This window comes from Corvus hawaiiensis, chromosome 5 (assembly GCF_020740725.1).
Source record: "Corvus hawaiiensis isolate bCorHaw1 chromosome 5, bCorHaw1.pri.cur, whole genome shotgun sequence".
NCBI lineage: Eukaryota > Metazoa > Chordata > Aves > Passeriformes > Corvidae > Corvus > Corvus hawaiiensis.
In genome coordinates, this window is record NC_063217.1 from 75,198,582 (window position 1) to 75,339,150 (window position 140,569).

The 140,569-nt window shown below is 45.6% G+C and overlaps 7 protein-coding genes across 13 annotated transcripts; all 7 read right to left on the bottom strand.

Moving 5' to 3' along the window:
• Positions 1-25,027: 25,027 nt before the first annotated feature.
• On the bottom strand, positions 25,028-32,887 carry AREG (amphiregulin). Its single transcript, XM_048305153.1, has 6 exons — positions 32,750-32,887; positions 32,194-32,370; positions 29,432-29,615; positions 28,823-28,981; positions 27,201-27,303; positions 25,028-26,279 (listed from the first exon to the last, which is right to left on the bottom strand). Exons 1-5 carry the CDS (start codon positions 32,790-32,792, stop codon positions 27,216-27,218), a joined length of 651 nt encoding a protein of 216 aa, XP_048161110.1. The 5' UTR covers positions 32,793-32,887; the 3' UTR covers positions 25,028-26,279; positions 27,201-27,215.
• A 14,129-nt stretch (positions 32,888-47,016) lies between these two features.
• On the bottom strand, positions 47,017-74,404 carry EREG (epiregulin). Of its 2 annotated transcripts, none has more exons than XM_048302785.1 (5): positions 74,327-74,404; positions 49,273-49,356; positions 49,003-49,126; positions 48,290-48,436; positions 47,017-47,428 (listed from the first exon to the last, which is right to left on the bottom strand). In XM_048302785.1, the coding sequence occupies exons 1-5, from the start codon at positions 74,361-74,363 to the stop codon at positions 47,368-47,370; spliced, it is 453 nt and encodes a 150-aa protein (XP_048158742.1). In that variant the 5' UTR covers positions 74,364-74,404; the 3' UTR covers positions 47,017-47,367. The 2 variants fall into 2 exon arrangements, with proteins under 2 accessions (XP_048158742.1, XP_048158741.1); XM_048302784.1 differs by lacking the exon at positions 74,327-74,404 and adding an exon at positions 54,745-54,873.
• EPGN (epithelial mitogen) lies at positions 57,351-83,035 on the bottom strand. 2 transcript variants are annotated; one of them, XM_048302782.1, is made up of 5 exons: positions 81,439-83,035; positions 80,836-80,949; positions 75,620-75,740; positions 74,757-74,909; positions 57,351-74,463 (listed from the first exon to the last, which is right to left on the bottom strand). In XM_048302782.1, exons 1-5 carry the CDS (start codon positions 81,473-81,475, stop codon positions 74,409-74,411), a joined length of 480 nt encoding a protein of 159 aa, XP_048158739.1. In that variant the 5' UTR covers positions 81,476-83,035; the 3' UTR covers positions 57,351-74,408. The 2 variants fall into 2 exon arrangements, with proteins under 2 accessions (XP_048158739.1, XP_048158740.1); XM_048302783.1 differs by having other exon boundaries at positions 66,065-74,463; positions 80,836-80,925.
• Positions 83,036-83,127: 92 nt separating this feature from the next.
• On the bottom strand, positions 83,128-108,959 carry MTHFD2L (methylenetetrahydrofolate dehydrogenase (NADP+ dependent) 2 like). 5 transcript variants are annotated; one of them, XR_007203446.1, is made up of 9 exons: positions 108,760-108,957; positions 106,610-106,794; positions 106,151-106,273; positions 101,366-101,518; positions 100,546-100,653; positions 96,710-96,802; positions 92,597-92,722; positions 84,978-85,308; positions 83,128-83,437 (listed from the first exon to the last, which is right to left on the bottom strand). XR_007203446.1 is itself a non-coding variant. In XM_048302781.1 (8 exons), the coding sequence occupies exons 1-8, from the start codon at positions 108,894-108,896 to the stop codon at positions 85,196-85,198; spliced, it is 1,038 nt and encodes a 345-aa protein (XP_048158738.1). In that variant the 5' UTR covers positions 108,897-108,958; the 3' UTR covers positions 83,626-85,195. The 5 variants fall into 5 exon arrangements, 4 of the variants coding, with proteins under 4 accessions (XP_048158738.1, XP_048158736.1, XP_048158735.1 ...); XM_048302781.1 differs by lacking the exon at positions 83,128-83,437 and having other exon boundaries at positions 83,626-85,308; positions 108,760-108,958; XM_048302778.1 differs by lacking the exons at positions 83,128-83,437; positions 84,978-85,308 and adding an exon at positions 91,558-92,006 and having other exon boundaries at positions 108,760-108,958.
• A 5,633-nt stretch (positions 108,960-114,592) lies between these two features.
• Positions 114,593-116,620, bottom strand: LOC125326377 (growth-regulated alpha protein-like). Its single transcript, XM_048304562.1, has 4 exons — positions 116,395-116,620; positions 116,128-116,254; positions 115,967-116,050; positions 114,593-115,606 (listed from the first exon to the last, which is right to left on the bottom strand). The coding sequence occupies exons 1-4, from the start codon at positions 116,447-116,449 to the stop codon at positions 115,588-115,590; spliced, it is 285 nt and encodes a 94-aa protein (XP_048160519.1). The 5' UTR covers positions 116,450-116,620; the 3' UTR covers positions 114,593-115,587.
• Positions 116,621-126,796: 10,176 nt separating this feature from the next.
• LOC125326830 (interleukin-8) lies at positions 126,797-130,148 on the bottom strand. The gene is made up of 4 exons (XM_048305362.1): positions 129,955-130,148; positions 129,033-129,168; positions 128,190-128,273; positions 126,797-127,627 (listed from the first exon to the last, which is right to left on the bottom strand). Exons 1-4 carry the CDS (start codon positions 130,013-130,015, stop codon positions 127,597-127,599), a joined length of 312 nt encoding a protein of 103 aa, XP_048161319.1. The 5' UTR covers positions 130,016-130,148; the 3' UTR covers positions 126,797-127,596.
• A 5,725-nt stretch (positions 130,149-135,873) lies between these two features.
• Positions 135,874-138,751, bottom strand: LOC125326798 (interleukin-8-like). The gene is made up of 4 exons (XM_048305265.1): positions 138,600-138,751; positions 137,814-137,952; positions 136,777-136,860; positions 135,874-136,175 (listed from the first exon to the last, which is right to left on the bottom strand). The coding sequence occupies exons 1-4, from the start codon at positions 138,661-138,663 to the stop codon at positions 136,100-136,102; spliced, it is 363 nt and encodes a 120-aa protein (XP_048161222.1). The 5' UTR covers positions 138,664-138,751; the 3' UTR covers positions 135,874-136,099.
• Between the last annotated feature and the right edge of the window lie 1,818 nt (positions 138,752-140,569).

The window sequence follows — 140,569 nt, forward strand, 5'->3', positions numbered from 1 at the left end:
GCACAGCTTGTTCTTACAAGCTACCCTGGGGAGTGACACCGACCCTCTCTCAAACCTCACAAAGCTGATGCCACCAAAGCGGAAGCACTTCAACAGGAGAGAAAGAGATGTGAAGTGGTTCCCTCTGGCTTAACAGCCTGCAGATAAACATGTTCTCAGCAGGAACAAGAGTAAGTTTAAGCCTCAGTCCGCACCTCACTAAGGACCTTTTCTTGAGGGCTGACTGGCAATCCTTGCAGCCACCACCTGTTCCCTAGAACACGTTGGCTGTACCAGCACACTTGGTAGTGCAGTGGAGACCAGTTACAACAGTATGAAAAAATGGTATTAAATGAGATTAACCCAGAGGAAGATCTGCTACAGCTGCTATGATCCAGGCACACAGACTAGATTTAAGAACCAGTGGTTTGGAAGAAGCCGGTTCTAGGACTGACCAAGTTGATCCTGACAGATCCTTTGACTAGTGTCCAGGCCTTTTCAGTTCTGTCCCCTCGGGACAATTCACAGCACTGCTATACAAAGGTGTGACTACTTGAGGAATGGCTCAGCGGTCTGACACAAGCACCCTCACGCACAGTGCTCACTCCCAAGCTGCACAGACTGCCAAGCATACCCTAGATTCACCCCAGAGCTGGCTGGGTCACAAATCTGTCCAAATAGGGTCCTTAAAAACCAAGAAGGAAGTTTCATTTATTTGGGTACCCTTCGGAAATAGCATGTCTGTACAGCCTTCATTTGGCTGCCTTGTGTGAATGTATTATGAAACAGACTCCTTACACACACAGGTAATACTGTATTTTTCCTCCTTTCCTACACAGGACAGGGCCTGCTCCAAGGATGAATCAGAGGAGAACACTATTGTCTGTAGCATCCTAGCTTCAACATCTGTTGAAATTGGACAATAGTGTGTAAGTGAAGCAGGAAACTGTAGGAAGAGGAAGGATTAGGACAGCCATTTGCTGCCCTGAGGATCTGGCTGCTCTCCTGCCCTGCTGTGCAAAGGAACAAACCAGAATTGTTCAGGGTTCCTCACAAAGAATGCGTGCACACGCCCCTTTTCTGAAAGCTCATCTGCACAGCCTTGCACTGGTCCTGTAGAAACACAGGAAACTCAGACACCAAAAGGAAGGAATGGGTTTGTTTTTAAGCTTAGTGTTACCAGCCTCAGTTTAGTCTGCACTATGTGGACCACCATCTCTGAGTTTTTCAACAAGACTTGCAAAATACACAGGTATCACAGGGGGGTGGAGGGCACAGAAAAGCTCAAGGACCGTCTCATTGGTTTAGTCTGCAAGGCACCATTTGAAGAGTGGATTGCAGCAAGGCCTCAAGATACACTCACACAGAAAATGAGAGAACTTACACCAAACGCTGGCTCAGAGCAGCCTTCTTCCAGTACAGCTGTGTGTTTCTCACTAGTGTATGAGAAGGAGAGTCACTGGAGCATCGCAGGCCTACAGGACAGCCAGATCCACCTGCAATTCAGGTTGCTACAACAGCTGAGGAAGGGAGTGTTTTGTTTAACTGTAGCCAGGGCTACAGTCACCCATAACTGCGCGCGTTTCCGTTTTGGAGCACTGGTGGGGTAATAGAAGTTTTCTCGATGCCACGGGCCTGTTAAGATGCAATACAGTTATTTAGTGCATTGGTGACATAGTGCTCTCTGGCATGGCAGGGCCTATGTGGGCCAGTGTGCGAAGTGAAGTCACCAGAGGTTTATGGGAGGCAGGACTCCTGCTGTGCTCGCCTACTTAGGAAGGGCATCAAGTAAGAGATGCTTGGCTGTCCAGTTGCCTAAGCACGAGGAGACCTACATTCCCCACACGTGGAAACAGCCAGCCCCAACAGCAGCTGTGTAAAAGCCCTGCAGAGCTGAGGGCAAACCACCCAGTGCCTACAGCACTAAGCTGAGTTCCTGTTTTAAATGGGAAGTTGAATTTATTTTAGTTTGGGATCTTCAGCTGGAATTACCTGAAGCCTCAAAAAACACAAAAAGATGACCAGCCTGGTTTGTGGCTTCTCCCTTGACTGCGTCCATGTTGAGGCTTGCTGTGGAGTTATGGTGAGGTGAACTGCCAAAGCAGAGGGGTGAAGGATACAGTGAGTAGCATATAACGACTTTATTACAGCAATGATCCATGCAGGCAATGAAATTACTGCAAGTGGTTCGTTCTTTTCAGTATCTTTAAAGGGTAACTCCTTGAGCAGGTGCAAGAGTGGGCGTAGGTTTTGCCCCACTGATGTCAGTGGGAACACCCAGTTCCTTTTGAAGCAGCTCCTGTGTGGAAATGCTCCTCTGCTCCCCTCCTGGGAGCGTGTGAATTCTCAACAATTTGAGCTGCTGTTCAGCTGCAGAGGTGACTGATTTACACAAAACCGGATAGCAAGAACTTCCTGAGATGACCCTGTTTCGTGAGGAGATTCTAATCTCATGACAAGTTTGTCTAGCCAGATAATGACAGTAATTAGCCAGGAGGCAAGAAGGTGGATCTAGGTATTCTGCTTCATGAGTAAGAAGGATGTTTTATGGCAGTGGAATTAGGAGGAGGATGGAAACTGCTAATACGCTCCAAAATGGAGTTGAAACAACCAGCATAGTGCAGAGGACTGCACTTGGGACTCCCCAGCCTGCTCTCCTCCAACAACAGAGAGACTCAGCAAGGGAGAGGTCCCTTTCCAGAATAAGACAGTGCTGAGCCCATGCTGGCATTTGACATCAGCAGCATCACCTTTATCATTCCTCCTGCACAGCCCATGTTGTCTGAAACATGGAATTTGGGACAAAGAAGACTAGTGCAATAAACAAATGCCAGCATTTCAGATATTCGAATACAGTTTGTAGTGGATAAATGAGCAAATAGAAGAGGCGGTCTCTCAGTAAACACCATACTCATTCTAGGATACGATAAGCTGAAAATATATCCCTGCAGTTCCTATGCTGCTTAGTAGGGGCTTGCCTGCTGCAGCAAGGGCACACCTGTCTTATCTCTTGTAATTTCCAGTCAAATATTTGCAAATTGCTTACATATGGGGTAGATAAAAACCCACAGGAATGGAGAGAATAGACTACTTAATTCGCAAGTGCACACAATTTTTTTCCTGGAAGAAAAGGTCTTTATAAATCAAAGGTGAGATGTTCCTTGCAAACGGGTAGCTCTGGTGGTATCAAGTGATGCACTTTTGTCTTTCTGGGGTGCTGCCAGACACCCTGAAATGATAGTGGAGAGGAATGTGAGATTTCCCCCTTTCATCATAATGGTTACTTTGAAGCCTAATTACGGCCGTTTAAGCAGCAGCCTATCAGCCATGCTACTGCTGATGGCTGCACTGAAATGCACAACCTGACAGGGAGCTGGCTGGCAGCTCAGACATCCCACTGGAGTTTGGGAAGGGCACGGAGCAGCAGCAGGCATACCGGGCCTGGCAGCCTCTGGCATGCCTGCTCCAGGGCTCTGTGGAGGACAGGAGCACTGTGGGACACACTGCATGCAGTGGGACCCGCTGCCAGGTGACACCTGACATGCCACAAAGGCCAGTGCCAGGCAGGGACCCCAGAGGGGTTGGTCACATTGCCTCAGGAACTCTGCAGTTCAGGATTGTTTCAGAGGATGGCTACAACAGAAGATAAAACTGAGAGGCAGCACATCAGTTGCGCTTCCTCTTGAAAGCCTCCTGAATGCACCAAGAGCCCCTGCTGATCCCCAGCTGCTGCAGGACACTCTCTGTAGACAGATCCCCACCACTTCTGTGGCTGTGAGAATCACAAGGTCTCGTCACATTTGGTGCCGCTTTTCTCTTGCAAGACTTGTCCCCTCCATTATGTTCCATGTTTCCGTCGCTGTGCACTCCAAAAACAAGGCAGCTTGGCTTAGACCTTGAGTGTCCAAGCACTTTGCCCTTACCCAGGAGAACTACAACTGGTAATCCAACTCTAAAATAAAGGCCTAGCACAATGGTGTCCCTTCAACAGTGGAGAAGAAGCAGAGAGCTGAGAACACTGACTCTCTTACAATCTCATCTTCCATTATGGGTTACACCAACTAATTTCTGCATAGTTCCTCATGCTGCTTCTCACATGTGGGCCACCCAGCACCAGATATTCACCTGGTATAACTGGAATAGCTGTGTCTACTGGAAGTCTGAGGGGGATATTCATAAGCTGCAGATCTGACACTAACCAAGTTCCTGTGCATCTGGTCACATCATAAGGTCGGTGAAACCAGCAGGGTGCTACTTTAACTTGCTTGGTTATAAAATGTGGTAGTTCAGCTGCTCCTGACCGACCGAGACACCCCTGCAGCAGAGGCGGGATCCTCTGAGAGCTGGAGCTGGGAGCTCGGGCAGGAATAACAATAACTGTCCCAATACACAGTGTTCCCACTTGTGAATCAAAGCCCTCACTAAGATCCTGTCATGTCCAGACATGTTTAATTCTTATTCTTGCAGACATAATATGAAGGCAAGGATCCATCCTTTTTCAAGCCCATCTTTTTTTTTTTTTCCCTTTTTGCAATGGGAGAGGAAGACAAACTGAAACATGCACTTGCTGGAAGATTGGAAACAGGAAGTTCTGTTTGATTTGCACATTCCCTGTTCCTAATGAAAAGGAGGAAATATAAATCCCAGCCTTTTATTTCAAATTTGGCATAAAAATTTGCCTTCAAGGCAATGTCAAATAACAGACTTCACACTCCTTGGAATTAGGCTGATGAGAAGTACAAGGCAAAGGCTCAGTTCTGGGAGCATTTCATTTAGTTACAGTTCCCCATTCAAATCTCATCTTTGAGAAGCCCACAAAAATAGTAGCAGCAAGATAATAAATAATACCTATTTTACATAATTTCTACTTTAAAAATATTTAACATTATTTTTACCTATAAAATGCTTCTTCCCTCCTTCTGCCTCACATCATGGGGAACACAGTGTTGGGGAAAAGCACTTCATTGAAATATTTTCATGGAAAGAAAATAAACTTCTTTTTTTTTTAATTATTGTTTTCCCCTATTTTGCTTACCTCTCCTTATGTAATTTGGCCTCATTTTTAATCTTTTCTGGTCTTCTGCTATTTCCATCTAGGAACACTTCTGGTTATACTGGAAATTGAGATAAAGACACTCAGCAATAAAGAAAACATGTGAAGTGAGTTTATGTTTTGAATTTGAAAGAACAAAATCAACTTGAACTATTCAGTGGAACTATCATGAGTCTTCTAACGAACCAATTTGGCCCTATGTCAGGTGTGTGCACAAAAGTTTTCTTGAAAAAAGTGTTTTGTTAGAGGTGTTACCTTTTCACTACAGTTATTCCAGTCAAAACCATCTTATTTATCTGACACATCTACAGACACAGAGAGAAAGGATTCTACAGAAGAATTACAGTTTCCACATCTAGGGGGAGGAAAAGAGGCTACACGGACTTGACTGAGAAATGACAGGCTAACAAGCTTGCAAGCAGTGACCATATAGATCCCTCCTCATCTGCAGTGGGATCATAAGAAAAGTTTTATTTCATTCTTGCCTTGAGAGCAGCTGTGCACAAGCAGCATCTGAGCATAACCGACTGTGCTGCTCCCACAGGAGGATGTGGTGACGTTCTGTCGCTTTGAGAGAACTGCTCTCTCTAGAGTGGACTGCTCCTGCCACGTGAAGTTAAATCCCTGCCTTATCCACTGCAGATACGCACCTGAAATCTGTGCAGTGACAAACACTAACTGGACTTCACATAAAAACTTCGGGAGATTACTCCAAATGTGTGATGCTAGCATTCAAAAGCAAGTACTGCACATTACTTCTGTTCAGTTTCCACTTCATGACTGTCGCAGCGTTGGCATATTTATTTGGGAATTTATAGTGCTACAGAAAGGGAAGGGATCTAGAGACCTGATTGCCTGCTGTCATGGTAATGGTCATGGACAACTGCATGGCCCCGAGACGAAAAACTGCCCTGCAATGTGATCTGAACCTCCTCCTTGGAGCTGCAGACTATTGGAAGCCTTGCTCCATAGAAACAAGTCTTTTATTGTACATGAAGTGCTGTATTTGGCTACTCTACTCACATTCAAAGGCATCTCACTTCAGCTGGCCTGTTCATGCCGAGGTCACAGCCTTGGGAAGGGCTGGTTACATACAGTCTGCTTGCCTGGGAAGGCAGGGCATGGATGGCACCATCCCACAGCTCAGCCAGCCACTCGGGCCCCTCGGCCTTAAACATGACAGCCACTTCAGGGAGCAGCTCTGCAGCACAGCTCTGTGAATATCTGCTCCTTCCAAACTGAAAAAGAGGAATATTGGATTTAATCTGGAGGGATGGCGACTGTCCAAGTTCTGTCTAACTACTAACAGCACTCAGGACCAGCAGTTTCTAAAGACAAAATTGAGTTTGTGCGGCTGCACTATCCTAAAGACCAGACTAGAAGTCCTTCCCGATCTTCCTCCTCTAATACCTTGGAGCACAACTCTCGTAACAAAGTGCCTCCTCTCTGAAGCAGCTCAGCAATTTTGATCTGATTTGGCTTCTCAAACACTCTTTGGAAGGTAAACACAAACATCCCTGTCCAGCAAGCTGAAACAGAATGATTCCCAGGATTTCAGTAAAACATTGTAATAATCACCATATAATTGCAGGAAGATTTAGGCCCAGTGAAAGAGCATTTCCTGAGGTTAATTCCAAACAAGCTGTCATTTAAGCAGTGGAATTAATGAGTTCTAGTTCACCAAGTACCTCTGTCCTTTGTCCCTTAATCTCCCCACCACAAAAACCTCTGCCCCTGTGTCAAATGTAGATGAAATTAGTCAATGCCTTCAAAAGTTATTAAGAGGAGACTGATAAATGATGAGACAGATAATACACTCATGTAGGCTCACCTCCTCCAGAATCCCAGCTCAGAATGACCCACACAGCTTCAGCCCAGCCCAGCAATTACCCTGCTCACAGTAAATAGCAACACAATATAAACAACATAAATTCATTTGTATGTAAATACGACACTGGTGTTCCATGCACAAGTATAATTCACGTTGTTGAGGCCAATAACTCAGTGACTGATTTTAGTAACTATTCCTCTTAGTGATACGGGATTTAAGTCTGCAGGGAGACCTTCCAGCATCTTCCAGCTCCTAAAAGAGCTCCAAGAGAGGAGAAAATGGACTTTGGATATGAGTGTGGAGCAACAGGGCAAGATGGATTGTCCCTTAGACAGCAGGGAGTTGGAACTGGATGGTCTTCAAGGTCCCTACCAACCCAAACCATTCTGTGATTTTATGATGAATGCTAAGACTAGTAAAGACTACAGACAAAGAGGAAGCAGTGACCCAACGTTTAGAATTAAACAACAGAAGAGTTCCTGTGCCTGGCCATCTGTAAATAACACAATGAAACTCTCCTCACAAGCAGCACGTGAGTCTTTCCCCTTGTCTTGCACCTGGGCATTGCATGATGAGTTAAGTGAGATGGAGTCATCCATAAATTGTTCCCTCAATGAAATTTCAACTAAAAGAAACCCACCCAAAATGAGATCTTTTTCTGAACAACTCCTGTGCCTGAAACACCTAGATCATCAGCACTAAGATAAGACTATGTGGTTAGAGAGTAACTTTAATGATCTGGCTTGGCAGACCCACAAAAGCCTCAATATATCTGAAAATATATCTCAATATATCAGAATTTATCTGCTCCTAAGCTACGATTCCAACTCCTGAATGGGAAACCACCCTTCTGCGTGGCTGCTTTACCAGTGGTTGCTCAGAGGACTCTTTTTACAGGATTTGTTGTAAAAAGCCTGTGTGTTCATACTCTTCCCTTTTAACTCGAATCTATGAACTCTCATTTATGCAGTGCTATGGAAATGGTTGTCATGACAGGAGAATTGTGACTTCCAGAAGGGAATACATAGGAGCAGATGTCCATCAGTCTGGCCACTCCTGTAATCATTACACAAGCAAATTTCTAAGATTTATGCCACGGTTTCAGAGTTCTCGACCAAGTTTTATAGCCGAAGTTGCTGAATTGTCCCTATATTGAGTGGGTGATTTAAAAGCACACTCCTAGCTCCAAATTCCTGAGCTAAGGAAAATATCCCTGTTTGCATATATTCCATATGAAGACCCTGGGGTTTTGTTCTACTTGACTCTAGCCAAAGGCTGGTATCACTAATCACCTCCCTGCCGCTCACGTTAGCAGAAACTTCTGCCCAGGTACAAGTACAGGCAAATCTTGGGGCTGTGCACAGCGCAGCTGGCCTTGGCCTTTCCTGCTCAAAGTCCCTGTCACATGCTGCAGTCAGGCCTGAGCCAAAGCCCTTCGATTAAAACAGGGTTTCCTGAGGCTTCCCAAGGCTTGCCTTTGGTGTGTGAGTGCTCCACTTGCCAAGGAGAAAGCAAACAAAATTTGATTCCCAGTACCAGGTAATGCTGCCCTAACACAGACCAGTCTGTGTGCATTCAGAATTACACCAAGTGGGGCTGTTTGTCCTCCTCCAAGCCTCTTTGCTGGCTTGGGTATTGTATTTCCCTTCTCCTGTCACCCATGCAAGTGTTCCATCTGGCGGCTTAAGTAAAGACATGCCAGAATAAAGGGCATGAACACTTTTGCATGAACAGCTCACAGTGCCCAGGTGGGAAGAGCCCTGAGAGCTCAAGAAGAGGAAGGTAAATAAATACTAAGGCCTATCAAAAGAAAGATCACATAGTGAGAAATGCTGATGTGGACCACTCTCCCCCGTGCAAGCACTTAGGTGAGGGGGAGAGAGTCTTCCTAGGGCAAGAGAGCAAGAAGGGCAGTTCTAAGGATATGGATATGACACCAGCACCTGCCAGCACAGGGAATCTACTCCTGTTTCTCAGTACAGCCTCTGTGAGTAACTGCATCCTTGCTGCACACCAGGTGTGTTACTCCAGCACCAATGCAGGACAAAGACGATTAATCTCATTTTGCAGGCACAGAAATGGAGGCAACAAGGAAGCTGAAAGGAGTAATAAAACCCATGCCAGCCAGAGGGCCTGGAAGTTGTGTTTCCCCTCCTCCAGAAGGTTTTTGTGCATGGAAAATCACAAACATGAACAAGAAGCACTCCTCCCAAGTCCCAGGAGAGATGATGCTTGGATTTCTCACTCCCAGACGGTGGTGCAGCCCAAAAACACACAGCCACAGAGACCCAGCAGTCTTTAGAGGAAGCCTAAGGAAGTTAATGGAGCCAGCTATATCTGTGATCTTTATCTGAGTCGCTCTGATCTCCCCACACAGCCCTGTCTGCGGGGATGCCATGTGCCTCCGCAATGTCCTCTGGGAATGAGCCCCCAGCCATCAGACAGCGGAGTGCAGGCAGCAGGAAAGGGGGCAGGTGTGTCTCTGGCACAGCTGGCCTCGCTCCCTGGCCCAAATCAAACACCAAAACCACGCTGGAGTTGCAGTCATTATGAAAGGAAACATCAGAGTCACCAGGTCAGTGTGCAAAAGCAAGAGGGCTGTAACATTCGACTTCTCTCTGTTTCCCTTATTCTCCTGTGTTCAAAAATTCTTAGTGGTCATAAATGTAAAATCCTTAAGATTTTGCAGCTGTCATTGCAAATGCAGTTTCTGCAGACTCACAAGGTTCCATTCTTCCAAGAAAATCACAAACTGATGAGCTTGGGAAAAGAAAAGAGTTTTTTTCCCTTTATGAACTTTTACCCAACAGAGCAAACTGAGCCACTGGATTTCCCTGCTGGACTTTGCTTTAATTGAATAACATAGCAAGTCCTCGTTCCCCTCTTTGAACTCCATCATCACTAATACACCTCGAAGGGCAACGTTTCCAACTGTGCTCTGCCAATCCGTCTGCAAGGTACCGCATGAGAACACGTGGTTTTGGGGACCTTACGACTGCTGTGGTCAGGTGCCTTGGGTCAGAGAGGATAACAAGGAAGCAAGCAATCCTCATAAAGCAATGCACTGCTGTGGGAAAACCTGGCTTAATACTGACTTGACTTGCACTCAAGTGTGTCAGGTTGGGGTAAGTGAGACGCAGCAGTCTGAGCCTAGAGAGGCAGTGCAGCTCAGAGAACAATTTGCCTCCAAAAGCTGCGTCTGAAGGAGACAAGTGGGTCTGTATAAATGGGCCTTCAAGAGATGATCATAGTAAAAATATGAGATAGCACCTAACAGCTAGAAATACAAACACGCAGGCAAGCACTTTCATAGTGATGCAAGTGCTGATGGAAAAAATCAAAATGGAAAAATGCAGTTTCTTCAGGCTGAAGTGAGAGAGGAGCAGCTCTTGTCTTTCCTGTGCTAACAGTGCTGAGCTGTGCTTTACGGCATGTCCCAGCCGAGGATCCACGGAGCAGCTCAGCCAGCATGCTTAACCAGATTTTCCACCACACCTTTGGGCTGCAGCACACTGTTATTATATCATGCATGCCTGAAATATCTCTGTAAAGACAGGATAAAGGAACCAAGAGATCTGTTCCTGACTTTGTTCACTGGAGCTAGCAACAGCTCTGCATGGCTCCTGGGTGCTGTTCTGAAGAGGTGAGGCCAGCCAGTCCCCATGCACCTCCCTACTCTCTCTCTGTGAGCAAGGCCCAGCATCTCGGCAGGAGAGCAGAACCACGACAGGGCAGTAAAGTGTCCATGCTGTTAAGGGGCCCACAGGGCCTGTCCATCCCCAGGTTCAGCCTGTGACACAGACAAGTCATGTCTGCAGACACGTGTGGGAAAGGGCACGTAAGCATCCTGAGATACAGAGGTGCTACTGCATGCAATTCCCTTACAGACAGATTTCAGATTCACAGAGAGAAAATAATCCAAAACCTGGACAACTGCAGAGTCCTTGGCCAATGCAGAATCTACTGGGCTTGAGGAAGTAAAACAGCAACAAAAACCGCACGTTACTTGTCTGTAACTTCAGCGATGTGTACCTGTACAGCTCAGGTAGGTCCCAGGGAGGCCAAATTCCTGTACACAGACCTGCATTAAAACAGGATTCCACGGCCTGCCTGCTCCATCACCCTCATTCTGAATGGCCTCTCACTTAACAACACTTTTCAACAACTTAGGGAAAGTTTTGGGTTCTTCCCGTTCACGTGGAAAGGGGCTGGGGGTTTCACAGCTCATTCTTTGCCTAGCCCAGCCACAATTATTAACTCATCTTATTCTTCCAAGACCCACACAACCTCCCAGATGGAAAAGCATCAGTCTTTCTATAGGATGGGCCCTGTCATTTATATCAGGAGATCATGTCTTGCACTTTCCTCATTCCTTTCTTCTGAGTAAGACCTTCTTTTGCAAACAGACAAGGGAGGGAGAGAAGAAAGGAAGTCAAACAACTCCTTCACTGCCTCACAATATGCTAATGTTCTCAGAATATTGTTTGAGCCCAACCAAATGGTTTTGCTTGACCAGGACCGAGGCCTTATTTCAACCTATAGCTGGGCTGACACACAGCCTTTGATCTCCTTCTTGCAGGACATTCAGACCACTCAGAGCTGTCTGGCTGCAGCACTGTAAAACACAGCCTGGCTGCATAGCTCAGCCCTTAGAGCAGAGGAAGGTCAGGCAGCACCTCAGCAACACTGACACATTCAGGTTAGTTCAGCATAAACTGAACGCTTTGGCATGTACAGGTGGAGCTTGCTTGCACACAAAACACCTTCTCCTTCCATTTCCCAAGTTTAAGCTAGCACAAAAGCCCAATTTCTGGGCGGCACAAGAGCAGCCTTGCACTGGCAGGCAGAGGCATCATTCCTAACTCTGCCCATCTCTGCAGTTTCCACCTCTCCACTACCTTACTCCTTTTCTGTGGGCTGGCCTTACACTGCTTGTTACTGCTCCACCTCAGATGTACTTGTTAGGTGGCTTCACCAAGACCGTACCAACTCTACTTCTGCTTTCCCTGCTTTTCAGTGGCACCCAGCCCTGGCTCAGAATCTTGACATATTTCCTCCACACCCAGACTCATGGCAGTTCTTCACTGTCTCCTGCTGAAACCAAGAACCCATTACAAACTTCTTCTGTCCTCCCAGCTAGGCTTGCTCCTCTCACTCACCACATTCCTGGAGTACATCTTAAAAACCCCAGGGATTTGCACACAGACACAGTCACAGGGGAAACAAAGAACAAACAAACATCAGGACTCAGCAGGCTGCAAAGTGCCCAGGTAAACCCAAATGTGAGTGCAGCTATCTACATGTACTTTCCTGCCTCCCCAACAGAGAACAAGAACTTCATGAAATGTTGACAGAATTTGTTAGTAAGAACACTGGCCTCTTCAGCAGTTATGCTGTACACGTAGTTCCCAAGGGGTATCTGTTAAGCACTTACACTGGAGGTGAGCAGAGCAGCCAGATCGTGCTATCTCTTAGAGTGGTGAGACATCAGTGAGTTCACAGGAGGTGACAGGACCAGATCCACAACTGCAGACCAGCATTTTCAGAAGTCCTCAGCATGGGTCCAGCTCTGCCCTGTGGAGACCAATGGGGAAACACCACAGTTAGTGACTTCAGGGTGTGCTCCTGGCTTTGGAAAACCAACCAGAGATTTCAGCAGGACTTCTGCTGTCATCCGTGAAACTTGGACCAAACAATGTGGTTGTGCTGCACCTGTATTTTGCCTTAAAGGATCCCAAACTATTTATAGTCACTTGCGTTGTACTTTGAGGTGTGTTTGGGTGGGTAAGCAGCAAGGACAAAGCCACGCACCTCAGTCACCTTACTGTAAACAAAGATATCTTCAATAATGTGCAGAGCAGAGAGAATGAGCAGGCAGGTACCTGCACACGCATACTTGGTGCCCTGTCCCCACCCGGCAGCCTGGAGAACTCTCACCTCACAGTGGATATTCTCTTGTCACCTTAGTCAAGTGAAAACACTCCCAAACACAAAACTCCAGGTCAAACAAAATGTCGTCTTTTATTCAGAACAAGTAACTGTCTTTCTGTGAGTGATTTTTTTTTTCATTTTACAAGAAATGAAAAATAAGAAAATTTTAAAGCTGAATGACCATTTTAAAAACAAATACAAGATTTTTGCATTGAAAAGACTGAAATTAGACCTTACTGCAACATTCATTTTTTCTGGACTAACTTCACAGATGTGCTAGACAGCCACTGCGATCAGATGAAAGAAAAGCAGTATGCTCCTCAAAAATCCTCTCACCTGTAATCACGGTCAGACCAGCAGCCAGGTACTTTACCAATAACCCTCACTGCTGATCCTAGGGCAGAATTTCCCCTGCAGTCTCTCCATGTGAGATTCAAAGAAAAACAACCCAAGTATTAAACTGTTTTTCTTTCCCTCTAAAACAAACACAAAAGCCTTCTGATCACACCCTTTGTTTCACATTCCTGAACCTTCTCACGTGAACTTCGCTGTCTCCTGCAGCTGCGTGTGCTGACAGCAGGAAGGTCACTTGGGGTCCTTGCTGCTAACCCTGAGCGGCACAGCACACCGGCTGTGCTCCTACAGGGCTTGTGGCTGCCACATCAGACTAAACTTCCTAATTTTGTGCCATGTCCCGAAATTAGAAAAGGAGAGAAAACCCAAATGGTACCGCTAATATTGTACAGCAAAGGAAAAACCAAACAAGAAGACCCCAAGCCCTTCCCTCTCCACCACAGACTTTGGAGAGCGGTACTCAACCTCCTCCGAGATCCCTCTACCTTCGACATCCAAACAGCTGCTCTTGCAGCAAAGGCCATTCTGAAAGGTGCCCTGGATTTCAGACATGCTCCAATACGACAATGGAGAGATTTTTTTTTTTTTTTTTTTTTTTGTTATTTACACTAAAGGACTATGAAAAACTAGAAGAGGAAAAGTCACCTCTAGGTTAACTGAAGCAAAGTGACAGTCAGAGTGGCTAGTGCAGGATACAGTAGGTCCCACTGATTCCCAGGGTTTCCACAGTTTGTTCCTCCTCTTCTGTTGGAAAATGGTGTCCACACAGAATTTGAGGCCTCTGGATATTTGCCCAGGATTTCTAGAGGTCCTACAGGTGAGTCAGGGCATTAGGTCTTCAGAAATCACAGCCATGTCTGCAACACATATACAAACCATCAGCCAAACTATCCATTTCTGAGTCACTGTGAGACACTGTTTTAGTTACATGGCTTCCATTTGAGTGCTGGAGCCCCTTGGAAGCAGAGTGCAGGGTCCAAAAGAAAAGCCCAGGATCCTGCCTCTAATGGTGCCTGAAAGGAAGTGGAATGGGACAGCACCAGTACAGAGCACTGGACCAAAGGGCCTACACTACTCAGTGTCTGCCATCGTGTGTCTCAGGGTCATCTTCAGAAGGAAGCTGTACTTTGATCTTTGCAGTCAGCGCCTTTACTGGAGTTCTCCTTTCACTGGTTCTTTGATTTTAAAGCCACTTATATTCCAAGCCAATTCGTACTAAAAATAGGATTCCTTACTAAGAATGGCACCGGCATTACTCACTTTGTGCTCCGTTCTCATCTCATGCTATGTTGCCACGCCTCCGGCTGGAGGAGTGTGCTGCAGTAATCATCCACAACTATGTGCTTCTGTGAGCAAGTTTTGAACCCTTGCCATCCTTTGGAAGCTCCCACCGTTTTTTCTTTCATGTGCTAATACAGTTCAGTGGCTTATCTCCTTTTGCATCCTTGGGGCACACCTCTTTCAGACTGTACACTAACAACCCAAGCAAGTGGGAAAAACACAAAGGAGATGGAGCTGTCCCCTTCCTCCCCCTTGCAGCTCAAGCCAAAATGCAGCTCTCAGTTGAACAGGATGCTGTTCTTACTTGCATCCAGGAGGAAACAATTTGCTCTACTGGGAAGCTACTGCATCCTTTACCTTGGACCGTCAGCTACTCCCCTCCAAGCACTCATCAGTTACTAGCAAGGAGGCTTTCAGGCTTTCCTAGTGAGAGGGACACTTTTCCAGCTCAGTCTCACCAGACGCCAAGCATTTCTGCAGAGTATCACTCCTCCTCAACGTGTCTGGAAAGGGTGTAGGAGGTGGGACATACCTCTGGCCAGGTGTAGCTTCGTACTTAACCCCCCTACATGCGGGTTTGGGGGTTTTTTTCAGCTTTCTTTTGAGTTTTGCCCATCACTTGCAAGTGCAAGAATGTGTTTCCTCCTGCCATCCATGTCAGAGGTGCAGCCAGTGCCAGAGCTGACTGTCACTTACTGGCTCTGATAAGGGGTTAAATACGTACAGGTAAACCTGGGCGTATGTTCATAATGCAGGTGGCAGTGATACTTTAAAGGAGGCACCTTTCTTTGTTCCCTTAATGATTCATTCATTGGGAGTGTGGGAATTAACCTATATAAATTTTTGCTACTAAGTAGATACACCTAGATCCTGAAATAGTGGATGGGTGAGAACCAGTTGCAGAGCCTCTACACATTGTCCTGGTAGCACAGAAAGCAGCAAACCCACAGTGGTAGGCTAGGAATAGATGACTGCACGGCATTTCTCAGAGCAAATTCTCTTTACCTCCCGTTTTACGGTGACTCACCAAAAATCCTACAGGGCTGCAGGAGACACCTCTGAGAAAGGCCAGACTTGACTGAGACCTTCACCTGGGCTCTCTCTTCTGGGGGCTAAACTCTGACAGCTGGGCTTTTCTAAGTAATACGGCTCAGACTCAGCAGTGAGCGCAGGCAGCCACACTTTGGTTGCAGCAGCACTGGGAGGCAGGTGTGGGATTGTGTCAGGAAGACAATATGAACAGGGAGGTCAGCTTTCCAAGCCTGGCTCAGTGCCTCCTTTGTACACTGCAGCTCACACCTCATCAGCTGGGAGGCGGAGAAGAAACACTTCTGTATCGAAGGCATGTCACTAATGGAGAATTTGGTTCCTGCCTGGCCAAAGGAGGATAGAAACCTTTCTGGGAGGCTGTGAAGAGTGGGATGAAATCTCCAGACTAACTCCTGTACTCCTAGTATTTTCTGATTCTGTTGGAAAAACCTTTAAGGCTCAATAGTCGATCAGCCTAATATTGCTTAGAGAGGAGTGCTGGTTTATCCACTGGAAGTTGTAAATTCCATGAGCACCAGAGGAGCCGTGAGGGCTGAAAGAAGCATGAGGCAATGGTCATTGCCCTGCTGCTGGTTTCCTACAGCTTTGAAAGGAGGTCACATAGCGCTCCTGTTGCAGTGTGGTGAGGTCTTGGTTGCTCAACCTCTTCGAGGGAGGCTCCACAGGGAGAAGTAACACCTCAGACACTGCAAGACCTGCCTGCACCTTGCTGGAACCTCCAGCCAAGCTTCCCCTCACCACAACAGCCAAGAGCACACTGTGTTGGATAAAAAGCCAGGAACAGCTTAGAGAGTGCCATCCTGAAGGAGACTGTAAAGAGGTCCTGGAGACGCATCATCATCCCACTGCAGTTGGGCCAGGACATCAGAGCAGTGCTGTTACACTAACAGGACTCTCAATGGCCACAAATGAATCACAGCAGTTTGAAATGTGCAAACCTGAGGCTCATGGGATATCCTGCAATTGCCAGGTCTTTGTCTGTGCCAGGGATGAATTCCCCACTTACCTGTGCTGATTCTCTGAGAAGGCACAGTATGTTTCATAGATCTGACTGGGGTGCTGAGAAAAGGATGATTAATGGTGTGAACTATCACCAATCTCAGCTTCCTAGGGAAGGGAAAGCAGAAGGTTGGGGTTCCTGAGGAAACACAGCTTAGAAGGGCACGTGTTTTGGGGGGAACAGCTATTCACACACACAGTTCCCACAGAGAGACACAACAAGAAAGAACAAGAGGTACCGGGAGGCTACACTCCAAGCAGGATGAAACCCTCCCGGCAGAGCAGCGCAGAAAAAAACACCTCCAGTGGCTCTTTCGTGCCCAGTAGCCCAGTGCTCGGTAGCCCCAATCACACCAGCCAGGCCTCTATGCTGCAGTGAGCCACGTGAGCACAGCACTGTGTCTGTGGGCTGCAAGTGAGTGCACTCTGGGAGGCCAGGCAGGCATGCCACGCCAGGTCATGCAGAAGGTGTGTGGGCACAGCAACCCGATGCAAAGTACTCTCTTGTGTGGCATATCCTGTTTCTCCCCAAGACATGTACAAGCCGCGCTCAGCCACGCTCGTGGGTGATACCATCTGTTTAATCGCTGTTCTCTGTGCTACAAAGTCATCCCAGATGCTTTGCATTGGAGAAAGCTATTCCAGCAGTCATTAGCAAGGTAGGGGGGTGAAGAAGGAATTGTCAAGCTTCTTTTTGCATAGGTCGTGGCTGTAGTTAACAGCCTCCCCCCAAGCCCTGCTTCCTGCTCCCCTCTCGCCTGGTAACTGTGAGTCTCCCTGCGCTTCACTTTGGGAGTTACTGTACAGGAATATTTCACAAACAGGCCTGAGGGTTTGTCTGCTGCCTGTCCTACTTCCTTCAGAGCACACGAGATCAGCTGGGCTGGAATGTCAGACCATATCCTGCTCCCGTGCTGCCCGGATGAGAGATGGAAACTTTGCTGCTGCTGCTGCTGGCTTCTCACTCATGGTCTCTGGCTCCCAGCTTAAGCCATGCTCTAGCTGGCAGACAGACCTCCCAAATCATGATGGTAACTCAAAAGTAGGAGAGGAAATAAAGTTAAGTCTTGCTCTTTTCTGAAGTCTTTATAGTAACATTTAGGTCATACACTGAACTCCATCCCTCCATCCCTACAGGTCCTAGGGGCCATAAATGTCCTTGCTCCAAAGAAGCACGTGAAACTTTAGGTTCTGCCTCCATGCCAGAAGCCAGTCCTTTGTGTAATTAAGCATGTCCAGGGACTGGGCCCTGAAGGGAGTGCCTCACAGTACCAGGCAACTGTAGATACTCAGATCTGATGTGCACGTGTACAAGTGAAAAACCCAAAACTTTAGGCTCCCACGGGGCTTCACGCCTAAACACTGTTCATATAAAAGACCAAAAGCTACAACTGTTTCCTCCCTGAAGCACCATGGCTGACAGAAAGGTTCACAGCAAAGTCACGAGCACTGATAACCCTGCACAAAGCAGTTGGTCCGAGACAGCCCTTCTGAAAAGCTGGAGTGCTTTCCATAAAATTATCTGCAGCAATCAGCTGTTAATCAGCACAGACCAACTGATTTCATCTTCCACTGAACAAGGGCCTGGCTCATCGTTGTTTTGATAGATGTTGGTCTGTGATAGTACTACAGTTAAGATAGTGCGGCTTGATAGCACTTTCATGCTGTTTCACTTCTCACTTTACTCTGTCCCCAACTTTGGAGCCCAGAGAAGGGTTAATCCCTTCTCTGCTTTTGCCAGGTAACAGCTGCTCCACTTTCAGGATCGTTGGATCACCCAGGTTTTGGTGAGGTAAGTGGATGTCCTTGCAGGAGCTCTTGTGGGAGGAGCTTTGGAAAACCAGTTAGGACAGGTCCCGCCAGCCCTGGGAGCATTCCTGCTCCCATGCTGATGCAACTGGATCCAATCTCCTGGCAGACCAGCTGGCTGCTTTCCAAAGAGCTCCCTCCAGACTGGCTTGCACACTGAGCCCAGGGGATGGTGGTGATGAAATTTGAGCAAGGGGACAAAAGGCTTTAGGCCTTCATTAAAGGTGGGAACACTTGATGAAGATAATGTTGTTATTAATTGGCTCCTCCCAAGAAAACACAAGCTGCTTTGTTTTGCTGTGAGTTTACCATTCTGTGGAGCATCTCCCCAGCACCAGCAAGGCCATGGATGTTGAATCACAGTGTTGAAGTGTAGTGCAATCACTTGGGATGTCTGAGTGGGATTCATTTAGAGACTCTTGTGCAACATTGGTGTGAGACGGAAAAGCACAGAGTTATTTCAGTGGCAACACTCACCCTACTCCCACTCAGGATTCAGTGTGTAACAGCGTTACGTGACGTGCTCTGCACCAGAGCAGGGACTGAAACACATCATGAAGATCAAATAGCGTGACAGTGAACATTGCTTAAGTACGCTCAGAACCAGGTAAAACCAGAAACAGGGCTTTAGCAGAGAGAAAGATGTGAATTCAAGCCACGTGTTCGAACTATATTCCCGATGCACTGGCAAGGCCTCCATAACCTATGGATGTCTTCTCAATAAAAGGTCCTTTTAGCCCAAGCCAAGATTATCTCAACAAAAAGAATTATGAAATGCTTTAATCGTGTCTTAAAACAGAACTTTCAGACCCCAGCAAAAAGATGGAATCTTCTGAACATGGTGTTTTCCTTGAGCTCCCACTAAATCCATGACAAAACTCAAGGTGATGTTCCTAGGACCCAGGTGAAACAGGGCTGATGATGACCAAGCATCCCACCATCACTGTCAAAACCCTGTACCAACTTTTCCTGTGATAGTTTTGCTAACAGACACACATTGTTGAGTCTTGCACTGCTTGCTCATTAGCATTGCAGTAAGTGATTCCTTATGTAAATCATGTCAGCCCACAGAAAAACCAGTTCAATTCCAGTCTGCATTGCTGGGATGGACATAGAACAGAGGAGAAGTGCTAATGTTCTTTTTTCCCTTTTTTTTTTTTTTAATAGAAAGCCAAGGACCAAACATTGTCATTGCATATCTTCCACTATAAGCAGAAATCCCCTCACATCTGCAGAAAGACCTCCCCAAACACAAAATTCCAGTGGCTATCTTTTTGCAGGTACTGTCACCAAGCTTGCACCTGCAACAGCAGTTTCTGTGCACCTAATTAGAGGTTTGAAAAACTGATGAGCATTTTTTGTCTGTGGACCTCATGTCTTCTTTCAAATCTTAATTTATCTTTTAAAGGCATGGCTACATAGCTAATGGCACCATATCTTTTCTATGTGATGTCTCATAACCTTATAAGACTGTAAACGTGACCAAGAAAAATAAGTGCGCAGCCATGCTAAGGGTATCCTTTTCTTCTTACTGCTGCTAATGCAAGCTTCCCAAAGGTCTGTGAATGGTTTCTGGTTTTATCCCCATCCCAGCATGCATCACTGCATCAGTTTTCCCTCAAGTCTCTCCCCCCAAGCAGAAAGGGAAGAGGTGCTTCCTGCTGAGCCTATGAAAGGCCCTGGAACTGGTATGCACTGACACTATGATGTGCACTTAGACAGCACAGGGGTCATTATTTAATACACCTCAGTATGCCTTAGTGTTCCTTGCTGTGCCCATGGAATGAGAGAAGTGGTTCAAATCCTGTCCTTATTCTGGTCCATTTGCTCGACCCTGCTACTCTATCCTTCCACCTCACTCCTCCTTCCAGCTGAAATCCCAACTGCTGCTGTCTTTTTCAGGCAACATGCTACAGTGCTTGCCTAGAACATCTCACAGGATTAACACACATCACCACTGTGCATGTATTTGAAAAGCTTTCATCATAAATGAGGGGGACCGAGACCTGACAGAACGTTTGTTTCCCTAAGCCCTGGTTTGGTTTTGCTCCGCTCTGCTCCACCCAGGAGGTGTCTGCCTTTCATCCCCAACAGTAATCATCCCCAGGCATAAGGCAGGGAAGGGCCTTTTAACTGCAAGGAGCCAGATACGGTCTGAAAGCAATGCAGACAGGTATCAATGGGAGCCACACTAACTCTGTACCTACCCAAATTACACTTGGAAATTTCATTTGAAACTCTTTACCTGCATTTGCTGTGTGCACCTTTAACAATTTCTGAACATAAATCACACTACTTAGAAACGTGAGGGCAAACAATGCAAGAGAAGGGCAGTGGTGCGGGTAAAACCTGGGACAGCTACCAGGCTCAGCCCTTGTTCAGTCACCAACAATGCAAGGAGAAGAAGGGAGACCTGACAAGACATCGGCCGGTCTGAGATTTTGCTGAGGTGCTATGACCCTGCACTGTCAGGAGCTGTGGGCGCTCTCGTAGAGACATTTTAAAATATGTTTCTCACTTTAAACTTCTAAACTTTAAACATTTCTGCTTCCACTTTTTTTAAAACTGGTTACCTGCAGTGCTGAAAATATCTCCTTTCCTAAGCAAAAAGAATGTAACTAATGCTACAACATTAAAAGCAGCACTTTTTTGTCCTCTGGAAGAGTAGCAGGTTTCCAGCACCACCCATGAACCAATCCAGCCTCTGACTGCCGTCTGATGCCCAAATACAAAAGCATTGCAGCAGTGTAAGGAAAATCACACCCAAAGAAGGACATGAATTTCCAAGGTCCGGAAGAAAGCATCAAAAGGCAGGAACCCAAAGGCAGTTAGAAGCAATGACAGTGTCACCTGACTTAGGGTGCATGGTGTGGGAACGAGGGTATGACATCTAGGTTAAGACATATTGGAAATGATGGATTAGATCAGACTCCCAGACAATTTAGCTTTGCTTTTTGTCCCAAGATGCAAAGAGAACAGACTGCATTACTTCAGCGAAAAAATGCTGAGCTGAGAATTGGCTATTTTTCTGAACCATATGCAAAAAGATGTATCTTTATGACACAAAAAAGCCTATAAATGAAAACTTGTTCTTTCTCGAAAAACCCCACTACTGTCCTTACTAGGAAAATGTGTTTTGAAAGCATTTCTCTGCTTTGGACTTGGAATGTGCTACCTCACAGGTCTTCTTTGGTTGAAGAATGCACAAATCCTGCTTCCTTGGCTGTGGGCCTGCAGAAAGCAAACAACAGCTGTTTCCCTCTGACACTCACAGGCATAGCTGTCTCAGCCGAGCGACTCCCGAGCAATAGACAAAGCCAGAGCTGCAGCAAACAAGGGTTACTGGCTCATGAAAGGTGTAACCAGCAGAGGAATGATAGGTACGCACATCTTTATTCACAAAATGAAAAGGAGGCTAGGTTTGCTTATTAAGGACTGTCTGACCTTTCTGTTCACTGATCTATCTCATGTGAACAGAGTCCAACAGTGACAACAAAGAGCAGCCCTTGCTCCTTGCACATGCTCACTCACTGCATTCAGCAGTCACCAAGGACACGAAGCCATGGCTTCCTATCCAAGAGAATGCCTCAAGAGCCAGGTGAGCGTAGGTTTGTTCTCTGAAGTGGGACACAGTGTTAGCGCATCAAGAAACCCTCTCCAAAGACAGGCAAGCATCTGTCCCAGTTCACAGCCTTGCTTTCAGACATGCTTGCTCAGGGAGTTTACTGAAGAATCAGTAGCTCTTAGAGGCTAGCTAAGTATATTGCTGTAAAAAACACCCAAAGTCTTTTAAGGACTCAAACCTTTATACCAGTTACTGGAAACGGCATCAAACAACTCAAATGCGGGTGAAACAAACTGCTGCATAGCTATCTGGGGTTACTGACAGTACAAACACCTTTACAGATGTCCATGGACATCAGGACTTACCAAGGAAAACTTCTTAAACTCAGAATAACATCTGCTACTGCTCTGAGGGAAAAGGGGCATACTAGGAGGTGGGCAGGAGGAGGGAAGCCAAGCCCAGAAGCAGATGGGAAGCTCCCCATCACAGACAGTGTAAAACACTCCAAAGCTCCATAAGTGCACAATAGATAACACCACAATAAGCTATCGTTCTTTCTACAATAGTCACAGAGAACAAAACGTTCAGGAACGAGGAAGGAATTGTGCAAGAAGGCATGACCATCACATTATCCCTGGATACTGATCGGGATATCAAAAATACCTTGCCAAATCAGCCCTGTGTGCAGAAAATTGTGCAAGAACATGAGGCTCCTCCCTCAAGTCTTAGCTGAAGCAGCTACAGGTGACAAGGACACAGATGGACTCCTCTCAAAGTAACATTGTCAATGGAAGGTCAAGAAAAATCTGGAGGCATAACTTATTAATAAAACGTGGGACCAGAAATCCAGGCATGCTCAGTGAAACCAAGGTAACTCCATGGCGAGGGCATTAGGTCAAAAGCCAAATGATGAACATCCTGAAGAGCAGACGTGGCTGTGCAGGATCAACAATAAAAATTATCTTTGCCCTTGCCCTGCAGCAAATCAGATTTTCTTGTCACACAAGCACAGCATCCTTGGACAGCAAGAGACTTCCAGACACTCAGTTCCACCCATCTGTTGTGGGTTCTTTTAAGCAAACAACTCACTGGACACTGTAGGTCTGTATGGTAGCTCTTGACTCAAGTGCAAAGGGCTACACATTTCCTCAAACCTCAGTTTGAAGTTTCGCTTCCAAAGAGATGGCTGACTTCGCCTCTCCCTAATTCAGTAACTAGAAGATCCCTTGTAGCTGAATGAAATGGATCACACTTCTGTTCAGAAGCTGGGAGCAGGCTGTTATTAGCCAGGGCCATAACTCAAGTAGGAAAAACACATTACTGCTTGCTAGAACTTATAATTGATGAAAGCATAATGAAGGGAATTTTTACTTTCTTACGTACATCAGTTCTGGATTTATAATTACCTATGCCCTTCATGGACAGGGAAATTTGCCCTCAATTCCCTGCACTAAATTTCTCAAACACAGAAAACAGTTCCAAGTGCTCAACAAGCCACCACAGGGAACACGGGCAGTTCCCTGCCCTGCATGAGACAGCATCATCTCTTAGGCACAGCAAAGCTCTGCTAGCAAAAGCTACAGCAGTGCTGGATGTGACTGACCAAGAGCAAAGCACAAAGAAGAGCTCTGCAGTAGAGTTGCTGGCCCGACAACCTCTCCGAAAACTTTGCTGTAACCTAAATCCTTAGAGAGGAACAAGTCTTCTATGAAGTCTGTCCTCCACTGTTGCCTCTCCAGTTCCTAACTGATTATTTTTGGAAAATACATTCCAGTCCACTCAGTAATCAGAGTATCAAAAATACACAACAGATGGAAACTACAGCTTACACTGGTAGCTTCACTCCTGTCAGGCTTAGAGGCTGGGAAGAGGGAGAACAGCTCTCTTTCCTCCGCCACTGCTGGTTTAGCCTAATAACTAAAAAACTTGGTACTTCCCCCAAAATGCAGACTAGAGAGAAAAAAGTTTCTGGAAAAGAGTCTAATGGCTTTTAAAAGGGACTTACAATCCATCCCCAGTCTCACTAGGCCATGGCTTGGTTACCACTGAAATCAAGCTTGTTTACTCCAAAGCAAAAAAATCTTGGCAGCACTGACAGAAACAGCTTTTCTTGCCAGAGCTCTAATAGCAAATGTCTGTGGAAAAGCCACTTGGAGAAGTGCTGTTTACTTTGGTAATGAAGCAAGTTCCCTGGAATGAAGTATTGCAATCTTCCCAAGAGATGTTGCAATACTTTACCTGTACCTCAGCTACATACCATACAGGCTGCTCTCAGAGCCTGGGAACTCCTCGGCCAACTCAGGAGGCCAAGGCATCTCAGCAACTCCAAGCAGAACTAAGCTCTAGTCCTACACTGGATACACAACCTGGATCCCAATTGAAACCAATTGCTGGGGGGTTTTTTCAGCTCTGCTTCAAGCTAAGCCCCAGCCATCAGCACCTCTTGAAGATGCTTATGAGAAAAGGGCCTGAAAACAATGCTCTCCATCCCCTTCCTTTTAACCATATAAAGCCAAACTCACCTCCTTGAAACTCTTTTTTTTTTTTTTTTTTAGGCAACTCTGAACTTAGACCCCAGCTCACTGCTAGAAGCGCTTAGAGGGGATATTAGCGCATAGCTGGACTAATAAATACCATGGAAGAAAAGAAATTCCAAGCAGACAGTGGAGGCCAAGGCTCCCTCCCTGCTTAGGGAGTAACTGGCCTGAGGCTATGCTGCTTGTCCTCATTTATTTAAGACCAGGTTTCAAACTGCTGTCCAAATTCTCTCCGACTGCACAGAGATGAAAGGCTCTTGCCATTCAATATTCCAGCTCTTGACTCAAGTGCAAAGGGCTACACATTTCCTCAAACCTCAGTTTGAAGTTTCGCTTCCAAAGAGATGGCTGGCTTCGCCTCTCCCTAATTCAGTAACTAGAAGATCCCTTGTAGCTGAATGAAATGGATTTCCTACCCAAACAGGTACTTGCATTTGTACATTTTGTTTACAAACAGCTTGCAGTCTTGTAAGAGCACCAAGCCCATGCTTGACACATGGCTGCAGTTCTTCACAGCAGTACTTTGTGCTCCCAAGTGCTCAAATTCCTGCTTTGAGGAGAAACCAAGCTCTAATTTCAAGTGTTTACATGTACTCCTGAGAGCAAGAAAAAAAATCTTACCATGATTAGGTTATGTAAAAAGTTTAATTATAAAATAAATAAGTTTGTTATGGAAACATTAAATATTAAATACAGTAATAAATATTTACACATTTACAGGTACAACTTGACAATTACTGGTGTTTCTCTGCTACCAGAAGAACTCTGCTCTGTTTATACAGAACACAATCACTCTTCCAAGAAGAAACTGAACTCAAATAATACTCCGTGCTCAAGACTGCATGGACAGTTAAGAAACCAAGGACACTTGGGTCAGCAAAGACTGAGGTAAGATGAGTTCTTCACACCTGAAGGTAGAGCACAAGAGACCACTGCTTGCAAAGCATCAGTGCCTGAATTTAATTCTTCAAAGGAACAAGTTCTTAGTCAAGTTCAACTGATGGGATCAGATGTGAAGTGTTTTATATTTAAGCACTGCTTAAAGCAGCAACAAGTATCTGTTTAACAGAAGTAGCTTTGTGTTTAGAACAAATGGGTCCAGGCTTATCAGTCAGTTGGAGCATGGATCTTTTCCTTCAGATACAAAGCTTCAGGTCTTGCACCTACTGTCTCAGCATCCTGAGGAGACTAATTTTAACTTGGGCTAGCACACACGCAAATGGATAGCTCCACTCACACCACAAGTCCTACAAAACTCGGAGAGATTACTTCCACACACACAGTAACAGAACCCAGGTGTGGCTGACAAAGATCTGTCATCAACACCCTCAAAGTCACAACTAGAGATGAAGCTCTTGGAAGCCAATATGGACAGGGAGCATAGTGACAACAGAACTAGGTTTTTCATCCACTGAGGTCTAGGGAGAGAAGCCATCCCAACCTCTTCCCTTTTTCACTTTGGTAGAGGGAAGGAAGGGAATTTCATCCCCTCCATCCATTCCTGAAAGCGGCAACAGGTTCTCCCCTTTAGAGTTAGAGCTGCCAAAGGAGACTTGCTAAGAGAACAAAGCCCATCCACACAACAGCAGAGACTGGAGCTCCAGCACAGACAGAGAAGGCTCAGTAGCAGTAGTCTCTAGCAGGTCTTGACAGCAGGTCCTGTCCCCCACAGAGCCAGCTCCTTCCACATTGTTGTGCCAAGATGCAGTGATAACTGGTCTCCCCAGCAAGTGATTCAGCAGCAAGTGGCCTGTTGACATCTCCTTGCAGCAGCCTCTGTCTTGACGAATCAGGGCTTAGTGGCAACAGCTCCAGCCCACAGTGTCCAGGTGGATGTGTCAGGAAGCCAGAGGTACCCTGCAGCTTGGCAATGGCCACTTCAGAATTGTTCTGTAACAGGCAGATCAGGCACATTAATCACGATCCAAGACACAAGCACCCTGTGCTAGCACCATGGCAAACCTACATGCAAGGCAGGTAGGTTAAGGATGTGCACACACCTGAGGACACTCTGCCAGATACTCTTCAGCTTCAAGTAAGCTTTGAGCAAAACCCTCTAATTGTCACTGGACAAAGCTGGAAAATGTCTATAGCTGACATGTGGCAAAGCAAAACTTCACAGTTCTGCCAGAACTTTTCAGGACTATCTTTTATGGCTTCCTCCTCAGCTTGTAGTCAGTAATGGTCCTTGAGTCTGCTGTTAGGTACACTTGGCCTCAGAAGAGACCAACTTGCCTGCTCACTAAAATCCACTAGATCACTCCCATAAGCAATCCACATAGGCCAAGGAGCTTTGGGCCTCAGTTGCTACGACGGTATCAAACTTGACTGAGCGGCTACCTGTGGTGCTCACAGAATTCGCAGCTTTCTTTTGGTCTACAGCTTCTGAGCACCAGAAACTTCCTGAAACTCTCCTTGCAGGAAAGATAGGAAAATGCTCAGTACTGTTCTTCTAAGAGGTGATGATGCTGTGGCACCCTCTTCCATGATTGATGTCTACCACTGTTTCCTGCACTACATCTGCTTCTGCTCAGATATTCAGGACTTTTTCTTCTTATCTCCACTTATCTCAGTAGAGCTGCCCACCTTCACTTGGTCTTTAATACAGCCAGAAATTTAACAGAGCTGTTGAATAACTTGTACAACTCAGGTGATTTTGAGAAACCAGAAAACCAAGCCAGCTGCTCACATGCAACCTATGTGTTTCAAGACACTTGGAGCGTTAAAAGCAAGCACCAGCTTCGCAAAACAAGCATGCAATTCCCATACAGCCTGGATGGACGGAAAGGTGTTTGAAGTCAGCATTCATACCTGCTTTCTCCCCATTTACACACCAACATGGCCATTTCTGTTTTCTTGTCGGAGTTTTTTCCTTTCTTCTTTCTCTTCATACTGAGGACACTTTTTCCTGACCCTGTGGAATTACTGCATGTTAGAGATAGTTTTGAACCCTGATGTACATCCTGTTGTCACCAGCCTCCACATCCTCTGCAGCATTTAGACTGGTGTTCTTTGAATCCTCAAGCAACTCCTTGGCACCAGGGAATATCAAGCAAGACAGTTTTTAAGCATTCAGCATCAAGCAGTTATCTGCTGATAAAATCAAGGAACCCCTGAACTAGATGTCAACACTTGTGCCTCACAGGGATAAGGCTTCTTGACTTAAGATGGATTAGGGAGCAAGATGAAGAGAGGTTACTGCTGGGACTGAGCAAAGCACCAGGAGATTTTCTGGGTGACAGATTTCCTACTGGCTTTAGCTTATAGCTGCAGAAACTACACTGTCTTTCTCCTCTCCACAGCAGAGCCCTGCAGGCTTCAAGTCTAGTCCCTGTCCCTTGAATACATAATAAGGAAGCCCCTTACTGATTTTCGCCCCAATTTCTCCAGTGTTTTCTAGTGACTATTCCAAGCAGCTTCTCTGGATGAGGGTACATCATGCTCCCAGCATGCTCCCAGCTTGTGAGGGTTCAGAACATGAAGCAAATGCAATTCAGAAACCACCAATAATCATTTGGTCTTAGAGCACTACAGACTCCTGACAGCAAGGAATGAGGCAGTGTTCAGACAACAAGTGCTCATCCCTGCATTCTTCAAGTCCACAGTTAAATATGAAGTAACAGTGAAATGACAAACATGCACCTTGTTTCCTGAATTGCAGGAAAGGGTACAGCACGTACCCAATTCAGATGATGTGCTTCATCAAGATCTAAAATTAGACCAAACCTTAGAGTTTCTACAAGATCCCAAGCCCTACAGTGCTGGAGCTGCAGTGGCAGAACTGGAGGACTGTTCCAATACTCAGCTTGTTATATGGTTTGAAACACACACCCAGAAAAGCTCTTTGAATTTATTCACAACAGAACTCCAGATTCTGATGACCCACCACACTGAACTGCACCAGCTGGTACAGCTGAAATAGTGCTCCCTCCACATTAACAGCAAGCAGAATTTGGGACCACTAGCATTTGTCTCCCCATTTGCTTTCCCTCCAAGTGTAAGTATTTAAGCCCAGCAACATCCATTAATAAATGGACTCTCAGAACACCATTTCCTACCCTCCACCTGTGTAGGCAGCTGTTGGATAATAGCCATGCATGAGGCTGTCACATTGCTGCTTGCAGGTTTCTCCACAAGGATTAGGGAAGGCACTGCTGTGTCAGCATTAATGCTCCGCCTGGGCTTCCTGCGGATGTTCTGCAGCACTCTAACTATCCTGGTTGTAGCAAGAGCAGAAATGTTCTCGGTTTATAGTATAAGGGCCACAGACCTTGCTTCTACCCTCCAGACATATCCAAGCTAGGATAAGAGCTCATCCTTTCTGGATGCTTTTCACAAAGGTAATTCAGATGAGCCATACACATTCCGGGATTAGCGGGCACAAGCCCCACTCACACTTAAGGAAGACAGACACCAAAGAGGACAATACTTACTGCACTATCACAATGATAAGTACAGTAATGAAGCTGATGCTTGAGAGCAGGACAGCTACCACTACCAACACAGTCTTTGAGTAGTCTGCCACATCATTCTTCCTTTGAGTCTTCATGAACTGTTCACCACAGCGCTCACCAAAAAAATCCTGATGACACCTGCAAGTAAATATTAACACAAGTTCTTATCAGCTCTTGTGCTGTCTGGAGCCAAGGACACCCACACATATTCAGACCTGACTTAGACATCTTCCGAGTTTCCCATGAATCTCGAGATGCTCACTTCAGAGCGTGTTCATGAAATGCAGTCACTGCTCTAGCACAAGGCTGGTCAGCATTTCAACAAGTCGAGATTAGTTTGGGTGTGATGTTCCAGAAAGACACGCCTTTTCATTCTTTTGGTTTGAGTTTATGACCAACTGATGAGTTCAGTGGCTTGTTATGCATCTCAGATTCCATCATCACTTAATTTACATGGCAGAAAGATTCTCAGTCAAAATACGGCAGGAGATGGATCTATGCCACGTTGACACTGATTTTTCCTCTGAGCCCTCATATGCCACTGGCTCATGGCAATCACACCTAGCTCACAAGGTATAAGTAACTTACTTGCAGGTCACCATCTGGAGATGTTCTAGGTATATGCATTCTCCATGGATGCAAAAGTTTTTGTATTCCATTTCACAGGGAGTCCCTTTCTTCTTGTTTTTCCCTTTGTTTTTCTTCCTTCTTGATTTGCCAGCATTCTTCTCTCCCCCCCTTTTTGCTGGCTTGGGTTTAACCACAGGTTCCACTGAAAAAAGGACACGATGACTCGGTATAAAAGTGCTAGAAAGCACGATTCTGAGAAAATGGAATTAAAGAATTTGGTGACAGCAAGGAGGACCAACGCTGCAGGAGAATCTGTGACCAGGAAGCACAGGATGCAAGTGAGAATGCTGCTGGGCATCTCACACCCAGCACAAAGGCAGCAAGCTCAGCAGCTCATTAAAGCACAACCCTGCTATCCTTACGCCCTGTGCTATGCAGACCAGAGGCAGTAGGAGCAGATGAGCCAAGAGCCACCCAAGATGAAGAGCAGCAGAGATGAAGGACTGCAGCATTTCACAGCATAAGATGCTTGAGTGCAACAGCACAGCTTCAAGCAAGGGCCTGTAAAGAGCAGGGAGTTCATGCTGAGCCAAGCCATCCTCTAGTTTTACATGGACTCAGATACAAGGCTAATAGCTCCGCGGCTCTAAACTCTCCATTTGCATCAGTGATGAAAGGCGCTGTAACTCGCTAGATAGTCCTGGGCACTTGCCGAGGCAAAGCAGCTTGCTATCCCGGTTGGCATACCTGTTTCTCCTAAACAACCTGCAGTGCTGTCTTCGGCAGGAGAGAGTTCCTTTCCAGTTCCCCTACTTCATGAGAGATGCTGAGCGCAGGGAAGGAGCAAAGGGAAGAACCTGCGAGTGTCAGGCTATTTATTCTGCCGCTTACTGCTGCCCCTCATTATCTCAATTAAGACAAACCTCTAGAAGAATGTGGTTTAAAATCCTGGTGACTTAGTAGCACTCGGATTTAAGCAAGGCCAATCACGCTCCTTTCGCTGAGGTGAACAAACCAGCCACTGACTAAGGGTCAGAAGCTCCAGAGCTGTCTCACGCAGCAATCAAAGCTCAACAGCGCTAGTTTGGACCAACCTGGCAAAGAAAGCTTTTTGGAAGAACCCACCCCCTGCACTGCTAGCAGTAACACCAGCCCTCGCAGTGCAACACCGCTGCTCAGGAGTAACAGCTACCCAGGGGGATTTAAACAGGCTCTGAGAAACAGCACAGCTATTTACAACAAGCTTCAATTTCGCTCTTGTGCTCTGAAGAGCTAATGAAAATCATTTTTGGATGATTAATATTTTACCCAGAGCTCTATGCATGCAGGCAATCACAACAATAGGGCACAACTGGATCTAACTACTTCCTAACCCTGTATTTCTGGTGCTGAGAGCCCATACAAAGAAACAAGGTGTAGTTCACTGTTGTCTAGACAGATGATCATTTTAACTTCTAGAGCAACAAGCCTGGCTTGAAGTTACTTAAAAGCAAAAATGCCTTCAGCAACCAGAAGTCTGATTAAAATGGTATGAGCTATATTAATATGTAAACGAGGTGCACAGTTCCTGCAGCAAGGTTTCCTGTGCCTGGAAGTGTGAGCTCACTCCTGACAGTCAAAGGCCCCCGTTCCGTCCCGTCTGACTTGATCTCTAGGTTCGCGCTTTCATAATTGAGGCTGCTTCCCTTCCTCCCTCTCCCAGGCTCAGCTTGTCAGCTTGATCTCTGTGTCCCTGTCTGCAGGCTGCATGGCCAGGAAAGCCATCCGCAGCTGAATCATAACAGCTTCAAGGTTTATCCACAGATAAACCTTATGCCAAGCAGAAGAGCTGGTCTACAAACCAACCACCTTAGGTAACAAGTCTGGTTTCTGTGCAGTTAAGACAACACTTAAGTCACCAAGCCAGTAGTTTTACAGGCTGAACTGCTCGGTAACACCGACAGGCGCGCTTCCCCTGGAGATCTTAATGGAGAACTTAAGCAAAACTCCACAAATTCCCTCAAGTGACCACACAGAACGTTCATTTAAGAGGTCCTTTAGTCACATTCAAGTCTCAGGGTGTTTCTGCAGGAAAAATCAATAGTCAGATCTGGAGGCAACAGAAGCAGCCTACTCACACCTACTGGGCTTCAAATCACTTGTAGATACCTGGCTTGTACTGCAACTGCACTTAGCCCCAAACCAACAAAATACTCCCGTTCCCACAGTCAGGCGGACTGCTCAGATCTCCTCACAGCTCAGCAAGTGGGCAAATTACAATAAATACACACAACAGCTATTGACAGTGAAGCATTGCCCTAACGATGCTTAACAAACTTTCCTGCGGCCACTTAAGGGATTTAAGTGTCTGCTTTCCCAGGGAATTTCAGTGGACTCCAACCCAAATAAGCCACCATCGGAAAATACCCAGAAAATTCTTGGAGCAAGACAAACAACGTGATGTAAAACAAACCTTTAGGGCCAAACAGCACCTATAAACTCCACTGATGCTTCTACACTAAGCAGGTGGTCGCTACCTGACCACAGCCCTCCTGTCAGGTTTATCAGGAGATAAAGCCACACACAGCAAGCTACCAGCTAACCTGCAGCCTCCACACGCCCTGGGCACATTCACGCTAGGTTTCCACCCCTGACAGCTATTTCTAAAGCTGCAGCTTCAAGCACAAGCATGTTTTCGCTCCGTACTCCACCAGCTAAGCATAGCAGCGATTACGAGAGAGAAAAGGCGTAAGTTGGGGCTCGCAAGTTGCGAGATCCCAGCCCCAGCGCCGCCGACTCACCTCGGATCAAGTCGTCCACGATGTACTGGTGGACGGGCGGCGCCTCCTCGTACTCCTCCTCATCCTCCTCGTAGTCAGGACCCGGCACGGGCTCTCCCTCGCGGCTCCCGGGCTCCCGCTCCCCGTGCCGCTGCGGCTCCGTCGCGTTGGGCGAGGACCCGGCGGCCGCACAGTTGGCTGTGAGGGGGCGAAAGGGCGCCGTGAGCAGGGGGCAGAGGTGCCGCCACCGAGCGCGGCGCCGCGGGGTCCCTCACTCGCCTCAGCGCTTTCCCGCCAACGGCCGTCGCCGCGCGCGGGCTGCCCTCAGGCGCGCGCCCCCCGAGGGGCGAGCCGCGAGCTCCCCTCCGGCGCGAGCGCGGGCTCCCCCGAGTCCCGATCTCCCCCGAGTCCCGATCTCCCCCGAGTCCCGATCTCCCCCGAGTCCCGATCTCCCCCGAGTCCCGGGCTCCCCCGAGTCCCGATCTCCCCCGAGTCCCGGGCTCCCCCGAGTCCCGATCTCCCCCGAGTCCCGGGCTCCCCCGAGTCCCGGGCTCCCCCGCCCCGTTCCCGCACGCACCTGCCAGCACGGCCAGCGCGGCCATCAGCACCGCGGCCCGCATCGTCCGTCCTGGGGCGGGGGGCGACAGAGACACTGAGGGAACGGGGTAAGGAGTCGCCGTATCACAACAGGTGCCGGCGGCGCGCAGCGCTCCATGAGGAACCGCCTGCCGCCGCCGCCCACTTTATGGGCGGCTGGAGCTGGGGGCGCGGACGTGGAGCGGCGTCAGCGGGATGGGGCGGAGCGGGGCGGAATCGTAGAATCCTGGAATCATAGAATGACAGAGACCCAGACTCACAGAATCACGGAATCTCACAACGTTTTTTGCTGGAAGGGACTTTGAATACCACCTCATTACAGCCCGTGCCGTGGGCAAGGACACCTTCTACTAGACCGGGTTGCTCCAAGCCCCGTCCATCCTGGCTTTGAACGCCTCCAGGGATCGGGCACCCACGGCTTCCCTGGGCAGCCTGGATGCCGCGCGGGTCACGGCGTCGGGGACGCGCCGGGTTATTGCAGGCACACCTGTCTGTCGGCTGGCTTCTTGCTCCTTGCTCTCCATGCGTCTCCCCGAGGAATGTTTTCCAGCGATAAACCCGGCCGTCAGCACACTCCCCCCTCCCCCCCCTCGCCTCGGTGGTTGCGTCTCTCTGAGCGGCGCATGAGTAAGGGCTGAGTAAGCCGTGGCACCCACCGAGCAGGGACAAATGTGCTCCTCGGGGGCACTGCGACTCTCAGCTGCCCCGGCAGAGCTCCCCGGAGGGCACCTCCCGAAGGCCACCTCTCCGGGCTGTTGTGTGAAGAAGCAGGAAGCAGACCTGCTGTAGCATCACAGAATCACCAAGGGTGGAAGAGACCTGTAAGATCACCAAGTCCAACCATCAACCCCAACTGTAACCCCTAAACCACTAAACCCCATCACCCAGCGCCAGATCCAGATGCTTCTTGAACACCTCCAGGGATGCCGAGTCCACCACCTCTCTGGGCAACCTATTCCAGTGCCTGAGCACCCAAACAGTGAAAACATTTTTCTAATATCTAATCTGAATCTCCCTTGTCTGATCTTAAGGCCATTTCCTCTAGTACTCTCACTGCACGCAGAAGCGACCGGGTGCTCCACATCACTACAACCTCCTTTCAGGTAGTTGTAGAGGAAACTGTTGTTTTGAGGGAAGAAAAGCTGGGACAGCAGGTTGTAATGTGCTGGTCTAGCATGGGAACCCAGAGAAGCCCAGGGGGTCGAGGATGAAGGGACTGGTACCCCCTTGCTCCAGTCCCATGGTACAGCAGGGTAGGAGGGTAGTGGGTGGCAATGCTGCGTTGTGAAAGGTGGATCTGGACCTTCTAACTGAGAGAGGACAGAATGTTACTCACAGCTCAGGAAGCTGACTGAGCCTTTGCTCGATGTGGCAGGGATCCAACTCATTCAGTCACTGAACCTTCTCCCTTCTTCCACAGGCACACACGGTATGTGGCTCCCGGTGTGTCCTTGCCAGGTCATGCCAATCCCAAGAGGCAATGCCCAAGAAGTCTGGAAAAGAAGATGCTGAATCACTCAGATGTTAACCTGACACAGACAGCTCCAGCAAACCTTTGAGAGGCCTTTTGTGCATGGTGCAATTGAAAGTGTCTGGCATGAGCTGATAGCTTTACTGCTGGGGTTTATGTTGTGTTTCCCCTTTGTTGCCTGTCCTCAGAGGTACAGCAGAGAAAAGGCAAATCCTGCTCATCACTGCAACCCCCAGTCAGAGAGCTCCGCAGGCAGTCAACAAGCAGCTCCTGGGCTGTTTGGGGGACAGCCAGAGGCTTCACAGGGCTCCTCCTTTCCCCCTCAGACTGGGACTTACCCTTCCCGCAAGACCTCCGTCAGTCTCAGGGCCTGCAGTTCACAGAGATATTTGCATGTGAGGGGAATTTTTCCAAAGGCAGAGGCTTTGGGGCTTGGGGTCTCTTCTGCTGAAACATGGGGTTGGTGGTTTGAGAATGGCCAAAGTGAGGTTTGTCAGCCAGGAATCCTCCCTCTGTCCCTCTCTTCCTCCCTTCTGCTGTGCTCAAGGCTGGCTTGCTCAGGCAGGCACCACAGCTTCCCTCATGAATTTTCTATTTTTCAGCTGTTAAAATGAAATATTTCTCTTTTTTTTTTTTTTTTTAATCAGAGATTAACTGGAAACATTTTAATTTTTTTAAGTCCAGTTTGAGGAATATACTGAGCACTGAACATTCCAGCACCATTTGCTGTGCTTGGCAAACTGCTGAGCAACTGGAAGAGGCTCAGCGGGGGAAAGGTTGAATGCCCCAAGTGCAATTGCCCGTGTTACCTGCACTGTTTAGAGACCAAACACGGCATATCCAGTGGCTGACTCACCGTGTTCCCTCTCTTCTCCAGTCTCCAGCTGATAGCTCCATCTCCCTGACTGCCAGCAGCGAGGATTTTGGCTTGGCATGCTTTGAATTTGTCACTTCATCAACTTCCTCCTGCTACTCCTGTGACCTTGAAGAAGAAGGGGCAGCTTGGCATCGACCAGCACAACTCCTCCGAGTCCAGAATGTGCAGCAAGATGGTGATGGGTACCCAGTTATGCACAGAGAGGTTCTGGTGGGACATCAGGGGAATTCTTCCCAAATGGCAGCATCCTGGCCAAGCCCTGCTTGGCTGTTTCTTGGAGAGAACACTCCCCAGAGGCCACATGTTTCAGGACATTCTAGGTGGGATTTCCCACAAACCCCAGCTCTTCTTTGTGCTGTGAAGGAAAAGGCATTAAACCCGGCCATTGCCCTCCTCCAGGGCTGGAAGGACATTTGGACTCTGTCTCCAGGATGATGTTCCAGAGGATGTCCCCAGGTGTGGTGCAAGGAGGAGAAGCCTTGAGGGGGGCTGCAAGGCTCACCCCCCTGGGCTGCCCCACTGCAGCGAGGCCTGCGGGCAGGTTGCTGGGGCTTCAAGGGCAGGGCTCACTTTTGGGAAGGTGCTGGTTCCTTGTGGATGCAGAGTGCCACCTACTGAGCCACCGCTCGCTCCCGGCAGCACCTGGGGTTTTCTGGCAGGACACCCCGGCTGGAGCTGCTACTCGGCGAGCCCTTGCTCTGGCTGTTCCATGAAGCTGGTCCCAGGGAACAGGGAGGTGCCCCAAAGGCTGGCGAGCCCAAATGGGTGCAGCTTAGAGATGAGCAGGGAACCTGTGCAGGGGGCTGCATGCTTGGGCACAGCCAGAGCCTTCTCTTGGCACCTGCCCTGAGCCAAACCTGGTTTTTCATAGGCTGGCAGTGAAATGAGACAAGATGGGTTTGTTCAGGAGCCTGGCTAGTCCTCCCTGGGCCTCAACCATCATTTTGAAAACCTTCAGCACAACCTGTGCTCAGACAGCACGTGGCAGCACCCAGCGCAGGTGACACTGGTGACATCTCTTTGCCCCTCTGATGGCTGTCCTTTGTGGAATAGGGGGTGGCCAGCACGCATTCATCTCTTCCCAGCCATGCCATGATGATCTGGAGCATAGGCATGGACTTGTGGAGGAGAAGTGCCACTCATGCTGACAGCTGCCGGGCCTTGGCGGAGCACACTTGGACATTGTTTCTTCCAGGAGAGTCTGAGTGCCTACTGAGATCTTATTATTCACTCTCTTTACTTTTGATAAACCCCCCGAGAAATGCGTGAAGGGAAAGGAAGTATCAGAAATACCATCCCATTAATTTTCTTCACTGACATCAAATGTTTATTTTGCAAGGGCGGGCACAGCTGACCTGGTGTTTGAACATGAGTTATCCTTTCTCATCCATCCAGCTGAGAACAGGTGGAAAAGAGTAATGACTCAAACCGGAGTGGTGTCTGTCTGGGCAGCTCACCAGACTTTCACTTCACTTGTGAGCTGCAGACACCACTATCTGCTGCTATCAGCAGCTCACTCACAGGCAGGGAGGGAGCTTTGAAGTGAGGCATGTGTGACTCTGGTTCCTGCTGATGTAAATCAAGACTGCTGCGAGTGTGTAGCCAGGGTGTTGGGGAGGAAGGAAGGAAAAGACCTGGATATTGCCTTTCTTGATATTGGTAGGGTTTGTTGGCCTCTGAGACATGCAGGCGTTGAGGCGGCTGTGCCTCCCTGCCGAGAAAGCCCTCAGCAAAGAACCCTTTTCCTAAGATGGTGATATTCTCCCTGTGTTCCAGTCCTATCCTGGAGACTTAACTGAAGCAGGGATCACATGACCAAAACTTGTCCAGAAAGGGAATAATTAATGTTCTGTTCCTCCGGGAAAGTCTGCCCAGTGCTCTGTGTTTTCTGTCACTCCGCTATTGAGCATGTCTTTTGGAGCATGTCTAAGGAGGCAAACCAAAAAGAACACAATCTGCTGGCCCTGTGATGACAAGATTTTGTGGAATTTTCTCTCACTTATACCAATACAAATGAAAAGACAGTCCCTCTTGAAAATCTAAGGGGTATTTTCTCAGACAACATCAACTCCAGGGATGCCGAGCATCCCTGCTCAATATGATGAAACATGCAGCAGTGCTAAGGAGTGTGATGCTACCAAATCCCAGCAGTGGGGTTTTCCACTTGCTTTCCACAGGCTTTCCTGAATGGCGGGCAATGGGGAACGCAGCCTGATCATTTGCAAAATACCCTGTGCCATGTCGTGGCTCCAGTCACTGCCTCTCATTGGCACTAGGCAGAGTTCAGCAGGACATGCCAGGGCTTGGTTTTGCTTCAGGGATGGGTAACGTCCTGCAAGCCTGCCCAGGACAGCCATCCTGCCACCTGTTAGGAAGATTTTTGGGAAGTTGCCTGCTGTTAGCACACTGTCCTGGGCTCCAACTGCTCTGTTTTACACAGCATGCACTGAACATCTCTCCTTTGACCAAGCACATACTCCAGCACTCAGCCGCTCATTTTTGTGCAATGGCTCGATCTGCAAATGCTCAGGGGCACATTCTGACCCCAGCAATAATTTTAAGGGCCTGAAGCCAGGACCTGGGTGAAGCAATACTGGATTTACACTAGAATGGGGAACTGTCCCTCAGCCAACAACCTTCTCTAAAATACCGCATCCTGCCGTGCTGCAGAGCACTGAAAATTGCTGCCCTTTCTTCCATTTTCCTGGGGCAATTTGCAGGAACTTCTCCCAGGACTCTCTGAAGAGGGCAGGCTCGTGGCTCTCCCCACGTGCACCCCAAGCCAGGCTCCTCAATGGTTCCCCAGTGCAAACCCACCCTGCTGACCCCACTGGACGGAAAGGGGAAGGTGCTTTAGACGGGAATCTCTAAGGACACAAAGGCTCAGCTGTTGTAGCCAAAGCCTGACTGACACTCATTTATCTGGCAACATTACTGTAGCCCTTTACCTTCAGAATGATAATGCTTTACCTGCAGTGCACATTATTTTACATATTCAGCTTACCATACCACTGTTACATGAGCAAAATCATCAGATCATCTCTCTAATGTCTCCAGTATCGCAGCTCAGAGCAGTGCCTGGCAGAGGAGAGCACTCAGCTCATCACCTCCCAAAGGTGTATGGAGCTACTGGATCATTCTGCAAGTGCTCAAAAAGTCCTCATTCTAAAGAGAAGAGAAAAAAAAATGTTAGAATGTGAAGCGTGCTCAAGGTAGCAGAAGCTGTGGGAGTACTGCTGATTGAGTTTGGAGACCACCCAGCTCAATCCCAGGATGCACTGATTTGGAGACCAGGTACAGTTATGTGGGCAGGATGGCTGGTGGAAAAATGATGTCTATACTTGGGAAAATAGAGGAGTTTTTGCTCTAGTGTCTTAGAGACTGAGCTGAAGAAGCCAGAGCAGAAATCTTCAAATTAATAAAAGCCTCCCCAAAACAAAATGCTACTATATGGTGGCATAGATGGAGTGGCAACAATCGGGGGTTACTTTTAAGGGTCTTGGCCATGGAAATCTGGCTGTCCTAAAGCATGGTGGTGGTGATGGAAGCTGCAATAGGGATTCTGACTTAGTTTGTTATATCCCTTTCCTCACCTTGGGGGCTGGGGTGTGATGTCACCTGGGAGATGTCTATTACAGCTCATTTGACAGCAGAGACCCTGTGAGCAAATTGTACAGCACTGCCCGGCTTGGGGGAATGCAGCCTCACATGAGGACTGGGAGCATGTGACAGAGACTGTGATATTTCCCCCCTACCTTGCACATTATTTCCAGTTGTGTCCCGAGTAGCAGAGAAATAAAGGACATGTGAGGATTGTTGGGGAATTGTCAATTGTCCCCTGGAAGTGCAGCTTAAGTCTTAGCTTTTTTGCTTTGAGATCTTCCTAGTGCCTTCACATTGGTGCATCAGGTGGTGAATTTTCTTTACTTATTCGAAGTCATTTGGTATGTGAAGAAAAAATGAATCACAGGAGAAGCCTACAGCAATTAGCAACTCCTTTTCTCTCACCTTTACCATTGTTAGGTTTTTTCCCTAGAACAAAGCCCAGGCAAAGCTTCCTACGCACAACAGTGATTACGTACATCACTCTGGATTTTGATTTTTTTCACAGGCCATGAGCAAGCAAAGAAGCTCAGGAGAACACTCCATTTCACAGGCATGTTTGTTATGCTCCCTTGGAAATCCCATTGTTTGCTGGTGCTGCCTGCTTTTGGCTACCGGCGCTGTGCCCTCGTGACGCTGGCTGCCTTGAACTGCACCGGGGTGCCAGCAAAGGGGCATGAAATTTGGCAAATTAGAAAGGTGCCGCTGGAATCAGTCAGTCCTGGTAGCTGGAGCATTCATGGCAGCGTGCTGAAGCCAGGGTCAGTGAAAGCTTTGTGAGCTGCTTCCATCTGTCAGCGGAGCCTGGGCAGGTAGAACACCTGGTGTCAGCTTCCCCTCGTGTCAGCTGGTGCCCTCCCTTCCCCATGTTTCACCTGGTGCCCCCCTTGCCTGTGTGTCAGGTGTGTCCCGGCAGCGTGGGGCCAGCAGGTTCCCAGGACAGGGCTGCTGAGACACCGCATGAGTAAGGGCTCATTTGCATAAAGACTGCACGCTCATGCTTCGAAGGAGGTTCCCCAGGCACAGGCTCATTTCCTCCTGTAGGTAGGTTTGCCTTCATGTAGGAAAAACCCTATTCCTGAAGGCCTTGGACAGGACCCAGTGTACACTGGCACGCCACGATGTCATCCTGGCATGTTTGGGTCTGCCCAAGCCCAACTGCAGGGAGGCACATGCCGCCCCTCTGGAGCAAAGCCCAGTCTCTGCTTTGAGGTGCACTCAGATATTACACTCCCAAAGCTGTGCTTTGCTGACAAGAGGTCCCAGCACACCTAAAATGTCTCTCAACATCCCCAGTGCACCAGTGTCTGCACGGTTCCTCTCCTTGTAGGCTTCACCCAGGACGTTTCAGCAGGAGCAGAGGTCTGCTTCAACAGGGCGGGAGAAACCTGGAGGTGGCAAGTGCAGGGCTGAGAGCTCAAGTTGCCTGGGACTAACATGTTTCTGTGTAAAAAGAGGGAGAAAATTCAATGGTATTTGACTACAGTTAAATTATTTTAGGATTTAAAGACATTTTATCTTAACACACGCGAAATAGGCCACTAAGCATTGCAGCCATCTTTCACTCCCATTAGTAGAGTGGTGGCAAATAAAATAAAAAAACACTTAAAAGGAACTGAGCTGAAAAAAATGCGTAAGACTGTATGAAAATTCTGAACTGGCCATACAGTGAAAATTCAAGAATCACATTTCAAGTATCCTGACCCCTGTGAATGCCAAATTCTTCATTTTGCAGGTGTTAGGCGCTACACATAAAGCCACAGAGGAAGTAGCTTCCAAAACACTTTGTTTTGGAAGAAGCTGAGAGGAGGAGAGCTGAGGTTGCTCGGTGCCCTCTTGGCCTGCAACAAGTGGCCTTGTGCTCAAACTTAAAATGCCTCCACAAAAGGGATTTTCACCTGGCTCTGTCCCAGCCCCACTGCTGAACACAGGGTCCGTATCCCCCCAGTGTGTGCCCTCAGGGACCGAGCCACCATGCCTGTGCCCGTAGCCCTGGGGGTGGTTGCTCTCGTCCCTGCGGCCCTTCCCCCGAACGCAGTCCCTGACTCTCTGAGGTTTTTCAGCCCGACTGGACTGTGCCTGTCAGCTGTGGCTGCCGGATGCCGCGTACCCACCTCGCCGGTGCTGTGCTCCGTGGCACTGCCGGACCGGCCGGCCCTCGCCCAGCCATCCCAGACCTTTGGTGCAGCAAGTGGGGCGCAAAGGCAGCCTCTCCCCAGCCCCTGAATGCTGCTGCTGGAAACGGGGGCTCCATGCTGTACCACGGGCAGAAACCTGCAAGGGAGACAGACAGGTAAAGCGTAACTTCAGCAGCAGAGAGGGGAGGCCATGGGACAGCCTTCTCTGACACGGGTCTGCATCCCATGCCAGGAGAGACACAGGCTGCATTTCCTTGCCACCCACGACTGCCAGATCACCGCCGCGGCAGTCAGAGATCCCGGGTGGGCTCAGTGGGCTCAGTGCGTCAGGGCCGAGGTCATTGCCAAAACCCTGGGAGGGCACGGTGACTCTTGCATTTGCAGGAAGGGCGGCTGTGAGGTGCACAAAATCTGTCACAGAGCCTGGCATGGCTTCCAGCCTCCGCCAAAGGCAGGCTGAGCTCAGGGTACCTGCAGAGGTGAGGGATGATGCTGACAAAATACTCTCGGTGGCTGCACAGCTCTGACAGCTGATGTTCACTTTGGTTTGCAAAGAAAGGAAAACTTTGCTGTAAATATCAGGGAACTAAGTCTTGCATTTGTGATTAATCGCTCCGAGGACAGGTGAGAACCTTCCAGAGAAGCTCTGCATTTCAGATGAGGACTGACTAAGGCCATGCTTCTGCCCCTTTGGGAAGTCTGGCTTTCCAGCTTCCATTTCTAATCCAAAACGGGGCATTATGCCAAAAATATGATTATTTTATCCATGTTGGGGGTGGCAGTGCTCCAAATTTTGCATTAAGAAAATGCTGAGAGCCATAATTTCCACTTCTTTTTGGATGCACACAAAAGTATCAGTATTCCTAAGCTCAGAATGTTCTGTCTTTTTTAGGATGAGCATAAAAGGCTGCTTTTCCACAGCAAATCTCCCAGCTAATTCCCCATGCCCTGCCGTAAACAAGGCAGGGAGGCTGTGCTCCCACTTTCCTCCGTCCCGATGCCCGAGCCGCACGCCTGCTAGCGTGGGATGACACTCCCGCCAGGACCTGGGGATCTGGGAGTGTAATCTTCCAGGTGGCCACTAGATGGGAACGAAAGCGGCGCTAGGAATGTCAAGGGACGCCGAACCTGCCAGGAATACCAGCTGATGGGCAGACTTTTTCTCCTCTGCTTGATACGAATTAATTGGAACAAAACAACCTGGGTGAGTTGGAAAAAAACCAGCAAGCTTTGACCAGTGATGAAGCAGCTGAAATGAAATACCCCAGCTCAGTTATCACAGCAGAAAGGAAAGCTAAAGAAATAGGTGAATATGCTGGGAGAAGAAACAATCCTGCGTCCGATTACCAGTCTGATTTCTGGTATTTGCCCTTCCCCCTTTAAATGCTCCTCTCCTCCTGGTGAGCTTTCACCTGGGCTGGGTGAGCTGACCCCGAGTGAGCTCCACATGTTTGGGAGGTTGCAGGTGCCCTGATTTTGTGAGGTACTGAGTCCTGTTTCCTCTAGACTTCACTTTGGTATACTTTTTGCAGTCAAACCCCTCACTATCCTTTCTTGCCTTCATTGAAACTCTATTCTCTGATTTTCTGTCCCCTTATTACAACTCCTCAGTCAAGTTTCCATCATCCCCCTCTCAGCAGTGACCTGAAGGCTTATCCCCCTGTTGCTGTGTGTATCCAGATGGATATCCACTCCCATCAGCCAGTTTTCTCTCCTGAAACTAACCTCCATTTCCCTGCCTGTACCGCACAAATGACAGCAGCTCTGGGAGAGGCAGCAGAACTGGCTTCTCTTCCTCTTTGTGTGGCTTTTCCAACTTCCTCAGCTTCCCGTTACAATGAAGAGCATCCACAACCCGCGCAACAAACTGGACCAGAAAGAGCCACTGTCACAGGACCACTGGGAACAAATGTCCACGGACAAACGGTGATTCCAAATTGTGGCTGGTGCCTGTTCACTGCTGTATCTCATCTCCTAAATTCCAACTGGATTTTCCTATCAAGAGGCTGATGCTCTCTGGTGACTGGGTCAAAAGGATCAGATTGGCATCCATCAGGGTAGGGCACAGACATTTCTCAGTATTTTTTGATCAGTTGTCTTAGTCTCCAAGTTTTCTGGGAAATCTTTTAATCATATAGGATGGAATTATATCATGGGAGTGTTGGGGTAATTTAGGTTTGGCACCAGCTTTATTAAAATAATGATGTCTATTTGTGCAAGACTAAACTCCCACATTTACTGATGAAACACCTTCCATCCATCCTTCCTTACGTTCACCCTTTCTTCCCTCCTTCCATCTGTTCATTGGTCCACCCATCCATCCTTTCTTCAGCATAGACACAAAGGATGACTGCTACTGACCCAGGTCAGATATGTGATGAGTACATGACCTATGAGTCTTTCCAGCCCACTTAAGCTCCTCTCTCTCCTCCCTGAGCTCTATCCCTGCCCTTCTCATGAGCAGCCCTGGGATGAGGTGCCAGATACACTGTGCAATCCCAGGCTTGCCTCAGCAGGGACAAGGACCAGTTGTCCAAATGTCCTCCGCCTCTGTGATGTAAGCAGGGCAGTCACCGAGGTTTCCTGAGCTCAGTGGCTGACGCACTCTGAGGAAACCCGCTGAGGGGGACACGCGGCTCCCAAAATTGCCCAAGACAAGGAGGCACGCGAAGGCAGCAGGCCTGTGGAGACAGGAAGGTCAGCTCTGGAGATGACTGCACTGCCATGGCAGCTGTCCTGTGGGCTGCAGCTGCAGAGTGCACTAAAGGGGGTTTGCTTTGAACCCTGCGGCAGCCACAGACACTGTGCAAGTGGCAGTTCCAGCTTTGGTACCTGGGCATGCCACAGACACTGAAAATGTTTGTCCCTCAAGAAGTGTTGAGGTGATGGATGGCTTAAGTTGCTGTGAGAGGTTTTTCTTCTAATGCCGTCTTAAAACAAGTCAGCCATATAGTGACCAGGGGAAACATTAACAGCAGTGATGTCTGCACAAAGCCAGAGCATTTTGGAGAGTTTACAGTGAGCCTTCACATGAGCACCATCCTTCCACAAGACACCAGAAAGGAGTTGTTGCTGTTGCTTTCTAGGCTAGACAGCCTCAGGCCTGAAAACAAGCATCTGCTGGCCTTTGCCTGAATCCCAAGAGGCTGCAATGGGTTTTGGATAAAATATAAAGACTTGTGGGCAAGAACCCCAGGGCAGAGTTACCAAGAGGGCAGATCTGGGATGGGATAGGTTTGAAAAGGATAGGGAGATGTCAAACGGAGCACCCCTGCAGCTATGGGAGCTGTGGCTGCTCAGTCCTCCAGAGAGCTGCCAGCACAGTGTCCCAGGCAGAAACCCTGCACAGTGACATGCCAGTGGCCCTGAGGACAGGTTGATGGCCACCTGTCACCTACTTGTATGATGACCAGGTCATCAGGTGGGTTTCTCCAGCACCAGCCTCTAGTCCCTGCCCCCCACCCCCCCAACCCGCCCTCTGCTGTGAAGCAGTTTGTCATGGGCAGGGAAGAACTGCCCTGGCAGGAGCCTGTAACATTCATGCAGGAGGCAAAGCCATTGTGTCAGGAAGGCTTTGGCAGGGCCACCTGGGACACACACCACGGCTGCTCTCACCGCAGCCAAAGGTGACTCTGACAGTGGGTGGTGCAGGTGAGGAAGAACTGCACCAGAGGGACAGAGGTGGTGCCAGCAGAAACCATGGAAGGAATGAGGGAGGTTCGCTCTCAGAGACAAATTATTTGGGGTGTGTCCCCAGGACCTGGCTGTGTGGTTGCTAGACTGGCAATCTACGTCCAGCCGGCACAAGCTGTTGAGGTGGCAGGCTGGTATGTGGCCCTAAGCTCTGCAGTTTCTCAATCATGTGCAGGAGTGAGAAAAACACAGGTGCTGGAAGGGCTGCTGTGGGCTGGGAGTCAGATGAGGAACAGGATAGGTGGAGAAAGCCCAAGCCAGATCAAGAGAGTCAGCTAAAAGTGGAGACACATAAAAAACTCCGAACAAATCCTGCACAGGCCCGGAAGTGGAACATTCCTGATGGATGTTTCTGACCCAAAGTGTAAGGCACGATAAGCCCCAGGCTGCTGCTGTTACTGCAGTTGTAACCTTCTGCAAGAGCAGCAAGGGGCATGCGGACCTGAGTGCTGCACCAGAAAGATGCATCCGCAGCTCCAGGGGCTGCTCAGGTCCCCTTTTGGGATTCTTCTGCCAAGTGGAGCAGAGGAGCAAAAAGGTCAGTGTGTGGGGGCCAGGCCTCTGGGCTCAGTCTCTCTGTGAGTCCAGGAAAAGCTTCTGGAGGATAAACAGGGACGGGCCAGAGTAGTTCACAGACAGGCAGGGAAGCCTGAGGGGAAAAAAGATGTGTCACCACATATCCTAACTGTGTCACAGCAAGAATGGAAGGAGGCTTCAAGAATCGATTTTTGCTGGATCTTCCCACTGGGAAAGGCTGTGTAACAACGAGGCTGTGGCTGGGGTTGCCATTAACTGTCACCACTTACTCAGCAGAACAGGTTCCTGTGTCACAACTGGATTACAGGAGAAGAAGAGAGGAAGTGAAAAGCTGAAGAGCAGCTGATAAGGGCCCTGTGACACAGAGTTAACCCAGTTAACTGGGAATGACCAACAATCCCCTTCTGATTCAATGCTGAAGGGAGACCCGAGGGTCCAGGCAGAGCAGGAAAAACTTTGCACCAACCAAACTCACCTTAACCACTGACTGACCTGCACTGAGGGCTGGGTGAAGACAGACCTGTAGCACTGCCAATGATGAGCACTTAGGTTACCTCAGAAGGTGGCAGAAGGTAGCCACAGGCTACCTGCATAGACCCGGCACGAAGAGCATAATCCCTACAGGTAACCCACTGTTGCACAAGCCAAGGGATCACTGGTCTCACACCCATGAACACCCAACAGGGCAGCCCAACGCAGCCCACCGGGATGTCTGGCAATGACCAGGAACGACATACAGGTTGGGCTTTTTCTCACATCGTCTGAAAGTGTGAGAAGGGATGGGATTAGCAGGGATGATTCAGATGCTGCAAGAATCCTTCCTGCTCACAGGGAGCCAATGCTTGGGGTGCAGCTAAACTCAGCAGGCTATTTTATCATTATTTTAGGCCAACAAAATATCTACTTTATGCCCAAACTCAAAAACTTTCCTTGCCCTGCTCCAAGCTGTGCAATGGATATTGTGGCAGAAACTCTATGAGGAGGACTCGTGCTGGTTCCGAAGCAGCTGTCCTGCTGTAGCTACACTCACACCCCAAGCTGCCACGTGTTAGTGTGTTCAGCTGCAGAGACCCATCGACTTGTGCTTCTGCCTCCCTGCTGAAATCCAAAACATAACCAGCACAACCTTCCTGAGGGTATGAATGAGCCAAGATCCATGCTGCTGTCATGCAGTACATGTGGGATACGCTGCACTAGGAGCTGTGCTCTAGGACTTCCTCCAGTTGTGCCAGTTAAAATTATGCATTGGAACTCAGGTGCATTGATACACTTTATTAATGATACTGTGGTTTCTCTCTCCAAAAATAACTGCTGAGGCTTCAAAGACACTGCTCAGTCAAGCCACACTGGGTTTCACTCTAAGATCATAGAGTCCAAGCATTAATCCAGCACAGCCGAGCCCATCAATAAGCCATCTCCCCAAGTGCCACATCTACACGTCTGTTAAACCTCTCCAGGCATGAGGCCTCCACCACTGTCCTGGACAGCCTGTGCCAGGGCTGGACAGCTCTTAGAGTGAAGAAATTTTCCCCAGTATCCCATCTAAACCTCCCCGGCAGAGCTTGAGGCCATTTTCTTTAGTCCCTGTTCCCTGTGAGCAGATCCCCCAACTCCCCCTGCCTCTGCTGCCCCCTCCTGTCAGGGAGTTGTGCAGAGCCAGAAGGTTCCCTCCGGATCCTTCTTTTCTCCACACTGAGACCCCCAGCTCGCTCAGCTGCTCTTCATCAGACTTGTGCTCCAGACCCTGCCCCACCTCCCTTCTCTGGATATGCCCCAGGCTCCCAACGTCTTTCCTTTTGTGAGGATTTGTCAACAAAGATATGAAACAGGACTGGTCCCAGTACTGAGTCCTGAGTAACATCCCCTAGGCACAGGCTGCCAGCTGGAGGTAACTCCATTCACCACCACTCTCTTAAATCAGCAGACAGTTTGACTTTGTCTAGAACTTTTATTTCAAGGAGTACAATTGCTTTGAGTATATTCACAAGAATAAATATAAAATTCTTCTCTTCAGAGCAAGAAGACGAGTTTTTATAAAAATATATCTCTATCCCAGCGAACCACTTAGGTAGGGTTCCCTTTAGGAAATATTATTTAATAAAAAAATAAAACACTGAAAATAAAATGCTTGACCTATGCTTACTGAATCACCTAACAATTGAAATTTTTAAAAGGTTATAAATATTGTAAATATTATTAATAAAAATAACATTTAAATAGGTGGGAAGCCACTGAGTCCATCCAGATGAACAGAACACTGCAGGAAGCCACTGTTTCTCCTATAGGGCACCAACTTCCTTGTATTCACTGGCATTTGTTTGTCTCCTCTTGTTTCGGTACCTGGAGTAGAAGAGAGAAATGTGAGTTCTGGAAAGCCACTTGCTTTTGGGGAGTGATGGGGAGTGGGGAAGGAAGGAAGGAAAAAAGGCTGTATTAGCTCCTCACATCTGTTTTAAATCTCTAGCAGCTGGGCTCTGTCTGTGCTCATTTTCAGGTCTGACATCACTTGAATGCAGTCTCCTTTCTCAACTCTTCACTGAAAATTCCACATCTGCATTGAAGTCTTCCTGCCGGTACTAGGTTTGTCTTTGAGAAATCCTGCCGGTTACCATCTGGCTACCTACCAGATCTGGGAAGCTGAGCTCTCCCTCTGGAGTTATTCCACCTCCTCAGCTCTCTGACAGATGCTTACCATTAGATTTTAGGCTGGAGAATGATTCTTGCTGCTTTGGGTCTGTTCATGGAGAAGAGTACTGTCCCCCATGGTAAAGTTGATAAGGCAATGCTCATGATATCACACTTACCGCAATAACATACCAGATCAACAAATCAGCTAGTAGTAATCCAGCTGCTCTCCAGTCCCTGGTGCCCGGGGCGATGGCATTACCAATTAAAGGACTAGAATTTTCCTATTCCTTGTCTGCTCTCTTAACACACCCTCTAAGCCAGACATGAACCAACCTATAGAGCCCCTGTATCAGGGTGAATAGGCACCTGGGAGTGCTGCTGCCTGCCCTGCAGCCTGGGCCATGCCACGCTGTCAGCTCACTGCCTGTCCTGAACCCTTCAAGCACAGGTGAGCAGATCTGTGTATCGAACTGTCTGGTGAGTGGGTGTTCCACGCTACCTGGGGATGCTCAGAGGATGCCTGACACCTCCAGCTGGCTCGGCCTCCCGAGCCACCAGGAACACGAGTCTCACCTTCTGCAGATGTAGTAGCTGGCGAGAGAGATGGCGGCAAGGAAGAGCAGGACCACAATGACGGTCAGTGCCACGTACTCCTTGCTGAGGGGCTGCCGGACGAGCTCTGAGTGCACACACCGCACTCCAGAGAAGCCCACGTCACACCTGAGGGTGAGGGAGGCACAATCAGAGACAGGGCAGCGGGGTTACACCTCAGCAGCCCAAGAGCATGCTATGCTAGTGGCCTGCTGTTTCCTCAGGGACAAGACACTTAACCTGATGTAACTAAAGCCCACGCGGTCCTAAAGATGGTTGCAAATTGTTCAGGTGAACAAACAATACCCTTAAAAATGACTAGAGGGTCTTTATTTGGTAGGTTGGATCAAAGGAGAGACCTTGGTGCTGTGCCTGAGTTCTGGATCTCATACTAACTATAAATACAGATGGACAGGGAAGCACATCAGAATGAATGTCCCAAGTCTAAGTTGGCTTGGTCACTAATTTCAGGTGTCTGAGACTCTCACAGAGATCACTGGAGGCAGCACACGTGCTTAACACTTCCTTAAATGCAGCTGAACATTATAAGATGCAGTGCTCCTCTTCAAGTTCTTGTGAGTATTTAATACTTGGCTGGAATGGTGTTTCAGCTAAGTGTCAATGGCAGCCAGATCAAAGTTCACCTCAAAGCCCACCCCAGGGAGATCTGCAGGATGAGTGGGGCCCATCCATACCTGCAATAGTGCTCATCCAAGTCCACGATGTACACACACTGCCCATGGAAGCAGTAGTCCTTCATCTCAGGCTTGCATCTCGTTATCCCGACTTGGGCCACACGTGGGCTGTTCTCTGTCTGGACTGCAAGGATATTTCATTAGCACCTCAGGATGTGGGCAATGTTGCTCAGAGAAAAATGATTCCCCAGGGCACCTCAGTGAGGCTGCCAGCCCAAGGAAGATGGGAACCAAAGGTCTGTTATTTACAATGAGCTGTGCAGTACTTACTGAGCGCCGTTGTGCAGTTCTCCATTTCACCAGGCCCACATAATGGGATCACTGTTGTGCCCAGGACTGCTTGCAATAAGTAACCTGTAAGAGAATAAAAACAATAGTCAAAACTAGATGCATTTTGAGTTAAGTATTTAAGCTGCTATACTCATTAATACAAGAACAGAAGCTTCTCATCATGGTAGGAAAGGCCCAAAGTTGAAAGCTGAAAAAATATAGGTCTGAGTGACGTGCTGCCTACATTATATACAGCAGCCCAAAGAAACATCTCTGAAATACAAATTTACAATGCAGAACAGAGATTCAACAGAAACCTGCTGTCTGTGACCACCTCTTGCCCATACTCTGAGTGAAACTGGGCAGGAACAGGCTTGGAGAGATTACGGGGGAGAGGCAGGAATTAGGCCATTTGATGATTATGTTAAGTTTCTGACTGGTCTGGCATGGCACCTGTGCAAGGAAAATAGCTAGGCTCCCACAATTAGGCATGACAATCCAGCATTCATCACAGGAGGAGTCCTTTTGCTGATCAAAATCAAGATATCCTTGACTCACGACAGCCCCACAGGAAGAGAATTTCCTAGGAATCTGCAAGTCAGTGCAGCTGGTGACTCAGCACACCAGGTCAGTGCTGAGCCAGGCTCAGCACCTCATCATCGTCTTCAGAGACCACAAACTGCTCGAGGTAGTCTTAACACAAAAGCTGCTCTTTACCAGCAAAGAGCTTCCTCAGCCCTCTCCCTGCTGAAGAGAGCTGAAGGGCTGGACAGTTCCTGCACTGACACCCACTCTTTTGGCAGTTCTTTGGTTAAAAGCCCGCTTGCAAAGCTGCTAACATGAGATACCAAACCCTTCTCATTTGCCCACGGGCTTGGAGAGGTTACTGACCACTTTATGGACCCTGGGCCACTGTTACTTAGCAGGAAACAGGCACAGCTTTCAGGTATTCCACTAGTTAAATGAACATTTCCAAACAGGATTTGAAAGCCAGCAAAGGTACCTGTAGCTTCATGGCTAGCCCATGAGGAACAGTGAATGTCTGCCCCGGCTGGCCACAAAATCCACCTGGATAACACTCCTGCTAGGGTCACAAATTAACCTGCTCATGAACTGCTTAGTCATCAGCCCCATTCCACGGAAGTCTGTAATTTGTGTCTTTGGGCTGTTTGCCTCTATTAACTTGTCGGGTCATGCACAGCTAATGGAGGGAGTGTGCCTCCATAATTTCCTGATCACTCTAATTCAACTCCAGTTATTAGAAAGTTTCATTGCATCTCAGGGTTAAATCTAGGAGTGGTAATTTATGGATTTCCGGCAGCTCATCTATTTCTGGGTGATTAGCAGGCTTCCTTTATCCTTCACTCCAGCTACACACAAAACCGGCAGGACTATCTAAGACGGACAGGGCTTTTTCCTGTGTTTGCATTTTTAAAAACATCATTCCTCCTTCTTACCTCCCTCTATACTGCATTCCTTGCAAAGCTAATAAGCCAGATTTCCACCAAGGTCTAGAAGAAAGAACAAAGCCCAGGTCCCCCAGAGCCAGAGCGACAGTAACAGATCCATGACGCCGGCACCTGTACCAGCTGGAGACTCCTGTGCCTGCCAGCATGACTCAGCAGGACCTGCCTTTCCCTCCAATGGGGCAGGACATGCAAGTTTACTTTCAGGGTGGGATTTTTTTAAGCAGCACTGTGCTCACTGTAGATTTCCTCAGCAGGAGCAGTTTGACACTTCTGTAAGGCCAGTCTGAGTTGCTAAAACAGAAAGTTCAAGTGTTTGAAAGAAGAGGCCATCAGCTGTCAGACAGTGGCAGCCCAGGGACCTGGGGTCCCAAAAGATGCTGGAAAAAGATTTACCAAATCAGTTCTTCTTCCTAGGAACTAGGGGGACATTTCAGGAGTGCTCTATGGACTAAGCTGCTCCCTTGGCATGGAGGAGCTGTGGCACAGGACAGCAGTGTCCCACTAAGGATACATCATGTCACAGAAAGAAGTAAGGACAGAAATCAACAAAAGTCAAGGCTAAACACACCAGAGGCATCCACGATACCCACTTGTTAAGCAGATGGATTAAGCCAGCTGAGGATCTCCTGTAGCCTACACATTTCTGTCACAGTTTGCACACTTCCTTGACCTGAGCATAACCTGAGCAGCTGCTTTTTAAGCTGAAGTTCCCAGTCCGAGAGTTAGCAGAACCCGGTTTTCGCATTTGAGAAAACTCCAACCCACATCCACGGAAGAGGCAGGTCAGCTCTCCTCTTGGCTCCAGAAGGAAACATAGCCTTCCAGTCAAAGGCCACAACTCAGACATCTATGAGGGACAAATTAAAAATAACCTCCTCCTCCAACACTGCCCAAGGGCTTTCCCAATCCCAGCCATGCACCAGTGCCTCCTCCACCTGATTGCAGGCACTCAGGACCGGAAAGGCTGGAGTGCAGGAGCAGATATTTGCTGACACCCAGCAGTATTTGCTGCTTTTGGGCAAAGTTCTTCCTGCTCTGCACTGGTCTATTTTGCCCTTTCCCCCATGCACATATTTGCCCTCTGACATCATTGGGAGGAGAAGGGATCCGCACACAGCATTGGCAAAAGAGAGCCTTTCCCAGGATATTTATCAGATGATGTATACCAAACACAGCACCTGGGAGAGGTTATATTGTTATTCCTTTGCAGTTCATTAAGCAAACACACGGTACAAGATAACAGTAATGAGGTGGTGGATTTTCATGTGTGTCTTGCAGGAATGTGAGTGTTATATGTTGTATTCCTACGCCACTGCATGAACACATAATCCCATCTGGCTTCGTGGGTTACAGATCCTGCAAGGTTAACACTGACAGCATTTACTGGAACAGGAATAAGGCTGCTGCTTACTTGTCCTTCCAAGAGGAATGAAATGAAAAATGAGGGACAGTGACCAGCTGCCTTGGCTTCCTGCAGCCTCCATCATAGACGACTCACAAGGGCTAATTATCAGTTTGCCCACTGAGAGCCAGCTGTAGTTTCCAATGGCAGGCTGACTGCTAAGGATGAAGGATGCACATGTGAGATACATTAAACTGAGGACTACACTGTGGAGGATTTACACTAGAGGAACCGTCAAGTTTCTGAGAGCTCAACTATTATTTGAGTTGCCTTTGTCTGGCACCGAGATTGCCAGTCCTGTACTAATTCACCTGAATGATGCCACCTCCCACTTGGCATCTCTGTGGTCTCTCTGTCACAGCAGTAGCACCTACACCCTTCGCATGGATTGCACTTCCAAAGCAGAGGTGCCCAGGTGACATGCACCTGAAGGATCTCAGCCCATTCTAACTGCAAAGACAGATCAAGGTGCATCCCTATCACCTTTGGACATCCAGGGCATGTCTCGACTGTCTAAGGCCTCCTTTGGGTAAACTAAGTAGGTAACATGGAAGTCAGCCTTTGTGAGCATCCCTACTACCATTGTTTAATTCTGGAACTGCAGACTCACAGTTACGGATGTCCAGGATCAGGTCACGGCAGCTCTAAGGCAGCCCTGGAAACGCCAGTCTGTCATGGGAAGACTGGTGCTCCAAAATTGCTACAGGCCCACACGATCATCGTCAGCATTGTGCCAGGACTTACCCTTAAGCAGAGATAATGCAGATAATTGTGCATTATGCGCACCCAGTCATCCCAGTACTGCTTCCACCCCTCTGGAGACCTACGCACCAGTGATCTTACTCACATGCTGCCCCTGTGCCTCAGCCACACTCCCTTCCACCACTTGCATGGCGGCTGAAGTCCCTATGCCACAGAAGCACAAATCCATTATTACTTCCAGCCAGACACATCAGCCGCTAACACTTTCCCCATTGTCAGACACAGGTATCTTTATGCTGAGCCAATTTTCTGACAGCCAGGAGAATTTGACAAAGGAAAACATAAGGTCACCAGCTCTTGGAACTGTCTGGTGAGTCTGGAAGTCCAACGCCTGCCTTCCCCACTGAGTGCGCATTACAGTGAGCACAAGGAGATCGGTGCCAAGGCTCCTGCAGCAACTCCCAGAAAAGGCAGGGCCTGGGCTTGTCCCCATCACTACCACATCCACACATGGCTGGCACAGCACTGTGTCTCCTCAGGAGCGAGTGACATCTCTCTCCCACCATTGCCTTTCTGCTGCGCAGTCTCCAAGCCCACGATAGCCAGGATATGAATCTGGCAAGGACTGTCACTTCAGTAAGGCTTCAGCCATTCAGCAGGGAACCTCTTCCAGTCTGGCATAATACCAGTAACAAACAGTCTTCCCAGAAGCACCAAGTTCTGCTTACACTCCTGCCCTGGGAGGGGAAGGCAATAAAGTGCTCACAGCACTTGTTACGATGCCACCTAGCTATGACTAATCCATCCCTTACTATTAGATGCTGTGCCTGCCCCGGAAACAAAGAAATTCACATACAGATCCATGAAGACATACCAGTTCCTTCCAGTGTCAGTTTTGTGCAAAGCATGGCTGACTCACAGACTACAAGATGTTTAGCCTGCTGTCCTGACAAGTGAGATGCTGTGCAGCAGCTGATCCATTAGCTGCTATGGAAATACCTGGCTAAGATGAAATATGCAAACTCATGCTGCAGTGGGCTTGGCAGGCGAGGAAAACATCTGTCCCAAAAGAGAAGTCTTGGGAACCGAGTTTCTCCGTCAACTACGACCTCGAGTCCAACATCATGAGTGTGAGAACATGCTTTGTCATTAAAGCAAGGTGCGAGTGTGCCAGGTCTCAGAACTTTGCTGCCCACACAGCTCAAGTTGCCTAACAGGGCCAGCTCTCAGCAGTCACCACCTGTCACTGCCAGCGCTCCATGGAGGTGTGTGACAAGGATCAGTTCTTACATCAACAGCACGCCCAGGCCCCAGGACTCTTGATGCTCTAAGGATACACGTGTTCTCTTGGGGCTTTCAGGTAGCTTATGTCATACAATAGAGTAACACGCTCCCAGCGAGGAGGTGGAGAAGTGTCAAGCAGAACGAGGCCACAACCTGTTTTTTTATCATAAGGAAGTCTCTGCTGCCGTGAGGATTCACCCACTGAGCTCACCCAGAGCATGGCCTGGGCGAAAGCAGCAGGACCGGGCTATGAACAGGACAGGTCAAGGTGAAAGAGAACAGACTGGGCTAGGAGCAGAGGTGGCGAGAAGGGAAAGAATGTTCACCTTCACTCAGTCACGGGACACACCTGGGCATCACACAAACAACAAAACCTCCCGTAACAACAGAGTGTGGTGTGTGCTCCACTCCTCAGCACATACAATCCACTCGGGTACACCTGTCACCGCCTCGGACTTCATCTCGGAGAGAAACACATCTGCTTCATCTGAAGGCAACCCGAACTTTATGCTTTGACACAGATTTCTCAGCAGCCAAAGAATCCCCCTGCCCCAGGACCCAGCGCCCGATGCCCTCCCAGCCCCAGCCCGCGGGAACGGGGACGTCGCCGCTTACCGAGGAAGAGCAGCAGGCTGCGGGCCCGCAGGCAGCCGGCGTCCATCGCCCTCGGTCCCCGGGGAGAGAGGAGGCGGCAGGAAGGGAGGCGGCGGAGGCAGGAGCGGCGGAGAGGCGTGGAGTCGGCCGGCCGGCCGGCCGCACTTTTATGTGCCCGCGGAGAGGCGGGGCCCGCCGCGGTGACACTCGGCCCGCCCGGCTTGGGGCAGCGGCGCGGCTCGGCCTCCGCGCTTCCTGCCCCGCCGCCCCCGGCTCTGCCCGCGGGCGATGTCCCGACGGCGGGCAGGGACAGCACCCCGGCCCGGCTGTCCCGGCTCTTCGCCGGGAGATGGGGGCAGCTCTGGCCCCTCCGGCCGTTGGCTGGTGCCCGGGTACATTAGGTGTCCTTCATTCCAGCAAGTATCACTGAAAATAGTACCTGGGGCCCTAAAATTGCCCGTGCCCTCTGAGCAGTCTGGCCCAGGCACTGACGCCCGGGACTTCCCGGGGCTGTGGATGCCTACGGCACAGCCTCGGGACCACTGCCTTTGCTTGCCCTCAAAGCATCCATGCGATGTGCAATGGCACGGGGCCCTTCAGCCAGCTGCTGCCCAGGCAGGCTCTGCTGGCACACAAAGGACCATTGGACCATTGCATTGCCATGAACACCATCTGTGCCTAAACCAAGGCTTGGAAAACACCCCAGGGTGGGCAAATGGAAACTTGCTGGCCTAATCTCTCATCTCCTAGCATTTCCGAAGTGACCCTTAGCACACACGTGCAGCTGCCAGGGAGCCCCGGCGCTAGGGGCAGAAATGGTCAATTAAGTTACAGCACAGGCACCAGGAATGCCAGCACCTCTCCCAGCACCTGGGCTGGCCGCAATGGTCTTGAGCTCAGGGGGTGCATATGCCATGTTCCCCTCCAGCCCTTGGCCCCATCACGGCCCAGTAGCACAGGCAGTTCCTGGAAGCAACAGATCTTTCAGTTATAAGATCCTTGAAAGAGCAGCCAACCAGTTACAGCTACATTTAAAAAAATTCCTTTCAAGCATCCTGTTGAAGCCCATGCACTCTGTTGCTATATTAGGCAAGACCTCATTCGGCACTTACATCCCACCATCAGATGACTGAGGGATCCCACCCAGCAAATCCCTACTGCACACATTTGCCTGAAATATGAAGCGTGTTTCATCTTAACAAGCTGCTCTGCAACGGTGGTTACTTCTTTTCCTTTTAAAGGAAAAATCATCTTCCCCTGCCTTATGGCTCCCATAAAGGCACATCAATACCCAGTTTATTGTGCCCCTGATAAGCCTATCTCACAGCAAAAGGAACCTGAGTATTGACACTGAACTGCACTGTAACAGATGATGACTCAAGCGCCCCTAGTTTCTCCATTTTATAAACAGTTATTGATACAAGAGAGATAACTGTAGAAGATACTGCAGAATACCCTATACGACAACTCCGTGTTCAGAATGCAGTTCTAAGTAATAAAGACATTCATTCGTGGGGCTGCAATAGATCTGGTACTTAAAAATCATACTCCTCCTTATTTTGGGAGCATTTGCTTAGGTTGACAGTGGCATGGAGATGATGAAGTGAAAAAAGGCAGCATGTTGCTACAGAATTGTGTGTCAGCACCACTTATTAATTACCTAAATGGTATGAGAGTTGGCAAGGTAAATGTAGTAAATCTCTGTGTGAAAGTAGCATTTAGAAGGATGCCCTCCACACCAAGTGGGGCATGATGTAACTGGAATCTTTCTCTAAGCCCCCTTTTTTTCCCCTCTAGCATTAGTCATGTCATGCAGATTGTATCTTTTTTGCTGTCACATGACTGTTTTTGTTTCTTCTTTAATTTGTGCTGATCCCCCTTATTAAGGATTTTATTGTCTGCTCTTTCAGGGATCATAATGAGTAAAGGATGGAATGGCAATGATTAGCAACGTGTTTCTGTGTGTGGGCTTACAGATGCCTTAAAAAGCAGCATCGCCGAAGAACTTCCACTTTATAATTAATTTTACCCTTAAATTCCTGCATGATTTATCCTCTGAAAGGCAACATTTAATTATAGTCTTGTGCAGGTACCCAGATACCAAGTAACGCTGACACATTTGGAGCAATTCATTGGAATTTCCTCTTTCAGATCTGAATATGTGGAAAACAAGTATCATGGACACATCTTTGTTTCATCTTACTGTAATGTGCTTTGTTTCACGGTACCTGACTTCTCATCTGGCATCCCTGCATGCGGCTTTCACCATCCCCTCCTCCATGTGGAGGATGTCTCTTGGGATAAGGCTGGCACACACCTTAAGAGCCAGTTTTCCAAGAGGCCTTGCTGCATCAATGGGGTCATTGTAAGGCAGGCTCATTGCATCCCACAGGGCCCGGTGAGAGCGACAAGTCTGTGCAATGCGAGAGGCAGCACTGGTTGGGCAACAGAGCATCATGGGTACATCTCTGCTGCTGGCCTCGATTTCAGCCGGGGTGAACCGGCACACCCAGGGCAAGGCACCCATGGATTTGTGCCCCTTGGCACCCGACCAGTGAGTAGCCCCCTGAATGCTTTGACGTGTCAGGATTTTTTTCTTTACGAAGTGTAACGAGAACATGAGGAAATGCCTTAAGAACTTGCGCAAAACGCTTGCTTTATTACCTTGCAACGCCTTAATAACCACCTTTAAAGAAATCCTCTCTTTACAAAGTACAGAGGTTCAGCTCAACTCCTTGCTTTAGCCCCTTCCAATGTCTCAAGCATTCATCTCTCCTTTTGGGACAGAGCAGCAGATTCACAGCAGTGCTAATTGCAAGGCTACAGACTGAGCCTTGTCTGTCAGCGTATCCACCACTGATGACACACAGCACTTTCTATGAACAACATGCCCCTTTTGAGTTAAAGAGGAAAAAACAGAGCTTAAATGTATATTTTTCTGTGGTGTCTATTTTCCTCATGGAGAAAATGAGGAGATTTGCTGTAGAAGAATACACGTGTTCACAGCAACAAACTGCCACCTTATCTATATGTTTTTACAAAACTAAAACCATACATGGCAAGTGTCTGTAGCACTTACCTTAGCTGCCTTCTGTAGGACTTGCACCTGGTTTTATGCGTTGCTGCTGTGGGGATGGATCTGCATTGCTTTCATCTGTTGAAAACAACACCAATTCGCAAAATCAACATCTTTTCTTGTTAGAAAGTACTTTTGAAATGGAAGGAAAATCATTCCTAGTCTTGCACTGATGCACTCATCACTGTTATGTGCACGCGCAAAGTAACAAAAAGCAGCAATTTCATAAATTCTTGGGAAAATCATCCAGCACTTTTCAAACAGCATGAGTGCACGTCAGTATGTGTGTAAGCAGACTTACATACAGCAAGCTTTTATGGCACAGCATGAGAGATGGTCAAGAAATAGTCTCAGAAGGTCAGATGTCAGTTGGAATGCACCTCACTCTTGATGGCATTTTCATTTGAACTACACAAGATTAATATTAAGTTCCTGAAGGGATATAAAGGGCACATAGGTGTGGTGTTGGGGTCACAGTTCAGAGGTGGGCTTCGCAGTGCTGGGGGAATGGTTGGACTAAATGATCTTAGAGGGCCTTTCCAACCTAAATGATTCCATGATTTTACGAAAATCATAAATGGTAAATCATAAATTAGTCTTGGGACTGATGGGAACACAAATGCCCTAAGAAGGGAATGTATTTTTAACTGGAATACGTAGACACAACCGTCTGGAGGAAATGGAGTACAGAAAAAACCTTGAGCCAAATTACTCCATTTAAAGGTCAAATTTGCCATGAATGTGAGGGATGAATTAGGTCAAGTGTTCTTAAACAACCAGTCTCTCCTATAAACTATAAGAGTTCAAATTCTGCACCCAGGGCTGAAAGTGGCCTATGCCTCTTCCTGTAAACACAGCATGAGGTCAAAGTTACTGGACAACACAGATGTTTTGCTATTAAAATAAAGAACAATTACCCAAATTCACTGATTTCTTTGCCAACTTCTTGGGTCAGCATTAACCAGCCATTTAAAAAAGAAAGAAAAAACCCCCAAGCAGCTACTTCTCATCCATCTCAGAAGATAGCATTGAAAAGGGAGACAGGTCTCCCAGTTCGTGCTGCACTCCTCCCTAAAGGGCAGTTTTAAAACTTCGTTCTCCTGGCTTGTATGACTTTTCCATTACTCTCCCCTGGGCAAATCCTGAATGGCTCAACACATCTCACGGGCAGCAAGAACTTCTTAATGCTCAGCTGGGTGATTTCCCTTTCCTAATTACAGCCCGGTGCTCCATGCTGAGTGATTTCTTAGCCTCCGAGGGGTTGAAGCTTCTCTCATTTGTGGAGTCTTTCCATGGCTTCTCCCTTTACTTGGTGCTAGACAAACCTGTGCCCTTGCTGAGAGTGCTATCAAGCCAAGTCCTCCCCATATCACTGCCCCTGTATCTATTAATTATTTCTTCTTGCTTTGGGTGAACTGTTTAGAGTAATTACATAGAACAGAATAATAGAAGGATAAAGCTTGAAGCAAAGGGGATTTCCCCACAGCATGTAGTAGGTCGCAAGCAAGCTGGGAGAACACCAGCCCCATACCCATCAGTCCTGTGTGCTGTTCTGTCCATCAGCACTTCTTTTGAGTTTATAAATTAATCTCTTCCAGAGAATTTCTCATTCTTCAGGGACAAGGATGAACCACTGAGAGACAGAACATATGCAAAGACGAAAATTGCCTTCTCTGACAAGTCACCATGTGCACGCATGGGTGCATCATTTAGGCCCCGGATCAGGAGCCAATAGAACTGAAATTTCTACATGGCAGCACGTTCCTGGTGGACAACCCTACAGCCCACCCGCTCGATGGCTCTGCCCAGAGAGTGACATCCACCTCAGGACAATGAAATGACAGCAAACCCACTGCGGTGGGGACTGGTGTGACTCACCAGCTGCTCTCAGGTTTTCTGCACAGCAGTCCCTCCTGGCTGTGGGCTCTCCACCACGACCTTCCATCCCTCTCCTGTACCTCCCCCTCCCATCGGGACAGCTGGTGCCAGCATGGGGAAGACAAGAGGAAGACACTGTCAGTGAGAAGCACAGACCTGCTGAAGCACGGGGCCAGCCTTTAAGGCCTGCACTAAAGCCTGAGCAATATGTGCTGCACACACACCATCAGCAGAGCCCCTGACTCTTCACTGCTCCATCTGGGAATCTTGGCCATCACAGGCCTTGGCTACACTGGCTTCAATCCCTTTGGCAAGTGTATTTTGGCCCTTGATAAATATTTTGCTCTTATATCTCAAGCATGTAGGAGCAGAGGAAAGGCTGACTAGAGGGCTGTTTCCCTGCCTGTGCTTGGCCTGCTGAATCCAAAGCAGCACTGAGCTGTGACTCGCCCTGTGCTCCAGGCCCTGCTCCACCACCGGGACTTCAGCCATCCGCAGACTCCACGTTTTGGCTGCGACACAGCAGTGACTGTCACCTGCACACCAGCCATGCACACAGGGAGCTGGGGCACCCTGGGCAGGAGGAATGTGTCATTAGGGATGATGGAGTAAACAGCAATTCACCTGAAACCAGCTTAGCCAGAACATGTTCCAGAAACCAAATCTAGGAAAGAGCCACGGGTCCCCAGTATATTTGTTTGGCCTGGTAACCAGCACTAAGCATTGGAGCAGATGTGCTTAGTGGAATTCCCCCATCCACTAGCATTATGGGACACTCCCACTACTGTTCTGATAATTACTGTTAATCATTACTATTACTGAAGTGACCAAAAAAAAAAAAAACAGCCAGCCTTTATTGTGCTGGCTGTTGTCATGCAGAGGTGATGAGACAGGCTGCCCTAGGGAGTCTATAAACACAGGTGCCCAATTCTTTGCTGCAGTCTTATTTCAAACTAGGACACTGTGGTCCCCAATGAAGCTCTCCTACAACTCCAGCAAAAATAATCCATGGCACTCCCTCCAGCTCACATCAGCTGGGAGCCAGGCTGGATATCATGCTCTCTGTCTACAGGTAGAAGGGAAAGAAGCTGGTCAGGAATATTTTGGGGTTGCAACACCCAACAACACATTTCCATTCGGTGTTTTCCCTGACTGGGCCCAGCCTGCTATAAAACTCCATATTCTTTGATCTCCCGTGAATTCAGTACCACCAACTCTTGAGAGCCCATGAGTCACATGGTATGTGGAAACCTCTGGGGTTTGGTTTGGGAATGACCAAGACTACGTGAAATCATCTTCTAGTCACCTTCTCCTCCCACCAGTGGTCTGAATATCACCTCAGGTATCCAAGTCTCCGTGGACACCGTTCCCAGGTCACACATGGAAGAAATGGATTAGCCAGCTAAGCCACAGACTGGGTACTGGCTGGAAGCCACAGAGAAGGACTGTAGGCCTCTGTGGGGCTGAGAAGGGCAGGGAGAGCTCCTGCATGGGTGGCAACCACCTGCCTGCAATGCTGATTTTTCCTCCCATTTATGCAGGTCAGGCTGCTGTCAGCTATCAGGAAAGGAGACAGACTCCAGTTCTCTGGTCAGAGCTGGCTGTACCCCAACCCATCTCAAGAGGGCAGCCTGGATTCCTCCCACACTAAAAAGCAAAATAAAAGGTGTTCAGTGCCTGCATATTTCTCTGCTCTCTCAGTAAGGAGCCGTGGGTACGCCCAAGGGCCAAGGGGAGGTGAAGGCCCAGGCCCCAGGGAACTTGTCCCATCTCTCCATCCGTGGGTACCACCGTGCTGGTGGTTTGAGGTGCAAATAGGAGATGGGACAGGACAGGAATCTGCAACTGGATGTCCTGGAGGGGAGGTGGCAGCAGCCAGTCGGCTGACTGTAACACTTCCACGGAAAACTCCTCTGTGTGGTATCTACATATCCACCCTCTCGTCCTCGTTCCTGCAGCTTAGTGTTATTTAAGAGAGGCAGGAGATTTCCTTTATGACACTGGGAACACATGCGTGTAAATCAAGTGGGACAGGACAAAGGCCAGGGCTGGGTTCAATTAGATCAGCGATGCTATTAAATTAACAACAGCACTAAGCTATGGCTGGCAGTTCTTGATCGATCCTCCTGCAGCCAGGGTCTTTGTCCTTCGTACAGGAAATTAAGGGCTAGGGAACAAGGATGAATTAGCCAAGGCTGCCAAACACAAGTTCGGTCTCTGAACCTCGCTAAACTTCTGAACAACAACAGTTCCTCTATAGGATTTTCAACAGATATCCTTGAGAACTCCTTTTTTGTGAAGCTGCACATCAGATGCTCGGGATGAGACACTTTTGGCCCTTGACTTGCAGCGTGCCTACAGCCGAGGTCACCCCCTCAAGCATCACACACTCACGTTCCAGCTCCACACCCAGATTAAGCTACCCTGCCCAAACCCAGCACACAAGCAGCCTGACATCAGCCAGAAGCCCATTAAGCCAGCACAGGAGACGGCCTGTCTCAGGTGAAACATGCCAGACCTGAGAGCCTGTGCAGAACACAGCTCTGCTCTTCTGTCTCCATCCTGCCTCCTCAACCCTTCCCCCTGGTTTGTTCCAGTAACATTCCTCTTTGAGAACCAGGAGAGAGATTTCCAGGAAGAGCTACAGTATACAAAGCTAATTACCCATCTTTCCAAACCAGCCACTTTAAAGGGCGCACAGGTTAACTAAACTAAACCAGAGGTCTCTCTGCAAGCGTTTTCCCAGTGTCTCACGCACCTTATGCAATGCGCTGCGCATCGCTGTGCGCATTTAAGTACAGCGGAGCAGCTTTGATTGCCATGTCACACCATCAGAGCTGCCAACTGCACTGCACGTGTCGGAACTGTCTTTTACGCAGATCTGAGTAACACTGGAGCCTTTGGGCAACGGCCTTCGATTGTTTACACGGTTCCCATAAACAGGATATCAGTAATTTGTAAATATCCTGTCAGAAGCCCCTCAGCTGCACTTCACCAGTTTGATACATGCCCATCTGCAGCAAGTCCGTCTCTCTCTCCTACTTCACTGGTAATGTTGCACAACCCGTACTGACCATGCACTGCCTCTCATGGTACATACCAAGACTTCTACTTCATGGCTTGTACAAATTGTTTGTAGAGTTGGCGCATTTGGAGAGCATTTGCCAGGGAACTATAAATGAAAGGAATGATACATTATTGTTGGCATTATTTCCCAGAGGCTTATGCTGTGTAGTTTTCACTCAGGCAGAGAAGGTAAGGGATTTACACTGATATGAATGCTTGTTGCTACATATTACTGAGATGCAGGGTCTTTTTTCTCTTTCATATAAACGATCCATTCCAGCCGAATGAAGACAGTGACACACAGAGAAAAATCTAAATTTTCTTGTGAATTTCTTCAGTGTTGCAAAATAGGGTGTTTTGATGGTCAAAAATTAGATACCTGTCCATAATCTGCAAGTTTTCCACGGTAAATCTAAAGATAGCTTTCAAAAAGAAGTCATAAAGCCAAGCTCTTATGTTTTGGCAGTGCATCTCAGGACAAAACCTCCCAGCAGAGCTAGAGAGATGCTCAAAAGTTCCCTCTCAGCTAAAAGCTGTATTAAAAGCAAGGCACACCTATCCTGGTTGGCTTGTATTTGACTAACTGGGTAGCCAGCTCTGGGGGATGGAGGAGTTGCCTTCGTGCAGAGGGAAGCTCCAGCTTGGAAGCAAGCAGAAGAGCAACACTAAGAACTCTTGATGTAGAAGTAGAAGCACCAAGTTGTGTCACTGCTCATTCACATGTGAATAACCCACTACTGGGAGCGTGCTGATGCCAGGTAGTCTGACAGGACATCCTTAGCTCCAAACACAAGTGCCTTGAAGAACTGTAACACCAGGCTACAATCATGGTAGCATCAGGTCAGATGTCAGCAAAGCATTCAGCCACTTCCCCCAGACTTTGGTTAAAAGGACAAGACTCCTATGCTATGTCACAAGCAAGAAAAAACTGGAACAAGTGTCATTTCAGTCTGATTCCCAGCATAACCTCAGTGGTGTTCCCAAAACCTTCTGAGACAGGACACCATTTTTTTCTCCTCTGCTCCTGTGAGGGGCACAGACTGCTCTGGTGTCATCCCTAGGAAATGTCAGGCCTGTGTTACAGCCCTCTAACCTATCATTAGCACCACCCAAACAGTGACAGCCGCACCTGAAACAGGTGTTCACTGTAAAACAAATCATCAGGAACTTGTTTAATTTAAAACAAGGGCAAAAAGGCAGCAGTGTGAAATCCCGACCCTACTTGTTCTAAGATAGATCACTGCATACTGCGCTATGAACTCAGCTGGGCTCCAGATTGCTTTGCAGATACAGTAGGAGGAAGCTGTAACTTACACCCACTACAACTGTACCTACAGCCAAGGAATGAGATAACTAAATGCCCTTGGGGAGATATGAGAGACATTTGAAGCATAAAAATTGCTTACCTTTCCCTTACCAGGTAGGCAGATAAACACAAATGTCTCTGTTCAATAGTGCCTAAAAATCTGATGCAAGCCCTCAAAAGCAAAGAAAATTAAGGCTTAGAGTAAACCATGGTGCAAGGATGTGCATCCCCAGTGACAGAACATTCCTCATCATCTCCAAAATAAGCAGCTCCAGAGAACTCCATGAGTTGGCAGAGATCATGGGCCCAGTGAGTGTGGGAGAGCAGAGGCTGGTGTTTCTGTGCTGGACACGGAGCCTGCGTGTTTCATACGGGCATTCCCAGCTTCCCAGGTGCTGCGCTGTGTTCAGACTTTCAGTCACGTGGCTGCTGGGGAACACACAGCTTACCGCATGCTAAGGGAGGGTGGGAGCAATTTGCTTTACTGGTCCTGCCAAAAGCCTCTATTACTATATGTTATGAAAGCTCTGTGAGAGGCAAAACATTCTTAAAACCACTTTATTAAAATTAGTAACACCCGAAACTCCCCCCAGTTGTTTATGGATGGCAGGGCTGAAGGAGGCGAGGAGCAAAAGCAAAAGCAGAGGCAGAGAAGGCTCCACTTTCACGGCAGCATGACAGGCCAGGGGAATCTCCGGATAATTTCAGCTGGCTGCTGAAACATTGCCTGCTTTCCCCAGAGTTCACGCTGGGAGCAAGACTGGTTTTCTATCTACAGATGCTACTTATGCTACAAACTGTTACTTAGGGACTAGGCATTGGTTTACCATACCCCAGCAACTCTGACCTACCTTCAAAGTCTGTAACACTTTCATCCCTGTGGCATCCTTGTAGCTATTTGGGTATTTGTCTGATGGCAGCAGGGAGGCAAGCACAGGGTCTGCAACTTACCGAATGTGTGCAGAGGCAGGGACTCATACCTTTGTCCCTGTGCTCCACTCCTGCCCTTCTCATGGATCACTTCCTCTGTGGATGCTGAGCCAGAGCAGCACTGCTGCCTCCTGATGCTACAGCCCTGATCCATACTGCGGGAGAAGGGAAATTTAAAGGTGACCACGGAGAGAGATTTAAGAGTGGAAAACCATCAGGTCATTATATTCCCATGCCATGACCACTCCGTCCCTTGGGCCTGGCTCCCTTGGGACATGTCAGACCCTGTGCATGGTGGTCTCAGCCCAACAATCTGTGCTATTTCCCTCTGCTGCTTGCTCACCCTTAGCACAGGCTAAATAAGCTTTTAGCTCCTGCCTGGAACCCAGGTAGCTTGTTGCTTTACAAAGAGACAAGAACCATGTTAAAGCTCAAGCCTCTGAACTAACAGGCCACCTGAAGCAGACGAAGCTGCTTTTGTACCATCTCACTCCACGTGATATGTGGAAACCTTTTACTTCAACTTCTTTGGCAGTGACTTGTATTAAATCATATGGAACTGTAATTTTGTCTTATTTATATTAATTGTAATTACTATCAATTATCATTTTTGCATTCTGCACAAGACCATAGACCCTGGGGTAATTTGCTTGTGGAAAGGACTGTACTAAATCTCTGGTGCAGAATAAGAAGATTGTGCAGGGCCTGATCTGCACCTTTCGCATACAGACCTGCCCCTATGCCAGGGCATAGCCCCCCACTCCAAACCCTGCATGGGCCTCAGGAGAGACACAGTGAGGGGCACAGGGGGTCCGACTCTCCCCACATTGCTGGGGTTTGGGTTTCCCCGAATTCTGCAATGAATAATGGAACGTTTTCTGCAGGGCTTTCTGCACATGTACTGATCTGCGTGAACCCAAGCTCTCAGTCAACAAAGATTATTTTTATGAGAAATAAAGACAAACTTGCTGTTCAACATTACCAAACCACCTAATATCTAGGGCAGAGTCTTGGCTCCTCATCAGCACAAGGTATGGTATGCACATTAAAGTCAGAGATTTTCTATCAGACACATACAGGGCACCTCTGTCAATATTTGACCATGTTTTTCCATGTCACCTGGACACTGATCACAGAAAATGTCATTTGGCATAATAGGAATTTAGCACACAGCTTAAGTGCTGAAGGAAGGATGTGAAAATAATGAAGCAATGCACAGTCTTAAATGTATTCCAATGTTTGAAAGACAAAGGGAATTTGTCTCCCATCTGTGCCATGTTTTCTTTCAATGCACATACATAGACCTATTTGTATTGAGGGAGAGAAGCAGTGTCACTTCAATTCACTGAAATTATGGACAATGCACAGTCCCCAGGAACCCTGTGGCAGCCCAGGATTTCAACAGGCTTTACCCAAATTGTGCCCACACACACAGACACACACACACACTGGGCCAAGTGCCCCTGAGCTTCCTCCTCCACTCAGGGTTTTTAACCTTCGAGTAGCATTCAAAGCACACTTAAATCTCTGAGTTGCTGTTATCGAGTGACATGTTGGCTTGTATCTCTCACCTTGCTCTTCTTATGTATCATGATACTTCTCATTCAAGAAACCACCACAAAAAAATAGGAATTTTTAAGAATCCCACTGCACTCAAAAGCCATAAATGCCTATATATCCATGGACTGAAGGCAGTGCAAGTAGCCTGAGTCTGTATCCACTGAAGACAACAAATGTTTTACTACAGCCTGCAGCAGGGCTTGGAGTTAGGCCAGAGCTGGTTGGGAAAATCAGAGCCCTACTTTATGATTAATTGTCTTGAAAAGCCTTTAGTGGAGTCATTCCACCAGTACATTTCACAAATCCTTAATGGTTTAAAAAGCAATCAAACTAACCTTTACTTGGCATCATCTTAAACACCCCTTTAAAGTCCTTTCAGGCTGCAATTTGAATGTGGCACCCAAATTACACAAGGGCACCTGCTCCTAGTGGGAAGGGGAGACAGCTGTCTTGGGTAGGCCAGGAAGGATGAGGCTGAAAGGAACCCCTCTGGGCCAGAAGGAAAAGGTCAGGGAGGAATGTGAGGGGACACCCAACTGGGCCAGACCACCCCCAAATCCCTCATTGTCATGCTGAGGTCACGGACATTTCTGTGCAGGCCTTGGAGTGTGTGTGTTGGTGTAAGGTCATGCCCTTTGCCTGCGTCACTCCCCATTCTTCTTGGGAACAATCAGGAAGAAACTCCTAGTGTTTCTTGGCTCCTGAACACACTTTTCACGCACAGGGGAGCACCTAGCCCATAGAGAACATTTTTTTCCTGCTGTAATCTTGATGGAAAACATCGTTAGTGATGGAGAAAGGAATTCAGGAGATGGCTGAGAAATGCCTGAGGGAGAACTTTCATATCTATTTGCACAAGAGACATCGTGAACATGCCACCAAAGAAGTCAAGAGAAGCATTAACAAGGCAAGGGGAAAGGGCAAGAGAATTTCCTCTCTTTCAGCTCCTTGGGAGTCCTGCCTGTGTTTCAGTGCATCGGTTCACTCCAGCAAACCTGGATGGCCTGAAAGGGCACTGCTACAGCAGTAGCAGGCACTGCAGGACTCATCTATCCTGAGACACAAGGCAGATTAAGCTACCAAAGTACCACGTCAGAACCACAAAGACTTGTACCCAAAACCTCAGCACCTGAGATGCTGCGTTTCCAAAAATCCCAAACACAGACAAGGCCACTTGGGGGCTCTCCTTGAGTTTCCCTTCCTGAAGAGCATCCCTCCAAGAAACGCCCATGAACATGCAATGCCATAGCCTTGAAAAGGGGAAAAGCACAAAACTCTCAGACAAATCTTGCATGTTCTGGCACGGCCTGTAACTCAAGGTCCCCCTCCCACTCCATGTCACTGACTCATCCTGCCCTGCTTCCCTCGCCCAGAGGTGGCTGCTGGCCTGCCCGGCTGGCAGATCAGGGATGCACTCAAGGGAAGCACTCGGGTCCTCCCCGTGGTGAAGCTGCCACAGTTCCCTGCGAGGCCCAGCTGTTGCCCCACAGCCTTTGATTTCGGCATTGGCATCTATTAAAGCAGCTTCCTGGAACAGTGCTCATGGCCAAATCCGCTGCTGCGCTCTGTTGAACGGCTGGCAGAAGTCAATAAAATGCCGTCCATCGTGGGATTTGCCAGAACAATGGGACACAAACAGACTTAGCCTTACGTACAGAAATGATGTCAAACAAATTAGCTTTGCCCGAGTTACTCAGACGTTCTTGCAAAGCTGGGCCCTGTCCTCTCGTGTCTCAAGCCTGGCTGTGCTACTTGCCAGAGGGAGCTGTGGACAGGCCTCTCTGCACAACAGCCTTGGACAAGGAGGAGAAAGGAAGGGTTCTTGCATTCCTCGTGCCCCCCAAACAAAAAAAACCCCTGAACAATTAAAAAAAAAAGGCAAAGAACATAGCAGGTTTGGAGTGACGGGGCCCATGCTCTCACACTCCTGTAACCGGATTTTAATGCTCCCCTTGGCCTGGGAAGCTGAAGGTGATAGCAGATGAACTGGCACACAGCAATAGTGTTTCAAAAACTGGGCTTCCAAGAGCAATTCAGGCCTGAGGCAGCAGATGGGGACACTCAGCTCTGGGCTCACAGACATACCCCACCTAGGAAGCTGCCTCCATCAACCTGGCTCCCATCAGGCAAGGACAATGCTGTCATGATGCATTTTGGTCAGTCCTGGCCAGGAAACACATCTGGCATTTGAATATCAGGTATTCAAAATGCAGCAAACTGTGTTTTTGCTTATTAAAGGACAAAATCCCGTTAAAAAGAAATGCCACTAGAGAATCTATACTAGGAGACTTCCTTGCCAATATTCACCAGATAAATTCAACAAGAAGTTTTGATTAAAAATTAGCATTTAAGTGACTCAGACATGGAATCGAAACCTCACCTTTGGATACCTCTGACCTTTTTATGAATTAAAAAACTGAGCCCAGAGCTAAGGCAGGTGACCATTCACAGGCGGCCCCAATTCCACAACAGGGCAAAACTCCCAAACCATCAAATGGAAATTCCCCCAGAATGGCTATTCAGGACATGCCTCAACTACCAAGTTCAGCTCATCCCAAACTGCTCCAGAGAATAAGCATTTACAGCAGTTTTAACCCTAATTTGTCTGTGAAACTGTCTCAGAAACTATTTTTATGTTTATACTTATGAAAAATGAAATTAGAATTTTAATTTGACTCGAGCAATCTCTCATTTAGAGGTTTGCTTGCCCACAGGCCATGGGCTTCATACCAAGTCAAACCTTGCTCTGAACCAAAACCAGCCTGTGTCCCAGCTCCCAACCCCAGCAGCCACACAGAGTGAGCTCTTCCCACCAGTGCAGCCAAGAGCCAAAAGGGCCTGGAGTACCAGTGCTCCCAAACCAGCCCAGTGAACAGTTCCCTCTCGTGCACACCTCCTTCAGCTCACCAAGATCTGCTGCTGACAGAACCTGCTCTCGCTCCCACTCAGCTCAGCGAGAGTAGGAGCAGCCCCAAGTCTAGTCATAGTACAAGGTTTTATTGCTGTCATGATAATTAATGACTACTTACACTGAGCTTTTAATGAGTACCTGCACTTTTTGTTTGTTTGTTTGTTAACTGGGTCGTAAAGGAGGAGTCCCAAGTGGTTTCCTGGATTTGCAGTACAATAGGGACCTCTACAGGCGTTTCCCTGTTCCGAGCAAGGCTCAGGATGGGTAAGAGTAAGCAACGCTGGAACTCTGTGACACACAGACTGCAGAGCAGCCAGCGCTGGGTTCTGCGCCAGCATTCACTGAAATGAGCAGGGCTGTGAAGACCCTGCCTATGACAAGGCCAGAGCTGACTGAATCCAGCCTTCAGATTATTTATCTGCATCGTGTAAATGGTCTGGTTTCAAACACTGACACTTTGACATGATACTTTTCTGAATAGCTGTAAAAGTTAAAACACAAACAGAAAATCTGCATTCACATCACACGAGAGAACTGAAATGAATATTCAAAAAGAAACTTGCTATTTGTCATCAAACTTGCATTTTTAAAAGTCTGATCCGTCTTTTCCCTCTCTCAACACTTATTGTGCTATTGATCTACCCAAGCACCATGTCTTAAAAGAACTCACAGAAGAATGATCTACTTTTTAAAAAGATTTGAAGTTTGATGCCTGTCCTTCATGTGACTTTAATCCTTCCTTGTTTCAGTTCTCCACAGCACATTATTCTCAAAGCCTTGTTTCCTTGGGATGGTCTAAAGGCAATCCATTAAGAATTGTGAGCTTCAGAGGTGACAGGAGATATTCTGAACTTAATTATTAAATCAATTATTTTGCCAAATTAGCCTTTTACTTGTGGGATGCTTTGCCACCTACAGTGTATTTCATAGACCAGAAATGAAAAAAAACATATAAAGGGTGTAAAGAATTACAAATCGATAAAATTTTGCCGAGAGGAATATGATTTTTCGGGTTTGATTTTTCGCTTTGGTTTTTTTTGGGGTGCGGGTTGTGGTGGGTTTTTTGGGGGGTTTTGGGTTGGGTTTTTTTTGCATGAAGTTGAGAGTCACTAGCAAGTAACCAGTTTCACAGCTAGTTCTTAGTACACAAGGTTGTACTTAGGTAGCCATGTGCTGGCTGCAGCAGCACGAATCAGATTTGTACTTTTACTGTAAGTGGGATGGAGAAGAAACCCTGATGTGTCATTATCCAAATATACTCTGGGTTACTAGGCATAAGAGAAAATCTCCAAGGAAAAATTGTCTCCTACCTGCCTGCCAGCCACCAGTGTGCCTGGGCAGGCAGGCAGGACAGGGACACTGCGCACTTAGAGCATCAATCCAGCTCCTTACACTTCCCTCCCAAACCAAAGGCAGTGTATTTAAAGCCATCTTTTTCCCAGGCTTGCATCTCACTGTTTGAAACAGACCTTGCTGGGATCAGGGAAACTGCAGGCCACCCACACACCTGAGCAGAAAATGGGAGTTGAATTCAGGGAAGGTGTTCCAGTGGAAGCCCAGCACACCTGCACAGCGGCTGCAGATGCCAGTGAAGGAGGTTCAGGGCTGAGTGTCTTAAGGGCAACTCAGTTTGAGAGATGTGCTGGCAGGAAAAGCCACTGTGGTTCCACCAGCCAGGATCACGCACAGGGCAAGTGCTCTGTCCTTCATAAAGGCAGATCCTGGTCTTTGATGTCTCTGCCTTGGCCCTGCTGAGCTGCTGCCACTCACAGCCGAGGCAGGCCTGCCTAGAAGTCACACAAACACAGGGCCTCCTCTTGAAATGACAGGTTTTGGCACGTGCAGCTGAAATGGGAAGGAGAAGCTTAATTATGCCACTACAGAAAGAGTCTGAGCCTGATAAATGAGCCAGGAAAGATGATCCTGATCCTCTGACGGGCCAGTTCTGCAGGAAATTCAGCACTGTAAGCAGCAACACACCATTCCAGGCTGGCAGCATCTGTCACTTATCAAGGCAGGGCTCAGCAGGGCTGACTCCACGAAGCGATTAGAGGCCATGCAGACTCCCTCAGCCAAACTGCACCGTGAGTCAGTCATACAGCGATGCCTCACACACAGCTGGGGCCGCCTCTGAGGCTGTGCTTCTGCAGGACGGGCACACAGCACCCAGGTGGCGAGGAACCCAATGCTGGAAGCCTTGACACCACTTGGAAAATGGAAACTACAATAAAGCAAACATCTCCTTTTCCTTCCTTTCCTTCCTTCCTGCCTTCCTTCCCATCTTCATCTTTCCATTTTATTCTCATTCTGCCCTGACACACAGTCTCATTTTGCATGGCACAGGCTCATCTGGTGTTTCACTCTCCAGCTTTTCTTCTACTAGCAGAAAAATATTAGCAAACTCTCACTTCCAAAGCCGCCTTGGGCCAGAAAGCCAACTAGAAAACCATATTCACTATGTAGTCTCCTGCTAAACTGTGGCCTGTAAGTAAACCTTCCTTTTCGCTTCTGTTTAACCGAACATGGAAAAAATGAAGTCAGTGTATGTTGCTGTAGGTACAAAATGGCTCAATGCAATGAGTAAATACCCCTGAAGAGGCACTTGCATATCCTGGCCACTGGTACACAAAGGGTATAACAAACATCAGTACGAATGCATCTCTCTCCAACAGTTTTCTTTGGGCAGGGTGAAGTCCAGTTGTTCTAACTCCTGCCCTCAGAACTTCTGTGACAAGTGCACGTACCCCCTGAGCCAGTTGTGTAGGGTGTGTGCCTGCTCCAAGACACAGCCTCTGCAACGGAGAAGGGCTGGTCCTTGGGAAGTGAACCCAACACTGGCAGTGTGCATGCAGGAAGAGACAACTCAGTGGTGAGAGGGAGATTCACTCACGTGATAAAAACTCTAAGGCTTTTCATCCTTTGGATATTCAGCTCTAAAATTTTCTCTGAGACCAATGAGAAAGATCTCTCACCTTGTTTTCCTGATAACATGCACGTTTTCAATTTCCATGTGAGAGGGGTGAACGGTGTTTTTTGTTTGTGAGGATGTGCAGACTGTAATTCACATCTAATTGCCTTCTCACCACATACGTGTGACACACAAGATGTTAGGGCCACTACTGAAAGCTGACCTGATGACTGTGAAGAGCACAAGTTATCTGTGGCACCTAAGAAAAGGTCAGAAGAATGAAAAGGAGCAAACAGTGCAAAGATTTGAAGATTTGACTGGAGATGAAGAAGACAAAAAGGCTGAGAGCTGGAAAACGCTGGTGTCAATGTGCAGAGGAGAGGACTGGTGTCCATCCATCTCCTCACCAGCAATCCTTTTTGTGTATGCACATGCTGCTTCTCCCTCTGTTACATGGGATTCCAAGCAGTGTGTGACGTGCTGTTTTATTTATTGGTATCACAGAGCCAAGATGGCTCAGCTACTGACCAGGACCCCAACATGAGAAGCCCCCTGAGCTTCAGACCATTCAAGTGCCACACGCACCTTTACCCTTTCGAACCCCACCTTTCATACACATTTCAGCATTGTCACCGCAGTCTCACAAATACACAGTTTTTTCAACAAACCACATGCGTCCTTGTTGTGAAAATCAACTCACAACAAAGAAACTGAGCTTTCAGCAGGGCACCTGAATTTAGGAGCCGATATTACCCCACAAGATCTCAAAGTACCAACTGCCTTTCTCTGGTAGGTGGCTGAGCACAGCAGATGAGCCTACAATGTGCAACAGCTGAAATGAAAATCTTTGAGAGCCATCTCCAGTCACATCAGCACTGGCGAACACTCCAGCTGTCAGTGAGAAGTCCCAGTTAGTGCCACCATCTTCAGAACCAATTTTCTTCCTTTTTCCTTGAATCAAGTCTTTGTACCTTCCCAATTCTTTGTAGATAAGATGAAGAGAACCAAGCATCCTATATGGAATCTGTTAGTCCAGGGTGGAACTGAATCCCTAAGATAATTTCTTTCTTATTTGAGTGGTCACATTGTGCCCATAATACAAGAATGGAATAGAGGAAGTCTGTTTCCTGAGAAAAGATGTACTGAAGTTTCATAACAAAATTCCAACTTCTCTAGCAATTCAAGTCTTGTGCAGAAATCAGAGTGCAGCAAGGCAATACTCTGCCTGGAATTCCATGGAACTGAGGAGCTGCCATAGGATGTTTGGGAAGAGGAGAGTTCTTTGTCACGAGCACACTCCATAATCCATTTTGAGAAAGGCATCTGGTTGCTTTGCTCATGAAAACAATAAGAACATGCCATGCCCAGAGGTGTCATGGTCTAATTTTCCAGGAATTGCCTACTCTCTATATTCCTAAGTTTAAGCAAAGTTTTGAGAACCAGCCATTTTCCTTAGTCCAAAGCATTTTTTTGTCCTTTATGGCACCAGAAGCCCACACTTGGCCCAGCACACTGAAGGTAACTGCTGGGTTGGGAGAGGGCTGTTTATCCACACACACAGCCAGCATACACCAAAATCAGAACCCAAATGGTTTCTGGGCAGTGCATGATGTCCAGAATACAGCTCCACTGTGAGGGAGGTGGTGCTTTTCCTCCAGAGGAGGAAAAAGAAGAAAACAAAACCAAACAAAACACACAAAAGACCAAAGCAGAACACTGTACGAGTGCTTGAAATGACTGAAAACAGCTAAAACCAACCAGTCCTCCCCACGGCAAACACCGGGCACAAGAGAGCGCCGAGAGGCCTGCCAGTGGCCTCAGCTGCTTGGACCTGAGCATGAGCCACCCTCACCCAAGAGAGGAAGTCTTTCTTCAACAACACACAGAGCCTGTCAGTCCTGCGGGAGTTCCCTTTGAGCACTCCTTTGCTGTTCCCTCGAGTTCGTCTCCTCAGCGAGGCCGGGGTACCTGTCCGATGGTGCAGGGGGCCTTCCCAGCAGAACATCCCCTCCTTTGCAGGCAAACTGGTGAGTGTCCCAGCACCAGGGCTTCACAACGCTGTCTCGCCCACGCACACTTTGTAGGGTGATTTCAGTTTCCTGCATCTAAAATGGACATCATCACGTGATTGTTATCAGCCAAATCCGAAAGCGCAGCAGCCTGCACAGAACCAAAATCGAATCCCCTAACTCACTTAGGCAGCCCAAAGGAACCCCATGCTTCAGACGGTTGCACCACAGGCCCCACTGGTAGATCAGAAATCACAGGTATAGAGTGTTAGTTCCTTTAACATCACACCACAGATGAGTAGCAGGCAAAAACACAATCCCAGTGCCCTCAAAACTCTGCCCACTGAAATTCAGACCAATGTAATCAGAAGGTTCCAGATTTCCCGTACCTCTTTCTTACATAGCAGTAGATGATGGCAAGTATTCCACTGGTCAGTATTCCTACACCAATTCCCACAGCAATGTAGCGCTCGTAAGAATTATGGGCATATGAATTTAGTGTTAAATGTTCACACCTCTCTCCATTATAACCTGCAAGGCACCTACAAAATAAACACACATCATGCAAAAATTATTCAGAACTTGTTTTGCTTTCTATTTCAAACACGCATTAGTTTTCATCAGTTTTAAACAAATCACAAGAAGTCTAAAGAAGGAGGGGCTAAACCTGGTGCTCACTCAGAACCTCTTCCCTCCACCAAGACTACCAGTTGCCCCAGTTTATCTAGTTTAAAGCTAGCTCAAGTACTACAGTCACAGCAGCAACGCAGTCTAAACATCCCCTCATCGTACAGGGTGTGGACCCAGAGCACCGTGCTCTGCTGATCTTTAGCTGCTGTCATGTCTCCAAAGGCCAAGGCTGCCCAGTATGCATCCTAGAGAATTGTAAGGACACCATGGTCCTGATTGGTGTGTAGCTGTGGAATAAGGGAATTGTAGCGATATGTTGGAAGATCCTGTCTCCTTCTTAGTACCCACTGTGAACATCTATTGATTCCTCTACTACTTACTCCAGCACCAGCTGTGATTTGAGACAGCACCATGACAGTGACCTGCAAAGCTGTTAATTTCCCCTCTCCCTTCCGTAGTTTTATGCTAGCACAGTACTACAGCCTTGTTAGCAGTCCAGAGGCACCACAGCACTAAGGTCTGTGCCAAACTTTAACCCTGCAAATACCTGACTGGCACTGTGAAGCTGCACATGCAGCACATAAAGAATCAATGCCAGTATTATTTTTGAAGAATTCCTTACTTGCATATGGGCTTCCTCAGTTCACTGTGGAAGGCGCAGAGCCCGTTGATACAATAGCTGTGGTGCTCCTCAAGGCAGCTCTGCATCAGCTTCAAGAGCTTTGGCTGCTCTGTGTAGTCTACTGTGAAACAGAATAAAGTCATGTTATGTTTAGGACAAAACATTGTTTGAACATATCTTCACACCTGGAGCAGAACAGACACCGTGCAGCACTCAGTATGTGGATTTACTGTGTGGTGTCTTGTGAGCTGATTCAGTCAGCGCTAAACAGAGCGAGCTTCTGACACAGTCCAGCACAGCTCTGAGGAAGCACAAACTGTAAATAAATCACTTGCTCTTGAGGAATGTGTACAAAAATGACTATGGGAGATTCACACAGGGTAACATCAGCACTATCTAACCTGCAATCCAATCAGCAAAACTGTCCCAGGAACAGCAGGGGTTTAGGACACAAGGAAAGCACTGCATTATTCTCAGTATCCTTCTCAGTCGGAATTCAATTTAATCGTTAATTATTGTTTTCTTTTCCTGATCCCAAGACAAACTACTGCATTTCTAGTGCTCCTGCCTGCCAGCTCTGCAGCCATGACTGAGGATGAATGGTGGGACTGCTCCCTCCCCTCTTTTTTCCACTGTTTAATGTTAGCTGAGTGTCCCATGACAGTTGTAAGCTGCCAAGACTGCCTGGATGATCTTGCTGTGTAAAAGCAATGGTCCATGGCTACCAAGCTTGTGAACTTGTGCAAAATTCTATGCATCTGGGTCAGCAAGCACACCTCTTGTGCAGAAAATGCTACCTTATTCCCAGCCACGGTGGCTAAAATGAGAATAAAGAAGTCATGGGAACAGGGGTGCAGCAGGTGAAGAGAAAGCTCCAAAGCTTCACCATCAGTGCAAACATCTGTTCCAACTGGTCTCTCTACCCAGTTACAGGAATCACTGGTGGGGTGGGGTGTCCAAGCAATGACTTACTATTTCAGGGGACTGCCTCAGTGACAGCTGAAGGTGATTTCCTAAACGAGTGCATGTCAACACAGCTTTCAGTTATGACCACAAGAAAAATAACATCTTGCAGCAAGGTGACAAGGTCTGCTCAGCAAAGGTGACTCAACAAAGGTACACCAAGCAGAACCCTTCCTTTCCGACTAAGTGCTGAATCAAGGTCTGGAGATAGCAGACTGATGGAACCATTGTCACGGACAGAAGGCTCAAGGCCCCTTGATCCCACCACACTTTTCAGGAGTAACAGCACACACCCCCTAAATTCCCAATCAAATTCCAGTCTGAGCCATTTAATGGCAGGAATCTCCTCTGTGTGCTCTTCTAAGTGTTTTTGGATTTTTTCTTCCTCCTCTATGCAGGTTTATCAGAGATGACAAGCAATGGCAAACAGCTGCTCCAGCTAGAGCAACTCTCAACTTCAGCTGTGAATGATGTGGTTTGGACACCCAAAAGGCACGATGCTGTAACTGACACTCAGATCAAGCATGACTACTTGGAGAATGGTACCCTCTCAAACCTGACAGAGTAATCTGTAACCTGACAGACTTCCACCTTAACAAGAGACTTAGGGAGAACAAGTGACAATTCAGGTCTGCTTGAAAAATTACATGTTGGCTTACTGCACTTCCTCAGGAAAAGCTACAGAGGTGGGAGAAGCATTTCCTGCTTTAGAATGAACTTCTAATGGCTGAGAAAAGGGCATCTTATCCACCCTTCCAAGGAAAAAAAGTTTGCCACAAGTTTTCCTTCACACTGTGGAGCCTAGAAACACAATACAAAGGAGAAAGCTGGTGCTGGCTAAACACGAGCTCTAGTATCCAGCTCTGGCTCTTTTCGGGCTGGCTCTGGGAATTCTGCTGACAACCTCTGGAGACAGGCTTGTTGTCTAAGAGCACAGCCAGCAAAGGACCAGGCCTTAGAGGGACAGACTTCTGGAAGAAGTTAAGAAAGGGCAGTTTTCATGAAGACAAGGCACATTTTGGGACAAGAGATGGATGACCCTACTGTCTGCACAGGAGCACTGTACGCCTCTCTCTGATGAGGAAAGCAAGAAGAAAAGCATGTGGTCAGCGCAGCTGCAGGGCTCAGCGTGCCAAGGAGATCCAGGATGCACGGAACCTGCAAAAGCCCATTCTGGTTAGGTCTAAAGTACCTGCAGAACAGCTACCTAAGCTCTGCAGAGAAGAGTTTCAGAAAATAGACAATGGCACATCCACACTTTTCACAGGACTCTCCTCAAACACTTGGGCACCAATTGTTTTTAATAACCATTTCAGCACAAAGTGCACTAGAAAATCACTAAAAATAACCCTTCAATGGGAGCCTTTAGCCAGCATTTTCCACTGCCTAGAGCACCCTTCTTCTGCTAGGCCCTGAGAAGGTGTCTATAGCACAGGTGAAGTTTTTCATTCCTATCTCTTCCACGGGGGGAATAAAGAAAATAAACATGAAGAAGGTACAAATTCACATCCAAGAGGCACAAAATCCCACCTCTACCCCAGCTTCTACCAGATGGATTTCTACATCCCGAAATCTCTCCTCACTCACGCCAGCGCTGCCGAGAGGTGGCAGACTTCCACCTACCCACATCTGCAGGAACCTGGCTTTGTGCAGGTACAGGAACCTCTTCCCTGAGTGCTGCTGTCATTAGAAACCCAGATCAGCCTGGAGCAGCAGCCTGCCTAGAAAGCACTTGAGACAAACCAACACATTCCTTCGTCGCTGTCAGGAGGAACAGCTTGGTCCATTGTGGGTAAGATCAGATATTAAGTCTACACACAAAAATTCCATGTGCTAATTATTTTGACATTGCAAAAATACAAATTATCCCTGAAAGAATGAGTCTTGAAAACAAAAACGGTGATTTCCTAGCCTGCCCCAGAGGATTTTGTTAATTCCTATCATACTGTCCGCCTAGATACTAAACAAGCTGTTGAATAAACAGGTCCATGTGCCCTTTCATGTCACGTGAGGAGAGAGAAACATGCCATGTAAGCACTCGACAGCTGCCTGCAACTGAGTCATTCAAACAGATACACCTGGCAAGATCTGACATGAAATCAAGGGTACAGGTACTTGGAAGCCTGGGCTTGCCAAAACTGACAGACTGGCAACAAAAGGAGTCAGTCAGTAAGACCATGACAGCTCAGTCCTCAAGTATGGTGCGTTAGGGAGGAAAGGCAGTCGGCAGTCGGAAAGGGGAGGCAGGGAAGGGCTCAGTCCCAGGTTCAGGGCCTCCTTTACAGGCTGCACAGAACCAGCGGATGGCAATGAAGAGATCCCATTTTTTCCCCAGTGCAACCAAGACCTTCCCTACTCCTGGCTGCCCATTTTGCTACCAAGGCTCTCCATCAGCCCAAACACCACCAAAAGTTATTTGTCCATGGTGTGCCAGCTCCTAGCTCATCTCCATGACCCTTCATCCTCTCAGCTAATCACTGAGCCTAAAATTCCCTGGCCTCAGCACTGGTGACAAGTAAAGCCTATGTGACGTAGCAGAAGGAAATAGGACCAGATCTTGTAAATAGCAGGCAAAGGGACTGAGCAGAAATTAATGGTTTTGCACAAACTGCACCTCAGTCCCCAAAGGACTTGAATCCCACAAGAAACTGCCAGTTCCTCCAGTGATACTGAACCAGGAATTCACGTTCTTAGAATCCAGTATTACTGAACCCTGGCAGTAACACAATCTTACTATGAACTTACAGTGCACAGGAATAGGAGCTACCAGGAAGCTGGAGAGATTTAGTCAGTTTCTCTGGTGTCTTTTTAAGCCTTTCTTTTCAATCTTCTCTCTGGAAACACGGTTTTTTAACGTTTCAGTGGCTTTTTAAGAGGTCCACCAAAATATACTTTTAACTCCCTGTGTAAATGTGTGCTTGAATGTTTATGAATTTGATTCTACCTTTGAGTGGAATTCTCTCAAAGGAAAAGGCTGGTGTCCAGTTGACTACCACAGCTCCACCTGCCACAAAGGTACACAGACTACTGTAGACACGGCTATGACCCTGTAAATAAGCCTCTTCTTTGTTGAAACATGACCCATCGCTCCTGCTTTCTAGAAACAACACAAACAGGGCACTTAAGGAGCCACAACATATTTCCACTTCATTATCCTCCTGTTTGCTGTACGAGGCTCTGCAAGAATCGTGTCACAGACAGAGTAAACCAGACCACAGTGCTGCGCTGATAAGCCAAAGTACTGCGGTCAAAAATCAACACCTCACTGACTTCACATGCATACGAGTGTGCATAAATATTTTATGTGTATATATATATGGAACCCACACATATAGTAGGTGTACGGATGAACGCATATATAACACTGTACCACTATGAGAGATCAGAAATGAAAATAAAACAGCTGGACTTGTTGTGAGAAAAAAATAAAAAGCTTATGGATCTACTAAAAAAAGCTTGGAAGACATCCTGTGATGACTTAGAACTAACAGAAGATGATTTGTATGCATGTTTATATGCCTTTTAAAGTACAGAGACATTAATAAGTATTGCAGTTAGATTCCTCTCCTCCTTTACTGACTTGCCAAAACCTCATTCCCAGATCGCACAGCTCTCCCAAAGCAATGACATCACCAGCACCTCAAGTAACATCAAGAACGCAGCTGGCAGGATAAACACAGCTCTGCTCTCAGATGTTGGCAGGTAAAAGAGCCTGAGTTCACATTTCAATCAGAAAAGACAAAGGAAGAAGGGAGAGAGCCAGCACCCTGAGGAGGGCTGTGAAAGCTCAGACAGCCAAAAGCAAAACTGCAACAAAGAAAAGAACTACTGAGTAACAAGTCACGAGAGGCATCGCTCAAAGTTGTGCCTGTTCATTCTCACTTCTGCACGTTAAGGTGCACGCTGAGGACAGACAGAAACCAAACACCAGATAAAAGCAACAGAAATTGCCATCGGAAACCCAGATCATCGGCCTTAAAATGTCTTCTTCAAACTATTACCGAACTTGGGTTAAATGATCCTTCAGCTGCTCATTGCTGAGCCTGCCCCAGCTGGGTGGCAGCTCTTACTCAGAGGCTCCATGAAGAAATCAGCTCATCTCACAAATAAAACTCACAAATCCAACAGTGTCCAAGGGATAGAGCACCACAACAGGTAACATCACAGATTTTGGTGGAATTTTTGGTTTGTTGGTTGGGTTTTTTTTCCTAATTGACAGATTAACAGAGACAAACAGAACAAAAAAGCAATACCTTCAGTGTTGTTTTTTGTCCAATTATTCCATAAGTCAGTGCTGAGGGATGAAGCAGTAATAGCTGACTCTTCACTCAGTGCCCCCATTGCTGTGTAATGCAAATAGATGCTTACTGGAACAGAAAAGCTCAGTATATCTATTCAAGGTTCATTTCACCCAGAAAGCACTTCATACAAGATGCACTTCAAACAACCCCCAGAGAAGGCAGCAATATAATAACAATTCATTTAAAACACTCTTGCCTCAAACTTCCTTTTGACACAGCATAATTATGATTGTGGGACCACAAAGGATGGCTTGCAAATTTCCAAAATACAAATCCATCCTGTTTTCTATTCTATTATCTTGCACAATTTATGACACAGATGCACGTAATATACTACGACCTTACACCTATTTACCAGTTTAAGCACCTTATTTTCAAAGAGTCTAAATTATACCCTATCAGTTAAAATTTCATCCACGTTTCAAACTGCTGAAGTAGTTCTGCTTTGCAATGTCTCTGCAAGCTTCCCACCCCACCACCTATTTTGGAAGGAGAAAAACACTGTTTAACAAAGCCTTGGACCTCACAACATGGAAAAGCCTCTTCCAAACCTACCTTTCAGCAAAATATAGATTAGCATTCCAAATGCCATGGCAGGCAGCTGCCTTAACACCTTCTCCAGTCTTCTTTCCAGGTGGCTTGCTTGCTCTGCTTATCTGTGCTCCTGTGTTTTCTCTTGCACTTATACGCCAGGAAGCGTCATCTCCTGTTCTCACCAATCAAGAAAAGGTACATCTGGTAACAACCTAACCCCCGGGGCAACCACACATTTATTTAGGAAACTGCTATTATCTCGCAACGGCATCAGGTTTTCTTTTGAAACCCTGGTTTCCTATTACCTGTGGGCATAAAAGTGCAGGCAAAGGTACAGTTTTAGAGCGAGACCCAGAATCTGACAGAGTAGAAGAACAAAAAACCAGCAAAACAAAGGCGAGCAAAACAAAAAATGGTGTGAAATTCACCCTCAGGATGCTACGCTGGAGTTCAGAGAGCAGAGACCTGCTCTGCTAATGCTCCTCCCCCTGGTCCTCCTTGTCCCTCAGTCCCTGCCATCCAGAAGAGGAACTTCGAGAACAACTAGTGCTGAGATTAGGAAGCGATCAGACACAAAGATATTGGATGATGTTCTCCATCAGTGACTCCCAGAGGGAGGCCTTTGATCCTAGGCCCTGCAAGCCTGAGGGTTGCGCTAATCACTCTCCATTCAGCCTGGCTGTGCACAGCCCTGGAAGCAAGTCAGCCCACCAGCCTGCTTAAGGCCTGAGATTCCCGTCTGGAGCTGCGGGGCGCAAGTCCAGAGCTGGCCAGGCACAAGCACTGAAGAAACACAGACTAAAAGAGCAGGTAAACTGTTGCCTCCTATAGCAGTAGATCCCTTCATTTCTACCAGAAAAGCCCACCTCTGCCTCTCCAAGAAGTGACTATGCAAAATGAGAACAGTGATGCTTTTTACATCAAGTGTTTACAGGTCTCTAGAACCGACCTGTCAAACACACATCTTGTACTAAACCATTCTCCACAGCCCCAACTGCCGTCCAGCTTCCTTGGTCATACGCAGCTTGGAACAAGTAGGACTGGTCTCTCTGAAGGGTACTGATGTGCCCAGACTAGAGCAGGTAATTGGAAAAGCCCGGTTCAGTAACACACAAAGACAGCAACAACCTGATTGACCAAAGGAGAGCTCCACGCTTCACCTCAGCAACAACTCTCACTTCCTCAACTGTGAGCTCTAAGCAACAAAAACATTTCACAATTTTTATATTTTAAAACCAAAAGTCCTCTAATAAATACCCTAGTAATTCTGGTTGGCTCAAGTTCTCCCTCTCCACTGCGCTTTCCTCAGTGATCTCCTGGATTACACCTAACCACTTCACATGTTAAGGGAAAAACACAAGCTAGTTATGCATTATTTTAATTATGCGTTTTCCTGCTCATGGACTGCATTCCAGGAGGCTTTTCCCTTCCTTTGCTATCCTGAATTACTGCATGCCTGCACACTGATTGAGTGCAGCTTGCACACTCCCCGGACAGACAGGAGTGTTTATGCCTACCTGGATAACCTCTGCTATCAGTCCCAAGCAGGGATGAGGTTCACGAGCCTTGCTTTCAACACCCAGCTGCACAATGAGAATTTAATCTGGCCTGAATCCGAGAAGAGGCTTTGGCATGAGGCAACACAGTAGGTGTGGTAGGCCTGGGACAAGGCTGCAGTGGGCAAGGCTGTGTTCTGTCTGCCACAGGGCATTTGTCCTTGGACAAACCTTGACCAGGTCGGGCACACCGGCGTGCTTTTTGGGTTGGCTAATGGGCCCTTCCCTCTGGATGCTTCTTCTGGATGTTCTTCTGGCAGAGAGCACTCTCACAGATGGCTGTAGTAGCTCCACAGACAGCATGCTGTGGAGCCAAGTCCAGGCCTCACTGGCTGTGCTGTAATGCTAACCCAGCTACCACAGGATAAAGGGAAAAGGCTTGCGATGCACAGTGACCTGCTTGTAGGGCATGACACATGCAGGCTCGCTCAAGGGACACAAGCACAGTGCCATGAATGGTTATTCTGCCAAAAAACACAGAGATGATCAGAGTTAAATCAAAGAAAACAAACAGCAATGCAAACAGATGGTCACAGCAATGACTGAACCTGCAGGGTCTCTCATTCACTGCGCTGCACTCTGAACACACAATAAACTAAGGGAGAACACAGCCATCCCCAAACCACACCAACACTCTCCAGCAAGACCAAGGTAACAGTGAACAAGTTTTATTCCATCTTTCAGTCACGGGTTGATCAGTCCAAGTACAGTCTCCATAGGTGCCTTGATCCTCCTACCACTTATATTACCACTTAAATTTGTATTACCACTTACATTTAAAAAGACAAGCAAGTGTCTGCACCATTGGTGTTATATATTTAGTAATAGTCCTGTCAAACTTCTGCAAACACTGCACTAAAGCAAACTCTCAGAAAGTCCATCACAAGAACAGTCAGCACGGAAATGATGCTCCGCCTTGACTCCTTTATCACAGTAAGTGCATTTTCCCCTTTAAAGGCAATAGAACGTAGCCACAATCCTTTTCCTTCCCCTTTCAAGTTATCTATAGCCCACTAGCAAACACCTAAGGCTCCTAATGAAAAGAAATCAGTAATCCCAGCCGAGACAAAAACATGAAGATAGAAGTCCAAACTGTCTCGGGCTGCCTTTAGTGGGAATATCAACACTGCACACACTCAGCTGAACTGGCATCTCAGCAGTAACTCCACTACAACTTTTACATTGCATAGGATTGTTCTAGATCCATCCAGGAACCAGACTTTTGGGAATAGAATCACACTGATCTTATCCTATATGCTCTTCTCTAACCAGCAAAATACAGTGGCCATTGAAGCCAAGGCTTACAACATGAACTAAAAAAAGCCTTCTTCATGCAATTTCAAAAAATAAGAGAATCATTAAATGGGTTAAAGTTCCAACACAAATATTTCATCAGGGATAAAGTTTTGGTTTTCTCCTCCTCTTCACCTCCTGCCCCACTATACATATTGTATGTACATAGTAATTTTAACTACTTTCCACTCAATTCCGTTCAATTTAATTCCATTCCATTCAATTTAAGTCAAATTCAGCCCGATGAACGGCTCAGGTTTGAGGAGTTTTTGCAAGATGGGGGTATTATGCACCAAAACAATTTGTCCAGACATGGAAAAAAAAAATAATCCCAGCCTCAATTCCAGCTATGTATTCATGCTTACCTCTTGCAGATGTGTAAGGTCAGAATTTCACCAGTGTTCAAGCTTATTTGACTATTTTAAAACATTTACTGAACATTTGCATTCATGCCAACATTATTGCCTGGCCACTGCTGGCTCTAAGTGTTCAAAAAAATACCTAAGGACTCTGAACTACATCCAGAGTGCTTAGTGACCTCCGAACCCAAACCACGTATTTAAAAGATATCTAGCATGTCTTAGTTTTTATATTGCTTGAACAGGTCCCAAGTGTTTACAAGATCTTGATAATTGCCCCAATACATAGATACAGTTGTAATTTATGCTTCATTCTTTATTCTCAAACACGTAATTGACCACCACCACCAACCTGTGGAGGCTGCATTCTCCAAGTCGATTTTGCTCACAGTAAGTCAGTAGGAGGTAACACGAAGTATTTGAACATTTTATAAACCATCAGATTTAACGTACTTGACATGAAAAAATAAATACAATGTAGAAATAAATATATTCGTAGTAAAAAATAAATGTTTTGTGTATCAATAGATAGAACAACTCAGATTCTTCTTCCAAGGTAACCCGTTTGCTCTAGTAAATGAGCTTTTTAGTGACCAGGAGCGTGTTCTTCAGAAGCATTGCAACAGTCATAGGTCCTACCCCTCCCGGCACTGGAGTGATAAAGCCAGCCTTCTTCTTCACTTCTAAGAGAAAAGAGAAAAAGGCATTGACTAAGAATGTTTCCAAATCTTTTTGCCCCTCCACTGCCCACATATACACAAAGGGCTGTGACTGGGCAGGAACGGACAAGCCAAGGCAGAAGCGTTCCTGCAGCCACAGCAGGGATGGAACATGGCCAGGACCAGGGCTGCGAGGTACTTCTCCTAATCTGAATGTATTACCCAGGGCTAGTTCTGGGCCAGGGTTTCACAACCTGCTCCAGCTGATCTACCTGCAGCACACTGCCCTTTCCCCACGGCAGCACAGGCACTCACAGCCTGTGCTTGGACAGACGGAAGGTTAATCCCAACAAATTCTTTTGGTAAGGGGCAATTTTTGCCCATGTGACCTGGCTGACCAACTGTCCCAGGAACATCTGGGTGACATGAGGTCAGGATGAGCTCAGGAGAGCAGCATGGATGTGCATCACCCCCACCTGCCAGCTGGGACACTGCACCCGCAATATCCAGGAGAGCTATGGAAGCTGGGGATGCCATTCTGTAGGTAAGGAGGTGACCCCCTAACTCTGTGTTCCTGAGGAGCAGCATGCAGAGCAGGAGGCTGCTGGAATTATTGCCATCCATGGCAGCACACCAGCAGCAGCAACATCACCTAGTCAGCCTCTGTCCCCTACATCCTAAAAAGACATCCTGGGATCACAGAAAGAAAATTATAACTGGAGAGGGAGAGAGTACATTTTTCTGTTTGACTTGTTTTTCTGTTTCACAATATAGACAACAAAGACGAGAGTTGTCTTCAAGGAAAAATACAATTCTAGTGGTAGAATTCCCATTGCAATTTCAGCCATAAAAACTCAGTTCCTCCAGAAAAGATTTCTTATTTTTTTAATCAGTGTTACTAGAGCGCCTAGATTAAACCAGGATGCAAAGGTGCAGGTCTTTCCAAAGGATAACAAAGGAAAATCTTACTGATGAATTAGCTCCAACCACGAGCCTTGTCAGACGATTCAAATTCAGTGTACACCTTGAGTGCATTTAAGTTAACCTGTTTGTATGAGGAATTAATATAATGTAGCAATAAAGCCAGACTTGATATTCTTATCTACTGTGCAAAATGCCATCAACTGGAATTGCAGGTCGTTTGCAAAGGAATTCTGTTCAACTTTGTAGGAACTCACCACAGGACAAACTGCAGCAAGTTATTTGCTAATAATGGTCTGACCAATTGGCATTTTACTAACCTTGTTAATACTGAGAGTTGGGGTTTTTTCAGGTGCCACTGTGAGACATTTGTTAGTTTGGGGTTTTTTTTGGCTTGCTTAGTAATAACTTCTTGGTAAATCACACCCCACTTTCAAAAGCATTGTTTTTTCAAAGGCGCACACACAGGAGACAACTGAGCAAGCATAACTGACACAAACACATTCAATTCCACTGAAGTCACTACAGAGCAAGCTCTGCCTGGCTATGAGAAGAGATTAAGGGATGGAAAACTAGGCACCTGGCTTTGGAACAAACAGGATCACTTGCTACTGCTTTGAGTGTATTCATCTTGAATCTCTTGAACCTATGTGGTGCTTAACTGTCAAGAATAAGGTCTAAAAAATAGGAATATTACAAAAGAATTTGAAAAATTGGATATTGGGGTTTTTGGGAAATAATATTTATTAGATTTGAAGGGGGGGGGGGGGGGGGGGTAAGTGAAATTAATGAAATGCTGTCTGAAACCCCCCATGGCAGGGACCTGACAATAGCATTCGCAAAGCTAGTGGTGAATATCTCACTGAACTGAAGAACAGAAGATCAACCCTCATTGAGGAAAGATGGTAATTACAACCAGGAGAGTTTTAATTACTCTGCTGACTGGCACCACCAGATATACTGTTAAAATATATGGAAAGGAAATCAAGCTACAATGCGGTTTTTCTTCACATGTAAAATATAACAAATTAATTAAGATGTCATATGACAGTTACTCTTAATGTTCTCAAACACAAATAATTAGCCTATTTAACAGTCATACTATTTTGAAGTACCTACCATTTTAGATTGGTGCTTACACTTAATACAGTTACTATGAATTCTCAGATTAATGTCATAATGATTGAAACATATCCACATCTGAAGAAAACACAGCCATTAACACAGAAAATACTGTAGTCACTTTAAATTGAAATATGTTTGTTTCCATGGCAATGTTATGTACCTCTTTTTGTGGTGTTACTCAAACTACTCCTACCTTACCTACAAAGAGGACAACCCACAACCAGACCATGCCTTTCCTCAAGAAAGCCTTCCAATGAGTATCAGGTACAACATGCATTGCCTGTGGTGTTAGCAACCCTACTCAGCAGGAAGCACACAGTGCACTATTTTCCCAAGTTATTGGGGAATTCCTCTACCCATATTCAACCATTATGGAAATCCCTGTGGATAGGTGTGGCAGAAGCAAATTTTTGTGTCAGATAGCACCCAGATAGCTTATGCACAAAAGCTGATCCAGATTTTTGAACACACAACAGGTGTCTGTGCTGGGGAAACTACTATCGGATAAGTTTCCATTGGTAAGAGTAAATACGGATATGGTGAGTGCAATTTTCCAAGATGAATGCCAGTGACCAAAGTGGGAAGATAGCTTGGCCTCAAAAACACCAATAGATTTTCCTTTCTTCGTCAAGGGAAATAGGCCAAAGCACAGTTCCCAGACAGCACACAAATGTGTGACTGATCTCATGTAGGCAGGTGAGGTGTTGTGCTGTCAGTTCCGTCAGGTCCTGCTTCTGCTTCTCAGGAATAAAGTAACTTTGACCACAGCTTTACTCCTGCTTTCTCCAGATAGGTGCTGGTCTCCCAGGCCTTCTCCTGACAATCTGGAAAATGCAAATTAGATGCCTGTGGGGGAGGAGCTGCTATTTTGCAGCTTCTGTAGAACCTTGAAATCTTCCTTTGATTCTTCAGAAGAAATGAAATGTAGATTGTTTCCTTGAAAAACAGGATCCACTGCTTTGGAAACAGCCCTTCATTCCTAGGTTCCTTTAAAGCTGAGGACATCAGACACCTAATAGGGTTAATCACACAAACCAATGGCAAGTCTCAACCTGAAGGCAGTTCTGGGTCTTGTGCATCTGCATTAAGTGATGCAGAGTAATTCCTGCCTAAGCACTGTTTCCACACGGCTTTACGACTCCCTGTAAAGCTACACCAGATCCCTGCATCCCTGCAGCACTGCCCAAGTGTGAAATCATGTGCTCAGCAGTCACACTAGATACTCCATGTTCTGCTCCACACATTCTGGGATTCTTCTCGCTATGCACAGTGAGATACCAACCAGCAAGCATCTACCCCATTTCTCAGAGTTCCTTCTTTTTGCTATCCCTGTTTCTCTTACTGCAGCTATTTTTAACTGCAATATAAAGGAAAACCAAGGAATTACGGCCTAGTGCTGTAATTCTAACAGTGCATATTTCCTCTAAAAGCCAAGCAACAAAGGCATCCTGAGCAGAGAAACCCAACACGAAATGACACACGACAGCTTCTCTGCACTCAGCTAATTAGTGCAGACGGGTGAACGGGATGCTGCCGTAGCCCTGGGATAATCTGCATGGAGGCAGCAGAAAGGCAAGATATCAAAGATTACTTACTGAGGCCCCTGAATAACACCCTCTGCTGTGCAGGAGAACCTCGACTGGGCCATGCAGCAGCTCACTGACACCAGTTAGCCAGCAGCCAGCCTGGCCTTCTGGCTTCTGTCACAGCCTAATGCCAGCCTTCTGATTCATTCCTTGCACTCTTGGAGCACAACAACAGGCAACGGTTCCCCTAATGTCTGTAGGGCAGCAATATGGTGGCATGATTACACAGACTGGGCTCCTCTTCATGGCAAAATGAATGCCACATCTTCAAAATCAACTGAGAAACGAACTCACTAAAGCTATAGCAAAAGAACCTGGAACATCCACGTTCTGTTTTCATGACCACTGTTTGGGAAAGCTGCATAGGGAGCTAATTTGGAAAGGATTCAATTAGTGAGGAGCAGCCTATAGCCAGGCAGGTATTGCAATGAATGCGGAGTGGCAGCAAACACCATCAGAAGCAGCTGCTGTCACAGAGCTCAGGCTTCCTGCACACTGCTGCTAAGGTAAAGATGAAGAGCCACCACTTCCATTAATTGATTGGATTTGAAGATTATAGTGGTCAATCTCATTCAGAGAAAATGCATCATATAGGCCCATCACCTTGGACCACATCAGGAATCCCTCCCTGCTCATGGTGGCACCCATTTTCCAGAATCTCTTTCACACTGCCAAGTCCAAAAGAACAGTTCTCATGTGTAAAGCCCTCCACTGATACCACAACTACATCACCTAACAAAGATCTTACACAAAGGATTTCTTTTCTACGTAGGCATCTAATGAAGACTCAACAATCCGCACTGCTGTTTGTCAAAAATATGGAAGGAATTGTAAAGAAATACAAGCAACTTCGGGTTCATAGGCATTTCCAGTTCCACTTGCACAGGTGAGCTACTACATTGACGTGTTACTACCCTGCTCTACCAGTCACTCCTGGAAACAATGCTCCACCCAAAACAGCTGTTTCAGCTAAATGTTCTGGGTAAGTTGTTGTTTTATTTTATGTTCCTGGTCCTTGTAGCCCTCCTCCTCCCTCGGCATTATAGCTGTGGCAACAAAAGCCTATAAAACAGTGCCAAGTACACCCACACATGCACTACACTGTTCATGGAAACAGATCTCCCTTTCTGTCACTGAAACTTGCTGCCCAAAAGCAGCTAAAATGGGGATCACATAGGGATGCCACTGCTTCTTCTCCTCCTCCCCGGCACTTCACTCTTCCTCCTGAGTCTCCCAGAAGCCAGAACAGCCCCTCCCTGGACCACAGATTTTGGAAAATTCTTAACATAAACAGGTACCCTCCGTGTGCTGGGGTGGTTTTACATGGAGAGCTGCACATGCAGTTTAAAATATCCCTGCAGTATCAGGCTGGGTATGTCAGTGCTTTGCACTTGACCTTCATAGGCACAGTGTTCTCCTGTCTTGTTTTTTTAGATATCTTGGAATTGCACAGTAAACTGTTCTCGACCGAAAAACTACTGTTTTTTGATGTGGACACAGTTTGGAGCATCAAAATAAAGAGGATATGTGGGGATGTGGGAAATCACAAATACTGTTTAAAGGCATTCCATTATTTTCGCAAATGTGTACACCGAATTTAACAATGGAAGACATGAAAAAGAAGAATTAAAATGCATCCTTTTGTTGTTAAAGAGATAAAAATAACCTTTACTGTCTCACCTACCCTGCAGAGATTAGAAGATGGGATCCAAGTACTGCCAAGATAAGCAACTGAATCAAAACAGCTTCCACCCATCTAATAAACTTGATTTCCACTACAGGAACTTTTCAGCCAGATACCTGGTGAAGGAAGCCATTTCCATCTATTTTTGTAAATGAAATTGAGATTCTGATAGCCCAGTTATACCTCTGCTCTCCCCACAGCCACATTTTTCTCCTAAAGAGATAGATGAAGAGACAATAGACACTGGTGGGCTACGTGACGTTACACAGGTGCCACCTGTCATGCCAGAAATTTATGTGCCTGGCCTCCACCTGCAAAAACCATTTTCACTTAGGCTTAAATATAGATTCAGCCAAGTGAAACAGGGGAAAAGGATAAAATTATTTGCTACACAAACATGCTGGCTTGTTCCATTTCCTAACTGCCAAATCAAATACTTGCCAAGGGTGGTTTACTTGTTAGTGTTCAGAACTGTACACACTGGGATGTTTTTTGTTGTTGTTAAAGAGTTAGTGAAACTTTCACCGATACCAATGAACCAATAACAATTTCCCTTTGGCAATGCACAGTAAAATGCTACTTGCAACTGTAGTGGCATAATCCAAGCTGAAGTTCCTCCCTCTTTTTTGGATCTTCCCTTCCCCCAGGTAAAATCTCTAGAACAACCCACAGCAGACATGACGAGACAGATACAGCGCATTGCTGAAACTCTGAATCACGGCCTTGCCACTGAATCTACACCTCTATTGCAGGCACAAGGTCCCGTGTCTGAAGAGAAACAAACAAGAAGGATGCAGGTTCACGTTTCTCAAAGTTACAGCTTTTGTGCTCCCATACCTGCTAAAGCAAACCAAACATCTGAAAATTCTCTGTACTTTAGTTCAGCTCTGAAAACAGAAAATAGAACCTTTTATTTGTGACACCACAGGCAGAATAAGAAAAGAAAAATTTTTCAAGTTGTCTTCCAGAAGATTTATTTTCCTGGAGCTCTGTTGCACACATTCAGTTGCACATTTCCAAACGCATTCCAAGACAGTCAGTCGCTCAGCTACACTCATGCAGGTAATTTCACAGGCTTTAACAGACAGGTAACAGGCACGATGAGTAAAAGCAGCAGGGAAATAAGGGAGTGATGTAATTACAAATACAGCTGGCTAAAAACATTCTGAATATAATTAAGCTTTGAGACATTATGCCAGCCAAGATGTTAATAACTGTGAAAAAAACCTGTGGGTGATTTTCATACTTATCAAAATAAGGAACTGTTGAGAACCATTAATAATGTGGGTAAATGCTGTCTAAGCTTCCCACACTCAACTCTGCCAATAAATGCAACAATCCTGCTATTCCAGTCTGGAGCTCCTCCAGAGTAGAGATATTTAATCAGGTTACATTGTGAACTTGCTCTGCAACACATTAAGCATAAAAGGATCAATATGTAACAACAATTTTTATCTGCTAGGCTTGCCCGGACCAAGATGTTAAGCAGTTTCAGATGAACCCACATTAAACTTTAGCATAAAGGATATTTCTAAAGCCAAGTTAACATTTTCACAGACAAGCGTAAAGGAAGAGTGCAAAAGGAGGCTTTGAGAAGTTGTGGCTTAATAATAATTGCTACGAACAGCGGGAGAACATATACTTGAGAAAGTGCAGAAATTGTTTTCATGGATTACTTTTGAAACATTTCACGAACTCAAAGGACTAAAGAAACTGGACATAAGCACCTTCTGCACCATACTGCCATAAGAGGTCATCTTTATCTCTTACAGGTTGCTGGTACCTGTAATTAAAAGTAACACTTCCTCTCCTCTAGCATACCATTTCTTAAGAGCAGATAGGTTTTGTGTTCTTATGTAAGTAAATAAATTATAAAAAATTCCTGAAAATACTGTCTTATTTGAGACACCGCCTAGTCCAAAAATTTACCAGGAGTGAATCCTACAAGCTTCAACATATTTATCCAACAGGTTTGTATAAAGAGTGTTTCACTGACCTTCAAAGTCCACATCCCCAACTAATTTGGTTTTTCCTGTAAGAGGATCATGGATATGGTTGATGCCTACGTCAATCACAGCTGCACCTTCTTTGACCATATCAGTTGTAATCAACTTTGGGATACCTGGAATCATCAACACATATTTAATTACCCTGGCCAGGTAGTCTTAGGTTATAAGTTTTGAATGATATCAAGGGCTGCGCATGCACAGCTATGCATGCACAAAATAGAACAGAATTCTTTCACTTGAATATTTCTTGATACACCCCACACTGAAAACAACTATTCCTCAATTGCATCCAGTTTGTAACTACTACTACTACTACAGAAAAGAGAAAAAAACCCAACAAAACCACAAAGAACATCCCACCAAAAGTTGTGCCATGGTTTTGGCACAAGAAAGACACTCAACCAATAAGCAATTTTAACTGTCATGATAATCCCAGCACACAATACTGACCTTCCACAGAGGAAAAAACACCATTTCTTGCTATTTAGAACCATTTGGGGGACCTCTGCACTTGACCAGAGAGGCCCAGGCCAGGCACTGCACACCTTGTGTGGCCATCTCTGTAGTGTCCTGGGACAGGAGTTTTCTGCTATTATGAAACTCCAGCTAAAACAGCCACAACAAGCCACCTCAGCTTCTTCATATGCACTGTATTTCTTCAGCACATTTAAATATGAAGCATCTTGATATTCGTCATGAATATGTGCTTCAGTCAGGACCCAGAAAATCGAGAAGGTCACTATAAAGTCTAGATAATGAAATGTATCCATGGCTGCATGCCTCCTGTCAGGAATTTCTTCCCTATCGTGCAACTTCCAACTTTCAGTAACAGGAATTTCCAACCTAAAAATTACAATTCACCTTGCTTCTTGAGCAATTCCATCAGTTCTTTGTTCTGAGAAGAATGTTAGAGTATCTCCAAAAAGAGAGTCTGAACTCCCCTCTCCCCATCAAAGCAGTTTTCTCTCAGGTGAGGAGAAGGCAAAAAGGAAAAGAAACCAAATCCATATGGTTTGCAACTGCAGTTTTATTGGAGGGAAGCGCTGGCATAAAAGGCTCTGGCCCCATGTGCAGTGCTGGAGCACAGCCACTTAGTCATTGGGATACAGGCAGTACAAGAACACTCTCTGCTCTCCATTTCTCACTCCCCCATAAGACACCCGCTTGAAACTCTGCTTCTCATGTTGAGCAAGCCAAGATCTCAAACTCTTTCCTAGCTCATTTGATAACATCTGACTGCATCTCTTTCATCCCCCTCTGATGTAATCCATGGCAACCTGGCTGGTAATTGGATAATGCCTCAGCCTTATGGGGGTAAATGATCTGTGTGTGATAGGGCTGGAAGCATATTAACGGAAGCTGCACAGTTACACCCTTTGTAAAATGGTTTGATAATAAGCCAAATACTTAACAGCAACAAATGAACTAACCCCCAAACCAAACGAGCATATCTATTTACTTAAGCCTACTTTGCATACCCAGTAGGAAGGGATAAACATTAGAGCAGCTTTTCCTAAAACACACTGACTGAAGAACATGGGAAAACCTTTCATTGGTAATTTTTGTAGAAAATGATGAATCACATTTTAAACAAAGGAAAAACAAGGCCCTACCAAATCCGATTTTAGGTGCATGGAAACAGCCAATTTCTAAGAAAGCTAACCAGACACCACCTGAATAAAGGGTCTGATTAACCAGCACTTCCTAGACAAGACGACCACAGATCATGTCCTGAGGGACAACGCAAGTAGTCCAAGCAGAAGTTCATCTGGTGTTTGGCACAGTCATTATTTTTTGTCTTTACCCCCTCTCCAAACCTAGCAGGCAGATGAGTCTTTCTCTTGGCAGACTGGAAAGTCCAGAGAGCAGGAGCTGCAGGCTGACTGGCTCAAGAGTCCTGCTGCTTCCATCTCCGCCTTGCCTGTCCTGTAGTGGCTCTAGAAGCATCACTGGTAAAGCTGCACTTACACTTCTGCCATGGGGCTGGGCCAACGGCAAAAAGAACAGACTCCACGGGAAGTCTGTATAGGCAGGGATAGCAGGCCAGGATGGGAAGTGCTGTGGTGGGATACAAAGTGTCAGGTGTGTGTAACAGGAAACACGACGCTTCGGCTAGAAATCCAACAGCTGTGTGGTATTGAAAGGGATTTTAGGGAGGGGTAGGCTGGACAAGAGCAGCATAGTTGGAACTTAAGATGCAAGGAGTTGGGAACGAATGAGAAGGAAGGAATAAACTGCATGGATAGTTACAGTCCAAGTAAGCAGGAAAAGTAGTGCCCCAAACCTGGGGGCAAATGAGAGACAGCACACAGAGACGGATCTTCTCACAAGCAGGAGTAACAGAGAAGAGAAGCACCTGATTTGAAGTATTACCAAAACCATTAATGCAAGTGAACAGAAAAGCACTCAGAGGTGGTGCTTTTCCACACCAGAACAGACTCACTGCAACAAGTCACCAGTCAGGAGTCAGGATGCAGATGGCTCTTGTAAAAGTACTACACAGCAAAAGGAATATTGGTCTTCCATGCAGGGACACACAAAACAGCTCTTTTCCATTTGCACATCTTCTGCAGTGGCCTGTAACAGCAGCTGTTCCAACCTGGCAAGGGTACAAGTTACCTTTTTTGCAACACCCACTGAACAGGTCACCCATTTCCGAGGAGTGTGCACAGCTCTCATGTAACAAAAGGAAGCTTGGAGTGATTCCACCTGTCTAAAGCACAACCTTCCCCAGAGCACCCACTGGGGCAGGACTGTGTGCTGTTTGCACAATCCAGCCCGAGGTTTTCTCATCATTCCAAGTATATCTCAAGTTGTGTAATGAGTGTTGTATCACACTCCTGTTACAAATGACACAAGCAAAAAAATGTGAAAGGTAAACATGGCTGAATTGCTACTGGACCGTTTAACTCCAAGCACAAAAAATTACAAACCATGCTTAGCACAAAAATCAGAAGCGATGATTAAATTGGAAGCAGTGAACTTGGATGAAAAGTTACCGGCTCATTTCCAGTTAGCACACCATTGTTATCTTTTATTCACAGTGGTGAATTCTGCTCAGGTCCACAGTTGAACAATTAGATGTGGGACAAATAAGTTGTTTCTTGGTCCTGGCCTGCCATAGGAAAGAGGCAGTGAAGTTAAACCCTGAAGGAAAGGGCATTTCAACTCAACAGGAAGTGACAAGCTTTAGACAGGTACCTATCTGTCTTCATCTGGAAAATACGTAAGGAATTGGGTCTTGAGGATGAGGAAGAGGGGGAAAGGGAGCAGAAAAGAGGACAGACACAATCCTCTCGTAGTCTTCCAAAATGGTACAAGAGAATGATATCCCTGAGCTGCAGTGGGACCCAGGATTTTACGAAGGTTATAGTAAGTTGGGTTGTTCGATTTTTTAAAATTAATTTGTATTTCTACTTGTAAACAAATAACAGAGGTTGCCTAGAAGCAGAGTTCTGCTTCTTTCTTTGGGACCGATTAGTCGAACAAAGTATTTCACTTTATATTGCTTTAAGAGTACAGACACTGATCTTTCAGTCCCCTTCCTCTAGGCAATTACCATTCTCTCTCTCTTGACATGATAATTGTAAAAGAAAAAAAATGCCAGCCATTAGTAACATGGGTTACCAAAACCTCCAGTTAATTTGGCAAGGTTGGCCTTAATTCTAACAGCAGGGGAATGATACCATGGTTTTATGAATGCAGCCTCCAGCTGATTTAAAGTAACCCTCCTGTCAAAATTTAAATGACTCACAATTTTTGCATGGCACAGAGAATGTTTTAATTTACATAATTATACCTGTATAAACTATGCACTGACTGGTTCCCAATCTTGAGTTCACTCTGAAGTCTCCCTAAGGGAAAGGTGTCACATGTGACGAGAAACAGTTTATGAGTCTGCAAATGTGAAGGGCAAGAACAAAGAGCCAAATCACTTGCCCTTCCTACAATGAGAAATCCTACCTACTGCAACACCCTCAGCAAGCACAAGCACGGGTTATTCAGTGAAACGTGAAACAGCCAGTGCCATGGACACAGACTGCAAAGTCCTCTTTTTAGGTTTGAAATGCTGCAATTGGAGTATTAACAACAACAGTTACCTGCAGCAACTATTACTATATCAGCAAGCTGCGTATGGATCTTGAGCTGCTCTTTTGGGGTGTATCTGTGAGTAATCGTCACTGTAGCATCACCTGAAACGGAAGAGAATATCAGTTAATTGTCAGATGTACAGTGCTATAAAAAGTACAGCATTTACTTTCAGGTGCAAATTACTTTGGTACATTAACAACAGTACATATGATCAGATTTGTCTTGGGATGTGATGTTTAAATCAGCATAGGCAGAACACTCACAACACTTGCTGCTCACACATATTAAAAAAACATTTGTTCTTACAAATTCTCCCAGGATGAATTCATTTATATACTGTGGACTGAATTAGCCCTTCCACGGCTTTGTTACATTCAGTGGAACTCCAGAAAGCAAACCCAGCATGGAATTCAGTGTCTGCTTTATCATGCCCAGTTTGTAGAGGGTGCCACAAGACTCAGCTGTTTGCCACAGACCAAAGCTTCAATACAAGATCACCAGCAGAAGCACAAGAAACACACATCCTTCTGGGCAAACTCAAAACACCTGGGGCTGCTCCTGCGGACACCCACATTTCTTGGCAAGAGCTACGAATAAACCCTGCCAGTAAGACATGAATAACCCTTGTGCTGTTTGATGGAGATACTGAGGAGAGACCATGACATGAACGGTCATGGGGGGAGGATCTGAAGTCTCCTACTGCATCCAAGAGCAGGCCTGGTGCTCCCTGAAGGACTGCCCAAGCAAGCAGCAAAGATAACAGCTCTCAAAGAAGACCCTTCCCAACCCTCTCTGCAATTATTTGTACTGCACAGTGTTCAGGTGTTATATACCCCCATCTCTGCCTTCCACTCATCACAGACACCTAGGCCACGTTATTTGCCATTAAACTAAAACCTTTTGCCTTCTCAGACATCACCATCACATCTGCTTCCTTTGGAATGTGTCTGACTGATCTAATCTGTGCCTCTCATCTCACTAACTCTCTCAGTCATCTCATCTTCAATCTTCCTGTGCTCTGACTTCTCTGCTTTTTTCCCTCACCTTTTACCCCTCTTCCTCTACAGTGCACATGATTTCCCCAAAGACAAGCAGATCAAGACATTTGCAGATAATGAAAACAGAAAAAGCACAGGCTTGAAAAAAATAGAGGAGTTTTCTGACACCTGCTTTAAGTAAAAGAAGTATGTCTTGCCCAAAATCACAATCATTACTCAGCAGAAAGGTTGAGAAAAACCAGTGGATAAAATCCAAAGTTATAAAGTTATCTCTGAGTAATAAAACAGGTGCTAATTTGCCACTAAGATTTTAGTGAGGAATGTGTCTGTAGTCAGCTCCTGAAACCAAGTAATTGCTTTCACTATCAAAAAGGAAAGGAGAAAAAAAGGGGAAAAGAAAAAAAAAAAGCCCCTACCTTGAGAATAGCAGTCCAGAAGCTTACAGACACCTCAGAAAGGGGAGGTTTTCCATTTATTTGTGATCATGCCCAAACAGAAAATAAACAACTATTTTTACACTGCTACTTCTGCTGAAAGAAGAGGAATATATTTAACAATTAAGATTTCACATCGTACTCCCAAATCAATTCCCTAGCTTATAAAACAGAGATAGTCTCTTGACCTGCACAGAACATTATTTATTATGGAAGGGGTTCACACAGATTTTCCATCTGATCAGATATTGCCACCTGCAGGACACGAGTGTATCTACATTAAAAAATCACAAATTAAGACAGTCCCCAACTTTTAATTTCTGTTCATAATCTATTTAAAAAACCAACCAAAACCTTCAACAAAAAAAGAAATAAAAAACGGTACCACAGACACACACCCCTTGCATAATTTCTCAATATTTAATCAAGTATTTAATCAAATCAGCCCAATTGCTGAAAAAACTCTTTCTTAACTGATAACCTGAGAAAGTTCATTTTCAGCATTTCATTGTAGGTCTTCTCTGGTCCCTATCCTCCTGAGTTAAAAAAAAAAAAGCTGAAACCATGGCCTGGCCTGCCTTCCTTTCCACATGCCATCCAGGCCGGTCTCTTGCTGTTCACAGCACAAGCAGAAATTAAACCCAAGTGCAAAAGATGAACCAGATCTTCAAGGAGAGCCCCATCTGTGAGCCAGGGAGTAAAACTCCACCAGATCATCCCAAATACATTAGTATTTATCATCATGTACACAGCGTATGCATATACAGTTAATGCCAGCTCATTATCAGAGAAGTACCCATGTTCCTTTGTTTTCTCATTGCCAGTTGCTTTATACTGGGTACCAACACCTAGCAGACTGGAAAACTAGAAAACTACCTAAGAAATAAATCCATTTCTTCAGATTAGGCAAAGATAACTTTGATGAGTTAACTCCTTCTATATCTAGACTCCAGTGTCAGTAAGGGACTATCTGAACGTTCTTCTGTCCCTACATCAAATATGTGACATACTTAGAACCACTGGCAATGCCAGCAAACAGGGAAGTCATCTGCTATGGCAGGAACCAGAACACTGGCAGACCACAAAGCACCACAAAAAACTCATGGACTGGGCCCCCAAAACAAGCTGCACTACCAGACAGTCAAAGAAAATCCAAGACAACAAAACTGAGCCGTGGATCCAATCAACTCAAAAGCTGGAAGCTGCAAACAGTATTTAGTTACTGCTAAAAACCGTCCAAGCAGCTGCTGTGGGTTTTGCAACAAGCTGCTGAAAGCATCACAGGTCACTAGGTCTCCTCATTTCCAGCTGGGAAATGTGTAAGTAGTTTGTAACATGACTTTGTGTTGTACCAAGCCTACTTCAAACATCAGCTGCACTGCCAGTAATAAATGTCACCCAATATTTGCAGCAAATGGCAAAAATGCTACTAATTTTCGTGGGAATGAGGATGAGACCAGAACTATGCACCAATGGTAATTACAATTCAAGCACTGAGAGAAGTTCCAAATAGCAACTTTCCCACAGAGGCTGAATGGAAAAACCAACTCTATGATTAGTATAAAGCTTTTAGTGTTTTATTATATTAATAACAGATTTCACTGGCTCCAATTAAATAGGCCTGGGATTAAATGTCCATGTTTACCTCATTTGTGCACACCACCATGGCAGTTTCTAACATCAAAATGAAGTTGCAAAAGGGCAGCATTCTATCTACCTTATATTTGTTTTCATTTCTGCAGCGCAATTATATCAGCACATGTAGGCTTCTGTAATTAGAATTACTTAAAAATATTTCCACCACACCACCCCATTTCCAGGGGGATATAAACTGCGCTGCAGAAATATCCCCCAGGCTAACATGTAATCACAGAGCTCACACTGAAAAGTTCCTTGGTTGGTCATTTGGGTATTTTCATAAGCAACACCTCACTGCCATAGCAGAACACAAGGGTCATGTCATACCTTTTTTTTTTTATTCATACATAAATGTATACGTGTGTATTTGTATATAGATGTGGATGTGTGTGCTCATGTGCGCACGACAAATTAAATCAATATGGAACAAGCGTGAGGATAAGGCATATAGACAGCTACACTGTATAAACATCACGGGAGCCTCTGCAGCTCTTCAAGGCCTCGCTGTCAGTATTACCTTCAAAGATCAGTGCTGACTGTGTTGAAATAGTAGCTGTTTCAAATGGAGGAGGAAATGATGGCTTAATACCAGGAAAAGTCAAGTCCAGAAACTGCTCTCCTGAGAATAAGTCAGGAAATAGCAAATTTATTTTCTTGCTCTGGTGGCAAGTATTGACAAGAGTGGAAAGCTTTCTCTTTAATCTGAGTCCTCTAGTCAGCTTTATTTTCAGGACTTCACAAATGGAAACACTGGGACAACATTCCTGGACTTACCTCCAGGCCTTTCATGCTCTCCATCAGTATGTAAAAGCATTGAAATAGGCATTCCAACATTCTTAGATCTTCCAGCTACAAGAACATTTTTCCCAAATGTTTGTATTCCTTGTGGGGAAAAAAAAGAATAAAAAATTATATTCTACTATTTTGATGCATCTAAACCCTTCTTCTCAGTCCCCAAGACAGAATCATTTGTTGTTGTGGACTGCTGACATCAACATGACTTGAAAACCCACAAGGCTGAATTTGAGGGATGAACCCACAAAACAACTTTCAGCTTTCACCTTGGAGAAAGAAAATTGACAACTCATTTGGGTTATCTGAATCACCCTTAGCAAGGACTTAATTTCCCTGTTCCAGCCACAAAGGTAAGCACTTAGGTCTACCAATAAGAACATGTACATTCTAAATAAAAAATGACAACTATACAACCCATATGCATTTTTCCCCTTCTAATACTGAATTAAGTGCTCCCATTTTTTGTTCTTGTTTCCTCCCCCTTCTCCACAAGAACTTATGCATTCAAATCTTCTATTTGACAAATAATCATGTAAACAACAGCACAGAAAATTCCCTGCAAAACTATAAAATTCACAAAGTTACTCAAGTGTTCCACCAAGTACTATTGTCTACACTTAATTAATGGCACAAGATCCCCATCTATGTGGCAACTCCTTATAATTCATATTAATACTCTGTTTGTTCGTCAGTCAGCCCAATGCATTTTGATAACCTAGACCTTTTAGCTCACACCTGAGTTAATCCTTTGTTCGTCTCCCAGGATAAAAAGAGTTTCGGAACAGCTGGAGTCTCCTACCTGTCCGTTTTATGATTTCCCAGACAGCAGCAGCGGTGGCAGGGATTATGGAAGGCTGATCAAGACACAGACGTCCAATATTCATGATATGGAATCCATCCACATCCTTCTCAGGGGCGATGGCGTTACAGACTGTCCGTTCATCTATGTGATCTAGGAGACACACAGCTCTCAACTACAGCCGCTTCATGTGTCAGGTGCCATCAACACCACCAGAGTCATTACAAAGACAAACACACGGCCCGGATCTAGCCAGGGTAATTAATTACTGTTCTTGATTGAACAAACTACACTCCCCCTAAAGGGAGCAGTTACAATTTCACGTTTTCCAGCAGTTTACTGAAAATTAGGTTACGGCATTTGTCACAGTGTTAATACAACAGATTCTGTCAAAATATGAGAGCCCAGTACTCAGCTGAGAATGAGGACAGTAACTATAAGAAGAATGTTTAAGCAAGTCACTTCAGAGTCACTTCTGCATTCTGGAAGTCTTAAATATGAAGTGGCTCAAGAACCCCAACAAACCACAGGAGAACAGTTATATGTATTATTCTGATTTCTAAGCCCGCAAAGGATGCATGACCTAAGTTTTAAACAAATACATGGAAATCTCAAGCTGAAATAACTTTGCAGGTCTAGCTTTCCTTTTCCAATAATACCATTGGTTTTAGTCAACTGTTAATCAGTAGGACCAAAACACATCCTACTTCATTAGAAAACTGAGAATACACAAAACTGTTTGATATCGGTGATCTCAAAACACTAAATATGCCTTAAATGGCATTGGCCTGCACGTAATTTAGTATTCATAGTGAATATTTTTCAAATGCACTAACGATATGGGATTAAGCTTACACTGCTTACACATTAGCAGTGATTAAGAAAAAATGTGTATTTGCCAGACCTCTCTCTGCAGAGTTACAAATCCAGGCATAAACCCGGAACACATAACAACACTCCACAGGAACAGCTCCACATCCCATACTCACCCACGGCCTGCTGAGACACCCAAAATGGCTGGGACCAACCCACAGCCTGCCCCAAAATGGCTGTGACTGACCCATGTCCTTACCCAAAATGGCAGTGACTGACCCATGGCCTGTGGTACCCCAGACCTGTTGAAAGGTTTTCTCCGGGAGAAAGTCAAGCTGACCCCCAGAGAGGGTGAACGGGGAGAAAGCCACTGACTGTCTGTGGGTTAATGACCAGTTTGTTATTGAACCTCCTGAGAATTTGGTTGTTTCTGGCATGCACCAATAAGAGTGAATCAAACTTCCTTCCCCTAAACCTGACAAGTGGGCTGGGGCTTTACAATTTTCATCTCAGAGTGACTGCTTTTTGCATCTTTTGCATCATCCATTCTGGCCACAACCTGAACAGAATCCTGCAACTGTGTGGCAAGATATCCCAGTGTCCAAGTCAGAGAGCACTACAGGAGGTGTCAAAAAAACAAATAAAGGAAAATGAGTGTCAATAAGGAAATTCAGATGTTGGCAGTAAAAATATTTTAGAGACATAAACAGGATGCTTTAATTTAGTAAGTTTTTGTGCTATTGCATAAAAAGGAGCTGGATAATTAAAAGATATGCACGTTATAGAACTTAAACCATGGTAATCTCCTGTTAAAAGATTTCTGATTAAAAATCCCCTAGAGTTAAACCAGGCTGCTATGATTTACAATTTAATTCTCCATTCTTTTACGGGAGGAAATTTCCTTCTGAATCCTAATGAGAAAAGACTGTGGAAATTAAGGTATTAAGTACATTGATGAAAGAGTCTCTTAGAACTGAAACTTGCCTCACAGAGACTGAAAGCAACCTTGTTTTTATGTCAACTTGGGGATTAAAAAAAAACCAAGAAAGAAATTTGGAGTAACCTATTAAATGGCTTTTGCAAAAGAGAATTTGTTACCCTTAGGCAAGTCAGTTGTTCATCGAACACAAACTTGGCAGCCATACTTTTCCTTGTGCCTGGGATGAGCAGAACTGCTCTGAAAAATATCTCCTCCTCACTGTCTGTCTTTAGCTTCCCAGAAACACACAGATAATAGAATTAATTATGTAAAAGGAAAAAAAAATCATGCTTTACATGGATATTTTCCACACTCAAAAGTGATTTGCAGAATTTCAGAACAGAGTTTACAGTACTCGGAAGAAATGCAGCTGCACAGCTGGGGACAAGTGAGCTGTGGGCCTGAGAAGAGGATGTGGACACCTTCCTTCTCCTTCAGAGATGCTTTCAAAACACTGTCCTGGACAAGCTACCCCCAGACCAACAAACCAATCAACCCAACTCAAACTGTGGAGACAGTCACTGTTAATGAGCAGAGTCTGTTTGCCTCAAGAAATGCATTTTCCTGGTTTGCTTCCACATGCCTTCTTTATTTTCAGAGGAACAAAACAATTCCTTAATTATCTTATTGTCAGTCTCATGAAACATCAACTGATACCCGTACAAATTTCCTTGCTGTCATTCCAAGCCACTCTCCAGGCCAAGTTCCTCTCTGCAATCCCCCTCTCCCGTGTTAGCTAAACTTGCAGGACTACACTGGGCATCACTTGCCAAGCAGCTCCAGCTTGGACACACAGAAACTCCTATTTACACAACAAACAACATCTGCCTCTGGTGCTGGCACATGAAAAATAAAGGCTGGTTTTCAAAAGGGAAGACTGACGAAAATAAAAACATAGCACAAAAGGGATCTGAAAAAATACTGTATGGATTTTCATCTTCTGTCTCAAATAAATTAACATTTCATGGCCATCTCCCAGGCAATTCAAACTAAGATACAGGAAAGTCTCCAGAAAACCATCACAAGTAATTCACTCAAAAAGTGCACAGAAAAGAAGTTCCCCTCAGACAAAGATGACAATCCTCAAAGTTAAGTTGCCCTGGCTTACAAAAGTGCAACACAACAAAGCTATTTCTGATTCCATTTTTAACCCAGTGTTGATCAAAAGCCACACCTTGTGTGGTTTACTGCAAAAAACCCCAAACCCCACACAACAACCTCAATTCTGGAATAAGCAGCCTCCACTGATAAAGTTTTCATAACTTCTTGGCTTTGTCTCTTTCCATTACAAGGCAAACAAAAAAAAAATTTGGAAAATGAGCTAACTTAGCCTTCGGTCCTTTAGTTTATTAAGTTCCTTTGAGGAAAAAAAAAAATTCAGTTATCTGAGTTATATTTGACATCTGTTATGGAAAGAACTTCCTGAACATCTCCAGTTCATGACAAATTGCACATTTAACTTTACTATACAGACACTGCAATATTGACAAAGTTCTGCCATGGATTAAATTATTCTAAGGCTTTTCCTAAGGCAAGCAACAGCCAGGCCTGTCTGATAGGCTGGATGGAGGCTAATTAGTCTTCACGTAGTTATCGTGACAGATGTGTCACAGCTCTTGAGAGGAATCTCCAACCAATTATTTTAGGGCTTCAGCATTTCAGTGTAGAAGCATCAGATGTTTCAATTGACACAGCTAGAACTATCTTCAGGCTTTTTTGCCTTTCTCATGCTGACCAGGTTTAAATTCACTACATTTCAAGACTAAAGGAAGTTCTGAACTGTGCACTGATGAAAGCAGACAGCTCAAGAGCAGACTGTACTGACCTGATATCGTCCTCAAAAACAACAAACGCATTTCTGCAAGTGGTACCCAACCATTTCCCTGAGCACCCACACCAGTAAGACAAGTGACACATGAGACCTCCCGTTTCTGGGGAACGCAGCACTGGACTGCGAGTCCACTGTACAAGCCTGCTTCCTTTGCTCCAGGCTTCAGACAGGATGATTTCCATCCCTAGGCTGTCACTGCTCCATCTTTTGCAGTTCTCATTGCTGCAATGAAACTTTTGTTAATTACAGTACCTGCTGCTGCTAATCTCTGTTATTGGTAGAGCTGTTTGTTCAAAGGAAACAGACCACATTCCATCAGCTCCTGCCTTGATGGCCAGGATGTGGCTCCTTACTTGCGTTATACTTCCACCTTGTGACAAACTTATTTCAGTGCATGGCCCATTTCAGGCAGCTTTCATTTAGCACCAAGGGCAAACCCTCCTCATCACGAACACTGCTGTTCATTACAAATACAACCAAAACATTTTTTCCTCCATAACTCTCAGCACCTGCCCCAGTTTTGCTGTTTTATAGATACAAAAGAGTTTCAGTTTCATTTTTTTTCTTTGCAAGTTTTATCACTGCAAAAATACCACTTTGCCAGCTACTCCCCAGTGATACCTCAGTGAGATTTGACAACAAATTACGAGAAGGGAAATAAAAAACCCAAGAACTTAGTCAAGGCTTTTAGGACCTTCACACAAAACTCACCTGGAACATTAGGGCCAGAACAGAAAACATAAACAAAATTTTAAGGCAAAACCTGGAATCACTATGAGAAAGTCTATAGCATCATCTCCTACATAGCATAATTTTGCATGATACAGGGGATGAAAGTATGTAACTCAAGGCAAACCAGTGCAACATGCTAAAAAAATCAAGGTAATTCAACTGGATAAATTATGTGAAATGCCCTGAAACACCATTCTGACGGATCATTAGAACAGGCAAGATTAACATATGAAATTATTCTCGGGGTTTCTTTTTATCTTTAAAATGAACTGCAGGTTCAACAAAACAATTGACATCTCAAGTAAACCTTCATTATGCATGTCCTCTTTCAAGAGTTTATGTCCCTAAGGTACATGTGCAGTCCAGAACTATTAAACTCTTTCCTCTTACATGGACTGTATATGAGGAGTGGGACAAAGCTGTCACCTACCTGGGAGAGGTAGCTGAACTAATAAACCACTAACTCTTGAATCCTTGTTGAGTTTTGCCGTCATATCCAAGAGCTCCTCCTGTGAAATGTCTTTAGGCCTCAGTATGATCTCACTAGAGATGCCTGATAAAAACAAGCAACAGAAGACATGTCAGAATAAGGAAATTGAGCGATGTGCAGCTTAGTCATTTAGTCCAAAAAATCTGTCTGATGCTTAACAAGCGTTTCCTAGCAACATTTTAAGACACAAAATGAAACTTATGGCTCCCATTCAAATCACATTAAAACTACCTTCTTCATATATCCATGCAACTTCTTTTCTTTAGGTCCATCAGAAAATACATGGAAGAAATTAGTGCAAAATTTATTTAAGACACTAAGGGGATTCCTCCTGCTTTATTTTTTTCTTTTTAAACAAGAGCATCATGCACGTCCCAAAGGATCACTTATATGACATACCCACAGCTGCAGCTGCTTTTATCTTGTTCCTGACATAGATGTGACTGGCTGGATTGTCTCCTACTAATATGACAGTGAGGTGAGGCCTCTGGTTCCCAGCGGATATCCATGATTCTACATCCCTTCGAACTTCTTTCAAAACCTGGTGAGCAAGCTTTGTCCCTGAGATAACGGTTGCTTCGTCACTATAAAGACAAAAAGATACACATTATTTAGGTCTAAAATTTCGCCAAGAAGACACATTTAAGCGTGTGATCTACCATTTTAAACACTGCCAAATGTTTTGATTCATTTGCTAGCATTTAAAATGTTATTTGAAAAACATTAACACACTACAAATCTACATGGGAAGTGTTTCCCCACTCTCTTACTGAAGAGCAGGGATGTGCCATCAGTGCACACGGAAGAGGAGCTCACCAGCCACAACTCACCTTCCCAACACACATAGCCAGCCACGTAAGCTTACATGAACGCCTGCATTTTGGAATAAAACATGAGAACGTTCCTATGCCCTTAGGTTTTACTGGCTTAAGGAACATCTACGCACTTCCCTCCCCAAACTTCCTTAAAAATGGATTTGACATGGGATTATTTACACTATTCTTTTTCCAAGCCTCAGTGGTATGAATATTTCTCATATTTCATAGCTGCTGGGAAGGAAGATGGTAAATAGCATTTCTCACATCTGTAAAATACAAAAATAGTAAATACTGAAATATGTTGATGCTTCTTAGGTTTAGAATCTAAATAGCTTAAGTCCTTTGATGGAAATATCATACAAGAACTGCATGAACAAATACAGCATCGCCTGTACAGAAAGCTTATGCTGCAGCAGGCTATTCAAGATACTGAAACTAAGATGTGAATTATTATTATTTTAAATTTTATATACATTAAAATCTTGACCAGGTGTTGGTCAATGACAGGTTTGATGACAGATTTGTGACAGATTTCATGATCAAGTTAAATGACAGACTTAATATGTGTTACTACACCACCCTGTCCCACTGTTATCCCACCCACCCATGGATGCTCTTACTCGGAACCCAGAGTGGATTTACAACAAAAAATTCACGTCCTGAATTCTTCTTGTTTATGAATTCAGTGACTTGCAAGACATGACAGAAACAAAGATCTGAGCTGCTACTTTAGATCCATTTGTGCACTAAAAGCCTGAGATCATATCGAGCATCACAACAGGACCTTACATGTCCCATATATACCACATGAACACCTCTGGAAATTTTTAGTGCAGGAACATGTATGTTTCGCAGAACTGGAAAGAACAGTTACTAGCAGCACAGAACAGAAGTAGGATATGCACTGATCAAGAAATACCGCTATTTCTCCCAAAACTGGCAGAATAAATTCTTGATACACAGAACAACCAAGGTGTCAGATGCTTATTTCATCCTGTTCAGCTCACTTATCTTTTCTTTCTTGAAATCACAAAGACAGTGCTGTCACCATAGGCACTGCTGATCCACTGAATCTCTTCAGTCAACTTTCAGCCAGGACTTAAGGCAATTATGTATAAATGAAAAAGCTGACAAGCAGGAGCTCAGAGAGACCCTCCCATGCACACCCAGGCAAGAGCTCAGAGCTGCAGTGCTGCAAAACCAACACCAGAATCTCTGTGCAGGCAGTGCAATAAATTAAACACAGGGGATGACTGCTGTCGGCACACTGATCCCCACTGCACCAAAGCATGCCCTCTTTGCCACCAAATGATGAATATATACAGTAATTCTGTATAAATCCACTGACAAGCTCTTTAAGTTACCAAGAGCAAGCAAATGTGTACTCACAGATTCCCCTCTGGGAGCGGGCAGGAAGGTCACATCGCAAGGGCTACTTCAGTTTCAGGGGCACTGCTTAAATCCCCGATGGATCACCAAGGCCAGGGCCGCCGCCCACTCGCCGCCCGCCCTCCCGCTGGTTCTTCCCCATTTCCCCGGGAAGAACCGCGGAACGCAGCGGGGATCCGAGGGCATCCACCCCGAAGGGCGATCGCGGGGGACCCGAGCCCACTGATCCCTCAGGCGTTTCGCGCCCTTTGGACCCGCCGCGCCATGAGGGGTACGAGGATGAGGATGAGAAGGAGGAAGGAGGAGAATGAAGAGGAAAAAGACCCGATCGGCGCCACGTACCTGGCCGCGCTACGAGGGGAGCTGCTGGTGCTGCGAGTGAGGGCTCGCCACCGCCTCAGGGGCGCCCAGCCCGGGCGCAGCAGCGCGGCAGGGGAGAAGGAGGCAGAAGAGAACAAGGCTGTAGCGGCCGCCGCCATTTCGGTCGGTCCCCACGGACGCAAGCGCCGCCGCAACCAAGCGAAGAAGGGAGGAGGCGGGGCCACTGCCGGCAGCGGGATCGCGGCGGGGCGGGCGGAGCTCAGGGACGAGCGGAGCTGATGGAAGGGCCGTGCTGGGGGCGGGAGATGCTGAGCGACGCGCGGCGCTCTGGGCAGGGCGGTGCTAAGGGCCGGAGATCGTGAGGGCGGGCGGACCTGAGGGACGGGAGACGCTGAGGCACGGGCGGAGCCGCCGGTCGATGTGACAGGGACGTCGAGCCTCACGGAACAGCTGGAGCCACGCAGACGATACCCCCAAACCCGGGCTTCGGCTGCAGCCTTTGGCTCTCGTGAGCTGCTGTTCCCCTCGCAATTGGGAGTGGGCAGACGCAGAGCTCCACAGACAAGAATCGATGTCCCTCATAGTTTTTCCCTGCACCCTCGTGTGTTCTGAGGGGAAAGTCTAATGGAATTACTTGCAACTTGCATAATGGTGCCTTCTGTCACGTTCAATGGCAGATTTTATAGTAAAAAATTCGTCTGTGCAGAGTGGAAGAAGAAAACAAGCCGAGATCTGAAATAGCATATAAAAAACATGCCAAAACAATAACAGCACCCTCACAGCCTCCTGACAGTGGGCAAATTCCCTTATAAAGTTGGGAAAAGCTTTGGAAAGATGTGTCAGCTTAGTGAGGATCCATGTTCTGCTATGGTCCTGGCAAAGTTTTTGTTGAGTTAGGTAAAGGAATGTGGCTCAGGTGCTTCCACAGACAGTGTGCGTGCCGGGTTTTAATGGCTTGTCCTTTCTAAAATAATATTCTTATCAAATTATACCGTAACATAAAAACACCCCATTGTCCGCCCGTCCCTCAGCACCGCCCTTCCCTCAGCATCTCCCGCCCTCAGCATCTCCCGTCCCCCGCGCACCCGGTCCCGCTACTTGCCCCGGCTCTTCCCCTCGTCGCTTGGTTGCGCCGCCGCTTCCACCTGTGGACACCGACCGACATGGCTGCGGCCACCACAGGGTTTTGCTCCTCCTTCTGCTGTTCCCGGGCTGGGCGCCGCCGAGGCGAACCCTCACCCTCCCGACGCCCCGGGCCGGCTGCAGCGCCAGCAGCGCCCCTCGCAGAGCCGCCAGGTACGCGGCGCCGATCGGGGAGTTTTCCTCCTCGCTCCTTCCTCATCATCCTTCTCATCCTGCTCGTCCCCCTCACGCTGTGGCGGGAAGCGCGCGGCGGGCAAAAAGGGCGCGAAACGCCTGAGGGGACGGCGAGAAACATTTTGTCAGTATTTGGTGGAGGATCGAATGTGAAACAAAGGTTCTGGTATTAATTTTAGAAACGAAATAAAATAAATACCCGTAAAAATAGTGATAAACATTTATAATGCCTTTCACAAATATTACTGGATCATTTAAATGCATGTTTTCACGGAGAAACAAGGAAATAATTTAGGTCTGATTTAGCTGAAATAGCAGTTTATGTACTACAAAGTAAGCGGTAGACAGTAACTATTCCTACTAGAAATAGTAACAACTCTTTCTATATAGTGACAGTCTCCAAATTCTGTAATATATTTGCGTAAGTGTGTGCTATTTTGACTTTTTCACTGGTTTTCATCGTTAGTCAAACGAACCAGGCAGTCCATGTGAATTGCAAGGAATATAAAATGTGCTCTAAATTTAAGCAGATTCTGCTCAGACTTTGCCATTTCCCAGTGCAGCTCAGATCAGCTCAATTTGTAATAGTGAGGAGTGACAATGAGGTGTCTAGTTGGTGCTTGAGCTCCCTGCCAGGAGCACAACAGCAGAGAAAATGGATTTTCAGCCTCAGGAAGCTTCTCTTAAGCTTGATTGACGTATCTTAATTGGGTTTACCTTGTCTTTTGGGTTATTCTAAAAGAATCGTTAAGAATTACAAATGTTGCCAAGAATTCTAGTGTGTAGTCTAACCACACATTACAAATTCTGTCTGATAAGGGAATCTTCCTGTGGATCTTACATTAAATCTTATTCTATTACAGGAGGGGAAAAAAAAAAAGAAGAAAAAAAGACAAAAAGAACATCACAAATTAAAATTCCTTTTTTTCTGATAACAAATCATCAAAAACAAACCCAGCATTTGGTGTTAATTTCACTTGGGTATGCAGATACAATTAGCACTGCTACTGAATTCAGCAAAAGATGTTTTTATGAATTTAAAACAAAGCAAATCCACACTGAATTTCCCAGCAATCCCCATACCTGTTACGTCCATCCTCTTGTCACTTTCCAAACCGTTCTTCAGCTGGCTTTGGTTTTGATAGATCTACTGACTAGATGACTTGAATATTTGGGATAACACTCATTTTTAGACAATCCCAGAAAGTAACTTCACTCCGGGTCAGTCATATGAGTAAAGAAACCCCAGAAATTATATAATGTCAGGTCACAATTTTCAATGTACTTTTCATGTTAAAAGATCAGCAAAGATGTTCTATTGCTGATGTTGTCTATAGAAGCCTCTCTAAGATCATGGCATTTTCTTTATTGAAAGTGTGTGTATTTTCCCAAAGCATCTTGAAAATTATATAGACCCCAAAAGAGTCGTGTATGTATTACAGTTGGTATTCCCCTCTATAGCTTCACAATGTCACCACATTCTTTGTGGGGAATTAGACACACTGCAGCAGTAATGTCCCACTGCTGCAGAGTTCCTGACTCTTCATATCTGTTTGGGTTTGTTCTTTTAAACAGCAGAAAGTTTGTGCCCAGCAGAGGTTTGAAATGCTCTACCTTTCCCTTGCTGACTTGCGTGTTTTTTCTGTCAGGCAGGGACCGATGGCTGCTGCCCAGGTTTGCATTCTGTGGGCTGCGCGGGTATTTCGTTCAGAGCGAGCAGTGGAATGGCATTTAGGGTGGAAGCGAGTGGCTGTAAAGGGCTGAACAACCTGGGGAAAGCCATGCCCGCCATCCCGGGGGTGTGGGTCCGCCCCGAAGGGCGATGGCGGGGGAGCCGAGCCCACCGTCCCCTCAGGCGTTTCGCGCCCTTTTTGCCCGCCGCGCGCTTCCCGCCACAGCGTGAGGGGGACGAGCAGGATGAGAAGGATGATGAGGAAGGAGCGAGGAGGAAAACTCCCCGATCGGCGCCGCGTACCTGGCGGCTCTGCGAGGGGCGCTGCTGGCGCTGCAGCCGGCCCGGGGCGTCGGGAGGGTGAGGGTTCGCCTCGGCGGCGCCCAGCCCGGGAACAGCAGAAGGAGGAGCAAAACCCTGTGGTGGCCGCAGCCATGTCGGTCGGTGTCCACAGGTGGAAGCGGCGGCGCAACCAAGCGACGAGGGGAAGAGCCGGGGCAAGTAGCGGGACCGGGTGCGCGGGGGACGGGAGATGCTGAGGGCGGGAGATGCTGAGGGAAGGGCGGTGCTGAGGGACGGGCGGCGCTGAGGGCGGGAGAAGCTCATCCTTAAGGTAAATCTCCACAGTCGGTAGGGGAGCTTTATTTAAGAAAACCTGTGTGCTATTTCTTTTCAGTGCCAAGCCGTTTCTGCAGAGGGCATAAGAACCTGCTTTTTATTTATCCTGACTTTGGAAGCCCCTTTAAGGATAGCGCCTTCACTTGCAAAGTGTTCAGCTACTTTAATCAAATAGTAGCAGCAAAACCTCCCCAAACTCTGTAACAATTGTTGCTATCTTGGAGGGTGATAGCTTCTGAGTGTACTCTTCCTGTGTGGAAGAGGATGGTGAGCTCAGATCCATGGAGCAAGGTGCTTGGCTGGGTTTTTGCAGAAAAAGGTGTTCCTCTATTTTAATGTTAAATGGAATATATTTTTCAAGGACTTTTCCTGTCTTCTTAGAGAGGTCTTTACAAACGACCGACATGTTATTTAGATGGTGTCTGTCATCAATTTTGAGTTCCCTTGCAGAGTAATCATGTTTACTTTCTCCATGAAAGCATTTTGCTTCCATGGTCTGCAGCTATGGAGAACAAAGCAATTTCCTAGTCATTCCTCCAAGTATTTTATAAATGTATATATAATTTTCAGTTCATCAAGGTCATTACAATATAGCACAAAATATGACATTTATTCAAAGCTGGAGCTTCACATGGAAACCAAACTCTCTTTCTGGTTTCATGAAAAAACCCGAAACAGTTGCAAGTGTTACATGTAGTTTTAAGTTGCAATGATAGGCTTACTGTGACTGTGTACATTTGACTTACCTACAGGCACTTATCTGAATCTCTTAGGGTACAGTGAAGATTAACTTTCTTCACACTTAATATCTTGAGAATTTCAAAGAACAAATGATAGCAATTCCTGAGTCCCATGAGGACTTCAAAAACCTGAGAGGCTTTTGATGTGTCCTGTTTTACTAGCATTTTTTGTTGGGCAATGTACTTTCCTGCTGGAAACGGGGTGGGAGGCAAAAATCCAGAGTTGCACAAGATATTTCCATTGCTGTTTTAGTAAATTAACTTGCATCTGAAGAAAAACATATGACATAGAACAGAAGGGAAGAACTGTAGAAGTTTTAATAAGCCATGGTTTTCAAAAATAGCATATAAAAGAGGCATCTATTCCTGCATGTAAGTTAAACTTTTCAGCTTTTGAAGGAATCTGGTTATTGTCAGTCTTTTAGTCACAGTCTTTGGTGTGCACTAGGCAGGGAAAGTGAAAAATCTGCCTTGAGATTTTGCAAATATCTCCTGCTCTGATAAAGTGAAGCTGGACGTAGCTCTCTCTGGAAAATCCGTGCTGTTCCTGAGACATGGTGCAACAGGGCAATGTGGTCATTTGAGACAGACACCATTCCCAGGGGGAAAGCCATTATGTGTGCAGACACACTGGAGTTTGTTGAGAGGTGGCCAGTGCAGGCAGGACTTTTCTAAAGGTTCTGGAGAGGGAGCAACAGTTTCAGGTCACCTCTAAATGTCAGGAAAAAATGGTGACAAGGAAAGGGAAGAACATTTCATGCTCTCTAACCATGGGTGTGTAAAGGAGACAGGTTTCCATATACCTTCACTTGTCTGTCCCATGTTCTGGGGATGAGCCAGCTTTCCTCAGGTGCCTCAGGAGAACACTCGTGACTCACCCATGTCAGCAAAGCCAGGACGTGGTTGTGCCTTCAGATAAGGTTTTGTTGGATTTCATGTGCAAACAGCAATTGATTTGTGTGTCACTGAACAAGTACCATGTACCTAGTGATGGAAGAGATTGTTTGCACTAGAAATGTGCGCTGAAGAATCCACACATGGGGATTCTTGGCTTTTAGAAGTGTCAGGGATCCTTGTTACACCTGGGACCCGAACAATTTTTTTCCTGGAAACAAATTTACTATTGCAAACTTTTACTGTTTCTTACCATAGCAAACACTGTTACTCTTTCCCACCCACGAAAATGTGTCTGACTTTAAACACAGCCCACTTCAAATTAAACCAGAGTAGAAATTCCTGCAGATTGCAGGGGTGTTCAATACATCCATCCTGGGGTTAATCTCCCCTCACATCAGCAGCTCCGACCAGAGGGTTTAAGTAATGTGCCTCTGAATATAGAAATACATTTGCTTGGTACAAAGTGCCCCTGACACTTCAGAGAGAACTGATCTGCAGGTGTATCCAGGAATCCCTGGGCACACAGAGGTCACTGCTTCCCTGCATCCCACTAGCCCAATTGACACAGTTACACGGGTCCGTTTGACACGGAAGTCACAAAAAACCCAAGTATATTTTCCAACAGGAAAACTCTTTTATTGCATCATTTATTTCATTACATTATCACGAGAAATCTACCTCTTTACATACAATTTTCCAAAGCAGAATAATGAAAATTAGTTATTCTTGATGAGCTATGACAGTATGTCATACAAGTAGACATAAAATATCTAAGTCACTTCAGAACATTTACTGTTCCTTTAGATCTTGTGCATAAATACCAAATACTTTAATGTAAACTCATTTAAAAACAAACCAACTAACCAACCCCAACATCATCTGGTTAAAAACCAAACCAGTCACGGCACGAACCCCCATAATTTCATAGAAATTATTAAACTCTACTAAGTATTGAATAGGGGCAAGGCTTCAGGGGCAACATTTGTGATTTCTTTGGACGGTATCTTGTGCAAAAGGATCCAAGGCATTCTGCATTACAGGCTGGTGAGTTGGAGTAGGAAAAAGAGATTCAGCAAAACATTCTTGCTTGAACCAGGTTTTATACCCATGTAATCCTGAACGGGCACTGAAATGTTAAGTGCCAGGCAGGACTCTTGTTATTCCTGACAGAAGGATAATCCCTGATCATCGGCATGATCCATTCAAACCTCTCCTGTCACACTCTCTGCAGATATTTGCAAAACTAGCTCCACAATGGGCCCATCTTGTTTTCAGACATTAATGCTGTTTTTATAAGAACTCATTGGCAAATAGTATTTGGTAGGAAGGAGCTTGCACAAAGGTGGAGCAAACTGTAAGAATGTTGCTGAGAGGTGTCCAGCAAAGAGTATGCTGTCTGACCAAATGGATTCAATCACTTTATCTCAGTCAATAAATCCGTACATAGTATTAGGCAATAACAAATATGAGGAAAGGAAGTGAAACACAGAACATCTTATCTACAAACTCATCAAAACTAGAGAGTTGAGCTATTTTCTTCTCACAGCATCTGTCTCCTGGCATCTTGTGGCAAACAGGTCACTTCATTCCGAGATGTTCCTTCCCTCAGAGCTTGTTGGGTGAACTGCAATAGGCAGAATTCAAATTGTAAAGCCAGCCAGGAAGTTTTTCTCTAAGTTTTCTTGCATACCCCAGATAACAAATCCCATAGGAGGTGCAGAAAAGATGCCTGGTGGTGATGGTGGACTGTACTGTGGCTAGATTTGCAATTAATCAGGCATTTGCTGTGGACACTCTCCCTGACAACTTGCTGGGTTGTCTCCTCCCCAGCAAAGAAGCCACTTTCTGGACGCATTTTTGGTGTAACTAACCAGATTTCCCTACAAGAATCAATAGCAGAATATGGCTCATTATTCTTGGTTTTAAGCCACTCCAAAAGCTGGATTTAGCCCCAAGCGCTGGCAGCAGCTGGCCCTGCAGGTACCTGCGGAGTATCCTGGTGACCAGCAGCTTGACCCAGGGTGCGGTGGGGTTCAGGCAGACCATCTGTCCCTGCTTCGTCGTGGCTCTGCGGGCGAGACAGGGAGGGGATGAAGCCGTGGCCGGGGTGGCGGGCAGGGATCGGGGCCTGGGCCGGGCACTTACATGACCTCGGGCACGGCGCAGTGGGGCCCCTCCACGAGGAACTCCAGGCGGGCCAGGCGCCGCGGCGGGATCACCTCGGACACGGTCCGCACGCAGCGGCAGCGCAGCTCCCCGGCTGGCGGCGCTCCTGGCAGGCGGGAGGAGCCTTCTGAGCCTCGGCTCCGGAGTCCCCCGACACCCCCCGGCCCCCGCCGAGCCCCGGGCCCCCGCGCACCCCTGCCGAGGCCCGGCCGCGGATGGATGGGCAACCCCGGCTCGGCCGCTTACCCTGGCATAGAGCGGCGGCGGCCAGGACGACGAGGAGGCGAAGGTGCGGGTTCATGGCTGGTGCTGGCGGCGGAGAGAGTGCGAGAGCCGGCGAGGCGGCCCCCTTTCTCTCCCGTGCTTTTATTCCCTGCCGGGAGCTGCCGGGGAATTTCCCGGAGTGGAGCCGGGGGACAGTGCCCCGTTGGCCCCTTTCCACCGGCGGGTGTGGCACTGAAGCTGCAGGGCAGAGAGAGAAGAGCGGCTGCTCCCGGCACAGCGGCTCCTTCAGGTCTGGGAGGGAGGGAAGCGTGGCACTGCACCGTCCCGAGAATCGCCCAGGGTCTGCTGGGACCCCATTCTCTGAAAGGAACTGAGGGTTTTTTGTGGGGGTTCTCCCTTAGCTTGCAGGGTGCAGGGTGCTGAGCCAAAGGAGAATTTGGGCTCTGGAGCTTGCCTTGCTGCCTAACCCTGTGCAACCACGCACTCTTATTCAGTGGGCGCTGCTCCCCTGAGCAGCCCTTTCTTTGCCTAGCTTTTGAAAACCACAAATCTTCTTTTCCTGCAACTAGGAGACCCTCAGGTTTCCTTACCTACACTCCACTACTGAAAACCTTCCGGTTCCACTCCTCTGCACACATAGGTCACTTTTTTTCTTCATTCCTGTCAAGGCATTTTGCGAAGTTCAGTTATAAAGAACCAAAATAGCAGTTTTCTGTGAGCTTTTAATGAAAATGAGATGCAGGTTTTCTGAGTTTTATTTACTCATAGCTTTAGTTCAGTTATGGGCAACACACTTTCTTTTGTAATGCGTTTTAGAAAGAAATATGATTTTGCACTTTGTCTTGTTTTTTGGGAGGGTTTTTTGTAGCCGATCTGTTTTCTTCCACAGATGTTTGTGAACATGAGTGGGGTTCAGCAAATCGAATTGTTCCACGGTCAGGCTGCCATGTGTCTTGCCCCATCTGCCTGAATGGCTTAGATTAGCTGTAGTGTCTGAAAACAAAACCAAGTCAGGACCCAAAACAGATAAGATAAAGCACGTAAAGCGGTCCTAGCAAGGGATTAAGTAGATAGCAAGCTGGTGAGATACTAACACTGTCATTCTTGGCCTCTGTCATCTACAGCTCAGCTGGTTCATACAGCTGCTGGCTTAGTGCCTCAGGAGATCAGCCCTGTGGGAAGATTGTATTTCACAAGCAAATGGTGATTGCCCCACGTTATCAGGAAATATCTAATGACTAATTTGGACCCCTTTCCAGATGCAGCGTGGTAATGACATCCTTGGAAGCAGTTGGATTTTAGCTTGGTCTTAAGAGTAAGACGGTCAGCTTAGGGGCAGACACTAATTAGAAACCTTCCCTGGGATCCCTTGAGATCATGGAGGTGGAATCACTGTTCCCTCCAGGTTATAGCCACACAAGCCTTGGACCGCGAGTTCCCCATGTGGTTGTCGCAAGGAAGTGCCACGTTCTTTGCACGAAAGAAGGATTTGCCCAGCTGTAGCAAACTGAGGCAATAAGCAGGTAGGATGATGCACAGATAATCTGCTTCAGGTCATTGCAACTATCATTGGGAGATGCAGCTCTGAATGGATGTGGGGAGCAGATCACTTATTGTCACTCATGCACAGTCAGGTTATATGTTGTTCTTGGACAGTACACATGAGTAAGGACAGTTTACGTGACGGCGCTTGGCTTTATGCCTGCGTGACTGCTCACAAGAACTGGCCCACCAGACTCATTCCACAGTGGTTACCACTGAGGAAATTCCAGAAGTCTCCTGGGGTCTGGAGTGTGAGACTGTTTTTAGACATGGAGCAGCAATGTGTGAAAGTCTGCGGCCAGCTCTCCCTCAGAGCCATGTGCCAAGAAGAGCAGCAGTCAGAGAGGTTGTGGACATGCTGTGATGCAGCAGATGGTACAGAGCCTGGTCCTCTGAGTCAGTACTTGCACAAACAGGCCTGGAACAAGGGAAATGGGTGTCTCTGGGACTATTTCAACATGCAAGACCATCTGCCTGAGCAAGGCTTTGTACCTGCAGACTTCAGATTGCTTCTAGCTCCTTTCCGTGGGAATGTGAGTAGGGTCTCTTCCATCCAGGTGACAGCAGCAGCAAAGCTGAGCTGTGAAGGAACTCTCTTGAATTACACCCTTTGCCCTGTCTCCCTTCACCACCTTTGGCACAATTCCTTTAGCAAGTACGGAAAAGATAAGGAACAGACAGCGTCACTTCAGAAAGCTGAGTTCTTGCCTGCCTGCTGCCCTATCTCTTTCATTATAGATAAGTTTGCCATGCACTGAGTGCAGCTGGTACTGATAGAATCATGGAATGATTTGGGTTGGAAGGGGACCTTGAAGATCATCTTGAATTAAGTTTAAATTAGATATTGTGAGTAGTGGTGTCAGTGTAGCTGGTACAGAACTCACCCCAGTGTTTGTATTTGCCTCACTGAAGGTCCCATTCAAGCTACCCACCTTGCCTGTGCTCTTTAGCAGAAGCGACTGTGTGAAGATACTCCAGGATTCTGTGATTTTGTGAAACCCCTCACGTGTCCCTAGCATGGGTCTCGGGGTTACTGGGGCACAGAAAGCAGTCCCAGCTCAGGCAGGCCCCGAGTAGGTACTTAAAGACAATAAACCACACAGCTCAATCGCCTTCACGTTATCCAGTCCTTAATTCATTACGTGCAGGAAGTGATTCGGCTGCTTTGTTGCAGACTTTGGCTGTGTGCCTTTCCACAGCAGGTATTTATTTGGCTTGGCATCTATAGTGGGAGCCAGTCACTGGCAACAGGCCCAGGAAAGCTGAAAGACAATTAAACAAGAGATGTCTCACTTCAACAAGTGAGGACTTCTAACTGCGCGCGAATTACTTTGGAGGATGTGTCCCAGGTAAAAGTGTAAGGTCAACTTTTATCGTGGCCTAGAAACCATTTAACATGGCCAATCTCTGAAGGAGCAGTCGTGTTTCCCCAGGGTTTTGATTACGAGTGATTTATATTCTGATCTGTAATATGTCGAGTCACTGCTACCTAGTACTATCTAAAGTCAGAGGGTATATACTGCTGGTATCCTCTCATCTTCATTATGTTACCTTTTTTACCTATACCAGTGTGTTTCACAGTATTTCCTGGCTATGATGGGGTGCTATTCCCTAACACCTATGATTCCTCCTGTGGATCCAGCTCTGTCATGAAGTACAAACATTTGCTGGAGGCAGTAACCAAATTTCAAGCTACAGTTTTGTGCAAAGTATGTTTTATATCTACCAGATGTTTTGTTTCCTTCAATTTCCCTGTGTGTTTCTCAAGTGCTGAACTTCTTCCAGTCCACATGCCCTTGAAAATAATACCGGAAGACAAAAGAGATAGAAGTGTCCTGTTCAACTTGTGTCATGGAGAATCCCAACACTGTCTTGCCAGCTGCATCACGGCACATGTCACACATTGTTGTGTGCTTATTTCTGTAATACCTTTTGAGATGTGAAGATTCACATTTAAAATCATGATCTATATGCTCAGTATTTTCCTGCCTGCCTTCCTGCACCTTCACCTAACTTTAACATTCAGGAGCCTTTAGGTCTTTCTGTTTCCCTTCCACAGAGTTAGAGGTTCTTTACCTGTGCCCACTGCTGAGAATCAGAGCGTGAACACGCACACTGGTGATAGCTAAAAGGAATATGTTTGCATTAGTGAAGCATTACCTTGGCAGAAAGAATGAGTTGGCTCTGAAATCAGTGTGTTTGGCAACAATTTCTCCATTTTTCAGTTTCAAGTGCCAGCTTACCTTTTCTGATGTCACTGAGGGGACTGCAGGGACTATAGTTTCACTGTCACCTAACTTAGTGGGACTCTTGGACATACAATTCCCAAAAATTGACTGGCTGGTGGTGGACTCACTAGTTCTGGTATTTTACACCTAACATAAAAGGGCAGGAGGGGCTTTATTTTGAGTTTGGGACCCAATTGTTCAAGCAATTTGTTCTTACCTCTGCTGAGGGGGAAGAATCTCCAAGCTTTTTCGTGGCAGGCATGATCCTGGACAAAGATTACAACAGTGTGATGCTTTCCACCCCCACATAGTTGTTCCGTTGACAAGCCTTTGTGGTCATCACAGCTTCTGAAAGGCAGAAAGAGCTCCTCTTGGCCTTCCCAGCAGCAGAAAATGCTCTTCATCTTATGAACTGCCTGCAGGCTTTTGCCCTTGGATCTCTGTAATCTTCAGGAGCATCCCTTTATTCAGCAGACGGAGCGGATCACTTGCTGTGGGCTCTTATGTCCTGCAGACAGGTTTTGTGCTTGCTGGGGTACCTCTTGGTTGTGTGGTTTGCACATGAATTCAGGTATAACTATACTGAACTCTGGCTCTAACATCTGGCAGCAGGACTTAAGCCTTAGGAGTGCCTCACACAGACACGATATGGCATATCCTCTAACAGCTAAGTGTTGTTCCCGTGGTATTATCCAAGCATGGGAGAAGTGAAATAGAATCACTGATATGCTACCAGTGGTGGATAGAAATACCTGGGTCTCCCCAGGGAGCATGACCAAGAGATTGATTTTAAAAACATGGGGTTTTTTTCAGTTTGAAAACGTAAACCCATATTTTCAGTTCAAGCTGAACAGCTCATGTGCAGTAAAATACAGATCCCCTGTTAGGACATTGTTAACTATGGTGAAGTCTTTACTTCCCACAAGGACCCCTCAAAGAAGCTGTGCAAACGAAGTCCTCCCATCCTTATATGTTTAGCCTGATAACAAAGATTTCACTCAACTTGGAAATGAGCTGTTTGGAAATAAATACATAGAAATTTCTTCCATCTGCAAATAGTTGGAAGTAAAGAAAATATGAGCCTGTTAAAAAATGAACTATTCACCCAATAAAAAAACAGCCCAAGGCCCCAAAATCAACATTCCCCCAGTGTGGCTTAAGGCAATTCCAATTTTCCAACTCAGTGGAGCTGAATAATTTTTGGGAGTATGTTTTGGATAGCTGTGGTCTTTTGGCTAACGTGATGACATCAGTTGGGAAAACAGTGACACGAGACATCTGACCACAAGAAGATGGGAACACTGATTGGAATCTTCACAAAATCTTTGAAGTCTTCTCTCATGATACCCAGATTTTAATCCTGTCTGTTACATTCTTTGGTTGTGTTGCAATGAAGAAAAAATGAAGAAGTCATACGTGACTTACACCCTAGGAGACACTGACGCTGCCATGTCAGGGAACACTTTCTTACAGCCCTTTGAGTGCCATGTGCAGGTTCAGTCTTCGGCATACTTGGACTCTGTAGTAAAATGAAATGCTTTGTTCCTGGCAACAAAAAATGGCTGCTATTTGTTGAAAGGAAGGAAAAATAATAATGATGAATTTGCTTAATTGTTAATGAATTATCCAAAATAGCCTACAGAGCAGCAAGAGGGACAGGTATCCTTTCAGCTTGTTATAGGGAGGTGTTTAGAGAAGGAAGTGCTTGGAGGAAACACACTGGTAACATTTTTGCTAAATGTGATCACCACTGAGGTTACTGTCAATGGTTATCTTTCCCATTATCTTGTATTTATTTCTTTTTTTTTCTTCTTTTTTTTAATTCCTGGAGAGCATGACTTCAAATCGCACAAGGTACAGGACTATGCCAACACATTGTGCTAAAAGTTATGGCAGCAAACATGAGAAAAACATTTTTTATTTCTTAAAAACTAAAAAACTAAAATTGCTAGTGAATGCTGATGTCAGGAGTAAACTGAGGTGGGAGGAGAGTAAGCAAGCTAGAGGCATTCTCTAGGAAATAGGCTACTGAAGAAAAGCAACGTTTGATTTAATTGAAAATCATCGTTTTTACCTTCAGCTTTCTTCTAAACAGTAAAAATCCCCATAGAATCAAATTAGTCGGGACACTGACTGAAAAGAATAATTTCACTTCACTCCAAATACTGTTTTGCTGTGAGCTAAGATTGGTTCAATTTAGATGAAGTTTTCCATTAGCATTTGAATAGATACTTGAATTTCACAAAATCATTGCTTTCTTAAGAAGTTTTACAGCTTGTTCAAATCCTCATTTTTCTAAGGGAGTATTGTTCCATCAGCAGATGGCCCTGGCTTGTATTCCTGGTACACACACCATTTCAAACAAACTATACAGGGTACTTTTCACTCATTTTCTTCTTAGTCTTTTTTTAAATAGTCATTTTGGTATCAGAAGACATTGCATGCTCTCCTTCATCCTTTTCTTCAAGCAGGAATAGCATTGTGAGAATTTTTCAACACGGAAATGACTCTGTAGCATTTGGCCTGGCAATAGGTCAGGTGTGTGCAGGTAGATTGACAGCTCTTTCCCATGTTTCTTCCTCAGTCGAGTCTCCTGATGACTTTGGTGAAAGATTTGTGTATGCAAAAAACACTTGGGTTTTCCTTGGTGTAAACAAGGAGTGGGTGAAGCTTCAGTGTTGAATATGGACCAGCTACAACAAAGGCTGTTTTCCTTGGCTCTTTTTATTGAAATTGTGTTCATGGTGAGCAGTGCTTACGTAAATTGCTTCTCTTTCACAGAATGATGGGCTTTGCTGTCAGAGGTGAAGTACCGAACAGAGAAGAAAGCAGAAAATGAGGAACTGATAGAGTTTTGACTACAGGGATGCAGTAAGTCAGCAAACGTACTTTTATTGGCTCCAATACTGGTCTGCTGCTGGCAATGTCTGGCTCAGCAAAGAACCAGCTGGGTGGCTGTGCACTCCTTTATTGGTTATTGGTAAGTCAAACACAAAGCTTTCAAAGAGCCAGGTTTTTTGACAAGTCACTTGCTCTTCACTGTTTGTATTGCGTTACTAAGTGCCTTTCACACAAAGGTCTGACACCTGCATGGACAAGCTCCTACTTTTTGTCAAAAGCGACGGATGGCAGGTGGTGTTTCAAGTTCTGCCCTTTGGTCCTTTTTTTGGGCTTAGTATATCTTACTTCTCCTTTACTTTTTACTTTTGCAAAAGCCTGGCCAAAGGGGAGAACAGAAGTCACTTCTCTGTTGCAGATGATTAACTATCTGCCGCTATAGCAGGTGGCTGTGCTCTCCTGAGTGGCTGTGAATAGCTACCGGCTCTCAGTTAGAAACCTTGCCTTTTAACTGCACTGCAATTGTTTCATCTGTGCCTGTGCTTTGCCCCCACACAGTGGCTCATTCTCACACATTCTTATTCCTTCAAGAAGTTCTGCATCAAGTAAAAAAAGCCCATGGAATCCATACTCTCATTTACATGTCCTGTCTCACTGTTCATGAAATTTGCCGCTGATGCTTTAGACACAGTTCACACAGAAATGGTATTTCAAGCTTTTGCAATTTTATTGACATTTTGGCTTTAGCACAAGAGTTGAATTCTGATTCTGCTGCCTGCTTGCCAACTTGTCAAAAGTGTGGCCTTGAAAACAGAAGAGGAAAAGAAGTTTCGCCAGTATTTTTGAAGTGTCCTAATTTCTGTGCAAATATGTAATATATGTCTTTAATAAAAGAATCAGGCTACGAGGGTGATTTTTTTTCTGTTCATTTGCTTCTCTTATGGGCTATGAAGCTTTATTCTTTCTGGAAAAATATTTCAAGGAAAAAGCTATAAATCATGAATCTTCGGAGTGCAGTGTGAATGTTACTTCAGTGCGTAAAAATTTTTTTTTGAATTCTGGTGGTTTTTATTTAGCTGAGACAGAAAAGCTGCTTAACTCTCCTTCTCAAGAACTAAAGGCTCATCTGGAGGGAAGTTGATTAACTGGGTCCAAATGTGCTCTCAAAACAAACACTTGCCTAATGACCACTTATTTCCACAGATTTTTTATAAGGTGTCTACATATGAAAAAGTTTTCTGCAAAAGATAAAAAGATTAGATTTTCCCCAGTTTACCTGTCTTCTAGTAAGAAATAGGAGAAACTGACAGACTGATACTGGAGTTGCCAATGTGCGCTTTTGGTGGTGCAGTCTTACTTCACATTTCTGCTAGAGTCCTTGGCTGAGTCTGTGGAGATGGGATCTGAGAAACCTAGTGCAAGCCGTTTCTTTCAAAAACATGCTGATCCCGCTCCTCGTGAATTTGAACTTTGATGGAATAAGGTAATTGGACCTGTCAGAGGTTGATGCTTGTTAAAATAAATTATATTTGTTAATGATGCAAAGTTATTCAGCATAGCTGTGTTGAAACATGTCTGCAGAAGGTTGCAGAGATGTCACACTGTTTCATGAAAGGGCAGAGGAAACAGTATCAGTGAGCCTGGTTATACCTGTAACCTTCCAGATCGTTCCACAGAATCTCCCTCTCCAGAATTCCACAGGAATTGTGAGGTAGTCTTTGCACTGACTGACACCAGTGGTTGTTATTAGAAGCAATTTAACTGCAGGTAATACAAAAGTCAATTTTCATGACAGTTTTCAACAACAGAGATCTCAGGCTTACTTTTATAGGTGGCAAAATTCTTGTTTCACTTGCGCACACAGAATCAAAATGCCTATTCGCTGACCCCAAAGTTTCCATGGAAGTTTGCATAATTTTCAAAGGATCCCTTTCCTGTAGAGTTGCTCATGATACCTTGTTATTAACGAGAATAAATGCTTGAAAAAAATCTGCAATATAAAGTCAGTCCTATGTGTAATTTTCCTGGGGAAAATGGGATTTTCCCAGGTTATGTGATAGGAACATAAGAAATGCAATCATTTTAGAATAGGAAGCAGTCCATAAACAAAAGCAAGTAAAGCATGGATCATGCATTTTTCACCTAACACAAAAACAGGATGTTTATATTAGCCAATATTATGTGCATGTTAACCAATATTCAGCACAGACAGAGAAGTTGAGGCCGAGAAACTCATGTTTGCATTCTCTGTTCTTCTAAGGGAGAGTTAGAAGTACTTTTTCAGGGACTTTCCAGTATTTCTTTCAATGACTTCCTCTATAGTTAGCAGTGTTTATACATTAGAGAAAAATATACTTTCATTATTACAAGGACAGTAACCCTGGAAACTCGAGGAGACAAAGTGCAGTTCTCCATACGAGAGCAGAACTCCAGCAACCAGGCAAGAGAAGTGGAGTTTGAAGATAAGGAATGACAGGAGGTCATTGCTTGGTCAGTTGGTAGTTGCCACTTCTCCTGCCCCGCAAAGGAACCTGCTGGTGAAAGAAGGAAATAAAAGTGGTTTGAAAGGAAGGTGAAGTAAGGGGCCAAGAGAATAGTGGAGGACAGAAAGGACATGTAAACACCTCTGTTGCATTTCATTATGTGGAGGGTAGTGAAATGAAAGGAAGGTGATGAACGCACATGGCAGCTGTAAAGGGGAGTGGTCTTCCGACAGTCTTGTAGAAGGACAGTTTAGATGCTAAATGAAGTGGTCAAGGGGAGCAGAAACTTTCATGAGATTGGGAAAAAGGAGGAGATGGACAAGAGCACGTAGTTAGCTGCAGTGAAATCCCAGGGTCCATCCTTTCACTGTGGTGCAGATGTCCTGACCCTTAATCACCCCCTGGCCAGCTGCCTGCTGTGCTACACAGATGTGCACGTGTACAGACACACACAGACACTGACTGCACAGTCCGCATGCTTCCAAAGGGTGCAGTTTTCCCCCATGGCTTCTGCATGGCCAGATAGCTGGAAGGCCACAGGGCACGCTGTTTAGAGTTGAAGTGGCAGAACTCCTCAAACTGATGCCAAAATAACAATGGTGAAGGAGAGGCACCATCAATCTTACTGACAAGGGTCTTCAAGGAGAAGCAAGCCAGAGACAGCTGTCTTATTTTATGATCACGCAGTTACCCAGCAAAAATTCTTCAGCTGTTTTATTACTATCTAGATTGTAGATAAAAGTGTGCATCCCTCAGATAAACAGTTATGCTCTAGTTAAAAGCAATAGGCTTTAAACTTATGCCCTTTCTCTCTTATTCCCTGTTTCCTTTTGGAAGATTTTTGCGAGTGGCAGGCATCATGTGTTCAGCACACTGCATTTCAGGCATCAGAACAGGAAGCAGTTGTTACACCACGACAAGTGCTTGCTATTTGGGTACCCAAAGTAAAGGTCATTAATTCCCATTTTGATGATTAAATGCTGGCTTTTTTCTAGTAAAGATTTACAACGGTGGGGCTGGTGTGGACACTAGCAGTGTTTAAGCATGGGGGCAAAACTTTTATCTGCGAGGTAGTTACAGAAGGAGCCTTGTCCTACAGCCCAGCATTCCCCATGGGTTTGGAACAGCCTGATGAGAGGAGAGTGAGCCATTTACCCCACCCTAAGAGTCTGTTACTGTAGTCAGGAGTGCCAGGTTACCGTAACAGGGGGAGTTATGGCAGCATGGGCTTAAAAATTTTCATTTCAGTTCCAGAAATCAGGCTGGCGAAAATCAACCAGAGTTTCCAAATAAAGCAAATGAAAAGTTAAAAGATCAAACAGATAACAAATGGATTTTTTATATAAAACTTTTAATAATAAATTGATAGGAACAGCTACACTCTCACAATCGAACTCTGTGTATGTAAAACGCAGTTTTTTCCATTAGCTGATGGAGTAGCTAATTAGATATACAATCAAGCACAGAATAATGAGATTGTGAATATTTCTTCAGAAATGAATAGCAGGAATGAAAAATCCAGTAGAAATTAAATAAATTATAGTTGTTTTCTCTCTTACATAGAAACTACTCAACAAATAAATACATTTATAAATACCATGGAAATCACAATACATAAATACCAAATACAGTCTTACACATTCTGTAGGTTAGGTTTTTCAAGTTAGACATTACAGCTCATAGTCTGGCCACAGGCTGACAGGGTTCAGGAAGCTGTTGTTGACACAACATACTGGTGCACTCCAGGGGAGCAGGAGGATTCATCAGTTTGCTGGTGAAGTAGCAAAATTATCAGGCTTAGTGTAAATAAACGGTCCTGCAGGTGCATTGCACCTCACTGCATGTGTTTGGCTAAAGTGGCTGCCAAGGGTTCTCAATCTCCTCCAGCAAGCCACTTTTCCTTCAGTGTCATGGCCAGCGTGTCCCATGGACAACACTGACCATTGCGAAAGACTTCCTTAAATACACACAATTAAATAAATAGATAAATAAATAAAACCATCCATAAATAACATCATAATGCTGATGCAGGATGTGGAAGATGGTCCACTGCTTGAATGATGCTTTTCCCAATATTTCCCTTGACAGAGGAGCAGAAGCAGCTCCCAGATTTTTTTCTGTCCTGGTGTTTCTTAGAGAGGAGAGTCAGAATTTTGTTGAGCCCTGTTAAGAAGTGAGGGAAGAGGATAATTTAAAGGATGATTCAAGACAGTTATCACTGCTTAGCATTGCACAAACAGCTTAGGATGAGGGGTCTCTTTCCAATTCTTTGTGCTATCTTGAAGCACAGGGAGAATAAAGATGTTTTGAAAGCAACTACTGAAATCCCAGTGTGTGCATGTCTGGTGTCCAGCTGGGAAACCTCTGGAGCATGAGCTTCTGCAGTTACTCACAGCAAGATCCTCATTAACTCAAAAATAGCAACTAAGTAAGGGGAAGACTACTTTTTTAAAGGCTTATTTTTCAAAGGGAGGCAAACACTGCTCTGTTTCTCTCCCTGCAGACGGAGTTGCTGGTACTCAGAGGTTTAGTACTGACATATCAGCTTGAGTGAGGACCCTGCAGCACAGTCAGAAAAACTGATTCTAAAATTGAGCAGGAAGCTTCCCTGTTCTTTGAATCTGATTAAGAAAGAATGGGAGCTATCACTATGGAATCCTACGAACTGGCTTTTTCTGGGAGGTTTGCCATTCAGCTGCCCAGATAGAGTGTGAATGGGACTTACCTGGCCAAGATTGCCTTTACAATCAGCTGTACCCAGGGAGCGGTGGGCTCCAAGCACACCTCTCTGCCATCCTTCAGAGTTGCTCTGCAAAACAGGGAATAAAGAAAAGTCAGGAAACTATTACATGGATTTGTTTTACTCACAGAATGTAACCTTGCATTTTTAGACCAGACAGTATAAATTCATCCCAACTATCTAGGTTAGATTTGGCTGTTTTGCTGTATGTGTTACACAGCTGAGGAGACCAGAACCATCCAGAATCGTGTGAGTCTCTGTGTCTGCTCTCAAAGTAGTCACACATTCCCAAAAATCTTTCCCAGCACATATGAATACTTGGTTTGGATTTGTTTACATTAGTAAAGCTTTCTTACACAATGATTGAAACCTTCACTGGTGAAAAGGTGTTTGAGCAGAATAAGGATTTTAACATTTTAGTGCTTTTGTGCTATTCAGACCAGCTTAGGTTGGTTCATCCTTTCCCTAAATCTGCTTGCTGGAACTTAATTTTTCTCCTTGAGACTGCCTGCCTAATAAATGCAGTATTGAACCTACACCATTACCTTGTGTATTAAGAACTGACAAGTCCATGAAATTCACATTCTACTACTAGAAATATTTAATATGTCCCATGACAGATAAACAACGATCGGTTCGAAAATATGTAAGGTCATTAAGATGGTGAAAAACATGGTGTTTCACTTAAAACCATTCCTGGCAAAATAAGAACCAAGTCTAGCTGTGTGAGGTCAGCATGCTGACTGCGGTACTTGTGGAGCCTAAAAGCCCCGCAGCAGTGGCAGCAGAGCAGTGGAAGAGGAAGTAGCCTCTTGCAGAGCTACTTACATGACTTCAACATTCTTGCAGTGGGGGCCGCTCTGTGTCAGCTTCACATCTTGAATGGATTTCGGGGGAATGAACTTGGAATGAGTGGCTATGCACTGGCACCGGAGCTCAGTTCCCATCCTTGCCAGGGTCTTACCTGTGAGCAGAAAAGGCAGATCGGTGTTTGACAAGTGGTCTTATGGTCAATATATTGGACATAAAGCACAGCTGCTCTATTGCAACAACATCCTCAGTTAAAACATTGCATTCGTCCAAGCTGCCTAAATCCTCACATTATAGGGAGGGTTACTTAGGTTTCAGGGGAGCTGATGCCCAAGTACGTTGGAAACTAAATCAACAAATCTTTTAAAAATGAACCCACATATTTTATGGTTACTTGTAGTGACTGCACTGTATGGTTAATTGCATTGTTTTAGTATCTGGATCAAAAAAACTTGGCCATTCTGCAGAACACAGAGCCCTAGATTTGTTCTTAATTGGAGGTTTGTCCATGTTTCTGTGTTCATATTGTTTGCTCTCCCTTTCCAACTGAGCATTACTTGCTTGAGGCAGCATGGTCATGAAGCAAAAAATATGAGATGATAAACTGTTCTTTGTGTGGGAAGGGAGAGAAACATTAGAACACTTGAGAACAAAAATCAGTCTCTGGCCACAGAAGTATCTGTCTATAGCCACATACACTTCAAATGAAACACGAACAAAGCAAATCCAAGCTGCATATTTCAAACATTTCCCACAAGATGTCAGTAACTCTTCAGTTCAAGGTCTACATGGTAGATTTCTGACTGAAGAGTGGTGCTGAAAATCTGTCAAAAGAGACTAACTAAGTGAGACACATAGAAAGCTACTCTGCATGGACAAGCATCTCAGTTGATGACCGGGCAAAACTACAGCCAAGAGGATTTTGGGAAGCTTTACTTACCTTCAGACAGAGCTGCTGAGATCAGGAAAAGAGCCAGGACAGCCACGAGTTTGCCGTTCATGGTTGGACAGGAGTTTTTCTCTGGGTTGTTAGGTCTAGTTCTGTGAGCTTCAGTCCCAGAGGATTGTTGATCCCTGCTCTGTGTGAGGATTGTTGATTCCTGCTTATATACTCTTTTGTGCCCAGTCTCTCTACTTTGCTGGCACGGAGATTGCGTTAGAGGAATTTCCCAGATGCAGTAAAAATGAGTCACATGACTGTTGTGAAACTCCTTCCTAGATGACTGAGGATAATGATACAATGTATTAACTTATTAAAATATGTCTGTGATAGTCACACATTCCAATTATTTTGGTAGACTTGTAAATTTTGTGCTTTTTCTAAAGCATATCCTTATTTAATAATACAACTTTAGGATGGTTTCAGTTACATTTATGTTATCACTTTTTATTATTTTCTTCAGGGTTTAACTGTTCTTTGCAGACATGCCAGGTCTACACTTGAGATACCGAATTTCTTATTCCCACTTACGGTGACTTTTGCTTACCTGATATAAGCCACCAGAGTAGAATTCAGGCAGTGCTGAAATTACTGAGAAGCTTTTTACTGCGTCAGGATTTTACCTCAGCATTATTTTGATGTAAAGGGTTTTCATTTTAGTTTTTTTTTTTTCCTCTATTCAAGGGGCATGATACAAAGTAAAGTCATCACTAATTCTTTGTGCTTAGTAAGGGATTGAGACTGCAGTATTCAGAGCTTTCTGTAGGAAGCAGATACTGAATTCTAAATGGATCTGAAAATCATGCCTGTACTTTTCATGTTACACGTGTTAATGAATGATAAACAGAGGAAGCTTTATATGTAAACTAAACAGCATGACCTGCTGAACACAACTGATTTTGTTTCCTTGGTAGGTCCAGGCATTTTTAATAAGTCTTTTCTGAAATCTTTTTCAGTGACAGTAACCCTGTCTTAGCAAAGGGACACAACTGTGTGAGTTATGGCACTGTACAGACTTTTCTGTTAGAGAAACTTGTTGCATGAATGCTGAGCGTTTATTTGCTGTGGCTGGGCATGATACCTTGCAAGAGAGACAATTCCAAGGGAAGATGGGCTCAAATGCTGAACTTCTGCTTAAATTAATTAATTCACTTTTACATTTAATTAATTAATTGTATTTCTAAAGCCAGCTGGAATGTGTGTGATTAGGAGAAAGCCTTCTGTTTCAGTGTAGTAAAAACATCATCCTTTTGACGTGATGACTTTTGCTGCTTATCATCTTCAAATTAAAAGCTTTGTGGTTTTGGGATCTGTGGGTTGATAGAGGTACTTCTCCCCGAATCTGGAGACTTCATAAAAACTCAATCATCTTTAACATGTGTAAAGCATTGTAATTTATTTACAGTAAGAACTGAATAGTTTGCCCATAGTTTATTGTAGCTTCCTGTGTACCACTTGTCATTAACTTGATAAAAGGTATTTGTGATAAAAATTCATTTGTTTCCCATCACTATGTGAGCTGTCCCAGGAAAAGATCCAGCAGCTTTGTCTGTCCTACCTCTTACTGAGTACTGAGTTGACAAAAGATACCGATTCTGACTCTTGATGGTGCTGCTCCTTAGCTGTGTCTCTTAGAGAACTTCAATGAAAAATACATTTAGTTCTCTGAAGGTATGAAACAGGAAAGGGTTTTGCCAGGAACTTAAGATTATGTTTTATTGTTTATGTTGTATTATGATGTATATGTTGTGTTATATTAATGTGTGGTTTCACTGGCGTCAGATTGTAGATGTTGGATTTTTAACCAGTTTATTTGGAAGGAGGTTTTCCTGATGTTTTTCTTTTGATTTCTCTCTGCATCTCCACATATGTTATGCACTGAGGTTAATCAACATTTGATTAGAGATCCTACTTTTCTTAGTTACTATTTGCACCCTTATTATATAATTTTGGTGTGTGCTGAAATGTTATTAATATCTGAGGGAAAAAAAAGAGAATTCCCCTTCAAATCCCCAAGTGAAATCAGTGAGCGCTTGTGCTCCTGACCAGCAGGCTCAGCTATTTCCTGCGTGTGGCAGTAACCGATCTGCAGAAATCCCCAGGGCAGAAGTGAAGCAAGGAGTCTGCTCCACCTGTGATTAGCCCTGGCCCTGAACTAAGGGTGAGTGTCTGTCTAAAAGAGCAGGATGTTTGTAATGGAATATAAATCCACTATGTTTTCTGAGAGCTGGAGCATCTCCTCTCCCTCCACCTTTTTGCTGATGCTACAGTTTCATTGGGACTATGTGAAGGGGCAGTAAGAGAGACAACTGAGGAGTGAAAAGGTCGAGGCATGAGATCAAGCCCAAAGGCCAGACACTCCTAAGCTGCGTTTCTGGGAATGCCGTATTTTGTCCAAGTTCTCCTTACATCCCTTCAACACTTTGCCCAGGATCTCATCCAGGCTTTGTCGTGGGAACTGCAAATCCATTATGGGATTCTGGCAGCTTGTTTTCCTCCCAGCCATCCCAGAGATGACTTGTGCAAATGGAATTGCTGCTTCTTTTGAAGGATCGCGTCGCTGAGTGAGCTGATACTGCCGTGAGCAGAGCCTTCCATGCTAAACCCTGTTAAAACCACGCTGGCAGTGAACAAAACACTTGCACAACAGTCTGATTACTGAAAGACTGCTGAAAAGGAAGCAAATACCTCCCGTGCCTGTGTTCTAAGGCAGGATATAGCTTGTGTTCTCCGTGTTGCAGGATGAAAACTAGTGATTTGTCATGACTCATCACCTTGTCTAATGAGCACAAAAGTCAAAAGGGCATCTTTTAGGATCTCAATTGGGATCCGTTAGTCTTTGTATGTAGCAACGGATGCCCCTGCACAAGGGTCTCAGTAAGGGGGATTCAGGTGTACTGAAGCTGAGCTTCAGTCCATTACTGGTTTGAGTTGCTCCAGTTCCAGAGGAATGGTCCAGCTCCTGGGCTGATAAAATTACTCTGAGCAAATTAAGCATCTGTCTTGTTTTAGACAAATTCCAGCCTCTCCCTTGAGAAGTTGTGCACACAAGACTCAGACGCCCAGGAAGTAAAGCTTTTGCTGTAATGAGGGTTCAGCCTGTTTGTCATCTTCTACCTCCTGTGTGTCCTCTGCTCCAGCTAGTCTTGTTCCCAGGGAAAATCTGACTCTGTCTTCTGAAACCACCTCCTTTTTCCCACAAAGGTCTTGGCATTCACCTGCCGTTCTACTTGAGCTGCAGAGAGCTGAAGGGACAAATACAGAAGCTGGGAAATAATCGCTTCCGCTGCTCGGAAGCTGTGCCCAGTGTTGAGCAAACACTTGTGGAAGTCTGCAATGAGGCAGAGCTCGGGGAAGATATGCGTAAAAAGCAAAATATCTGCTAGGTTTGAGAATTGCTGTAGGAGGAAGTGACAGCAAGGGAAGGAGAAAGGCTTAGGTCAGCTCGTGGGGTTTTTCAAACTTCAGTGTTTAAATATAGACGGTTATGTAGCCTTAGTCAGATCACGGCAAGTGCTGGACTTTCCTGGATACCTCTGGAATCACAAAGTAGCAGTACAGCTTTCAAGTTGATTTGCCTTTTAATGTATTTATTATGTATTCATAATGTATTTTATTGTGTATTTTATAATGTATTTACAAAAACAGTAGTATGTTACTGCATGTTTATTTTTGATATATATTTCAGTTCTGTTTGAAAAAAAGTCAATTCTGTATTGTAGCTTTCACTTAAAAATTTGTTGTGGATTAAATGAAATGTTTCATTTGCTCCAACTCAATATGAAAATGTATTGAAAATATTAATACAAGGTATCTAGTAATATTAGAAAAGGATACATTACTATTACTTGTAGTGTTAACATAAAATACTAGAAGATATTAACAAATATACATACTACAAATAAAATTTGTCTACCTGGTTGGAACAGAAGAGATACTAAGCCCACCTAGAGAATTTTTGGGCACCAGCACCTGGGCTTTACCTGCCCTATAAGGCTTCATTTATTGCTTACTTGCATTTGCCTCTCATCAGCTCGGCCGGAAGCATTTTCTCACTATGCAAATAAGACCTGGAAATGGCAGGAGGAAACACATAGTAATTTTTAAGAAGTTTGTGCCAGGAACTTTTGATTAAATTAGAAGCAGTCAGTGGCCATAACACGCCACACCTTCATCTCTGACTCTTATAAGTGAGATCTGTTTGGCATAAAAGCTGTAATATGTAAACTTGATGACCCAATGGATTTCAAGCTGCTGGACAGGTCAAATCTTACTGCTCACCAAAACCTGGTGGTGCAGCAGCAGGAAGGAACAGTGGATGTGTTCAGTCAGCTCATGGATTCAGATCTGAGTCCAGAGCTGGTTTGGTGAGGGGACTGCTGGGGGTCAAACCTCAGAACCCAAACAAGATTGAACCCCACAGGGCACTTACAGCATTTTTGAGTTCTCCACCACTCTCACCATGTATGTCTAGTCTGATGATTGCTGCTAGAATCTGCACTTCAGTGCTTTCTACCTCAGAAATTAGATTCATATGGCCAGCCATAAAGTGGGAAGCAAATCACTAAGACAAAACATCTTTTCAACTGTAGAAAGAAATCAACAATAAATCTACGGGAATCGACACATTAACATTAATGTTTAGTCATATAAGCATTCCCTTGGACCCAGGAGAAACAACACAGAACAAAAATGTAAGCTGTAAAATCCTTTTGTAAAATGAAAAATGTGATCTATTAGGGTGTCAGGTAGAACACGGTGCTAATAACACCAAGGTCACAGGTTCAATCCCCATATTGGCCTTTCACTTAAGAGTTGGACTCAATGATCCTTCTGGGTCCCTTCCAACTCAGACTAATCTGTGACCTAACATGAGAGAAAAAATTGAGCAAGTATTTTCTGTTATATTGAAATAAATAATGTCTTTTCTTCAGAAATATTACTTCTAAACTTCTTTTAGTATATATGTATATATGTGTCTCTCTGCCTTCATCTTCCTATCTGTGAATGGAAACTGCAGCACAACAAATAGAAGTTACACAGGTGATGTAGCATCTCTATTTTTAGCTGCTCCCTTATGAAAGCCATGAGCTCCCAGTCTTTACTCCGAGGCTGGCAGTGACTTAGAACTGTTGATGAGACAGGAGGCAGTTTAGGTATCAGCCTGTGCTTGCCTGCATCTTCCTTACACCCAGCCAAATATCATTTAGCTAAAGTCACTTATAAACACTCTTCATTCCCTGATCTGATATTCCGATCATACATCTAGCATCGTACACCTAGCATCTCTCCTATGTACTGATGGTCAGCCTAGAATAACTTACTTTTATAGGAGCTTTGTTAATTTTTGACTATGTCAATCACTTAGGCTACTTCCTACGGGGAATTTCACCTGGTAGTTTGTTGCTTAATCAGTGAATCTCCTAAGGTCTTTCTGCAGTTCTTTATAGATGAGCCTTGTTTTCACATCATCATTTAGCGTCATCAGAGCTCTTCAACTCATGGCAAACAATGTTCCCAAACCCCTTGTGGGACTGAGAAACCAGACAGGACACTACACAAGGTGGTGTAAGAATCCATAGGTGACATCCCTTTATCAGTAAAAGTTGATCTTTTCATTCTGCCCTTCATCTCTATGTATTCACCTGTTAATTATCCATTTCCAAGGCATGTTTCTTAGCCTCACTATTTCCAATGTTTAGTGAGGGCTGTGAAAGGATTTCAGAACGACGATTTGACTCTACCTATGAGACCTGCCACATCTATTGTCGTCTTGTCACCTTCAAACAACTGCAACAAGTGTGTGAGAGACAACTTCCTTCAAAGCTACACAGATGCTTCCTTATTATGTGTTTATTCATGTGTTTGCTAATCGTATCCATTCTGTTTCTGCTTTAAGTAAGGCCATTAAGGGGTATCTAATTTCATGTTGTTTATTCTCATCCTTACAGCACTAAAACACTTAGATTAAGCTTGAACTCCGTGATGTATCACACACAGAAGTTTAGAGAGAGAGACAGCAAAGGAAATAAAACGAATCAGCAACCATCTCAGGGAAAGAAAAATAATCAGCTGTAGTAATGTAGCAGAGGGGGCATTCTCAGCAGAAATGATGGCATTCTCAGCAGCAATGTTTTCTCTCATTTCATATGCTTGCAGAAATCCAAGGTTTATTTTTCCTGGACTTTTCTTTGACTGGTGACTCAACATTGTCCCTCGTCCTGTAATTAGATTAAGTATAAAGTGAATTCAGAAATTCATTAAAGAAACAGTTACTGTTAATACAAGCTACAGGGAGAGTAATAAGTGCTCACAAATTGTTAATGAATTATTTTTACTGTACCAACCAACTGACATTTTTGCAAAGACAAAAGTTTTTTTTTTTTTATCTTTGCTCCTGCATGAACTGCTCCAATAAAAAGGACTTCCGTCTGCCTGTGTGCAAAGTAGGGATTTGACTGTCCCAGTCTACAGCAGTGAAAGCTCTTGAAAATGCCAGCTGCATGTCTGAATTATACCCAGAAAGAGGAAGTGAGTTTTCGAGACCTTGATTTTTGGAAGTGTCAGACACACAGAATGTGCTGTCTCTCAGCAGAGGTGTAGGGGCATCATAGCCATAGCCTTTTGGGTGGTTTAACACACCAGGAAGATATCAAAGGAAACTATTTCACTCTCCAGGCATGTAGAAATCTCGCTTTAGAGAGAACTGATGGAAAGAATTACTAATGCCTGAAGAGGGTGAACATTTGCATGCCAAGAATTTAAGTAGCCTTCTAAAATGAGTTTTTAAGTGCAGGTGTTCTAGTAAAGGAAACAGCTTACCTGGCCAGCAGAGCTTTTAGAATGAGCCGGACCCAGGGCGCAGTGGGTTCCACGCACACTTCCCTGCCGTCTTTCAGCGTAGCTCTGCCAAGAAAGAAGCAGAGAAGTGAAAGCCAGGTGTGTACCTCACGCTTCTCCTAATGGCTGGAAATTTCTCTCAGCCAGTAGATGAAGGACCTGCTTGGTCTTGTCTTATTTGTTTGGGGGTTTTTATGAATGATGTCAGTACAGGTGCTTATGCTGTAATCTTATAATGAGCCTAATGAATTTTCTGTTTGGTTTCAGTTCTCTATCTGGCCATATTTCAGCAGATCTTTCAGGAACTTAATTATCTTGAAAAGTATTTTTTTTAACCAAACATGGTTTGAATTACCAATTCCTAGTGAGGTGGAGCTGGATGCCATGCAGTGCTCCACAGAGGCTATGATTGTATGACCTTTAGTTGCTTCAGAGACCATAGTGAAAGCATAAAAGCCTGACAGAGCCCTTCTGTTTACTGACTGTGCTAGTCCAGTTCCTGTGACTAGTTCCAGGAGAGGTTTTAAGTGAAGCTTACCGTATCTTTTATTTTGTGCCCACATGGAGTGTAATCCAGATTCCCCACTCCTCACAAAGGGAAATGCTCCATGTGCAATTCTGACACAGCAAATAGCTTGGAGCCTTTCAAACTTTGCCACATGCAGGCCAAGTCAGAGGAAATTGTTTTAATTCATGTCAAGAGGATCAAGATTTTGTCTTTGATTGAGTCTTCCTTGTCTAAGTTATTAGTTGTGCCCTGTGTTCTGGGAATCTGACTCTCCACTCTGATGTTGGTCATAAGTAAGATAACAGCAGAAAGAGATTTAAAATACTCTGGAAGCTGCTTGTAACATTGGCTGGGAATTAGCTCCTTCCTTTGGATATAAGGCCTCATTCCTGATACTTGATGTCCTTGAGGCTTTGCAAGGTAAACATCCTTCCACTCGAAGTACATAAGTAAATAGGGTGAGAAGTGCCCTCCTGTTAGAAGCAAGATGTTATTTAGAAAAAGTACTCACATGATTTCCACATTTTTGCAGTGAGGTCCTCTTTGGCTTAATCTCACATCCTGAATAGTCTTGGGAGGGATGAACTTGGAATGAGTGCTTATGCACTGGCATTGGGAGCGTCTTCCATCTGTTTTCTCCAGGGCCTTACCTATGGAACAAAACTCAGTTGTCTAGGTACATGAGCAGTCTCTATTTGCTCCCCTGAAGGAAACCATATTCCCTCCTGTAGCCTCATTCTTGTTCCTCAGACACTCTGATTTGCTGGATGCTGAGATAAAATTAACTGCATCTGCTCAACACAGCAGCTGCATTTTCAAAGCTGTTGGTGTGCAGGTGCATTTGAATTTGAACTTGGATTGCTAAGCTTCTGCTACTATTATCTGCTCATTTTCTTTATTCTTTCTTGCAAATGGGATAATTCTTGCTCTGTCATCAACCTGCCTGCTGAGAATAAAATTGCAAATAGGACAAAATTGTCTTTTGGAAAAGAAAATGTCTATGGACATATTTAGGAAAAAAGGTCCCATTTTAATTCAAACACTTCTTAAAATCTAGAGACAGGCATATATTGTGGCATAGGAATAAACTCATTTGCTGACAGAAGCATATTTTAGTTCTGGAAACATCCACAGCATCCTATCAGGTACAAATTATCCTTTTTAATTCTGAATGACAATTTACTGAGGATGCACTTCTCTTGCAAAAAGTCATCATGGACATAGCATAAGCCCATTTGCATTTGCATATGTATACTTATTAATTGCTTACATGAGTTTTAAGAAATAATTTTCTTACCTTCTGACCCTGCCATTGAGACCAAGTAGAGAACCAAAGCGACAGCAACAGATTTACCATCCATTACTGTGCACGTTATCCTCTTGACAGAGGTCCTGTTCTGGTGCTGTGTCCCACCAGATTTTATACCTGAAAGGTGCACTCGCGGCAGCCTGAGTGCTGAGAGGTGGGTTCTGCACTTGCAGGCTTCCTAACACACGAGAGTATTGCATAAGAAATCCAAACCTCTGTGCAGTCCATTCAGTGGCACTTCAAACCTCCCTAGCTTTTGCTGCTGTATATTTTCAATTATTTCTTTAAGTTGTTATTGTTATCCATCACTTCCTGTTTGCACTTCTTCATGGGATATTGGCTTTAACCAACAATGCTGAGCTTGCACTTGGAAATCAATACATTACCAGGCATCCCTCTGAGCCAAAATAAAGGCACTTTTTCCCTCCTCTGCAAACATAGAGTTTCTGTTCAGCTCTTTGCATCATGCTTAAGTGCCTTGTGCAAAAACAGTTACCCAGCATAATTACAGGAACTTTTCATCCCAATCTTACACTCTATATTTTGATATCAATCCAATGAAGTAATTTAGCCAGTGTTTTATGAAGGCAAGACACAACTAGTTTCTCTTGGTCTCTGAAAGGATTTTGTCGTTTTCAGTTTGGCTAAAGGGATTTAGATGCTTTATTCTGTACTGAAAACTCTCTCTAGTCTTTAAGCAGGAAATGATGAGCTTAAAATGACTGAGGCATTGTCACCAAAGTCACTTAAGCTCTTCTGAAACTTTAATCTGTTCAGAATATGAAAGAAGAAAGTATCTGGCAGTAAGGGCTGATTAAAATAAGCACTTAGGAAATTGCTTGTTTTTCTTTCTAACCCCATGCATTTAGGATAATCACAGGTGCTTAAGACAGCAGATAAACACATCATAAGTGACTTCTACCATCAAAGAAGAGCAGCCCAGTCTGATGAAGGTAGACACCGAGTCAGAAGAGCCACAGTACTCCTCTTAGTAGTCTCCAAGAGCACTGAAACACATTTTTGGAGGCATGAGGGTGTTTGTTGTGCTGCTAAGGAAGCTATTCCATGACAGCACACAGAACAGAGATGTGATATGTTGTCATTTCTACCCTTGGAATCACGTCTCACTGATGGAGGAAGGTGCAGATGCCCTGCTCGAGGTCCTGCAAGTGCAGCCATTGCTGACATTTTGGACAGAAGAACTGATGAGAAGAGCCCTTCCTTGGCTGTGATTCAGCTCCCAATAACTTGACAGGAATTTTCCTGGTAGCAAAGGTTACATGTATCTGTATTACACTAAAGCCAGTGCCAGTCCTTTAGGATACACCCCTACTTTTGTAGCCGTGCAGATCAAGTGATTCTTCCCAGCCTCTCCCTGTTCTTGGCTGATACTTTCGACATCCTTATCTCCAAATTAGATCTCTGAAAAGGGGCAGCTTACAAAAATCCCTCAGGAAATGGGAAGTCCTAAAGTTCTAAGACAAGTTTGAACAAAACCTGTCTCCTTGAGAAACTTTGACTCCTTCCCGTTCTGAGGCCTATAAGGCTGTGCAATGCTGTGCGGTGGGGCAGGGGCAAATATGGGGACAGGGAGCAAAGTGTGGTCAGAATAGTCGTCCTCTTGCACAAGAACTTGCTCAAACACTGCCAAAAACTCCCTTTATGTCTTGCACCATGAGCAAACATGAGCTGATTGTGCAGAATATGGAGTGGCTCCTTGTTGGAAAAGACCAAACCTAAACAAATATCAAAATATTTGCTCAACTATCCCATTTCTCAAGTGTTCGGTGCTTGAATTTCAACATTCCTCTGTAAATTCCTGTGCTACAGGTAGATGTGAGGCCATATAATTACATCTTTGTTTCTTAAGATTTTCCCTGATGTAGTCCTCCCTCCTGACAGGAATTAGAGAGGATGCTCAGTGACTTCCTTATGTTTATAAGATTTCCCTGTTTATT

What these genes read in the sequence shown, in the direction of transcription:
- EREG (XM_048302784.1), bottom strand. Translation starts at nt 54,790, where the DNA reads ATGGACGCCGGCTGCCTGCGGGCCCGCAGCCTGCTGCTCTTCCTCG. An exon ending in TTGGATGAGCACTATTGCAG is followed by an intron (nt 48,437 to 49,002) that starts GTATGGATGGGC and finishes CCTCACCCTCAG; the next exon opens with GTGTGACGTGGGCTTCTCTG. An exon ending in AGCTACTACATCTGCAGAAG is followed by an intron (nt 47,429 to 48,289) that starts GTGAGACTCGTG and finishes CTTCTACTCCAG; the next exon opens with GTACCGAAACAAGAGGAGAC.
- LOC125326830 (XM_048305362.1), bottom strand. Translation starts at nt 130,015, where the DNA reads ATGAACGGCAAACTCGTGGCTGTCCTGGCTCTTTTCCTGATCTCAGCA. An exon ending in CTCAGCAGCTCTGTCTGAAG is followed by an intron (nt 129,169 to 129,954) that starts GTAAGTAAAGCT and finishes TTCTGCTCACAG; the next exon opens with GTAAGACCCTGGCAAGGATG. An exon ending in TGCAAGAATGTTGAAGTCAT is followed by an intron (nt 128,274 to 129,032) that starts GTAAGTAGCTCT and finishes CCTGTTTTGCAG; the next exon opens with AGCAACTCTGAAGGATGGCA.
- LOC125326798 (XM_048305265.1), bottom strand. Translation starts at nt 138,663, where the DNA reads ATGGATGGTAAATCTGTTGCTGTCGCTTTGGTTCTCTACTTGGTCTCA. An exon ending in CTCAATGGCAGGGTCAGAAG is followed by an intron (nt 137,953 to 138,599) that starts GTAAGAAAATTA and finishes TTTGTTCCATAG; the next exon opens with GTAAGGCCCTGGAGAAAACA. An exon ending in CTAAAAGCTCTGCTGGCCAG is followed by an intron (nt 136,176 to 136,776) that starts GTAAGCTGTTTC and finishes ATCTAATTACAG; the next exon opens with GACGAGGGACAATGTTGAGT.
- EPGN (XM_048302782.1), bottom strand. Translation starts at nt 81,475, where the DNA reads ATGGCATTTGGAATGCTAATCTATATTTTGCTGAAAG. An exon ending in AATCTATATTTTGCTGAAAG is followed by an intron (nt 80,950 to 81,438) that starts GTAGGTTTGGAA and finishes TTTCTGTTCCAG; the next exon opens with TAAGCATCTATTTGCATTAC. An exon ending in GACAAAAAACAACACTGAAG is followed by an intron (nt 75,741 to 80,835) that starts GTATTGCTTTTT and finishes TCTGTTTCACAG; the next exon opens with TAGACTACACAGAGCAGCCA.
- LOC125326377 (XM_048304562.1), bottom strand. Translation starts at nt 116,449, where the DNA reads ATGAACCCGCACCTTCGCCTCCTCGTCGTCCTGGCCGCCGCCGCTCTA. An exon ending in CGCCGCCGCTCTATGCCAGG is followed by an intron (nt 116,255 to 116,394) that starts GTAAGCGGCCGA and finishes CCCGCCTGCCAG; the next exon opens with GAGCGCCGCCAGCCGGGGAG. An exon ending in TGCGCCGTGCCCGAGGTCAT is followed by an intron (nt 116,051 to 116,127) that starts GTAAGTGCCCGG and finishes TCTCGCCCGCAG; the next exon opens with AGCCACGACGAAGCAGGGAC.
- AREG (XM_048305153.1), bottom strand. Translation starts at nt 32,792, where the DNA reads ATGCGGGCCGCGGTGCTGATGGCCGCGCTGGCCGTGCTGGCAG. An exon ending in CGTGGACGACTTGATCCGAG is followed by an intron (nt 29,616 to 32,193) that starts GTGAGTCGGCGG and finishes TCCTTTTTTCAG; the next exon opens with TGGAACCTGTGGTTAAACCC. An exon ending in CTTATCATTGTGATAGTGCA is followed by an intron (nt 27,304 to 28,822) that starts GTAAGTATTGTC and finishes GTAATTCCACAG; the next exon opens with GGTCAGGAAAAAGTGTCCTC.
- MTHFD2L (XM_048302781.1), bottom strand. Translation starts at nt 108,896, where the DNA reads ATGGCGGCGGCCGCTACAGCCTTGTTCTCTTCTGCCTCCTTCTCCCCT. An exon ending in TCCCCTCGTAGCGCGGCCAG is followed by an intron (nt 106,795 to 108,759) that starts GTACGTGGCGCC and finishes TTGTCTTTATAG; the next exon opens with TGACGAAGCAACCGTTATCT. An exon ending in GGAAATCATAAAACGGACAG is followed by an intron (nt 100,654 to 101,365) that starts GTAGGAGACTCC and finishes TTTCCCCACAAG; the next exon opens with GAATACAAACATTTGGGAAA.